Source organism: Salmo trutta, chromosome 4, assembly GCF_901001165.1.
Source record: "Salmo trutta chromosome 4, fSalTru1.1, whole genome shotgun sequence".
Lineage (NCBI taxonomy): Eukaryota > Metazoa > Chordata > Actinopteri > Salmoniformes > Salmonidae > Salmo > Salmo trutta.
In genome coordinates, this window is record NC_042960.1 from 21,994,406 (window position 1) to 22,101,720 (window position 107,315).

At 42.0% G+C, this 107,315-nt stretch overlaps 3 protein-coding genes across 6 annotated transcripts; all 3 read left to right on the forward strand.

The window, feature by feature from the left end:
- Positions 1–16,959: 16,959 nt before the first annotated feature.
- LOC115191621 (synaptopodin-2) lies at positions 16,960–28,712 on the forward strand. The gene is made up of 3 exons (XM_029749408.1): positions 16,960–17,701; positions 21,167–23,367; positions 26,713–28,712. The coding sequence occupies exons 1-3, from the start codon at positions 16,960–16,962 to the stop codon at positions 27,250–27,252; spliced, it is 3,483 nt and encodes a 1,160-aa protein (XP_029605268.1). The 3' UTR covers positions 27,253–28,712.
- Positions 28,713–37,985: 9,273 nt separating this feature from the next.
- myoz2b (myozenin 2b) lies at positions 37,986–47,532 on the forward strand. 3 transcript variants are annotated; one of them, XM_029750154.1, is made up of 6 exons: positions 37,986–38,138; positions 39,426–39,548; positions 40,880–41,046; positions 44,723–44,825; positions 46,290–46,473; positions 46,874–47,532. In XM_029750154.1, exons 2-6 carry the CDS (start codon positions 39,467–39,469, stop codon positions 47,103–47,105), a joined length of 768 nt encoding a protein of 255 aa, XP_029606014.1. In that variant the 5' UTR covers positions 37,986–38,138; positions 39,426–39,466; the 3' UTR covers positions 47,106–47,532. The 3 variants fall into 3 exon arrangements, with proteins under 3 accessions (XP_029606014.1, XP_029606016.1, XP_029606017.1); XM_029750156.1 differs by having other exon boundaries at positions 37,992–38,180; XM_029750157.1 differs by lacking the exon at positions 39,426–39,548 and having other exon boundaries at positions 37,992–38,138.
- Positions 47,533–52,935: 5,403 nt separating this feature from the next.
- Positions 52,936–104,029, forward strand: usp53b (ubiquitin specific peptidase 53b). 2 transcript variants are annotated; one of them, XM_029750158.1, is made up of 19 exons: positions 52,936–53,481; positions 60,746–60,936; positions 61,187–61,362; positions 61,656–61,748; positions 62,162–62,296; positions 64,494–64,607; positions 65,271–65,353; positions 70,504–70,609; positions 75,126–75,272; positions 76,960–77,109; positions 79,266–79,434; positions 81,955–82,065; positions 82,448–82,570; positions 83,956–84,766; positions 85,158–85,225; positions 98,501–98,579; positions 98,707–99,590; positions 99,837–99,925; positions 103,167–104,029. In XM_029750158.1, exons 2-18 carry the CDS (start codon positions 60,870–60,872, stop codon positions 99,911–99,913), a joined length of 3,393 nt encoding a protein of 1,130 aa, XP_029606018.1. In that variant the 5' UTR covers positions 52,936–53,481; positions 60,746–60,869; the 3' UTR covers positions 99,914–99,925; positions 103,167–104,029. The 2 variants fall into 2 exon arrangements, with proteins under 2 accessions (XP_029606018.1, XP_029606019.1); XM_029750159.1 differs by having other exon boundaries at positions 85,161–85,225.
- The last annotated feature ends 3,286 nt before the right edge of the window (positions 104,030–107,315 follow it).

Sequence of the window (107,315 nt, forward strand, 5' to 3'; positions counted from 1 at the left end):
AACAAAACAGAAATGCCTTATTTACATAAGTATTCAGACTCGAAATTGAGCTCAGGTGCATCCTGTTTCCATTGATCATCCTTGAGATGTTTTTACAACTTCATTGGAGTCCAGCTGTGGTAAATACAATTGATTGGACCTGACTTGGAAAGGCATACACCTATCTATGAAAGGTCCCACAGTTGACAGTGCATGTCAGAGCAAAAACCAAGCCATAAGGTTGAAGGAATTGTCCATAGAGCTCCAAGACAGGATTGTGTCGATTGTCATTTTGACAGAGCTCCAGAGTTCCTCTGTGGAGATGGGAGAACCTTCCAAAGGACAACCATCTCTGCAGCACCCCACCAATCAGGCCTTTATGGTAGAGTGGCCAGACGGAAGCCACTCCTCAGTAAAAGGCACATGACAGCTCACTTGGAGTTTGCCAAAAGGCACCTAAAGACTCTCAGAGCATGAGAAACACGATTTTCTGGACTGATGAAACCAAGATTGAACCCTTTGGCCTGAATGTCAAGTGTCACGTCTGGAGGAAACGTGACGCCATCCCTATAGGTGAAGCATGGTGGTGGCAGCATCATGCTGTGGGGATGTTTTTCAGCGGCAGGGACTGGGAGACGAGGCAGGATCGAGGGAAAGATGAACGCAGCAAAGTACAGAGAGATCCTTGAGGAAAAACTGCTCCAGAGCGCTCAGACTGGGGTGAAGGTTCACCTTCCAACAGGACAACAGCCCTAAGCCAACAGCCAAGACAACGCAGGAGTGACTTTGGGACAAGTGTGTGAATGTCCTTGAGTGGCCCAGCCAGAGCCCGGACTGATCGAACGTCTCCGGGAAGACCTGAAAATAGCTGTGCAGCGACTCTCCCTATCCAACCAAACAGAGCTTGAGAGGATCTACAGAGAAGAATGAGAGAAACTTCCCAAATACAGGTGTGCCAAGCATGTAGCATCATACCCAAGAAGTGTCGAGCCTGTAATCGCTGCCAAAGGTGCTTCAACAAAGTACTGAGTAAAGGGTCTGAATACTTATGTAATTGTGATATATCCAATTTTTTTTATACATTTGCTAAAATGTATTAAAAGAAAGTTTTGCTTTGTCATTATGGGGAATTGTGTGTAGATTAATGAGGAAAAATAACAATTGAATCCATTTTAGAATAAGGCTGTAAGGTAACAAAATGTGGAAAATGTCAAGAGGTCTGAATACATTCCAAATGCACTGTAATGTCTCAAATGTTAATCCATGTTTCAGTGCCAACACAATTTTTTTTGTTTCTCTTGGCAGTGCCCAGCCCTTTTCAGATATTCATGCTAATTAGCCAGCTATAATTATTCAGCTCACCGCTTCCAAAACTTAACAAAGCTAAGTGGGTGTAGCCTATAGTGTGACGCGGCATAACTTTCTATATTCTAAGAGGACTGCATTGAATTCTTGGACAGCCTCACAACTGACCATCACCCAATTCATACTGCAGATAAGAACCATGTGGGGTCCCGCTACACATCCCTGATTAACTTCAACTATTTGATCACTTGGCTTAAATCAGCACAACAGTGCACTGGTTGCTGTTTTAGGGTTTTCCCTGCAGGAAGTCTTCATTGATATTTCCAGGTACCTAAGGTAGGTACTATTAAATAAATAATAATGGGTACTTCTAGTTGAATAGAGTTGTTGTAGTGTGAAAATTGTTTTGTGTTGGTATTATCAGAAATAACAGGGCTGGAGTGACAATACATGGAGCAGTGTTACGTGGGGGAGAGGTAATAGTGCTAGTAGTGTAGTTTTTATTTTTATAGTAGCAGTGTGATACTCTATTTATCTATTTATTTATTTGGGTTTTCATTCAAGGTTGCTATGGATTTCAAAACTGTTCAGCTCAGGGCAGGTATTATAAAGTCATTTTACGATTGGAAATGTAAATGTAAGATTAGTTATATGCATGGTCTGTGCAAGCAAAGTGTGTGCAGAGCCTATAGAGTATTTGGTATATACCTCAAGTACAATACTTAATACATTGTCAGAGACTAAAACAAGGAAATATGTCTACAATTAACTTTACACTATGAACTGAATAATAAGAGTTTTCAGCATGTTACTTGTATGTTTTGTATGTGTATGTTTTGCATTTCACATTCATTTGGACCCCACACTGGGTTTTAAATCAAATATTATATTATGTAATGAAGATGCTGAGACATGATTTTTTAAAGTTTTGCGTAATATACTATCCCTTGCTGCTATAATAAATTATATTTTAATGTAATACAAACATAACAAATCCATTCTCACCCCTTAATTTTATCTGAACGTTTGAACATCTTAGCCATGTACTGTTATAATCTCAAACCGGCACAGCCAGAAGAGGACTGGCCACCCCTCAGAGCCTGGTTCCTCTCTAGGTTTCTTCCTAGGTTCCTGCCTTTCTAGGGAGCTTTTCCAAGCCACCGTGCTTCTACATCTGCATTGCTTGTGGTTTGGAGTTTTAGGCTGGGTTTCTGTATAGCACTTTGTGACATCGGTTGATGTAAAAAGTGCTTTATAAATACATTTGATTGATTGATTGATCTTTAGAATCATACTGTAATTGTTAAATACCTACAAGTGTCTTAACAACTATGGCATTTGAGATTTCTTGAGGACCTGACAAAAAGATTGTATGGTTCTCATTAGTGGGTGACATGAAGTGGTCTAATTGGCTGATGAGACCATGGAAATAGCTAATCCCCTGACTCCAAGCACAACCCCCCTCTAGGGGTCATACACCAGATTATGGGGTCATCACGGGGTCTCCACTGGTCACGGATGCTTATTTCACTTTGCCCTGGGAGGACGAGTCATGATACTGAGGGCATTGCCTTACTAGGTCAAAATTGAAGTCTTTTTACTGATGTAAGGAAGAAGTGCACCAACCTTGACCGTGGATCATGACAGTTAAGTGGTATCGCATTAATTACTGTAGAATGTGCTTGAAGGGACGTTCCAATCCAAAAACTATGCTTGACAAATGTTTTCAGACCTCAAAAGTGGTGTTCTCTAGAGATGTTGTATTTGTATTTATTAAGGTTCCCCATTAGTTGCTGCCAAAGCTAGCAGCTACTCTTCCTGGGGTCCAGTAACATTAATGCAGTTATATACAATAAAAAATATTACATGACAAAATATTACATGACATTGCATTTCATAACACTTTTCACACCACATTAAGTGTGTGCCCTCGGGCAACTACTCTGAAGATCTCACTCCAAAATCATGGGAAGGCTTTCCACTATATGTTGGAACATAGTTATGGGGACATGCTTCCGATCTGCCAACTTCTGTCTGTAGCGTCCGAAGAGTTTGGGCTACACATTAATATGACCAGGTGAGACTCTCACGGACATGTACAGTACCAGTTAAAAGTTTGGACACACCTACTCATTCAAGGGTTTTTCTTTATTTTTACTATTTTCTACATTGTAGAATAATAGTGAAGACATCAAAACTATGAAATAACACATATGGAATCATGAGGTAACCAAAAATGTTTTAAACAAATCAAAATATATTTTATATTTGAGATTCTTCAAATAGCCACCCTTTGCTTTGATGACAGCTTTGCACACTTTTGGCATTCTCTCAACCAGCTTCACCTGGAATGCTTTTCCAACAGTCTTGAAGGAGTTCCCACATATGTTGAGCTCTTGCTGGCTGCTTTTTTCACTCTGTGGTCCGACTCATTCCAAACCATCTCAATTTGGTTGAGGTCGGAGGATTGTGGAGGCCAGGTCATCTGATGTAGCACTCCATCACTCTCCTTCTTGGTAAAGTAGCCCTTACACAGCCTGGAGGTGTGTTGTGTCACTGTCCTGTTGAAAAACAAATGATAGTCCCACTAAGCCCAAACCAGATCGGATGGCGTATCGCTGAAGAATGCTGTGGTAGCCATGCTGATTAAGTGTGCCTTGAATTCTAAATAAATAACAGACCATGTCACCAGCAAAGCACCCCCACACCATCACACCTCCTCCTCCATGCTTTACGGTGGGAAATACACATGCAGAGGTCATTCGTTCACCCACACCACGTCTCACAAAAGACACGGTGGTTGTAACCAAAAATCTCCAATTTGAACTTCAGACCAAAGGAAAGATTTCCACCGGTCTAATGTCCATTGATCGTGTTTCTTGAAGAAACTTTCAAAGTTCTTGAAATTTTCCGTATTGACTGACCTTCATATAATGATGGACTGTTGTTTCTCTTTGCTTATTTGAGCTGTTCTTGCCATAATATGGACTTGGTCTTTTACCAAATCTTCTGTATACCTCCCCCTACCTTGTCACAACACAACTGATTGGCTCAAACACATAAAAAAGGAAAGAAATTACACAAATGAACTTTTAACATGGCACACCTGTTAATTGAAATGCATTACAGGTGACTACCTCATGAAGCTGGTTGAGAGAATGCCAAGAGTGTGCAAAGCTGGGTGGCTAATGGGTGGCTATTTGAAAAATCTCAAATATAAAATATATTTTGATTTGTTTAACACTTTTTTGGTTACTACATGATTCCATATGTGTTATTGCATAGTTTTTATGTCTTCACTAATATTCTACAATGTAAAGAAAATCCCTTGAATGAGTAGGTGTTCTAAAACCTTTTACCGGTAGTGTATGTTCCCGAATGTATCTAAGCATTGTTAGACCTCCATTTCTCTCTACAGCACTCTGACAAACAGTGCAACTCTGCTCCAGGGTAATCAACAAACCAAAGGTTCATAACAAATGGCACATAGCATATATGGAGTAAATTGTACCTGTACTTTACAGTCATGTCATAATGCTCTAAATTAAACTGCGAAACCAGTGAATTGAATTCACCTCTATGTTCATCTCTATGTTTTAAGTAGAAAAAAGTATCAAATAAAACCATGACTATAAGTAGAGATATCTTTCATAGGTGTCATTGAGTACAGCTCAGCATTTAACACCATAGTACCCCCCAAAGGCTTGATTACCAACGACAATGAGACGGCTTACAGGGAGGAGGTGAGGGCCCTCAGAGTGTGGTGTCAGGAAAATAACCTCACACTCAACGTCAACAAAACAAAGGAGATGATCGTGGACTTCAGGAAACAGCAGAGGGAGCACCCCCCTATCCACATCGACAGGACAGTAGTGGAGAAGGTGGAAAGTTTGAAGTTCCTCGGCGTACACATCACGGACAAACTGAAATGGTCCACCCACACGAACAGCGTAGTGAAGAAGGCGCAACAGCGCCTCTTCAACCTCAGGAGGCTGAAGAAATTCGGCTTGTCACCAAAAACACTCACAAACTTCTACAGATGCACAATCGGGCTGTATTATCGTCTGGTACGGCAACTGCTCCGCCCACAACCGTAAGGCTCTCCAGAGGGTAGTGAGGTCTGCACAACACATCACCGGGGGCAAACTACCTGCTCTCCAGGACACCTACACCACCTGATGTCACAGGGAGGCCAAAAAGATCATCAAGGACAACAACCACCTGAGCCACTGCCTGTTCACCCCGCTATCATCCAGAAGGCGTGGTCAGTACAGGTGCATCAAAGCTGGGACCGAGAGACTGAAAAACAGCTTCTATCTCAAGGCTATCAGACTGTTAAACAGCCATCACTAACATTGAGTTGCTGCTGCCAACATACTGACTCAATCTCTAGCCACTTTAATAATAAAAAATTGGAAATAATAAATGTATCACTAGTCACTTTAAACTATGCCACTTTATATAATGTTTACATACCCTACACTACTCATCTCATATGTATATAGTGTACTCTATACCATCTACTGCATCTTGCCTATGCCGTTCGGTCATCGTTCATCCATATATATTTTTATGTACATATTCTTATTCATTCCTTTACACTTGTGTGTAAGGTAGTTGTTGTGAAATTGTTAGATTACTTGTTAGATATTACTGCATGGTCGGAACTAGAAGCACAAGCATTTCGCTACACTCGCATTAACATTTGCTAACCATGTGTATGTGACAAATACAATTTGGTTTGATTTGACAAAGGCAAGCAGGATTTATGTCACTTTTGATCATGAGGAGGGAACAAATATACAATGTTATAGAAAATGTAAAGCAGTCAGTAAATTCGTATCACACATAATATATACAAATTGTCATAAAAAACCTGTAGCTTGTCAAGGTATAAAATTATGTGTTACAGTATAATATCAGTTTATTTGTGTATTTGGATCCCCATTTACTGTTACAATCCCCCCTCCCCCCCAAAACATAACTAATCAAAACAACAATGAGACAATAACAATACAAAGACAACAAAACATACTTTTTTTTATAAACCCATGTGAGGAGAAATTACTGATAAAAAAAAAGGAAAACAATTATCATCAGGTCAACAGCTGAAATTAATGTTAATCAAATCTGTTTTGACATTGTTGTAGTAATGACACTGTGTACTGTGTGTAGGCCTTATGGTTGAAAGTAAGTTAATGTGTTACTAGCCATGCCATAATTTTGAATTATTGGATAATTAGTGTTTCTGCAAACGTATTGTGTCATCTTCATAGCACAAAAGCCGTATGTATGAATAATGCTTATTATTCCACTGAGCTGCCTTCTTTCTTTCATTGTTGTGGTCTTGGACTGTAGCCATGTGCCCCTAATCAGTTCCATGGTCCTGTTCAGTAGCCAAATGTTGTCAAATGTTGCAAATAGTAATACAATGATTCTTATTCTACATTTCAGAGAGGCATGTTTGTGCAACATGGCATATTTCTATCTGAATGTTCCAAAAAGTTGTGTCTTGCTGAACACGCCCCTGTTAATCCCTAGTTGAACATGGATCCCTTGCAAAACAACTCTCAACTCCATGGAAAAGAAAGACGGGTATCTTGACCTACTTCTGAAAAACATTGTCATAGATCATATTAGAAATATGTTACTAGCTCCTGTCACAGACATCTCAGCGGCCAAGAGGTGGCTGCACAGTCACGGCTTGAGGACTTAAATATCAAAGTATGGCTGTGAAGAGTAAGCACTTCTTAGGAAATACGAAAATATGCTTTATCTCAAAGTACCAGCTCTGAGGGGTGACTAATCTCTCATGGACAGATTCACATGTAGGAAGTGACAATTTTAAGCAAATTTTACTTCTGGGTAACCGAGATTAAGAGGTGACAGACTAGCTTTGGAGACCCTTAAAGGTAGTCTAATGTATGTTAGTCCTAGTTAATGCTAATAGTGCAGTGTATCATAAACTGTTGGCGCAATGGTTTCTCTGTAATGATGACATCAACTTTAGGCTTAAAGGTCCCTTCTGTCCCATGGTAAAATGTGTAGCTATTGTTGCACCACTACGGCAGTTGCGGGCCATTCCACAAGGTGGGCTCAAAGAGTTAAGTAAAATTTAAACAAATCCAAGATAGAAGTTTTGCAGATGTTTTCAGACCTCCAGAGAAGTATTTTGTCAAGAAGAGTCCACGTCTCCGGCCATATGTCGTGTAGATCCATATTATGTCTTAACTCAAAATTAATGGAAAAGATAAGCACATTTGGAAATGACATGGTACTTATATTTGTGATTTGGCATATAACTGGACATGGACTCATTTTGACATTAGACTACTTTTGAGTTCTGAAAACATTTGACTGAATTAGATTTTGCAGCATAATTTCCCTTTAAATTCTGAATAAGAACTGCACTTCATGCTCTAGAAAGAGAGCTCACACAATGTGTAGTTGCATCAGACTCTATAGCAACCTGATGGAAAAAGTACCCAATTGTCATACTTGAGTAAATGTAAAGATACTTTAATAGAAAATGGCTTAAGTGAAAGTTAAACTTGCCCAGTAAAATACTACTTGAGTATAGATCTAAAAGTATGAATAGCCAGGGGCACACTCCAACACTCAGACATCATTTACAAACGAAGCATGTGTGTTTAGTGAGTCTGCCAGATCAGAGGCAGTAAGGATGACCAGGTATGTTCTCTTGATAAGCGTGTGGATGGACCGTTTCAAGTCAAATGAAATGTTATTTGTCACATGCGCCGAATACAACAGGTGTAGACCTTACAGTGAAATGCTTACTTACAAGCCCTTAACCAACAATGCTTTAAGAAGTTAAGAAAACAATTTAAAATAAGTGTTAAGTAAAATATATATAAATAAAAATGTTAAAATAAAAGTAACAAATAATTAAACAGCAGCAGCAAAATAACAAGTGAGGCTATATACAGGGGTTACCGGTACAGAGTCAATGTGCGGGGGCAGTGGTTAGTCGAGGATTGAGGTGATATGTACATGTAGGTAGAGTTAAAGTGACAATGCATAGATTATAAACAGAGAGTAGCAGCAGCGTAAAAGAGGGGTCTGATTAGCTGTTCAGGAGTCGTATGGCTTGGGGTAGAAGCTGTTGAGAAACCTTTTGGACCTCAACTTGGTGCTCCGGTACCGCTTGCCATGCAGCAGAAGAGAGAATAGTCTAGGACTAGGGTGGCTGGAGTCTTTGACAATTTTTTTGGCCTTCCTCTGACCGCCTGATACAGAGGTCCTGGATTGCAGGAAGCTTGGCCCCAGTGATGTACTGGGACGTACGCACTACCCTCTGTAGTGCCTTGCGGTCAGAGGCCGAGCAGTTGCCATGCCATACCCCTCCTCCCTCTCTGCGGATGACTTCGTCAACCATTTTGAAAAGAAGGTTGACGATATCCGATCCTCGTTTGCTAAGTCAAACGACACCGCTGGTCCTGCTCACACTGCCCTACCCTGTGCTTTGACCTCTTTCTCCCCTCTCTCTCCAGATGAAATCTCGCGTCTTGTGACGGCCGGCCGCCCAACAACCTGCCCACTTGACCCTATCCCTTCCTCTCTTCTCCAGACCATTTCCGGAGACCTTCTCCCCTACCTCACCTCGCTCATCAACTCATCCTAGCCCGCTGGCTACGTCCCTTCCGTCTTCAAGAGAGCGAGAGTTGCACCCCTTCTGAAAAAACCTACACTTGATCCCTCCCATGTCAACAACTACAGACCAGTATCCCTTCTTTCTTTTCTCTCCAAAACTGCCATCCTTGGCCAGATCTCCTGCTATCTCTCTCAGAATGACCTTCTTGATCCTAATCAGTCAGGTTTCAAGACTGGGCATTCAACTGAGACTGCTCTTCTCTGTGTCATGGAGGCTCTCCGCACTGCTAAAGCTAACTCTCTCTCCTCTGCTCTCATCCTTCTAGACCTATCTGCTGCCTTTGATACTGTGAACCATCAGATCCTCCTCTCCACCCTCTCCGAGTTGGGCATCTCCGGCGAGGCCCACGCTTGGATTGCGTCCTACCTGACAGGTCGCTCCTACTAGGTGGCGTGGCGAGAATCTGTCTCCGCACCACGCGCTCTCACCACTGGTGTCCCCCAGGGCTCTGTTCTAGGCCCTCTCCTATTCTCGCTATACACCAAGTCACTTGGCTCTGTCATATCCTCACATGGTCTCTCCTATCATTGCTATGCAGACGACACACAATTAATCTTCTCCTTTCCCCCTTCTGATAACCAGGCGGTGAATCGCATCTCTGCATGTCTGGCAGACATATATCAGTGTGGATGACGGATCACCACCTCAAGCTGAACCTCGGCAAGACGGAGCTGCTCTTCCTCCCGGGGAAGGACTGCCCGTTCCATGATCTCGCCATCACGGTTGACAACTCCCTTGTGTCCTCCTCCCAGAGTGCTAAGAACCTTGGCGTGATCCTGGACAACACCCTGTCGTTCTCCTCTAACATCAAGGCGGTGACCCGATCCTGTAGGTTCATGCTCTACAACATTCGCAGAGTACGACCCTGCCTCACACAGGAAGCGACTCAGGTCCTAATCCAGGCACTTGTCATCTCCCGTCTGGATTACTGCAACTCGCTGTTGGCTGGGCTCCCTGCCTGTGCCATTAAACCCCTACAACTCATCCAGAACGCCGCAGCCCATCTGGTGTTCAACCTTCCCAAGTTCTCTCACGTCACCCCGCTCCTCCGCTCTCTCCACTGGCTTCCAGTTGAAGCTCGCATCCGCTACAAGACCATGGTGCTTGCCTACGGAGCTGTGAGGGGAACGGCACCTCCATACCTTCAGGCTCTGATCAGGCCCTACACCCAAACAAGGGCACTGCGTTCATCCACCTCTGGCCTGCTGGCCCCCCTACCTCTGAGGAAGCACGGTTCCCGCTCAGCCCAGTCCAAACTGTTCGCTGCTCTGGCACCCCAATGGTGGAACAAGCTCCCTCACGACGCCAGGACAGCGGAGTCAATCACCACCTTCCAGAGACACCTGAAACCCCACCTCTTTAAGGAATACCTGGGATAGGATAAAGTAATCCTTCTAACCCCCCCCCTTAAAAGATTTAGATGCACTATTGTAAAGTGGTTGTTCCACTGGATATCATAAGGTGAATGTACCAATTTGTAAGTCGCTCTGGATAAGAGCGTCTGCTAAATGACTTAAATGTAAATGTAATACCAGGCAGTGATGCAACCAGTCAGAATGCTCTCGATGGTGCAGCTGTAGAACCTTTTGAGAATCTGAGGACCCATGCCAAATCCTTTCAGTCTCCTGAGGGGGAATAGGCTTTGTTGTGCCCTCTTCACGACTCTCTTTGTGTGTTTGGACCTTGATAGCTTGTTGGTGATGTGGACACCAAGGAACTTGAAGTTCTCAACCTGTTCCACTACAGCCCCTTCGATGAGAATGGGGGCGTGCTCAGTCTTCCTTTTCCTGTAGTCCACAATCATCTCATTTGTCTTGATCACGTTGAGAGAGAGGTTATTGTCATTGCACCACAGGGCCAGGTCTCTGACCTCCACCCCATAGGCTGTCTCATCCTTCTTGGTGATCAGGCCTAACACTATTGTGTCATAAGCAAACTGGATGATGGTGTTGGAGTCGTGCCTGGCCATCCAGGCATGAGTGAATAGGGAATACAGGAGGGGACTGCGCACGCACTCCTGAGGGGCCCCCGTGTTGAGGATGAGCATGGCGGATGTGTTGCTACCTACCCTCACCACCTGGGGGCGAACCGTCAGGAAGTCCAGGATCCAGTTGCAGAGGGAGCTGTTTAGTCCCAGGGTCCTTAGCTTAGTGATGACCTTTGAGGGCACTATGGTGTTTCACGCTGAGCTGTAGTCAATGAATATCATTCTCACATAGGTGTTCCTTTTGTCCAGGTGGGAAAGGGCAGTGTGGAGTGCAATAGAGATTGCATCATCAGTTGGGGCGGTATGCAAATTAGAGTGGGTCTAGGGTTTCTGGGATATTGGTGTTGATGTGAGCCATGACCAGCCTTTCAAAGCACTTCATGACCACAGAAGTTAGTGCTACCGGTCGGTAGTCATTTAGGCAGGTTACCTAAGTGTTCTTGGTCACAGGGACTATGGTGGTCTGTTTGAAACATGTTGGCATTACAGACTGAATCAGGGATTGTTTGAAAATGTCAGTGAAGACACTTGCCAGTTGGTCAGCGCATGCTCGGAGTACACGTCCTCCTTATCCGTCTGGCCCTGCGGCCCTGTTAATGTTGACCTGTTGACCTTACTCACATCGGCTACGGAGATCATGATCACACAGTCGTCCAGAACAGCTGGTGCTCTCATGCATGTTTCAGTGTTACTTGCCTCGAAGCGAGCATAGAAGTCATTTAGCTTGTCTGGTAGGTTTGTGTCACTGAGCAGCTCGTGGCTGTGCTTCCCTTTGTAGTCTGTAATAGTTTACAAACCCTGCCACATCCGACGAGCGACGGAGCCGGTGTAGTACGATTCAATCTTAGTCCTGTATTGACGCTTTGCCTGTTTGATGGTTCATCAGAGGGCATAGCAGGATTTCTTATAAACTACCAGGTTAGAGTCGCGCTCATTGAAAGTGGCACCTCTACCCCTGATGTTGCCTGTAATCCATGGCTTCTGGTTGGGGTATGTACGTACGGTCACTGTGGGGACGGCGTCATTGATGCACTTATCGACAAAGCCATTGACTGATGAGGTGTACTCCTCAATGCCATCGGAAGAATCCCGGAACATATTCCAGTCTGTGCTAGCAAAACATTCCTGTAGCTTAGCATCTGCTTCATCTGACCACTTTCTTATTGACTGAGTCACTGGTGCTTCCTGCTTTAATTTTTGCTTGTAAGCAGGAATCAGGAGGATATAATTATGGTCAGATTTGCAAAATGGAGGGCGAGGGAGAGCTTTGTATGCGTCTCTGTGTGTGGAGTAAAGGTTGTCTAGAGTTTTTTTCCTTCTGGTTGCAAATTTAACATGCTGATAGAAATTTTGGTAAAATTGATTTGAGTTTCCCTGCATTAATGTCCCTGGCCACTAGGAGCGCCGCCTCTGGATGAGCGTTTTCCTTTTTGCTTATGGCCGTATACAGCTCATTGAGTGTGGTCTTAGTAACAGCATTGGTCTGCGGTGGTATATAGACAGCTACGAAAAATATAGATGTAAACTCGGCAAGTCGGTTAGGACATCTACTTTGTAGATGACAAGTAATTTTTCCAACAATTGTTTACAGACAGATTATTTCACTTATTCCAATTCCAGTGGGTCAGAGGTTTACATACACTAAGTTGACTGTGCCTTTAAAAACTTCTTTGGGACAGGTGGGACATTAACGTCCCACCTGGCCAACATCCGGTGAAATGGCAGAGCGCCAAATTTAAGAAAAACTATTACAAAAATGTAACTTTCATACTTTCACAAGTGCAATACACCATATTAAATCTGAGATTCTTGTTAATCTAGCCAATGTGTCAGATTTCAAAAAGGCTTTACGGCGAAAGCAGACCATACGATAACCTGAGGACAGCGCCCAGCATACATGAAAATCAGATTTCAACCCGCAGGCGCGACACAAAAGTCAGAAATAACGATTTAATTCATGCCTTTCCTTTGAAGAAATTATTCTATTGGCACTCCAATATGTCCCATAAACATCACAAATGGTCCTTTTGTTCGATTAATTCCGTCGTTATATGTCCAAAATGTCAATTTATTTGGCGCGTTTGACAAAAAAAAACACTGGTTCCAGCTTGCACAACATGACTACAAAATATCTTATAAGTTACCTGTAATCTTGATCCAAACATTTCAAACAACTTTCCTAATACAACTTTAGCTATTTTTTTACGTAAATAATCAATAAAATTTAAGACGGGATAAACTGTGTTCAATACAAGATGAAAAGAGAGTGGAGCGAGCTTTCAGGTCACGCGACCACACCACAACATCACACTAGACTCGAGCCTCGTTCTGAACATTCATACTTCTTCATTACTCAAAAGAAAAACATCAACCAATTTCTAAAGACTGTTGACATCCAGTGGAAGTGATAGGAACTGCAAGCAAGTGCCTTAGAAATCTAGATCCACACAGAAAACCCATTAAAAAAAATCCTGGATGGTTTGTCCTCGGGGTTTCGCCTGCCAAAGAAGTTCTGTTATACTCAGAGACATAATTTTAACAGTTTTAGAACCTTTAGAGTGTTTTCTATCCAATTCTATTCTATGCATATCATAACTTCTGGGCCTGAGTAGCAGGCAGTTTACTTTGGGCATGTTTTTCATCCGGACGTCAAAATACTGCCCCCTATCCCAAAGAAGTTTTAAACAGCTTGGAAAATTCCATAAAATGACGTCATGGCTTTAGAAGCTTCTGATAGACTAATTGACAACATTTGAGTCAATTGGAGGTATACCTGTGGATGTCTTTCAAGGCCTACCTTCAAACTCAGTGCCTTTCAAAAGAAATCAGCCAAGACCTCAGAAAATTGTAGACCTCCACAAGTCTGGTTCATCCTTGGGAGCGATTTCCAAACGCCTGAAGGTACCACGTTCATCTGTACAAACAATAGTACGCAAGTTTAAACACCATGGGACCCCGCAGCCATCATACCACTCAGAATGGAGAAGCGCTCTGTCTCCTAGAGAGGAACGTACTTTGGTGCGAAAAGTGCAAATCAATCCCAGACAACAGCAAAGGACCTTGTGAAGATGCTGGAGGAAATAGGTACAAAAGTATAACGAATCCTATATTGACATAACCTGAAAGGCCGCTCACAAGGAAGAAGCCACTGCTCCAAAACCGCCATAAAAAAGCCCGACTATGGTTTGCAACTGCACATGGGAACAAAGATCGTAATTTTTGGAGAAATGTCCTCTGGTCTGATGAAACCAAAATAGAACTGTTTGGCCATAATGACCATCGTTATGTTTGGAGGAAAAAGGGGGAGGCTTGCAAGCCGAAGAACACCATCCCAACCGTGAAGCACGGGGGTGGCAGCATCATGTTGTGGGGGTGCTTTGCTGCAGGAGGGACTGGTGCGCTTCACAAAATAGATGGCATCATGAGGCAGGAAAATGATGTGGATATATTGAAGTAACATCTCAAGACATCAGTCAGGAGGTTAAAGCTTGGTCGCAAATGGGTCTTCCAAATGGACAATGACCCCAAGCATACTTCCAAAGTTGTGGCAAAAAGGCTTAAGGAGATCAAAGTCAAGGTATTGGACTGGCCATCACAAAGCCCTGACCTCAATCCTATAGAACATTTGTGGGCAGAACTGAAAAAGCGTGTTCCAGCAAGGAGGCCTACAAACCTGACTCAAGTACACCAGCTCTGTCAGGAGGAATGGGCCAAAATTCACCCAACTTATTGTGGGAAGCTTGTGGAAGGCCACCCGAAACGTTTGACTCAAGTTAAACAATTTAAAGGCAATGCTACCAAATACTAATTGAGTGTATGTAAACTTCTGACCCACTGGGAACGTGATGAAAGAAATAAAAGCTGAAATAAATCATTCTCTCTACTATTATTCTGACATTTCACATTCTTAAAATAAGGTGGTGATCCTAACTGACCTAAGACAGTGGATTTATACTAGGATTAAATGTCAGGAATTGTGAAAAACTGAGTTTAAATGTATTTGGCTAAGGTGTATGTAAACTTCTGACCACAACTGTATCTCCGTCTTTTCCTCCTGAAAATGATGGGGATAAGGGCCTTGTCGGGTGTCTGGAGTAAATCCTTCCCGTCCAACTCGTTGAAGAAGAAAAATTCCTCCAGAATTCCTCCAGTACGGGGTGAGTATTCGCTGCCCTGATATCAAGAAGTTATTTTCAGTCATAAGACACAGTGGCAAAAACATTATGTACAAAATAAGTTTCAAATAACGTGAAAAAACATACATAATAACACAATTGGTTACGGGATCGTAAAATCGGCGGCCATCTCCTTCGGTGACATTATTTTCCTGTCCTGCTAAGCATTCAAAATGTAACAAGTATTATTGGGTGTCAGAGATTTGTTTAGAGTAGAAAGTACATTATTTTCTATAGGAATGTGGTGAAGTAAAAGTTGTCAAAAATATAAATAGTAAAGTAAAGTACAGATACCCCAAAAAACTACTTAAGTAGTACTTTAAAGTATTTTTACTTGAGTACTTTACACCACTGATTGCAACGTGTGCTCTACCTAGCCTCCTCACAGGGTAACTCAACTCACAACTCAATTCACATGTTCTCTCAACCAATCAAATCAAATTCCCTCCCTCCTGTAAAAATCACATCACTCAAGATTTACTGAAACACAGGTCCTACTATTTACCCCATATTACCACAGATAACTACAAACAACCCCATACAAGAAGCTACCCAAAACAGCTTCCACAAAACTATGCAAAAACAAAAAACACAGCTTGGAGTAGCTGTTTGGTGTAGTCTGGTATTTTGGGATGTTTGAGGTAGTCTGGGGTGTCTGTTTGCTTTAGTTTCTAGTATTTTGGGGTCGTTTCTGGTATTGAAGATGTTTGCAGTAACTGTTTTGGGTAGTTTTTAATATGTAGGGGTTGTTTTGGGGTAGTTTGTTGTACAGCTGTTAAGGGAATTGTTTTGTGTTTTCGGTTATTTGCGCATGCATTTCTTACATATTACACTTTTACTGTGCCATTTTACTGTGCCACAATATGAAAGAAAGAGCTCCCTTAATAAAACATAAAAAAGAAAGTGCTTCCTTAGCAACAGTACTATCATATAAAGTGCTACCCTTAACTGTAATTAAGTAGCAGTGGCTTTGTTGCTTGTTGACTTTGAGAGTTCTTTTTGGCAACATTTAATCAAACACATCTAGGATTTAGTTCTTAAATGGAAATGCCAGGACTCCAAATCCGCTCAGCCAAGTGATATGTTTGTATAGAGGAGTGGAAAAAAAACTCTCTTTGTATAAATCATAGTTTGGAAAACAGCCTTGGATGTGAATGCTGTTTCCAGTGTGATATTGCATACCATTCCATTTAGAGTGGTGGCAGTGCTGAAGAAATTGCTGACGCAAGCCACTGCGCCTCCTATTAGGAATAAAGAATGCATTGATCACACAGTAGCTGGATTGCAAACTCAATTCCTTGTGAAATATGTGGCTAAACCGGCTGCACAAGTTAGAACAGTAGTTAATGTTATTTGGTAGTCATTAGCAAATTTCAATGAAACATCAAATATTAACTTGACTGCTTGAGATAGTTAAAGAAATACATGCAGTGTTCTCTCATCAGAATTGACAATGATGGTGGTGTGTGTGTGTGTGTGTGTGTGTGTGTGTGTGTGTGTGTGTGTGTGTGTGTGTGTGTGTGTGTGTGTGTGTGTGTGTGTGTGTTATGTGCGTGTTTGCATGTACGTGCATGCATGCTCATGTACGTTGATGCATGCGCATGTGTGCATGTGTCTGTGTGCGTGTTCAAATCGTATCACATTGCTTTGCTGCTTTGTGTTTACAGCTGCAAGGTGATATTGTTGACATTGATAATGAATATTTAATTCTGTATATGTGATCAATTTCTTAGTGGAAGGTCCCTGTCTTCTTATTTATCATGCTCTCTTGTCTCCGGTCTTGTTCTAAATGTTGCATTTGTCACATCCAGGACCCTGTCTGTGTCTGTAACATACTAGACATGGAGCCAGAAACAGAGGACCAGGAGAGCGCTGTCATGGACGCTTGGTCAGTCTCTGAGTACGGCCACTCCTCTGACGACCATTACATCTCAGAGTCCCGGGATGGATCCTACTATGAAGAAAGGAAGAGTGATACAGAGTTCCCCATAGATCCGCAGCACACCCACATTAGACAGGCTGAGTCCCCCCATTCTGTGGAGTCCCCTGAACCATACACCAAGAAAGCCATGGTGGAACATCAGAGACCACCATCGAACTACCGCCCGGAAGAACGTAGCCTGGTCAGTGGACTGAGCCCCAGCGGAAGCCAGGAGATAGACACCTTATCACAGGGGCCAGGTAGCGTCTACCCTGGGGAATCCGGGGGCTCCGATGCCGAATCCTACCCAAGCACCCCTTCACCGACTCCCCCAAAGTCCCCACAAGCCCCCACCCCGAACCCCAACTTGTGTCAAATATCAAGGCAACGGTCCACCTCCTCTTCCTCCGTTGACCGGAGTGAGATGACCCTAACTCTGACCCATGGGCAACCCAGGGGGGACGGCAGGAGGCTGGGCTCTGGGACCGGGGCCAGGGGGAATGGGAGTGTTGAGTCTCTGGAGGAAGGAGGGCACAGCGAAGCACCTCCTGCTTATCTATCCTTTGGAATTTCAGCGCAGGGTGCTGAGCAGGCAGAGCAGTGGGACTCTGCGTCTGAGAGAGATCTCCCCAGTCCCAGCAGACACAGGGTGAGGCGCGCACGTAAGTAGCCACCCTCCTCCTCCCCCCACCCCCTCATTCATTTACTGTAGATCGAGTACCAATGTAAGTCTGTGCAACTCAAAGCTATGTGGTAACTTTCTCTGTGTCGCATTCGGCTTATAATGAAATAAAACAATGTTAGAAATGTTATTTTAATGCAATAATTTGAAAAGAAAAGGCATGTCAAAATGTAACTGGCTTGTTGGCACTTAAATCATGTTCTTTGTAACGTAAATTAACTGCTGTTATTGCTGCTACAAAGTACAGTGACGTTTCTAAAGCAAAATAGATAATGATGCAATGTTTGAATTTGGACTAAAGGGCATGACTGCTGGGATGTGTGTTTTATTTGAACTGGGCATATAGGCTGACTCTCCTGTGCATTTAATAGTCTGAGTGGATAAGAATAAAATACAACCATGCCTCTGATGAGGCTGGCAGATGTTAATTTGACGGACACCAACATGTGTCATCCTGGCTTGACACCCGATCCCTTTCAAACCATTAGCTTTGACTGTGTAATGGAAAGTTAGCTCCTCAATTTTCTTGCCTCATAGACCCCCCTAAGTTAGCTCTGAAATTACACGAGTGCTTTTATTGCATCTTGCAATGTGGACCTAAAAATAAAAGTACACAGTTGCAGAGTTGGCAGGTCCAGATGATACTGAAAGCACATTAAAAGTAGCAGTCCAACTTTGCTGAATGTTTACCCTCTTTGGATTTGCTGTCAATGTATGCTCTATGCACATGGCAAAAAACTTTGTTGCAAACACCATGCAAACAATATATTTATTAAGTAGTCTATTTAGTTTTTTTTAATTAAATGTGACGTTTTAAATAGGGCCACAGATGTTTTGATAAATATTATTTTAAATTAACACGAAGTGTCATTATGTGTTTATACATTGTTATTCTTTTTTTTGTGTAATCCTCCAAGTTAAGTCTCAACTATATCAAATGCAATGAATAATTTGCGTTCATTCATTAACACTGGCAGATGGGCAATAACAGAAAAACATGGATAAATCAGATTGACCGAACATAAATTGGTGCTTCAAGACATTTCACAATAACTTATTTGAAGTGTTAAAGGAGAAGTTAAGTTTTTTAAAATGTAATTTTAGATGGTTTTCTTTAAACTTCAGCTAAATTTAGCCGCTAGCTAAAAACAATGGGAGTGATGGTGGCATGTGGTGCCTGTTAAAGAAGCTGGATACCTTTAAGTAACTTTAAACCAAATAACTGAGTTGATTTAAGTTGATTTGGCCATGAGCATTTAAAAAGGCAGTGCATTATTTATTTAACTAGGCAAGTCAATTAAGAACAAATTCTTATTTTCAATGATGGCCTAGGAACAGGGGGTTAACTGCCTTGATTGATTTGTAATAAATAATGAAATAATAGAGCTTGTTGTTTCCAAAATTGTCTGTCTCCAAGACTTCTATTTATAATGTAGTAAACTAAGGTACTGTACGTGATAAATTCCTTTCCTCATGAATAATGTCATGATATTAGCACTGTACATTCATAAACACTAACTGTTTTGCAGAAGGGCAAAGGATTAGATGTGAACCATACTAATTAAATTATATTCAAGGCTAAGGCTAGATTTACCATAGGTGCTGAGATCAACAAGTCACAAGCAACTAAGTTGAACAATGTCAAAAGATTAACCATTTGACATTGTATAGTATTAATCAGATATATCTATTCAATATCCATTATATTCTACAGCTATCCCCATGTACAATGCATTTGGAAAGTATTCAGACCCCTGCACTTTGTTATCTTACAGCCTTATTCTAAAATTGATTAAATTCATGTTTTTCATCATCAATCTTCACACAATACCCCATAAGGTTTGCAAATGTATAAAAAAAACAGAAATAACTTATTTACATAAGTATTCAGACTGTTTGCTGTTTCCATTGATCATCCTTGAAATGTTTCTACAACTTGATTGGAGTCCACCTGTGGTAAATCCAATTGATTGGACATAATTTGGAAAGGCACACACCTGTCTATGTAAGGTTCCACAGTTGACAGTGCATGTCAGAGCAAAAACCAAGCCATGAGTTCGAAGGAACTGTCTGTAGAGCTCCGAGACAGGATTGTGTTGGAGGAATGGATCAGGGGAAGGGTATCAAAAAATGTCTGCAGCATTGAAGGTCCCCAAGAAAACAGTGACCTCCATCATTCTTAAGTGGAAGAAGTTTGTAACCACCAAGACTCTTCCTAGAGCTGGGTGCCCAGCCAAACTGAGAAGGGCCTTGGTCAGGCAGGTGACTAAGAACCCGATGGTCACTCTGACAAAGCTCCTCTGTGGAGATGGGAAAAGCTTCCTGAAGGTCCACCATCTCTGCAGCACATCACCAATCAGGCCTTCCAAAAACCACTCCTAAATAAAAGGCACATGATAGCCTGCTTGAAGTTTGCCAAAAGGCACCTAAAGGACTCTCAGACCATGAGAAACAAGATTCAAGATTGAACTCTTGGCCAAGCGTCACATCTGGAGAAAACCAGGCACCGCTCATCACCTGGCCAATACCATCCCTACGGTGAGGCATGGTGGTGGCAGCATCATGCTGTGGGGATGTTTTCCAGCGGCAGGGATTGGGAGACTAGTCAGGATCAAGGGAAAGACAAACAGAACAAAGTACAGAGAGATGCTTGATGAAAACTCCAGGGCGCTCAAGGCCTCAGACTGGGGCGAAGGTTCACCTTCCAACAGGACAATGACCCTAAGCACACAATCAAAACAACGCAGGAGTGGCTTCGGGGCAAGTCTCTGAATGTTCTTGTGTTGCCCAGCCAGAGCACGGACTTGAACCAAACATCTCTGGAGAGACCTGATTAAAGATGTGCCGTGACGCTCCGCCTCCCGCCTGAAAGAGCTTGAGAGGATCTGCAGAGAAGAAAGGGAGAAACTCCCCAAATACAGGTATGCCAAGCATGTAGCGTCATACCCAAGAAGACTCGAGGCTTCCAAAGATGCTTCAACAAAGTGTTGCGTAAAGAGTCTGAATACTTATATAAATGTGATATTTCAGTTAGTTTTTTTATACATTTGCAAAAAATTCAAAAAACCTGTTTTTGCTTTGTCATTATGGGGTACTGTGTGTAAATTGATGAGGAGATAAAAACGATGTAATCCCTTATAGAATAAGGCTGTTACGTAACAAAATGTGGAAAAAGTGAAAGGTGCTGAATACTTTCCGAATGCACTTTAACTTAAATGGCAATTGAGAAAGATACACCCTAAAATGAATTGTTTGATGACATTCTCAAGATACAGATCATTTGAAATGTGTAGACAGTTCTCTTGTAATGTACTGTATGTAGGGTACTTTTATGTGATACCTCCTCACATTACATATGCATCATTCTGAGGTAGCAAACAATTATAATTTATGTAATTACACTCTCTTTTTATCTCTGTCCTCTCTCCTCATCTCTCCCTCACAGGGACTAGACAGATCGAGAGCCAGTCAGACAGGCAGGTGAAGGAAGCCAAGTCTAAATGTAAACGCATTGCTTTGCTGTTGACCGATGCACCAAATCCCAGAAACAGAGGGGTGTTGATGTTCAAGAAGCGTCGGCAAAGGGTTAAGAAGTATACACTTGTCAGCTACGGGACAGGTCAGCACCAGTTTGACGAAAAAAGCTACAAAGACGTAGAAAGTGAATACAGCAAAACGGTCAGGTTTACTTTGGCCACTAATGATTATTCAGAACTTGATGAAGACTACTCAGTGAATGTACGAGGCCGAGACGTCAATTTAAACTGGGAGAACCTTGGAATAGCCAACATATTTCACCACCTGGAAGAGATGGAGCAACTGCCAGAGACAAAAGGCAAGGGTGTGGCAATGTTTGTGCAGCGCCGCCAGAGGATGGATGAGATTGCCTTAGAGCACGAGGAAATGAGGCGCAAAGGCTTACCCGTCGAAGGTATTGTAGACCTTGAAGACACAGAAATGTACAAGTCTTACAAAACGGATGAAACTTATGTGCAATCCAATCAAATTCAATACAGTGAAAGGCATGCTGATCAGATCTATATGGATGCTCATGGCAATCAACATCTGCAGTACAAAGAAAACCAACAGGAGATGCAACAATATGCTCACATGATGAACAGTATGCCCAACCACCTAGCTAGTGCTATACCAAAGCCTCTTGTGCCCAACAGAACAGCGAAGCCCTTCTTGGGATCCCAAAACAGAGTGCCTGTCCCATTTTCTCCTCTTAGTGGTGTCACTAGCCCAGTGAAGCATCATGAACTCAAATTCAAGGTATCAGTCCCTATACACACAGTTCCACAGGTCTGGTCCCCAACTGGGGACTTCATAGCTTCGCGTGACGAACGCATATCTGTACCAGCAATCAAGACTGGCATCCTACCAGACTCAAAAAGAAGAGGTGCTAATAGGGCGGCCTCTGATCAACCCTCCAATGCCTATATTCAAAAGAGGGGGGAAAGAAGATCATATATTGAGTCAGGCGAAGAGGAAGACTACTTTAGTCTTGGTGCTGAGGCATGCAACTTTATGCAACCCCGAACAGTCAAGCACAAGAATCCCCCACCTGTTGCCCCAAAGCCTAGCATCAACCCAGTCTGTCCACCATGGTTAAAGGAGAGTCCCTCAAATGTGCTACTTCACCTGGCAAGGAGTCCAGTCCCGGCATCTTTCCCAAGTCCAGTGGGGTCTCCTCCTCAGCAATACTTCAAACAACAAGACTGGCTTTCGCCTAAGCAAATGGCGAACCCCCGGGAACCACCCCAAACTCAGTCACGACCACAGCCACCCATGAACACCGGGGCACCAGCCAACTCAACATCACCCTCTCAACTTCAGCCAACCATGAATAGCTGGAGTCCACAGCCACCGCGGTACCCAGTGAGTATTCAGGCCCCGAACCCAACTCACACGGCACCTCGCCAACCCACAGTCTCAAAGAATAAGTCCCCAAATCCTTCGGTGGCATCTTGCCCACCCCAACGAGGGAGCTCTTACAGCCACGCAGCCAAGGCACCACCTACTTCTTCAATGGGTCACATCTCTGAGGGCCATGTTAGTCCAGCCATAAATGGCCCAACTCTGAGGGGAAGAGGTGCCGAACTCTTTGCCAAGAGGCAGACCCGTATGGAGAAGTTTGTGGTGGATGCCGAAACAGTTCAGGCCAACAAAGCAAAGTGTCCTTCCCCCACCGCCTCCCTTCCAGGTGCTTGGAGATACTCATCCAACATCCGTGCCCCACCTCCTTTGTCATACAATCCCCTTCATGCTCCTTTCTACCCCCCTGCAGCAGCTAAACAGCCCCCTTCAACAAGTCCAAAAATCAATCCAAAGACCAGGGTGAAAACAAAACCACAACCCTCCAAGCACCTGGATGCCCTAGATGTCATGAAACATCAGCCCTATCAGCTGGACTCATCACTCTTTATATATAACGTAGGCACTGAGGCTGAAGGCCTTAGCCCTAGCCTCAAAATGGCCCCCATCCCAACCCCTGAGTCAAACCCACCCTTGAGCCCTAAACCTGCCCCTGTTGTCAGCCCTAGACCTGCCTTTGCCATTTCTCCTTACTCTTACCCTGCCCATGACCTTCCCCCAGCAAACCAACAAAGCAAGCCCATAGCTCCTGCTAAGTCTACTAGATTGGTGAGTGTCCTATACCCTTTTGACTGTCAACCTACACAGTCAAGTGAACCACTCCCAGTTAGCAAGCAACTGGATTGGAAGCATAATGCTTCACCGGCTGTGCATGATAGCGCCAACAAAGCTCCCCAAGCTCCAAGCACCCACTGCCCTATACCCACAAGCACTCCCTGTCAGCTATCTCTCAGTGTCAACTCAGCATCTTTGTCTTCTTTACCCTTTGATGCTGATGTCCTCTCCAGAGGTACCATTCAAATGGCTCCTCGGCCTACATTTTCTGCCAAAAAACAAGCGGTAGCAACCAAACAGTGGAGGCATGTCGTTCTGCAACACTAGTCCCAACCCACTGCCCCATTTTGATGTTGCAGAGAATGCAGAGATTATACACTGTTTCTTACCATTTCTAAAGCATTATTTTAAAAAAACTTTAAATTAGACGTGTCCTACCAAGTATTTCAAGTAATTGACTTGTTTTTGGTAATATCTCTGCATTGTTGCGGTGTCAAAATGTCACTCTATATCTTCTTACTTTCTGCTGTACGTAGTATACAAACCTAGCACAAAACATTTTAAATTACAACTTAGAACAACAAAATTAAACAATGAATTCAATCTTTAAAGAATGTGCAATATGCATGACAGGTCAACAAGGGAAAACATTGAATGTATTTTCATTCTGTTCCTCTAGCTTTACCAAAATGTTGAAAGAAATAGCAGAACATTTAGATTTATAGGAAATTAACATAAGAAAACAAATGCCTCTGTCTCACTGAAGTCATTTTCCAGACCATCAACCTGGCTTATACCAGTGATTTTATACAGACAGAATATTTCAATAGATATCACTGCATATGGTTGTTATCATTAATTGGCCACCCCTCCTCGATCTACCTCCTTTACTTGAGTTAATGCCCCACTTCAACTTGATAATGCTGTCTGTTTGCTTTATAGCTTGTAAATGTAAAACAATGAAATTAGAGGCTACTGTAGCTGTATGTGAGTGTTTCTGGGCTGAATGAAAAACTATTGAGAATGAGAGACTATTGTAGGTGTTGTTAATGAAGATGTGAATTAAGCTAATGTTAGCTTCTGCTAATACCAATGAAGATAGTGTTTGCCAATGAAGCTAGTTAGCTAATTTTGCCAGCTATTGATAAACAGTTTAGCAAGTCAATCCGTTAGGTAGCTGTTATATTGTTTTCTGCAGCACTAGATCCTTTGTGAGGATACGGATACTAGCAGGGGAAAGTGATATACACATTAGGCATAAGAGGCAGAATTCAACAAAAAAGTCCCCTCCTTGGCTGAAGCTTTGGTCTCACTGGGGATACATTGTGTTGAGTAATTTCAGGAAAATGAGATCAGTTGTGTGTGCAGCTGAAAAGAGGAAACATTTCTAGTTTGGCTATGGTGCCTTGCTTCGCCTTTTGTTGTTGTAAATTAATTTATGTTTAGGGTAGCCTGTATTCACCAGTGGTCTCATGACCACATGCAACATTACCATTATTGGAACAGTAATGTTCATACCCATAGAAAATGTAAGATCGTGTGGGTAGGTTGGATGCTAGTCAAAATAATGTTTGCAATGTATGCAATATGATAGCAATGAGAGTGCATAACATAAAAACAGGGGGGTTTGTTCATACTTTTATGATGACTATGATTAGAAGAGATATAAGAAGAAGAATAATAATAATAGGCACTATATTTGGATGCAGACCTCTTACAATTCCTTCAGTCTCATTCCAAACTATATTTAATAGTGTGATACAGCTCAAAGCTTTTGCTAATTGTGTATTTAAAGCCCCCACTACATCTTTGTGTTGTTGACAATGTGGAATTTTGTATTTTATTGTCAATTATGGCCAGTCGCTTAGTTGTTTTTATCAACATATTCATTTTAACACTTAATCAAACATGATTTCTTTTCAGGTTAAACGCAATTGATATATATATGTTACAAATAATCCTTCTTTAATTTCCAATCAGATTGCTGACTTTACCTTTTCTGTCCTTTGTTACATTTATTTTTCCTCTTTTATGTGTTCCATTGTATATTGCACTTCTTTTACTCGGCACAATCTTGCTATTAAATATCTCCCTTTAACTTCCCCTGTGTATGTTTTCATATTTCATTACTACTGCATGGACTCTTGCAACGTTTTCTTTTATGAATGCATCACGCTTTAATTATTGTACCACACTCTTTATTCATTTGTAATACCTCTTCTATTTTAAGTCATTTTAATGTTTCTTATGTATTCATTAATGTTGCCAATTCTTAGTACCTTAAGCAATATCTGGTTAAAAACAGTAATGATACAACAATGATTGCCTCACCGTGCATCATGCAGGTTAGATCACATCTTCAACTTTACAGCAAATTAAACTATATTTGAGTCCTTTCCACCTGTATAAGACGTTTTGGTAGGTTTAAGTTTTCAATGAACCACAAGGCAGTGTGTTATGTCCTCTAAACAGGTCTTTGTTGAAACCCAAAGTTTGCATGGAGACCTGCTATGAGCAAAGGGCTCATCCATTTCCAAATATAGCTCAGACTCACCATCTTTAAAACCTGCTATCCCTTTCGAAAAGTTAGCTCTGCTAAGCAGAGACCCGATAGGATCAACCCCTCCCAAAGGTAAGTGCTGAAAACTAACTCTCTTCCCAGCCATTGGTCTTAGTTGGCCATGGGGACTCATGTATTTTAGGGAGAAACGACCCCATTACGTCACCCAGATATGTTTGGAACATGAACACTGAACAAAATGTGCAGTAATGTTGCATCATTAGGTTTGAAGGCGTTCACTACTGTGATTATTTATAGGTGTTAATCTCCAGGCAACAATGACACTGTATGAGAGAGTGATATGACTTCTATGTTGTGAAAAAATAACAATAATCATGGGGAAATGTAATCGACGGTGATGAACACACAGTTGAGTAGAATTGGCCTGTGTCCATTTTGAAGAGTTTGAAAGGGGATAGCCTGCCCTTTCACGAGAGGCAATGCTCTCTGCCACTGTGTGTGTGTCTGTGTGTGTTTTTTTGGACCGCAAAATTAATCACCTTACTGCACAGGATGAGAATCTTCTCCCCTTCTCTACTCAAGTAATCCAGGCCAAATCAGGTTGTGGAGAACTACTGTTTTTCTGTGTATTCTACCCCAAATTCTTGGTTGGGAACAGAGGGTTACAGTGTCATGAACACATTTATATAATGCCTCATAAATACATGTGCATTACAGTACATTTGGTATTTTATATTTCGACCCTGAGCCCCAGTGTGTACAGTATGCTTAATATTACCAGAAACACATCAATCCAGTACAATGTCCTTTTCTTCCAGGGACTTGGCAGAAGCTACTCTCTGTCCCTACCCAGACGGATGTGCTCCATGTCCTACATGCCCTCGCAGTCATCTATGTCCCCTGTGACCACCCCTGTGTTCCATCCATCTCTCGGGAGGCAGACCTCCTGGCAGGAAAAAGCCGCCCTCAAGCCCCCCAGCCCTTGGGAGGCTGCCTCTCGGAGCCCCCTGGGCCTGGTGGACGATGCCTTCCGATTCCAGAACTTCCCTCAGTCCATCGCCACTAACGTCAACTCCGCCGCCAACCGACGATCTCTTCCGGAACCTCCGAACGAATGGAAGCGCATGGTGTCATTGGACGCCCCCAGTGTCAGTGGTGGTTACTACCATGCTCCACCCCCAGCCATGCATACTAGGTCTATGAGCATGACCTCTGCCCCTGTCTATGGGCCTCCCTTCAGACAGGCCCAGCCTCTGTGGTCAGCGGTGAGTGCTACCGCTGGACATATGGGTCGAGGCCCGGGCCACCCGAGTCAGTCCCTCTACGCTACCTTGCCACGCACAGCTATGAGAAGGTAATCTCGCACAGCCATCTGTACATCCTCAGATAGAATTCAAAAATATAAACAGTGCACTTGTAAGAACAAACGTAGAAAATATAATTGGATGTACAGATGTAAACAATAGGCCCAGCATATTATAATTAACAATTTGATCAAGGTAGTGTTTATTTTTTAAGACAAATGTTTGGAATCAATGAGGAAATACTGATGTACCAAGATAGTGATAATGGTCTACAGCAGCATGCTAAGGCGAATTACAAGTTTGAAGATGGAATCTGCAGGGAAACGGCGCCACTGTTTGCCCCACCGCCATTGTTATTGTTTTTGTTTTGAGGTGAGGAGTGTTTCACAGCGTGAAAAAAAAACATTTGCAGTATATATTCTGCTGTTCTATCATGCGTGCAATGATGTCAGAGGGGGAAAAAACAGCGTTAGTTGTTTTTAGTAACTTTGTTTCACCACTAATGAGTCTAGCTTTAAAAGTTTTCATTTCTGGAAAAAAAGTACTGATGTTAATGGTCTTTGGTTTAAATTGGAGTTTGTTTTTCTATATGTGTGTGCATGTACCGTATTTTGGTTTGAGCATGGATTGTTTGTGCATTTTGTCCTGTGGCCACAGGGGGCATAGAAGTGGTAGCTCGTTCTCTACTATAATTCTGATCAGTGAAGTGCATTCACACACATCTATAGTACGTACTGCATGTTCCATTGAATGTTCTGTACCTGAAAAGTTTAAATTCTAAACATGTTTTATGAATTTTGATAAATGGATACATGATGGGCCTATTATTTATTTGCATGTGCATAAAAGTAAGAGGTTTGCAAGGTGATGAGTGAGAAAATGACAGATGGCAGGGAAAAGAAAGTTAGATGTGTTGAACCTATAACTTGTTTCCTTTTCCACATAATATGAAAACTAAATAGAAAAATGGATTGACTATTGTTATGTGATGTAAGCAGTAACATCTAAAATAGAAATACAGTAAAGCGGATTTCAAATGTACTGCTAGGGTTCCTCGATGGTTTGTGTAATATGTGCGATAGCATGTGTAGCAGGTTAGATAGTAAGTATCAAGTGCACATACTGATGAAAACAATAAATATTCAAGTTCACTTTCAGACAATCCCTCTGAAAATTAAGGACATTTACAAATGTCTTACATTTCTTAAAATAATAAATCAAATGTCAGATTTTATTGCTGAAATATAGAACATTAACAATGTTTTTATTCATATCATTCAGTCAGTTTGCAAAACATAGGCACACACTATATTCTAGACCACGTCATTGAATACAGGTTGAAGTTTCTGTGATTGGTTTGGCACTTCCGTGAAAGGCATATGAAATGTACCACACTTTCATATGGACTGTGAATGTGTTGAAGATATTGTAACTTTTATCACTTGATCGTGTTGTTCATTTGTTGCAGCACTGAAGATAAATATTGTACTCTTCCAATAAAATGTTGTTGAGTACACCGTGCCTCTGGTTAACATGTATATAAGATATGTAGGATTTGTCAAATGTTTTTTACACTTTGGAAATTGTTTGTTTACCCATTCAAAATGTGTGGTATGCTGAATTCGTTGAGAAACAAACAATTGCTGAATACCAATAAAACGTATAGTAATATATTAGATACATGTCTATAAATGGAGTGGAATGTTGAGTTAGTAAAGTAGAGAGAGTACTTTTCTAAAGTTACACTCACTCCACTGCAGCCAGTGTTTGTTTTGCTAACATGTCAGGTTATTGCTCTGACATCCATCACAAAGCATCTCAACAGGTCCATCCAGGGACTAGTAACCAAAGAGACGGTTACATAATCACAGACTGAGCTATTGGGACACGACTGGTGGGAGACTTTACACAGCGTAAATTAAGTTGAAAAGAGAAAGTTAAAATGTTAATTAAGTATGAGAAAAAAACTAAAAACTGAATCTCACTCATCTCATTGCCAAAAATGTTTTGGGTGTGAAGAGAGCCACATGACACCCCAACCATTTAAATCTATAGTGAACAAAAATATAAACACAACATGCAACAATTTCAAGGATTTTTCAGTCACAGTTCATATAAGGAAATGTGTAAATTTAAATAAATAAATTAGGCCCTAATCTATGGATTTCACATGACTGGGCAGGGGCGCAGCCATGGGTGGGCCTGGGAGGGCATATGCCCACCCACTTGGGAGCCAGGCCGACCCACTGGGGAGCCAGGCCCATCCAATCAGAATGGGTTTTGCCCCACAAAAGGCCTTTATTACAACCAGAAATACTCCTCAGCATCCCCCGTCCCCCACTGACAATCCCGCAGGTGAAGAAGCCTGGATGTGGAGATCCTTGGCTGGCGTGGTTACACATGGTCTGCGGTTGTAAGACTGGTTGGACGTGCTGTCAAATTCCCTAAAACGACATTGTCGGCTGCTTATGGTAGAGAAATTAACATTCAATTCTCTGGCAAAAGCTCTGGTGGACATTCCTGCAGTCAGCATGCCAATTGCACGCTCCCTCAACTTGAGACATCTGTGGCATTGTGACATCTGTGACATGTGCACAAGGTGCACATGTGTAATGATCATGCTGTTTAATCAGCTTTTTGATATGCCACACCTGTGAAGTGGTTGGATTATCTTGACAAAGGATAAAATGCTCACTAACAGAGATGTAAACAAATTAGTGCACAACATTTTAGATTTTTGTACGTATTGAACATTTCTGGGATCTTTTATTTCAGCTCATGAAACATGGGACCAGCACTTTACATTATGCGTTTATATTTTTGTTCAGTGTACTTTTGTAGTTTCATTTTTACTCTGAATGTTTTAATATTAAAATGTATTGACACAAATCCTCCCGATAGCTGACAACAAGTCTGTATTCGTGTGGAATAACATGAGAAGAACCAGTCACTTCAGAAGTAGTTAGACAATTCAAGGCAGTAAGCTTGTTTTTTGGCAGCAATGTGAAGATAAATGATTTAGTATCTTGAAAGCACTTATCTTAGAAGCCCCATGAACATACAGCTATTTCTATAACATTACTCCTGCAAAGTTGTTTACTTGGTTGCTACAACACAGTGTAAAAAATAAGTTCTATCTATGCAGTGGCAATTTTAGCATGTAAATCTTGGTGGAGAAAACTCCCCACTTTTTTTTTAGATGCATGCCAGCAAAGCCGCTACACAACACAACACTAAACAATACATTAATTGCACTATAACGGTGACAAACTGTGCCCACAAACTGTTAGTGCCTACATAAAGCTGTCCCAACCGCAGAGCTTTCTTTTCAGCACGTTAGAGTGAATCATTACCACTGCTACACCTGGCTATCACCGGAGCCTTGTCTGGCAGCGAAACAGTTCAGCCTCATTTACTGACTTTTTAAAAAACATAGCTGATATGGCTGACTTGCTTAAACAAATGTGGTTTCTATTGACAATTGAGATGTAAAAACTATGGCATAAGGAGATGATGAGTGAATAAGAGGCAATCTGTAACTTCGATTAAGACAATGAGCGAGCTAAGATGGACTTAGTCAATAAACTATTTGTTTAGCACTTTTGAAATGTACAGCGACAGAATTCATAACATGGGCCGTTCTTACAGTATTCTCCCTGTACACCAAGTCAGAACCGTAGGATACATGAAGGGGGCGTACAAGCAGACAATGAAAACTCTTACAATATTCAATGATTACATTTCTCTAAAAAGGTATAGGCTACATGTGCACCATCAAGACAGAACCGTAGGCTAAGTTATGAGGGGGAAAGGGACTAAATAATTAGGATGAGGCACATGGGCTACTAACAGCTTACTACACAACATACACATAATATTACTTTCTTAGCTACAGTATACATATCTCCCTGGCATATTAAACCATTTATGCAGCAGCATACAATACATTTTCGGACTCACCTTGTTGTGCTGTGATCTCTTGAACAGGGAGGTGGCGCGGCAGTCCTTGTTGGCAAATTTTGGCATTCTCTGGATTTATGTTGCTTTCAAGACAACCGGAAACTCTGAAAAAAACAAGGTTGAATCATGATGTCAGTGATCTTCAGGTCGGAGCTTTAGAAAGAGGCCCAAATTCCCAACTTGGAATTCCGAGTTGGATGACAGTTCAAAACGTATTTTCCCAGTCGGAGCTCTTTTTTTCTTCCAGTTTCCAGTTGTCTTGAACTCACTGAAGTCTGAGATTTCCCAGTTCTGACTTTCTAGTTGTTTCGAATGCGGCAGAAGTCATGCTGGATTGACAGCATGGCCAATGTATTCAACCTTTTCTGGCCCATGGTGTTGAATATTTATCCTTTTAAGATTGGAAAAGAGACCCTTAAACACAGACTTGGACCACGCACACATTTCAATGAATAGCAGGCTAGTGATTGCTTTGCCACGCTTGCAGTTAGCCACTGATTCCAATCATTGTTGAATTTGCGATTTCCAACTTGTTGTGTAGTGTTTATGTCCAATGGCTGATGAGCACCGATACATTTGATCTATAATTTGTCTTCATATGACAAGGATTGAAATGGATTTGCCAGTAGATTGTCGATGTGTCGCACTTCGCTTCGCTCCACAGGTAATATTACATTTCATTACATTACAACGGTTTGATTTGTTTGATCTGAGCAATTTTTCTTAGCTAGCTACATAGCCGTCTTTGTATCAAAGATAATTGTGTAGTTTAGAGTAATTAGAGTAATTATCGAGGTTAGCTAGCCAGCTATTTTCGTCCTTCTAACGTAGTCAACACTGCTAGCTAGCCAACTAGCCAACTTCTAACGACTAGCAGCACTGTAGAAACTATTACATTACAACGGAACGACTTGATTAGTGTAGTGTTAGCTAGCTACATAGTTGTCTTTGCTGACTTTGTATCTAAGATAATTGTGTAGTTTAGGGTAATTATTGAGGTTAGCTAGCCAGCTATTTTCGTCGCCGCGCCGCGCCACCGTTCTCCTACCTAGTCAACACTGCTAGCTAGCCAACTAGCCAACTTCTACCGACTAGCAGCACTGTAGAAACTAATACATTACAACGGAACGATTTGATTAGTGTAGTGTTAGCTAGCTACATAGTTGTCTTTGCTGTCTTTGTATCTAAGATAATTGTGTAGTTTAGAGTAATTATCGAGGTTACCTAGCCAGCTACACTTTCAAACAAAGTCAACAACGCAGCCACTGCTAGCTAGCCTACTTCACCAGCCAGCAGTACTGTATCATTTTAATCATTTTAGTCAATAAGATTTTTGCAACGTAAGCTTAACTTTCTGAACATTCGAGACGTGTAGTCCACTTGTCATTCCAATCTCCTTTGCATTAGCGTAGCCTCTTCTGTAGCCTGTCAACTATGTGTCTGTCTATCCCTGTTCTCTCCTCTCTGCACAGGCCATACAAACGCTGCACACCGCGTGGCCGCTGCCACTCTAACCTGGTGGTCCCAGCGCGCACGACCGACCCACGTGGAGTTCCAGGTCTCCGGCAGCCTCTGGAACTGCCGATCTGCGGCCAACAAGGCAGAGTTCATCTCAGCCTATGCTTCCCTCCAGTCCCTTGACTTCTTGGCACTGACGGAAACATGGATTACCACAGATAACACTGCTAATCCTACTGCTCTCTCCTCGTCTGCCCACGTGTTCTCGCACACCCCGAGAGCTTCTGGTCAGCGGGGTGGTGGCACTGGGATCCTCATCTCTTCCAAGTGGACATTCTCTCTTTCTCCCCTGACCCACGGGGGGCCAGCACAGAAAAAAAATGTATGAAATGTATGAAATTGTATGAAATGTATGCATTCACTACTGTAAGTCGCTCTGGATAAGAGCACCTGCTAAATGACTTAAATGTAAAATGTAAATCTGTCTATCGCCTCCTTTGAATTCCATGCTGTCACAGTTACCAGCCCTTTCAAGCTTAACATCCTTATCATTTATCGCCCTCCAGGTTCCCTTGGAGAGTTCATCAATGAGCTTGACGCCTTGATAAGTTCCTTTCCTGAGGATGGCTCACCTCTCACAGTTCTGGGTGACTTTAACCTCCCCACGTCTACCTTTGACTCATTCCTCTCTGCCTCCTTCTTTCCACTCCTCTCCTCTTTTGACCTCACCCTCTCACCTTCCCCCCCTACTCACAAGGCAGGCAATACGCTTGACCTCATCTTTACTAGATGCTGTTCTTCCACTAATCTCATTGCAACTCCCCTCCAAGTCTCCGACCACTACCTTGTATCCTTTTCCCTCTCGCTCTCATCCAACACTTCTCACTCTGCCCCTACTCGGATGGTATCGGGCCGTCCCAACCTTCGCTCTCTCTCCCCCGCTACTCTCTCCTCTTCCATCCTATCATCTCTTCACTCTGCTCAAACCTTCTCCAACCTATCTCCTGATTCTGCCTCCTCAACCCTCCTCTCCTCCCTTTCTGCATCCTTTGACTCTCTATGTCCCCTATCCTCCAGGCCGGCTCGGTCCTCCCCTCCTGCTCCGTGGCTCGACGACTCATTGCGAGCTCACAGAACAGGGCTCCGGGCAGCCGAGCGGAAATGGAGGAAAACTCGCCTCCCTGCGGACCTGGCATCCTTTCACTCCCTCCTCTCTACATTTTCCTCTTCTGTCTCTGCTGCTAAAGCCACTTTCTACCACTCTAAATTCCAAGCATCTGCCTCTAACCCTAGGAAGCTCTTTGCCACCTTCTCCTCCCTCCTGAATCCTCCTCCCCCTCCCCCCCCCCCCCCCTCCTCCCTCTCTGCGGATGACTTCGTCAACCATTTTGAAAAGAAGGTCGACGACATCCGATCCTCGTTTGCTAAGTCAAACGACACCGCTGGTTCTGCTCACACTGCCCTACCCTGTGCTTTGACCTCTTTCTCCCCTCTCTCTCCAGATGAAATCTCGCGTCTTGTGACGGCCGGCCGCCCAACAACCTGCCCGCTTGACCCTATCCCCTCCTCTCTTCTCCAGACCATTTCCGGAGACCTTCTCCCTTACCTCACCTCGCTCATCAACTCATCCTTGACTGCTGGCCAAGTCCCTTCCGTCTTCAAGAGAGCGAGAGTTGCACCCCTTCTGAAAAAACCTACACTCGATCCCTCCGATGTCAACAACTACAGACCAGTATCCCTTCTTTCTTTTCTCTCCAAAACTCTTGAACGTGCCGTCCTTGGCCAGCTCTCCTGCTATCTCTCTCAGAATGACCTTCTTGATCCAAATCAGTCAGGTTTCTAGACTAGTCATTCAACTGAGACTGCTCTTCTCTGTGTCAAGGAGGCGCTCTGCACTGCTAAAGCTAACTCTCTCTCCTCTGCTCTCATCCTTCTAGACCTATCAGCTGCCTTTGATACTGTGAACCATCAGATCCTCCTCTCCACCCTCTCCGAGTTGGGCATCTCCGGCGCGGCCCACGCTTGGATTGCGTCCTACCTGACAGGTCGCTCCTACCAGGTGGCGTGGTGAGATTCTGTCTCCGCACCACGTGCTCTCACCACTGGTGTCCCCCAGGGCTCTGTTCTAGGCCCTCTCCTATTCTCGCTATACACCAAGTCACTTGGCTCTGTCATATCCTCACATGGTCTCTCCTATCATTGCTATGCAGACGACACACAATTAATCTTCTCCTTTCCCCCTTCTGATAACCAGGTGGCGAATCGCATCTCTGCATGTCTGGCAGACATATATCAGTGTGGATGACGGATCACCACCTCAAGCTGAACCTCGGCAAGATGGAGCTGCTCTTCCTCCCGGGGAAGGACTGCCCGTTCCATGATCTCGCCATCACGGTTGACAACTCCATTGTGTCCTCCTCCCAGAGTGCTAAGAACCTTGGCGTGATCCTGGTCAACAACCTGTCGTTCTCAACTAACATCAAGGCGGTGACCCGTTCCTGTAGGTTCATGCTCTACAACATTCGCAGAGTACGACCCTGCCTCACACAGGAAGCGGCGCAGGTCCTAATCCAGGCACTTGTCATCTCCCGTCTGGATTACTGCAACTCGCTGTTGGCTGGGCTCCCTGCCTGTGCCATTAAACCCCTACAACTCATCCAGAACGCCGCAGCCCGTCTGGTGTTCAACCTTCCCAAGTTCTCTCACGTCACCCCGCTCCTCCGCTCTCTCCACTGGTTTCCAGTTGAAGCTCGCATCCGCTACAAGACCATGGTGCTTGCCTACGGAGCTGTGAGGGGAACAGCACCTCCGTACCTTCAGGCTCTGATCAGGCCCTACACCCAAACAAGGACACTGCGTTCATCCACCTCTGGCCTGCTCGCCTCCCTACCTCTGAGGAAGTACAGTTCCCGCTCAGCCCAGTCAAAACTGTTCGCTGCTCTGGCACCCCAATGGTGGAACAAACTCCCTCACGATGCCTCTTTAAGGAATACCTAGGATAGGATAAAGTAATCCTTCTAACCCCCCCCCCCCTTAAAAGATTTAGATGCACTATTGTAAAGTGGTTGTTCCACTGGATATCATAAGGTGAATGCACCAATTTGTAAGTCGCTCTGGATAAGAGCGTCTGCTAAATGACTTAAATTTAATGTAAATGTAAATGATCATGATGATGACTGCTTCTCTAGCTTGCTAGCTAAGATTTTGAAAGTATGATGTTTACATGATCAGCCCAATCAAAGCTACGGTAGATATAATGTGGCCAACGCCATTTTATATGTGGCCAATGACCTTCAGCCTTCTTGGATGGGCATTTCTAATGTAACTATATGGCAGCACCCAAGGGGCTTGTTTCCGAGCTCTCTCCGTAGATTTTGCAGCGACATAGTGTCCCCGAGTGACAGAACACTGAGCAAATCATGGCACAACTAGAGAACATTACCAACCACTACGCTCCGTATTTTCCGCTTGTTGCCCCACCACCACAGAAAGCACTTAGCTAGGCTGAAACACCTGCATTTTGGAGCTGCCTTACTCAAGAAAGCAAAAAAGAGAACATGTTTGTTTACGGCTTTATTAACTCAATATATATTTTTTTACATTGTTTCCAAACTGATATGTGACATATATTAATTCCAAAACAACATGCAACACAGGCAAAAAAAAACATAATAATAGAAGAGTACCAGTCAAACGTTTGGACACACCTACTCATTCAAGGGTTTTTATTTATTTATTACTATTTTCTACATTGTAGAATAATAGTGAAGACATCAAAACTATGAAATAAATCATATGGAATCATGTAGTAACCAAAAAAGTGTTAAACAAATCAAAATATATTTTATATGTTAAAGTAGCCACCCTTTGCCTTGATGACAGCTTTGCACACTCTCTTGGCATTCTCTCGACCAGCTTCATGAGGTAGTCACCTGGAATGCATTTCAATTAATAGGTGTGCCTCGTTAAAAGTTCATTTATTTCCTTCTTAATGCGTTTGAGCCAATCAGTTGTGTTGTGACAAGGTAAGGGTGGGTATACAGAAGATAGCCCTATTTGGTAAAAGACCAAGTCCATTTTATGGCAAGAACAGCTCAAATAAGCAAAGAGAAATGACAGAAATGACAGTCCAGTCAGGTCAGTCAATCCAGAAAATGCCAAGAACTTTGAAAGTTTCTTCAAGTGTAGTCGCGAAAACCATCATAGTTAACTGCACCTCAGATTGCAGCCCAAATAAATGCTTCACAGAGTTCAAGTAAGAGACACATCTCAACATCAACTGTTCAGAGGAGACTGTGTGAATCAGGTCTTCGTGGTCGAATTGCTGCAAAGAAACCACTACTAAAGGACACCAATAAGAAGAAGAGACTTGCTTGGGCCAAGAAACACGAGCAATGGACATTAGACCGGGGGAAATGTGTCCTTTGTTCTGGTGTCCAAGTTTCAGATTTTTGGTTACAACCACTGTGTCTTTGTGAGATGCAGAGTAGGTGAACGGATGATCTCTGCATGTATGGTTCACACCGTGAAGCATGGTGGAGGTGTGATGGTGTGGGGGTGCTTTGCTGGTGACACTGTCTGTGATTTATATATAATTCCAGGCACACTTAATCAGCATGGCTACCATAGCATTCTGCATCGATATTCCATCCCATCTGGTTTGCGCTTAGTGGGACTAACATTTGATTTTCAACAGGACAATGACCCAACAAACCTCTAGGCTGACCAAGAAGGAGTGATGGAGTGCCGCATCAGATGACTAGGCCTCCACAATCACCCAAACTCAACACAATTGAGATGGTTTTGGATGAGTTGGACCACAGAGTGAAGGAAAATCAGCCAACAAGTGCTCCATATATGTGGGAACTCCTTCAAGACTGTTGGACCAGCATTCCTCATGAAGCTGGTTGAGAGAATGCCAAGAGTGTGCAAAGCTTTGCAAGGCAAAGGATGGCTACTTCGAATAACACTTTTCTGGTTACTACATGATTCCATATGTGTTATTTCATAGTTTTGATGTCTTCACTATTATTCTACAATGTAGAAAATATAAAAAATAAAGAAAAACCCAAACTTTTGACTGGTATTTTATATTTTTTTCCTAGACCAGAGGAAAGAGTGCCTCCTACCGGCCCTCCAACACTACTTCCAGAGTCATGTCTTCCCTATACATTCCTAAGGTCCAGGAAACACAAGTTCTCTTGAGGGGAGAGCCCTCCTTCGGTGTGGGCCCGGTGGCATAGGTCGGGTGCCCCATCCTCTCCCTCTTTCTGATAGCCTCCCCACGTCCCCATTGCTTTTGTGAGTGGTTTTGAGTGTTTGGCCTGCTAAATTTAGCCTATTGATGTAAGCTACATTCCATTGACAACAGACACAGAGACACCCCCCAACAGTTTGGCTTCAGTGGCCGGGAGTGTGAAGATCAGGGTGGATCGAAACTACCTAGGTCGACCCCTGAGCCTCCTTGCCTTCCAGTCAAGGATACAGGTCGTTTAAAAGACAGACAGGACACACACACACAGGTATGGACTAGTCCCATCAAGGTGTGCAGTTGTGATTCCGAGGTATGGCAAAATACTAGTGTCAATGTCTTGTGCTTTGACCATTCACAACAACTAACTCTGATTATGCTATTTTCTGACGTATTCAGTCATATAACCTTTGTATTAATCTCACATCCCTTACTAACAAACCTCTTTATTATTTTGCGAAGACAAAACAAGAAGCTACAAACAAAATACAATTGTTAGGTTATACCTTAATAACTCTGAAATAATGTTTCTATGTTTATGTTTTATTAAGAGCTGATTATGAACATTGTGTTCAATAACATCTCTATGTTCTAATTCTCATGTTCGATACGTAATTTATTTTTGTAAATATTTAAAGCACTATAAATGATCTACATTTTAGTCATAACATTGAGAGTAAACATTTTGTACAACATGTCTGTAACATAATTCAAATAGGAGAGGATATGAACATGATGGGGTAACATTGAGAGCTGTAGTGAAAGTTGTGATGTGAATACAAAGGGCATTGTTGTTTCGTTTCATTTGTTTGCAAAGCAAAAACATCTCAATTTTAGCACCGTAACTTCAGTTTTTTAGGACTGCTGCAATTAGATTTAGGGTAACTAGGCTATTATATTTATCACGGAAATATATATTTTCTTCTCCAAATGCCATTGTGCCGAAGTAGAAATATTTATTTTGTCAAGATCACGTTAAGGGTTTCCAGTGTCACATACTACCCTGGGACACAATGTTCAGCCCTCACCCAACACGGATGATTCACAATGCTGAATGCCATGTGACACCTTAATGCGCATCAACTAGCAATCTTTACAAGGTTATTTTAAAGTAAGTGTTGACTTTGCTCTTCAAGCGCAAACAATGAATGACATCTGCCAATCTGACTTATATGAGTTGGATGTAATGTTTTGGTTTGGGGTTGACAGAAACCCTGTCCTTGAAGTAAATGTCATAATGCTTACCTAATGCTATCATAAACCAGACATGAGGCCCATCATAATATTTTATGACCGTTAACTCACAGGACATTAATGGCATATCATAATGTGGTCTAAACAACATGCAGTAGTTATCCGATAGGTCAACCAGTATTGCACGTGCCATGTGAGCAATAACACTTTACTACAAACCCTCACTAACAGTAATCTTATTTTATTTATAGCAGTACAGTATGTTGGCTCTCTAATGTTCAGTTCATATCAACACTAGAATTGGAAAACATTTTCTGCTGGGGTAGAACAGAAAGTACATCCTGTGTCCTTTATGTGTTTCCAGTACCCAGGGGCAAATCGTGTGCAACCCTTCCCAAAGCCACAATGTCGCAATTCTGTACAATGCCAGCTGGAGAGAGGAAGATGCATGCAGCGGCTATTTCTCGAGAGGTCCACGGTGCCAATGGTACGATCTGGGCCCGGGCTCAAAGACAGCAAAGAGAATCAAACTTATTCTGGTGGAGGGCAGTTATTCAGATCCGGGTTGAACATGTCAGGGCCATTTCTCTAGCAGTTGCCATAAATAAGCTAATGAAGATGTTTTACTACCTATGGCGACAAATCCTTCTGTCGTTGTCCTTTTGAAAGGGCTATTTTGGGGTGGTTGATGTGGGGAGTTGTGGAGGGCAGGGTAGGACAACTGTGTGTAGCCATTTAGGGGACCGTGAGGGTTTGCGACAGCTGAAGTACATTCTGTCTGGGTATAGCTCATTGAAGCAGCATCATGTTCAGCATTCATTAAGTAAAAAGAACAATAATATAATAAAAATGTAATTCAATAAGAAATAATACATACAAAATTGCAAGACTGCATTTGTCTCAATCAGATTTGAAGAGTACAATCATAATTCACCTAGACTTTCTAGAACTTACAAATAGCAAGTAGCATTAGCACTGTTGAGTGCAAATCAATGGAAATTCACTAAGCTGTGGTTGCATTGTCCAAAGAGCATGCCTAAATGAACTCAACGCACAATTTTGTTTAATAACCATACAATGTAGAATTATTGAGAAACCAAATGATTACTAAACTATTGCAGTATACTGTATATTGAGGCAACCAATTATTATTATATACGTGCAACCTTTTATCATATTGTGATGCTTACTATACAGCTTGGTTTGAAGCTCCATTAATTTGATTTAGGCATGCTAATTGTCAGCAGAAAAGCATTTTGAAGGAACAATATGTCATTGATGTTATCCCTTCAGGTGATATCAGAATAATAATGTTAATTATTATCTCCTTTGATAAAGGTCTCGCTGTAATCATAAATGGTTAGAAATGCATGCTATGTACAGTATGTCTTAGGGAGAGTGTCAGAAAAATATATATATATTTTGTGCAACTAAGACATACTAATACAGTCTTGAGGGAATCTTGAAGGTTACATTTTTGTTACAGTTGCTTTACATTTAGAGCAGTACACTCATAACATCACCATTTATGAAATCATTATACAGCTGGAAGACCTCCTGTTTACAATGCTCAATAACAAAATCCGACTGCCAATACCGCACTATTAGCTCATCCTAATATGGGCATATCTCAAAGGAGGGTACAAATTGCGAAGAACCAATAGTGCCGGATTTTGACAGATTTAAATTCTGTTGTTATTTCTGTCTGTAAACAGGAAGTTGTCCAACCGTGTTAGATGATATCACATTGCTGAGTCTACCTTTAATGGAAAGTCAGTCAAAGGCCTCTACTGAAACTTGTTTTGGTTCTTTTCCCAGGGGACACCATGGACCTGGGGATAAAGGTTAGCACTCCCAAAGACATCATGCTGGAGGAGCTGTCACTGCAATCCAACAGAGGCTCTCGTCTTTTCAAAATGCGCCAGCGAAGATCGGAGAAATACACGTTTGAAAGTATCCAAAATGAAGCAAACGTGCAGCTGAGTGTAAGGACTTTTACATTTACATTAGTGTAATTTAGTAATCTAGACACTCCTATCCCAAAGACCAACAATAAGTGGATGCAAATATGGAGATTTATACAACCACAAAATACAACACACCTCACAACTCACATTCACTACCAATATCATATATCTTGGTGATGCCACAGCAGCCATCTTTGAAAGACGGGTCAGATGGATAGTGCTGCAGGACGCTTGTTCCACCGCTGTGAGGCTGGGGCAGAAAGAGCTGTGACAGCTCTCTTGTTTGTAGAGTTTCAGAAGACAGCTTCATTTTGGACTTACACTCAACTCCAGGACCGGCACTAGGACGAAATCCATGGGGGTGCACCTGAAATGAATGAAGGTCACAACTCGTATTGCATTATAGCCCTTATAACACAAGGTAGATATTGGTCCCACTACGACATACAAGTGTGTGGCTACAGCTAAACCATAGCCTATCAAAAATAATTTCACATATATAATAGTAGATGTAAAGACAATATGAAATTGTACTATGAGGCACGGAATGGAGCGCAATGGCGCATGTTTTTTTTATAACAAAAAGGCAACTTTTTTTAAATTCTCACATACAGTCACACACAGCCCATATTTTTTTTGTGTCTATATAGAATCGAAAAAAATACATCTTATTAAAGGGCAACTGCACTTCCTGATTTTGCCTCGTTTTAGATTTGGTTCATTAAGAATTGCTAACGACCATGACAGAATTAAAACGTGAGTTGGTTTCGGGGTGTGGTTTGATATCGGTGTCTCGGTGTGTGTTCGCAGGGGGGAAGAGTAAGCCAAGTTATTTTGCCAATTAGCTTCAGCCGGCTGGTGTGCAACCGTGGCAAAATTAGTTTGACTTTGGATAGCCTATTAAGGGGGGTAGTTAGGGACCGGCAATACATGTAAATGAGAAAATATTTTAATGTTTCACACCTTTTTTCTCATTAAATGCTTTCAATATTTGTATATTCATTCATACAAGTTATTATTGGTATGAGATTTTTAAGTCATTTAAATTTGGAGCTATTAGAAGTTTAAGATATTGTCCCATGTAAATTGTGTCATTTACCGATAGTCCCTAATATCCAAAGGGATATCCAGAGTCAACCCACATTTACCACAGCCATTACAATCGGGTCACGTGCAGCTGCACTCTTAATTGATGATTAATTGTGCTGTCAGCTGTGGGCATGTGCGCAGGGTTGAAACAAACTCAAACTTAATTTACGTTGTAATGCAGTCACGACCAGTCTCATAAAACTCAGACTGACTTTATAACCAAAATCCTATTTACACATGCCCGGTTCTGCCACCCCCTAATGCCGGGCCAAATTATATCAGACACACAGTTATTATTGTATCTTGGACATTATGGGTTGAGAGTCCAAAGGTTGAATCTTGGGATCACATTATTGGATCTCTGGACTTAGGGATTTAAAAAGTATTTGCGATTATTTTCATTTACGTTACAGTAACATTGTTTACTTGGATCCAAAAGTGCTTTATTGCAACCAGATTACTGGATTTTAAATACGTTTCTGAGTGTCTAATGGTTAAATTAATGATGTGTGCACCCCGCCAAAATTGTTAGAACACATGGGAGATATGGAGAAACATGTGCCTGGTGCCCTTTCCCTGCACCTACTCACGCCAGAGGCTCCTGGAGCACTTTGCTCAAGAGTTTCTATGTTGCTTATCAGTTGCTTGCAGATTTTGTGTGTGTGTGTGTGTGTGTGTGTGTGTGTGTGTGTGTGTGTGTGTGTGTGTGTGTGTGTGTGTGTGTGTGTGTGTGTGTGTGTGTGTGTGTGTGTGTGTGTGTGTGTGTGTGCGTGTCTGTTACTTCAGAAAGTATTCACACCCTTTTACTTTTTCCACATTCTGTTGTGTTATAGCCTGAATTTGAAATTGATTAAATGTTGATTTTTTTTGTCACTGGCCTACACACAATATCACATAATGTTAAAGTGGAATTTAGTTTTTCGAAATGTTTTACAAATTAATTAAAAACGAAAATGTGAAATGTCTTGAGTCAATAAGATTTCAACTCCTTCATTATGGCAAGCCTAGCTTTTTGCTTAAGAAGTCACATAATAAGTCGCATGGACTCACTCTTGTGTGCAATAATAGTGTTTAACATTCCTTTTGAACGACTACCTCATCTCTGTACCCCACACATACGATTATCTGTAAGGTCCCACAGTCGAGCAGTGAATTTCAAACACAGATTCAACCACAAAGACCAGGGAAGTTTTCCAAAATATGATTATCCCTTTTAGCATGCTAAAGTTATTAATTTCACTTTCACTTTTAATTTCACCAGTCACTACAAAGATACAGGTGTCCTTCCTAACTCAGTTGTGGAGTTGAAGGAAACTGCTCATGAGCCAATGGTGACTTTAAAACATTTACAGAGTTTAATGGCTGTGATAGGAGACTGGATGGATCAACAACATTGTATTCACTCCACAATACTAACCTAAATGACATAATGAAAAGAAGGAAGCCTATACAGAATACAAATATTCCAAAACATGCATTCTGTTTGCAATAAGGCACTTAAAGTGAATTTCTCAGTCAATTATTTTGCAGTGTAACCTATGTCCTGAATACAAAGCATTATTGTATGTTTGGTGGCAAATCTAACACATCACTGAGTACCACTCTTCATATTTTCAAGTATGGTGGTGACTGCATCATGTTATGTGTATGTTTGTCATAGGCATGGACTACGGCGTTTTTTAGGATAAAAAGAAACGGAACTGAGAGAAGCACAGGAAAAATCCTAGAGGAAGACCTAGTTCAGTCTGCTTTCCAACAGACACTGGGAGACAATAACCGAAAACACAAGGCCAAATATACACTGGAGTTGCTTACCAAGATGACATTGAATATTCCTGATTGGCCTAGTTACCGTTTTGACTTTAATTAGCTTAAATATCACCAATCCAGGTGTGCAAAGCTCTTAGAGACTTACCCAGAAAGACTCACAGTTGTAATTGCTGCCAAAGGTGATTCCATCATGTATTGACAGAGGTGTGAATACTTAAAATTAGATATTTCTGAATTTTGTTTACAATAAATATGCAAAAATGTCTACAAACATATTTTCACTTTGTTGTTATAGGGTATTGTGTGTAGATGTATGAGAAATATATATATTTAATCAATTTTGAATTCAGGCTGTCAAAAATTTGAAATAAGTCAAGGGGTATGAATACTTTCTGAAGGCATTATATGTTCATGTGTGCATTGGTTAGATGCCAGTCCGCAGGGGGTATCTGGGGGGGGGGGGCGGGGGGGGGGGGGGGGGTCTGGTTGCAAATTACTGTTTTTACTTTTGGCAACTGTTCAAATGGAGCAACATTGCACATACATTTTCAACATTGCAAACAAACATGAACTAGTTGCTATTTCAAGTCTTTTGATGGGCATTTTGGCGGTAGCTGATCTTGCTTTGACATTATGCCCAAGCTTTAGCTCAGTGTGCTACGCTAACATGCTCGTAAAACCTGTGAGCGACCTACCCATTTACCTAGTGGGCCTCATTTACGCAAAGTTAACAATTTGGTGCAGCTAATCCCCAAATAAATAAATTAGATAGGTTCAGAACTGCGCAAAAGGGGAAAGCTTAGCTAATAACAAAACACTTTCAACATTTTTTCAGAGCGATCTTCTAGCTGAGAATGCAGACAGTGCCGAAAACAAAGAGGGATCGAAAACACTTCCTTACACACCCACCCCAGGAAACCCAGAAAGCATTGCACCAGGTATGTAGCTACCACATCAATGCATACCTTCTGTTATTTTCAAAATGTATGAATGCTTATAAGGCGGAAAAATATAGTTTAAGGGGATAATAAGGCCTTATTGAAATATCTTTGTCATTATTACATAGTGTTATACAAGAGTAATGCTTCACTTGAAGGGAACCTACATAAGGACTTCATAACACAGTCATAACTCATACATACCTCATTCATAAGTAAATGTTATTTTTCAACAACTACAAATTGATATGTATGCTATGTCTTGCAATTGTTGACTTTAGCATTTATGAACTGCTTAATTACTGCTTATGAATGGGTTGTGAATGTATTTCTAAGGCCCTATGTAGATGCTCATGTTACCTCTAAGGACAAGTCTAATTCCCCATAGCGACTCAGCAGACCTCTGGCCTTTAAGCAGGATACATGAGAAGCATTTCCTTTCCCTGCGCTGCCTTGCTATCTGTTAAATTGTCAGCAGGGGATCCCAACAGAACACTCTTGTAGAATCTGATATGACCAAGCATGGTGTCAACCCATGTCAACTGGACCAACCCGCTTTTCACACCAAGGATGAAAGCACACTTACGGTGTGCACTATTTTAAGACTTGAGATGATAATGATGGACAAAATTGTGTTGAGTCTACATGACTTGTTGAGTCTACATCACTTTTTCCACTGCTCTAGTTAATATTGTTATTTAATGATGGTGGCTATTGATAAAACAGCACTGCCACAGTCATGTTGACACCTATTTTGTTTTCCAAACAATAAAAACAGATAATTCTAAACAAAAATTTACAAAACATGTTTGTTATGTCTTGATGAAATTAGCATGGAAGAAAAGGTGGTAACAACTGAGGGATTCATTTGTTGTCTTTGCTACCTTGCTCAGTCTACACCAGGGATCATCAATTAGATTCAGCCGCGAGCCAGTTTTTTCTGGAGCGGATGGTCGGGGGGGCGGAACATAATTACAAATAATTTGTAGACTGCAAATTGAGTGCATGAAGCCCAAACAGATATAATGTCAGACTAAAACATAATAATTCAAACCTTGCTTACGTTTGTATACAATCCCGTGTTTCTCTATAATGCTTGGGAATACTTGGGAACAGATTTCTCAAATTAAAATCAGTTGGAGCTGATTACTTGTTGTTTTTACAGTCTTTTATGTCCAACAATGAAAATTCAACACAAAAAAAACTTGGCGGGCCACCAGTTGGGGAACCCTGGTCTACGGGTTAAACCATTAATTCAAACTCACCTCTCACAACAAAATACATTCTCAATGCCCTAGTACTTCTTTATATTTCTTGTGAAAGGACGACAAGCAAGAAATTGCCAGTAATCATGCAACTCACTTAAGTCCAACCCCACAGATCTGCTAATGTGTTGATAGGATAAGTGAGTATCTGTACGCTGCACTGTTGGTCTTATGATCCTGTCTTCTTGGTGTGTCTCAGGATATGGAGGCCCCTTGAAGGATGTCCCTGCAGAGACGTTCAACTCTACAGCTATACCCAAGTCCTACCATTCCCCTTGGGAGCAGGCTATCATTAACGACCCCAACCTGGCCGCAACCCTCAATATCAGGATGCCTGTCCCTGAGCCCAGACCAGAGGCTCCTGACTACAAGAGCTTTAACAGGTGAGGCTAATGTGAAAACAGGTGTTTTGAGGAGAGTTTTCAGACAACTGCTATTCAACAACTCAAAATTTAAGCCAAAGATTTGCGTGCTACTTGAACATACTGCATCAGTCATGCACTTCTCTCAATGGCAGATTTTGAGTTAAGTATGCAAATCTCAAGTCTGGGATAGTACTCTCAGTAGATAGGATCATCAGTACATATAATGACATTGATATTGCAAACATTTCCATGGAATGAAATGGTTTTCTTATAACAGTTCAGATTCACTGTTACATGGATGCACTACTATAACACCCCATAAAAAGCCAGCTTTCTATATTCTGCGCAACCGCCACATCTTTAGAGATCTTCATTTTGATTTTGCATTCACCCTTGTATCTCCACATCTGATTTACAGGGTGGCCACACCATTTGGTGGTTTCGACAAAGCCCCCCGGAGCAGCGGGATCACGTTCAAGCTGCCCGAGATCGACCTAAACCTCCACAACTACTCTGAGCTCCAAGACCCAGGGGTGAAACGGCCCACCTTCAACAGGGTCGCCCAGGGATGGATATCCGATGGCATCCCACTGATCCTGCCCACCGTGCCTCTGGAACCTATGCCCATCCCTGAGTCCGATGACCTCTAGATGACCTTTAGATGACCCATAATAACCTGGAAAGACAAGAGAGCACTAGTCTGACAAAATCCACTGCTGGCACCTCTAACCACACTGCCTGATCTGCGACATAAGGGATGGAGCTGAAGCCTAAATCATGATTTCTGATTATGTGCAACCGACGACAAACTGATGGTTTAAAATGGGGCTTCCGTGCTGCCCTGATGGTTAGTTTTGCATTGTCTATTCAGAGAATAACATGTAAATAAATAGCACACATGGCTGAAATGTTATGGAAATGTTGAGCAATACATTGAAACTTCAATGCATCTTTTGGCTTATATTGGATATCAGATCCAAAAGTATCTTTGTCTTTTAATTATGTAGACATGTTGCCTATTAATCTTTTAGAATGGGCTTATCGATGTGCAAATAAAAAAGATCTATCTCTTTGTCATGACATTGTATAATTCATTGGCTTATGTAAATCAATGTGTGGTTTGGATATGTGGAACAAATGAACCTGTTACTGTATGTTGAAACACACAATTGTGCAAATGAAAAGAAAAGTACAGTTCCTGGGCTACTACCCAGGCTACTACCCAGGAACTGTATGACCAACCTCAGACCAACAATCAAACACAAACAACAGTAGTTGATGATGGCCGAGCCATTTACACACACACACACACACACACACACACACACACACACACACACACACACACACACACACACACACACACACACACACACACACACACACACACACAGACTTGAAACACAATTGTGCAAATGAAAAGAAAAGTAAGTGGGCTACTACCCAGGAATTGCATGACCATCCTCAGACCAACAACCATACACCAACAACAGTAGTTGATGATGGCCGATCCATTTACACACACACACACACACACACACACACACACACACACACACACACACACACACACACACACACACACACACACACACACACACACACACACACACACACACACACACACACACACACACACACACACACACACACACACACACACACTGTAAATTATCTGCTGGGTCCATTGACAGACCACATTTAAAGACGGTAAAAATAGCTTTGCAGCAGATGTACACCACCTCAAAAGAACTTCCAGCAATCATTTCACTTTTTTTTACTACCAAAATCACAAATTCAAAGGAGAGCAAAATACCCACAACCAATGTCATTATTGTAAGTCATTATGTTAAACAATTGGGTTAAATTAGCCTATAGCTTTATCCATAGCAATGTTGTTAGCGTTAACTGCAGAAGGTCATTATGTGACCTGCTTATTAGCCACAATGGCTGGCAAACGAATTATAGCAGAAAATATGGATTGAACCATCAGGCTGCTAAAGGACCAGCCCGGCAGACAGGAGTGTGAAACAATTCTCTGTAGTCTGAGCAGTCTGAATATAGCACTGTAGGCCTATGTGTAAAAAAAAAGTACATTCATTTTAAACAAGTATGCTGTTTTAAAATTATAACAATAATAGTTTCCTGACAGTAGCAAGGTTTCTATCCAATTGGGGACAGATTTTCATGCGAATATTCTAGAATACACAGAATATATGTTCATTTTCCCACCAGTGGTACAGTATGTTTCCATCAAACGGACTTGTTGCAGATAAAAATCAGTGTGTGATGAGGTAGTGCACACAGAATGTCACGACTTCCGCCGAAGTCGGTCCCTCTCCTTGTTCGAGCGGCGTTCGGCAGTCGACGTCACCGGCCTTCTAGCCATCACTGATCCACTTTTCATTTTCCATTTGTTTTGTCTTTGTTTTACACACCTGGTTTCAATTCCTCAATTACATGTTCATTATTTAACCCTCTGTTTTCCCCATGGTTTTTGTGCGTGTTTTATGTATGTTCAGTCCGTTATTGTGGGCTCGGTATTATGACATGTTATTGGAATATTTGAGTAAAGTTCATTGTGTTACTCATCTCTGCTGTCCTGCGCCTGACTCCTCTGCACCAGCTACACCCAGACCACTACACAGAATTAGCTTTTTTGCTTAAGTTTTCATGTACCGAATAAAAATCTAAAGTTCAATGTGTTTCCATTGCATTTTCAACTCTACCAATAGTTTTGTCACAAAAACTGTTGCGTTAAAAAGCAAATGTGCCTACTCTGGTCTTGGCGCCTGCGCTCTACCCAACAGCTCGCATATACAGTGTGGGTAGGCTGTGCGGGTTGGCTAGTCTACATGATCAGTTTATTATGGATAATAGCAAGAATATTTTCATTTGTCAAATGGCAGTCAAGCATCGATCATCATGTTACTGGAATAAGACCCTCAATATTTATTGGAAAGCAGCATCAAGCTCATCACTGTGCACATTCACCACCCTGTGAAGTTCATCATAACTTATTTCATCTTTAGCCTAATAAACTGTGTGGTTTCCCTATTCGTATTGTGAGGACCACACGCCATGCGATTGTGTGACTCAAAATGTATTTCTATATCATTGTTATTATATCAATATTTGCGCAAAAACGTCTTTCCACAACCATTTTCTACATAATACATTTTACCGACACAAAAAGATTCCACCATGTCGAACAAACAGATTACCTGTCAGCATTTATAAAATTACACCAAGACTTCCTGTTTCCATCACAGCTGTTTTTATGCGATATGACTTTACTTGCATACAAACTGTGGATGGAAACGTGGTTATTGTAGCAATTCCTTCAGGTTTTTTTTCTCAATAGGAGTCCATTGAGTCACCTGTTTCCGTAGTTCATGTTAGCATATTGCTAATATTACCATCCCATTGGTTTCCATTCATTTGGTTAGCTATACCCAGAAAAAGACTGAGCATCCATTGTATTTCATGATGATATGATATCATTACAGCTGCTGTAGATCTCATTTAATAAGAAATTCTTTCAAAATACAAATTGTGACATCCTGACCAGTAAAAGTTTTTTTTTGTTATTATAGTTTGGTCAGGGCGTGGCAGGGGGTGTTTGTTTAGTGTGTTTCGTTTTTTTGGGGGCAATGTTCTATGTTAGTCTATTTCTATGTCTGTGTCTATTTATTCTATTTCTATGCTTAGTTTATTGGGTTGACCTTCAATTGGAGGCAGCTGTTCCTCGTTGCCTCTAATTGAAGGTCCTATTTAATAGGGGTGTTTGTTCATTGGGATTTGTGGGTAGTTGTTTCTCCGTATAGTCATTTGTCCTTACGGGACTGTTTTTCGTCGTTGTTTTTGTTCAAGTGTTTTGTTTCGTTTCTTTAATAAATAAAAAGATGAGCATACACATTCCCGCTGCGTTTTGGTCCACTCCATACGACGAACATGACACAAATCATCATTTGAAATGATCAAAAGTTGGACAAGAGCTCTTCTCTCTTGTCTCCCAAGGCTGAACAAGAATCTTAAAAGTGAGGAAAAATGCACAGAAAGAGAATTACAACATTTGGGCTATAAATCATTTTAAACATTTAAAACATTGATTTTAAATTGAGAGACTGTTAAATGTAATTGTGTCAGAGTCAGACAATGCTTCTGCCTTTACATCTGCAAGTTTCAAGATCTCATGGGATTGAAGACATGTTCCCGATGGGTGGTCCCCTACCACCCTGAATGCATTTTTGTGGGAAAATAGTATAGGCTTTCTGAGTTGTGGATAGCGGACTGAAATAGAGGCCATGGGGCTGCATATGCCATTTTATAAAAAACATAAAAAAGAATTAATCTAATTGTATTGTTTAGGAGTGCTGGAGGTTGGTCTACTCTATTGACTGGTCAACACAGCCACTTCCGGATTAGACATGCCCCTCAATGACATTTTACATTTTACATTTAAGTAATTTAGCAGACGCTCTTATCCAGAGCGACTTACAAATTGGTGCATTCACCTTATGATATCCAGTGGAACAACCACTTTACAATAGTGCATCTAAATCTTTTAAGGGGGGGGGGGGGGTTAGAAGGATTACTTTATCCTATCCCAGGTATTCCTTAAAGAGGTGGGGTTTCAGGTGTCTCCGGAAGGTGGTGATTGACTCCGCTGTCCTGGCGTCGTGAGGGAGCTTGTTCCACCATTGGGGTGCCAGAGCAGCGAACAGTTTGGACTGGGCTGAGCGGGAACCGTGCTTCCTCAGAGGTAGGGGGGCCAGCAGGCCAGAGGTGGATGAACGCAGTGCCCTTGTTTGGGTGTAGGGCCTGATCAGAGCCTGAAGGTATGGAGGTGCCGTTCCCCTCACAGCTCCATAGGCAAGCACCATGGTCTTGTAGCGGATGCGAGCTTCAACTGGAAGCCAGTGGAGAGAGCGGAGGAGCGGGGTGACGTGAGAGAACTTGGGAAGGTTGAACACTGACGGGGATTGAATCCCAAATATGCCCGTTTCTAACATGTAGTTCCCCTCCTTTTCTCTCCTAACTTCTAAACTAAAGCAACAACAAAAAATAAGAGCATATTTTTTTCTTTATAAATGGGAAATCCATTTTATTTTCATTAACCACGTTTCCATCCACAGTTTTTATGTGAGTAAATTCATACTATCTAAAAAATTCAAGACAGCTGTGATGGAAACAGGAAGTTTTGGTAAAATATATAGACTCGCAGAGTAGGCACATAAAGCAACAGTTTTTGTGACAATCGGTAGTTGAAAATGCTAAATAGTAAATTTTGTGTTCACTATGTCATCACGCACTGATTTTTATCCTCAACAAGTCAGTGTGGTGAAAACACACCACTGGTGGGAAAATGTGCATATTTTCTTCAAACGGATTTTAGAATATTAGCATGAAATTCTGTTGCCAATTGGATGAAAACCTAGCTACTAACCACGTTTTCATCCACAGTCATCCAAGTAAAGTCATAACTTATAAAAAAAAAATCATGACAGCTTTGACAGAAACAGGAAGCGCTGTTGTAATTTTATAAATGCCAACATTAGACATGGGATCTTTTTGTGTAGGTAAAATTAATTATGCAGGAAATGGTGGTGGAAACGCCTGTATGGATAAATATTGATATAATTACCATCATATATGAAAGTAAATATGGAGTCATGATGATATGGTGTGTGGTCCTCCCACTACCACTTGGAAAACCATGCAGTTTATTAACTACAGATGAAATAAGTTATGATGAACTTCACAGGGTGGTGAAAGTGCACAGTGATGAGCTTGATGCTGCATTTCCAATAAATATTGAGGGTCTTATTCCAGTGACATGATGATCGATGCTTGACTGCCATTTGACAAATCAAAATATTCTCGCTATTATCCATAATAATCTGATCATGTAGACTAGCCAACCAGCACAGCCTACCTGCACTCTATTTGTAAACTGTTGGTTAGAGCGCAGGTGCCAAGCCCAGTGTAGGCACATTTGCTATTTAACGCAACAGTTTTTGTGACAAAACTATTGGTAGAGTTGAAAATGTGATGGAAAGACATTGAACTTTTTATTTTTATTCGGTACATGAAAACTTAAGCAAAAAAGTCAATTTTGTGTGCATTATGTCATCACGCACTGACTTTAATCAACAAGTCAATTTGGTGGAAAATGTGCATATTTCCTTTATGTGGATTTTAGAATATTTGCGTGAAAATCTGTCTCCAATTGGATGGATACCTAGCTATTGACATGGACTTTTCTTTCCTTGCAGAATGACCCATCTATATTTCCACCTTGAATATGTTTTATCTCAAGGAACATGGTCTTTAGATAATTGCATTTTATAATTGCAAACGTCAAAGCATAGTTTAGTATAGTAAACCCAGACTATTGCCATGTTACATGCTGCAGTCAGCCTTATTGTGAAACCGTTTTTTGAGTCATGTGATTTCTAGTCTCACCTCAAATGGGACAAACCAAACGCCGAATGCTTGTCTGCTCTGCGAGACAAGCGATTTGCCATAAAGTGCGCCCATGCGGCCGAAATATCTCTTTGGGAATTGCATTAGGCTACTTACTGTACACTAGGGGCGGATTTTGACCTCGCAACTCTCAAAACATCACTAATCTGCGGATGACATTCAGGCATAGACCGCTGCTGGATTTATTTCCCGAAATGAATTCCGCTGTTGAACCGAAAACGTCAAAACAGCAAGAAAATTGTCTGGCTAGAATAAGACTAGAGCTTAAAAGTATTCTGGTATGACGGTTAAAATGCGGGTTGGCATTGAATCACTGCACTAGCGTAGCAATTTATTGTAGCTATGCAGGCCTTAATACTGCATTTGCCCACAGATTCCATCCACCAGTACTGCCTGACATGATCCACGAGCGTGTCTGTGTAGTCTATAGCAGTCATTTTTGCTTATAGGATTTTTACGGGACAAAACTTGTGGGACTCTAATGTTGACAACTAAGCTGCTTTGGGAGATCTATTATATCGGCCAAATATTACCGACGTGAGTATTGCATGTGTGTTATGACATTTTGTATCGAACGGGTATGTTTTTCTGTGATGCAGTGATGCGAGTTGCGGTAAATAAAGCAGTTCCCCCATAACACGCATGCGTCCTAACAGGTGTAAATTGCACGATATGCAAAGGCATCTGAAGTAGCCCAATGCATGGTACAAAAGTCCCTCATGTTCGTGTAAACCCCTCGCTATTTCGATTAATACAGTGCATGCAAGGATGGAGAATTATAGGCTAAATTAAATCATATGAAGGTTTAAGTTATAATTATAGGGCTTTGATAAGCATCCTTTTTCTATTTCAAGAATACACCACATGTGCAGATAAACAAATTGAATAATAATTGTTCATGTCTATTCTATTTGCTTCATATGTATACTGTACCACTTTTTGGTCACAACATGGGCTGGATAACTAGCCTGGACACCAGGGTTGGGCTCAATTCGAATTGAAGGCAGTGTATCGAGTGTATCCAGTAAACATCTTGCACATTTTGTAAATATTTGATTCTTACAAGCAAAAACGTATTATTTGCAAATAGCAAAAATAAGGACAGACATGGGTCAACTACAGATGCAGTTAGATATTATGCTTAAGTCAGTGATGGCAAACAGAATGTGAAAGGATAGTTCAACAAAAAACACATCTAATTTCATGCATACCTAAAGTAATGTATCGATAGGTGGGATGTTCTGTCATGTTGCTTATTCTTATCCAAACCTTTCAAATCTGCATTAGTGCCTAACAGGTGTTTCTGGACAGGGCTATAGCTTTTTCAAACCAAGCTGCAGCCCTTTCCAGAAGCAAACATCCTCTAGCCCCTACATCTAGGTAGTTATGAAACAATATCAGATGGAATGCTGGCGCTATTGCCTCTAGCTCTTGTATGATCCCTGAAGTAGGTTTGTAGAGCACTTTGGGTTGGGATTTACTTGTCTTAATACAGGGCTTCTTGTTTAATACATGGCTATTAGTAGGAGCTATTGGTTGCATCCCAAATGGCACCCTATTCCCCATATAGTTCCGTATGGGTCCTGGTCAAAAGTAGAGAACTTCAAAGGGAATAGGGTGCCATTTGGGACACAGATACAGTATTAATGGGAGGTATAATTCTTCCTGCTCATTGTTTCCATGGCACATCTGAGATCTGACTACATTGTTAGACAGGAGGAGGATAACCATCTTTCAAGAAAAATGTGGCTGGTTGGACCCAGAAAATATTATAGAATATAAAATATTATGTGTTATATCTTTATGTATCTTTATGGATTAGAAACACTAAAGTGCTAGTCCATAGCCAACTCTTAGAGAAGAGGATGAGAATAGCTTTACCGGTAACACTTCCATTATTTTTGCTCTTATACCTGTGTATTAACACTGTAATTACTCCAATAACAACATTGTAGTAACATATTATTTTAGTAATGGAGATGGAGTTCAATGTAGAATAAAGTGCAATTACAGTGTTATTAGACTCCTATAAGAGCAACCTAAGGTTTTGTAATGTGCTTCTGGGTTACCTACCTGTAGGCTATTAGGCCTTTTACTTGGCCGAGGCCTAATCCTACTTCATATGGAATTAATTCTGTGGATTCCTGGAAAACATAATGACTCGGCAGCATCACAGCTCAGCAACAAGATCAACAACCTGTCCTTTTATTTTTTAATTTTATTTATTTCACCTTTATTTAACCAGGTAGGCAAGTTGAGAACAAGTTCTCATTTACAACTGCGACCTGGCCAAGATAAAGCAAAGCAGTTCGACACATATAACAACACAGAGTTATACATGGAGTAAAACAAACATACAGTCAATAATACAGTAGAAAAATAAGTCTATATACAATGTGAGCAAATGAGGTGAGATAAGGGAGGTAAAGGCAATACATAGGCCATGGTGGCGAAGTAAATGCAATATAGCAATTAAAACACTGGAATGGTAGATTTGACAGTAGATGAGTGTGCAAAGTAGAAATACTGGGGTGCAAAGGAGCAAAATAAATACAATAGGGGAAGAGGTAGTTGTTTGGGCTATTTATAGATGGGCTATGTACAGGTGCAGTGATCTGTGAGCTGCTCTGACACCTGGTGCTTAAAGCTTGTGAGGGAGATAAGTGTTTCCATTTTCAGAGATTTTTGTAGTTCGTTCCAGTCATTGGCAGCAGAGAACTGGAAGGAGAGGCGGCTAAAGGAGGAATTGGCTTTGGGGGTGACAAGTGAGATATACCTGCTGGAACGCATGCTACGGATGGGTGTTGCTATGGTGACCAGCGAGCAGAGATAAGGCGGGACTTTACCTAGCAGGGTCTTGTAGATGACCTGGAGCCAGTGGGTTTGGCGACGAGTATGAAGCGAGGGCCAGCCAACGAGAGCGTCCAGGTCGCAGTGGTGGGCAGTATATGGGGCTTTGGTGACAAAACGGTTGGCACGGTGATAGACTGCATCCAATTTGTTGAGTAGGGTGTTGGAGGCTATTTTGTAAATGACATCGCCAAAGTCGAGGATCGGTAATGATGGTCAGTTTTACGAGGGTATGTTTGGCAGCATGAGTGAAGGATGCTTTGTTGCGAAATAGGAAGTCAATTCTAGATTTAGCTTTGGATTGGAGATGTTTTATGTGAGTCTGGGAGGAGAGTTTACAGTCTAACCAGACACCTAGGTATTTATAGTTGTCCACATATTAAGTCAAAACCGTCTAGAGTAGTGATGCTGGATGGGCAGGCAGGTGCAGGCAGCGATTGGTTGAAGAGCATGCATTTAGTTTTACTTGTATTTAAGAGCAGTTGGAGGCCATGGAAGGAGAGTTGTATGGCATTTAAGCTCGTCTGGAGGTTAGTTAACACAGTGTCCAAAGAGGGGCCAGAAGTATACAGAATGGTGTCGTCTGCATAGAGGTGGATCAGAGACTCACCAGCAGCACGAGCGACATCATTGATATATACAGAGAAGAGAGTCGCCCCACGAATTGAACCCTGTGTCACCCCCATAGAGACTGCCAGAGGCCCGGACAACAGGCCCTCAGATTTGACACACTGAACTCTGTCGGAGAAGTAGTTGGTGAACCAGTCGAGGCAATCATTTGAGAAACCAAGGCTGTTGAGTCTGCTGATGAGGATTTGGTGATTGACAGAGTCGAAAGCCTTGGCCAGGTCAATGAATACGGATGCACAGTACTGTTTCTTATCGATGGCGGTTAAGATATCGTTTAGGACCTTGAGCGTGGCTGAGGTGCACCCATGACCAGCTCTGAAACCAGATTGCATAGTGGAGAAGGTACGGTGGGATTCGAAATGGTCGGTGATCTGTTTGTTAACTTGGCTTTCGGAGACCTAAGAAAGGCAGGGTAGGCTAGATATAGGTCTGTAGCAGTTTGGGTCAAGAGTGTCCCCCCTTTAAAGAGAGGGATGACCGCAGCTGCTTTCTTTGGGAATCTCAGACGACACGAAAGAGAGGTTGAAAAGGCTAGTAATAGGGGTTGCAACAATATCGCAATATCGGCAGATCATTTTAGAAAGAAAGGGTCCAGATTGTCTAGCCCGGCTGATTTGTGGGGGTCCAGAATTTGCAGCTCTTTCAGAACATCAGCTGACTGGATTGGGGAAGGCTTGGGCGAGTTGCTGTGGGGGGTGCAGTGCTGTTGACCAGGGTAGGGGTGGCCAGGTGGAAAGCATGGCCAGCCGTAGTAAAATGCTTATTGAAATTCTCAATTATAGTGGATTTATCAGTGGTGACAGAGTTTCCTATCCTCAGTGCAGTGGGCAGCTGGGAGGAGGTGCTCTTATTCTCCATGGACTTTACAATGTCCCAGAGCTTTTTTGAGTTTGTGTTTCAGGAAGCAAATTTCTGCTTGAAAAAGCTAGCCTTGGCTTTTCTAACTGCCTGTGTATATGGGTTTTTAACTTCCCTAAAAAGTTGCATTTCACGGGGGCTATTCGTTGCTAATGCAGAACGCCACAGGATGTTTTTGTGTTGGTTAAGGGCAGTCAGGTCTGGAGAGAACCAAAAGCTATATCTGTTTCTGGTTCTAAATTTATTGAATGGAGCATGCTTATTTAAGATGGTGAGGAAGGCATTTAAAAAAAATAACCAGGCATCCTCTACTGACGGGATGAGGTCGATATCCTTCCAGGATACCCGGGCCAGGTCGATTGGAAAGCCCTGCTCGCTGAAGTGTTTCAGGGAGCGTTTGATAGTGATGAGTGGAGGTCGTTTGACCGCAGACCCATTACGGATGCAGGCAATGAGGCAGTGATCGCTGAGATCTTGGTTGAAAACAGCAGAGGTGTATTTAGAGGGCAAGTTGGTTAGGATGATATCTATGAGGGTGCCCGTGTTTACGGCATTGGCGTTGTACCTGGTAGGTTTATTGATAATTTGTGTGAGATTGAGGGCATCAAGCTTAGATTGTAGGATGGCCGGGGTGTTAAGTATGTCACAGTTTAGGTCACCTAGCAGCACGAGCTCTGAAGCTAGATGGGGAGCAATCAGTTCACATATGGTATCCAGAGCACAGTTGGGGGCAGAGGGTTGTCTATAGCAGGCGGCAACGGTGAGAGACTTGTTTTTAGAGAGGTGGATTTTTAAAAGTAGAAGTTCAAATTGTTTGGGTGCAGACCTGGATAAGAGGACAGAACTCTGCAGGCTATCTCTGCAGTAGATTGCAACACCGCCCCCTTTGGCCGTTCTATTTTGTCTGAATATTTTGTAGTTGAAGATTTCAGAGTTATTGGTGGTCTTCCTAAGCCAGGATTCAGACACAGCTAAGACATCTGGGTTGGCAGAGTGTGCTAAAGCAGTGAATAAAACAAACTTAGGGAGGAGGCTTCTAATGTTAACATGCATGAAACCAAGGCTTTTACGATTACAGAAGTCATCAAAAGAGAGCGCCTGGGGAATAGGAGTGGAGCTAGGCACTGCAGGGCCTGGATTCACCTCTACATCGTCAGAGGAACAGAGGAGGGATAGGATAATGGTACGGCTAAAAGCCATGAGAATTGGACGTCTATGACGTCCGGAACAAAGAGTAAAAGGAGCAGGTTTCTGGGGGTGATAAAATAGATTCAAGGTATAGTTAGGTACAGTCCTGTCTGTAATGTTTGGGTGAATTTGAATTGAAGGCAGTCAATTCAGGAAGTGATTTAAATAAAAAATAAAAACAGTGATTAAAAAAATAAAATAATACACTATATATACAAAAGTATGTGGACACCCCTTCAAATTAGTGGATTCGGCTACTTCATCCACACCCGTTGCTGACAGATGTATAAAATCGAGCAGACAGGGATGCAATCTCCATAGACAAACATTGGCAGTAGAACTTCTTGTCGTGATGTCTGTTTTGTCCAATATTTTTATTTTATTCATTTTATTTTTAATCCCAGCCCCAGTCCCCACAGGAGGCCTTTTGCCTTTTGGTAGGCTGTCAGTGTAAACAATAATTTGTTCTTAACTGACTTCCTAGTTAAATATAAGGTTAAATAAAAATAAATAAATAAAAATGGCCTTACTGAAGAGCTCAGTGACTTTCAACGTGGCACCGTCATAGGATGCCACCTTTCCAACAAGTCAGTTCGTCAAATTTCTTTCCTGCTAGAGCTGCCCCGTTCAACTGTAAGTGCTGTTATTGTGAAGTGGAAACATCTAGGAGCAACAACGTCTCAGCAGCGAAGTGGTAGCCACACATGCTCAAAGAATGGGACCTCTGAGTGTTGAAGTCCTCCATTGCAGTTCTCACCACCGAGTTCCAAACTGCCTCTGGAAGCAACATAAGCACAAGAACTGTTCGTCAGGAGCTTCATGAAATGGGTTTCCATGGCCAAGCAGCTGCACACAAGCCTAAGATCACTATTGCACATGAGTGGTGTAAAGCTATTGGACCCTGGAGCAGTGAAAACGCGTTCTCTGGAGTGATGAATCACGCTTCACCATCTGGCAGTCTGACGGATGAATCTGGCTCTAATCGCCCAACATCAGTGCCCGACCTCACTAATGCTCTTGTGGCTGAATGGAATCAAGTCCCCGCAGCAATTTTCCAACATCTAGTTGAAAGCCTTTCCAGAAGAGGCTGTTATAGCAGGAAAGAGGGGACCAACTCCATATTGATGCCCATGATTTGTTCGACGAGCAGGTGTCCACATACGTTTGGTCATGTAGTGTATCTTCTACTTTTCAGTTTATTGAGAAGTCATTGTAAATAGATGCCCTTTTTTCAATTATTCGATTGGAATGTCAGTTTACTTCCAGAATCGACTGACTTCCATTCATATTGACCCCAACCCTGCAGGGAGCCTCATTGGCCTAGTTAGCAAACTATATGTGCTGTTTTGGTATGGGGAGTATCCAGACTTTCACACAGTCCTAATGTGATTCAATAATTTGATGAAATGCCAGGGTGTACTGTATTTTTCAGTGCTGTGACAACCCGTGACTTGAAAAGCAGCTAATGCCTGTGAACTGACTGTTGATTCAGTGCCCAAGTAACCTATACAGTTCAAACATTGTCCACCCAGCTCCTGTCAATCACAACACAGAGAAGCCATTGCAACTAGGCCTAGTCTCTATGGTCACTAGTCACTAGTCTCTAGTATCTAGTATCTATAGTCACTTATATAACTATCATCATCTAGATTCTATTTAGGTGTATGTAAAATAAAATCATAACACTTTGAGAAGGTCATAAACAATGTATTAAGACATAGGATAAAACAATGGCAGTAAGGCAACATAATAGCAGGGGCGATTCTAAGATGTATTTTTATGGGGGGCCAGAGCGGGGACCAAGCACCAGTAAGGGGTGGCCATGGGAAATCAGAAAATTGTATCACAAATAGCATTGACAATTGGCTTAAACTATGATGCATTTTACTGAAAAACTGTTTCAACTGTTAATTTGTATCTGCCCCTAATCTGTTCAAAAAATCTATTTGAAAATGAACACAGGGAAAATATTCAAGTTAGATACATGTGAACCTAAGTGGTAACCCACTGGTATTAAATATTAGGGCAATGCAACGGTAACAGAGTGACATTGAGAAACAGATTTTTCACTTTAAAATGTATGTCAAACAAAAACCAATGATTACTACTTTTAACAATTCCTGCAGGTTTTTTTTTTTACAAAAGCACATTTATTTGAAGAACAGAGCAGATGCAAAGTTTGGTAACAGAATGATGCTTTGTGCTGTTTGTGCTGTCATTGCCCAAAGTTTTTTTTAAAGCCAGTGATTTGTCCCATCTCTCTTCCTCTCTTTAGACTTGGTCCCATTGTCATTCAATGTACAATAGTGCTATTCCAAAGCTTCCCTATGGATGAGCCTGGGAATGACTTCAATGGATCTCTTTGGAAGTGCGAGGCAGGGATGTAATGGATTGGTCCCATGGCCTGCCAGCTCCCTCTTCCCAGTATGTCCAGCTGTGGCAAACCTCCCCCACTCTCCGGAGAAGGTAAACAACAGCTCCCATCACTAAGTCACTAAACCAATGTATGATCATAACCAGTGGCCAAGTGCTATTTCCTCTCTAAGATGTACATGGACACATAAGGACTTACCCCTCAGGATGTAGTGTATGATTAAAGTATTCTCTATGGATATATCCCATAACAGCGGTCTTAAACTCCTGTTCCAGGAGCCACATTTGTATATCCAATTGCTAGTAGAACAAAAAAAACAACTGGTGACTACTCTCCCTCCAGGGGCAGGCTCTAACTCTCTGGCATGGGTCAAACTCTTCAAAAAGCCTGGAGGTGTTGGTGGTGGTGGGGGTCTGGGGAAGTCCTATCAGCCTGGGAGCATGTTGTCTCTGGCTCTCACCAAAGGCCTGCTGAACGAACCAGGCCAGAATAGCTGCTTCCTCAACAGTGCCGTACAGGTGAGTGCTAAACCTTGTCAATATGCAGGTTTATGCAATAGTTCAAACATAGCTTATTTCCTATGCTTCCATATTTCCTATGCTTATTTCCTATGCTAAGTGGCAAGATTACTACTAGATTAAGATGTATCCATGTTTTTTTAATGTAGGACCTAGGTCTACTTTTCATATAGAACTTCATGTAGGACTAAAACAGTAATAACATTTTATGTTACAGATATTGTTGGATTAATACACACATATATATATGATTTGAATATGACCAGTGCAATGCTGTCATTTCACCTGAACAGGTGCTATGGCAGTTGGACATTTTCAGGAGGAGTTTGAGACAGCTTCCTGGTCATTTTTGTCTAGGGGATGCCTGCATTTTCTGCGCTTTAAAGGTTTGTATATAATATTATCATCACAATACCTAGTTTAATGACTTATTCAAGAGATCACAAGATGTCCAAGTTCACCATACCTATCATTAAAATGTAGAATAGTTATTTAGTTTCTATTTAAACAAAAATAGCCATTGATTTTTGTAGATATTTTAAACCCACCCACTGGGAACACACTGGTTGAATCAATATAGTTTCCACGTCATTTCAATAAAATAACGTTTATCCAACATGAAATAGATGTTAAATTGACGTCTGTGCCTAATGGGCAGTGTTCCAGACCTAGAATTAAGACTAATCCTGGACTGCATTGAACATTCTTTCTGGGTCCAGGAAACCGGCCCTTAGTGACTTGATAAATAAGGCAACTTACAGTACTAAGTAATTCTCAACGATGCATTTTCCCTCTGCAGAGTATTTTCAGCCAGTTCCAGGAGAGCCGAGAGCGAGCGTTGCCTTCAGATAGCCTGCGCCACGCCCTTGCTGAAACCTTTAAGGACGAGCAACGCTTCCAACTAGGCCACATGGACGACGCTGCAGAGTGCTTTGTAAGTCAGAACTGTAGCGCTTTCTTTTTTAGCGATCGCAATGTCATATCAGCCTTTTTTATTGAACTAAAGTAGTTTCCCAAAACTCTCCTTTGGTACCTCTTAAATTTGCTAAATTCCAGTAACTTTCCCAAAAGTAATTTTGCAACCCTAACCCAGCCTACTGTATGTATTCTAGTACAAATACATCTGATTCAACTAGTCACTTAACCAGTTAAGTCAGCTGTGATAGTTCTGGAATAAATCAAATAAGTGGAAATGGCTGGGGGTACTTTAAGGAGAGGTTTGGGAAACACTGAGCTAAAGGAACAGAAGCTAGGAGGTCAGAGGGTATTTTCTCCTTAGCACAGACAAGGTTATACCTCCAACTGAGATATTTAAGGATTCTCCCAGAGCCGTCCAATGGCACCATCTTAGCTGAAGACCATAACAACCCTATTCAACCAAAAGGGAAGTCAGGAAGAAGCAGGGTATGACAAGATTACATTTCTCCTATGCTGCAAAAAATAAGTTTTGAATTTTGAGCAGTTGAGTTTCTTTTTGGTAAACTCAGTTAACATTGTTTCATTGATTATTGAAATGTGAATTCTTGCACAGTACATTAATAGTTCACCACTGAATCAGGATTAAAGTACTTGTTTAATATTTCTGAATGCTTACTTTACATGTAAGCATTTTGGGCTAACATTAGCATGGCCATTGATAGTCATTAAAATTCAACAGAATATATCAGTGAACAATCATTTTAAATGGATAGTGCGAGATAAATTATTTAATATACACTGAGTGTACCAAACATTAGGAAAACCTGCTCTTTCCATGACATAGACTGACCAGGTGAAAACTATGATCCCTTATTGATGTCACCACTTCAATCAGTGTAGATAAAGGGGAGGAGACAGGTTAAAGAAGCCTTGAGACAAGTGGGACATGGATTGTGTATGTATTTGCATTTGTTTTTATTAGGGATCCCCATTAGCTGTTGCAAAGGGGTCTTCCTGGGGTCCAAACACATTACAGCACTTACATTACACATAGATAAAACAGTACATCATATAACATTATACCACCACTACATATCTACAATACAAAATGTATAATACCACCATACAACAATATTACAATGTACGTGTGTGTGGAGTGCGTGTGCTAGTGCCTGTGTGCGTTTGCGTGTGTCTGTAGCTGTGTGTGTGTGTGTGTGTCTCTTCACAGTACCCTCTGTTCCATAAGATGTTTTTTTATCTTAAAAAAAATCTGATTCTACTGCTTATATCAGTTACCTGATGTGGAATATAGTTCCATGTAGTCATGGCTCTATGTAGTACTGTGCACCTCCCATAGTCTGTTCTGGACTTGGGGATTGTGAAGACATCTCTTGTGAGGTATGCATGGGTGTCCGAGCTTTGTGCTACTGTAGTAGTTTAAACAGCTCGGTGCATTCAGCTTGTCAACACCTCTTACAAAAACAAGTAGTGATGAAGTCAATCTCTCCTCCACTTTGAGCCATGAGAGATTGACATGCATATCATTAATGTTAGCTCCCCGTGTACATTTAAGGGCCAGCCGTGCTGCCCTGTTCTGAGCCAATTGTAATTTTCCCTCTTTGTGGCACCTGACCACACGACTGAACAGTAGTCCAGGTGCGACAAAACTATGGCCTGTAGGACCTGCCTTGTGGATAGTATTGTTTAGAAGGCAGAGCAGCGCTTCATTATGGACAGATGTGTCCCATTCAGAGGGTGAATGGCCAAGACAAAAGATGCCTTTGAATGGTCTATGGTAGTAGGTGCCAGGCGCACCGGTTTGAGTGTGTCAATAACTGCAACACTGCTAGGTTTTTCACGCTCAACAGTTTGCCGTGTGTATCAAGAATGGTCCACCACCCAAAGGACATCCAGCTAACTTGATACAACTGTGGAAAGAATTGGAGTCAACATGGACCATCATCCCTGTGGAATGCTTTTGACACCTTATAGTCCATGCTCTGACGAATTGAGACATGGACTACAAAGTGCAACTCAATATTAGGAAAGTGTTCTTAACGTTTTGTACACTCAGTGTACACTGTATGTTTTTACTCACAGATATGTGTATCAGGATAGTTTGGACTACATATGCTAAGGATGTAATGGAAAACTCTTAACAGTAACTGACTTCAGATGTCTGACCTCATTTTGTTTCATTCTTGGTGCACAAGGAGAACATTCTGGAGAGAATTCACCTGCACATAGTTTCTGACACAGCGACTGAGGCCTGCACATCCAAGTCCTGCATTACCCACCAGAAGTTTGCCATGACACTTTATGAACAGGTAATGTGATGTATTTATTCCACTGTTGATTGGGAAGAGGGAAAATGAGAGACATATAGACTATTGGATAACACTCTACTTAAGGGATATAGGTATAATGCATTATGTTACGTTCATAATGCATTATAAGCCTTGCCATCAGTATTTATGAAGTGTTCATAATGTGTTATCATCTTATAATGAAACAGCTATTTTCAGCCATTTTCAGTTGATATATTTCCACATAAAAAGACGTAGCATTTTATACGTTCCTTTATAAAACATTTATAAGGACTTATACATGCTTGTAACAAGTAATAATACACTATAACTGCATGCCTTAAGTAAAGTGTTACCCAATAGTGACATACTCACTAACAACAAAAATAATATAAAACCAAGTCAATTCAATATATCTTTATTGTCCCCGAAGGGCAATTCTTACGCCGCCTAAGAAAGACATATACATGCATAAATAAAAGCATACACACAGCAAACATACACAGCTAAGGGAAGATTTAAAAAAAGCATTAATTAGATTTTGTCAAATATACTGTATATAGATGACCCGAAGGCCAATCTGATAAGGCCTATACACATATCATCGGATTTCCAATTTCAACTTTCTCTATAGTTATTCTGTTATTTTAATTTGACATGAAACTTGTTTTTCTCCCCCTGCAGTTTGTATGTCGTAGTTGTGGCGCCTCCTCAGACCCCCTTCCTTTCACAGAGCTTGTGCATTATGTCTCCACCACAGCCCTATGGTAAGTACTTCCTCTAAGAAACTTGTCAAACTGAACTGAATCTTTGCTCTAAGCCAAAATTGGATTCTCTGGTGAGATGGCGCTGCAGTGGATAGCTGCCGTCTTACGGGCTCCTAATATTTTGTGTTTTTTTACGCTGATCTTAACTTATTTCCACCATCATTTCCTGTGACCGAAAACAGCTTCTGGACATCAGAACAGCAATCACTAACCTCGATTTGGATGAAGATTTCTACTACAACGAGTTGGCAACTCTGGACATTATGCTTACCCCGAACCAGGCCCTGATCGCCGGGACTCGAAAGAGGAAGAGGTGGTGAAAGAGAGGCAAGCGAGGCAGAGTCATGATTAGGCTATGTCAGCGAGCATCTAGAACGTCATTGCCCTCTGTTTTGTAGGCGAACGTACAATCACTAGAGAACAAACTGGACGAGCTCCGTTCGAGACTATCCTACCAATGGAACCTGAAGAACCGTAATATCCTATGTTTCTCGAAGTCGTGACTGAACAAGAACTTGGATAATATACACCTCGCTGGCTTTTCCATGCACCATCAAGATCGGACGGCAGCTTCGGGTAAGATGGGAGGGGTGTGTCTCTTTATTAACAACAGCTGGTGCTCAATCTCTAATGTTAAGAAAGTGTCAGATTTTTGCTCATCTGAGTTAGAATACCTAATGATAAGCTGCACACCATACTATTTACCAAGAGTGTTATCATCTAGATTTTTCATAGCTGTCTATTTACCACCACAAACTGATGCGGGCACTATGACCACACTCAACGAGGTGTATAGGGCCATAAGCAAACAAGAAAATGCTCATCCAGAGGGGGCACTTTTTGTTTTAACTCATTTTTACCATCATGTCACCCGTGCAACTAGAGGCAACACAACTCTAGATCACCTTTACTCTACACACAGTAATCCGTACAAGGGGTTTCCCTCACCCTCCCTTTGGCAAATCTGACCATAACTCTATCCTCCTGATTCCTGCTTTCAATACAGAAGTGGTCTGATGAAGTGAATGCTAAGCTACAGAACTGTTTTGCTAGGACAGACTGGAATATCTTCCGGGATTCATCTGATAACATTGAGGAGTTTACCACATCAGTCACTGGCTTCATTAATTATTGCCTCGAAGACATCGTCCCCACAGTGACCTGTACATATCCCAACCAGAAGCCATGGATTAAGGGCAACATCCTCACTGAGCTAAAGGCTAGAGCTGCTGCTTTCAAGGAGCAAGATACTAATCCGGACGCTTATAAGAAATCCCACTAAGACCTTCTAGGAGCCATCAAACAAGCAAAACTTCAATACTGGACTAATATTGAATCCTACTACGCCGGCCCTGACACTCGTCGGATGTAGCAAGGCTTGCAAATTATCACAGATTACAAAGGGAAACCCAGCCTCGAGCTGCCCAGTGACACAAGCCTAGCAGACAAGCTAAATGCCTTCTATGCACGCTTCTAGGCAAGCAACACTGAACCATGCATGAGAGCAGAAGTAGTTCTGGACAACTGTGCGATCTCACTCTCCGCAGCCGATGTGAGTAAAACCTTTAAACAGGTTAACATTTACAAGGTCGCGGGGCCAGATAGATTACCAGGATGCTTAGTCAGAGCATGTTCTGACCAGCTGGCTGGTGTTTTCACTGACATCAACCTCTCCCTGACCTAGTCTGTAATAAATGCATGTTTCAAGCAGACCCCCATATTCCCTGTGCCCAAGAACGCCAAGGTAACCTGTCTAAATGGCTATCCCGCCGTAGCACTCACATCTGTAGCCATGAAATGCTTTGAAAGGCTGGTCATGGCTCATATCAACACCATCATCCCAGGCACCCTGGACCCAGCCCAATTCACATACCACCCCAACAAATCCACAGATGACGCAATCTTTATTGCATTCAACACTGCCCTCTCCCACCTGGAAAAGAGGAACATCTATTTGAGAATGCTATTTATTGACTGCAGCTCAGTGTTCAACACCTTAGTGCCCTCCAAGCTCATCACTAAGCTTAGGACCCTGGGACTGAACACCTTCCTCTGCAACTGGATCCTAGACTTCCTGACAGGCCTCTCCCAGGTGGTGAGGGTAGGCAACAACACATCTGCTACACCAACCCCTTAACAAAGGCCCCCTCAAGGGTGAGTGCTTAGACCCCTGCTGCACTCCCTGTTCACCCACGATTGCGTTAAGTCCCCTGCTGTACTCGCTGTTCAACCACAACACCATGGTAGGTCTGATCACAGATGACGATGAGACCACCTATAGAGAGGAGGTCTGTGACCTGGCAGTGTGGTGACAGGGCAACAACCTCTCCCTCAACATCAGCAAGACAAACGAGCTGATCGTGGACTACATGATCAGCTCATTTGAGAGCTTCAAGAGCTTCAAGTTCCTCGGTGTCCAAATCAAGGAATTAACTTGGTCCTTACACACCAACACAGTCCTCCCCCTCAGGAGGCTGAAAAGATTTAGCATGGGCCCTCAGATCCTCAAAAAGTTCTACAGCTGCACCATTGAGAGCATCTTGACTGGCTGCATCACCGCTTTGTATGGCAACTGCTTGGAATCCGACCGCAAGGTGCTACGCATGGTATTGCCATCCAGGACGTCTATACCAGGCGATGTCAGAAGAAGGCCCTACAAATTCCAACCGCCCATAGACTTTTCTCTCTGCTACAGCACGGCAAGCGGTACCGATGCACCCAGTCTGTAACCAACAGGACCGTAAACAACTTTTACCCACAAGCCGTAAGACCACTAAATAGTTAAACAAATAGCTACCCGGACTATCTGCATTGACCCTCTTTGCACTAACTCTTCTAACTATTTTGACTCATCACATACGCTGCTGCTACTGTTTATAATATATCCTGATGCCTAGTCACTTTGTGGACACCTGCTCGTCGAACATCTCATTCCAAAATCATGGGCATTAATATGGAGTTGGTCCCCCCTACAGCCTCCACTCTTCTGGGAAGGCTTTCCACTAGATGTTGGAACATTGCTGCGGGGACTTGCTTCCATTCAGCCACAAGAGCATTAGTGAGGTCGGGCACTGACGTTGGGCGATTAGGTCTTACTCGCAGTCTGCATTCCAATTCATCCCAAAGGTGTTCAATGGAGTTGAGGTCAGGGTCAGTGCAGGCCAGTCAAGTTCTTCCTCACCGATCTCGACAAACCATTGCTGTATGGACTTTTTGCACGGGGGTATTGTCATGCTGAAACAGGAAAGGGCCTTCCCAAAACTCTTGCCACAAAGTTGGAAGCACAGAATCGTCTAGATTAGAATGTCATTGTGTGCTGTAGCATTAAGATTTCCCTTCACTGGATCTAAGGGGCCTAGCCCAAATCATGAAAAACAGCCACAACCATTATTCCTCCTCCACCAAACTTTACAATTGACACCATGCATTGGGGCAGGTCGCATTTTCCTGGCGTTCGCCAAACCCAGATTTGTCCTTCGGACTTCCAGATGGTGAAGCATGATTCATCACTCCAAAGAACACATGTCCAATGCTCCAGAGTCCAATGATGGCGCACTTTACACCATTCCAGCTGACGCTTGACATTGTGCATGGTGATCTTAGGCTTGTGTGCGGCTGCTCGGCCATGGAAACCCATTTCATGAAGCTCCCAACGAACAGTTATTGTGTGTAGTGAGTGTTGCAACCGAGGACAGACGATTTTTACACGCTAGGCACTTCAGCACTCGGTGTTCCCGTTCTGTGAGCTTGTGTGACCTAACACTTTGCTGCTGAGCTGTTGTTGCTCCTAGACATTTTTACTTCACAATAACAGCACCTACAGTTGACCGGGGCATCTCTAGCAGGGCAGAAATTTGACGAAGCGACTTGTTGGAAAGGTGACATCCTATGACGGTGCCATGTTGAAAGTCACTGAGCTCTTCAGTAAGGCCATTCTACTGCCAATGTTTGTCTATGGAGATTGCATGGCTGTGTGCACGACTTTATACACCTGTCAGCAACAGGTGTGGCTGAAATAGCAGAGTACAGTAATTTGAAGGGGTGTTCACATACTTTTGTATATATAATGTATCTACTTCAATTACCTCGTACCCCTGCACATCGACAGCCTCAATTTGTCAGGGCATGGACTACAAGGCGTCGAATGCGTTCCACAGGGATGCTGGCCTGGATATCCTTTGAGTGGTGAACAATTCTTGATACAGAAGGGAAACTATTGAGTGTGAAAAACCAGCAACGTTGCAGTTCTTGACCCACTCAAACGGATGCGCCTGGCAACTACTACCATACCACTTTCGAAGGCACTTAAATATTTTGTCTTGCCAATTCACTCTCTGAATGGCACACATATACAATCCATGTCTCAATTGTCTTATGGCTTAAAATCATTCTTTAACCTGTCTCCCCCCTTCATCTACACTGATTGAAGTGGATTTAACAGGTGATAGCAATAAGGGATCATAGCTTTCACCTGGGTTCACCTGATCAGTCTATGTCATGAAAAGAGCAGGTGTTCCTAATGTTGTGTACACTCAGTGTCGAGCAAGTTATCCTTACTCATTGTGTATGTATTCCTTGTGTTATTATTATTTTTATTTTTTTCTCTCTGCATTGTTGGGAAAAACCTGTACGTAAGCATTTCACCTGTTGTTTTATGAAGCATGCGACAAATAACATTTGATTTGACTTGACAACATTTGATATTACAGTGCATAGGCATCATTCTATGATAACTATAAGGCAATAACCTATGTGAATGCCTTGTACCAGGTGTGTAAGCACAGCTAGTTATAGAATAGACCTACTGCTCTAGTAGGTCGTCCAACTAAACTTTTAGTTCCAAAGTACTCCAACTGCATAATGTGCTAGTGGAAGGTAAGACTTTACACTACAATGCTATTATAACTGTTTAACTTGTGTGTAAGTACAGTGTGTCAGTACAGTGTAGTACCTTTACAGTAACTGTACTGTACTTACAGAAATAATTACACAGTAATAAGGGCAGTAAGGCACTAATGTAAAGTGTGACCGTACTAGCCTGCTAAGGGTCACTACATACATTGTTCCTCTTCCACTTGCTGTTAGTTTTGGCTTATGTGGTTTACAGTGCAGAAAGACACCCCTATTATCCCGCCCCCTCTGTGTCCCAGCCAACAGGTGGGCCACGTGCTGGGGAAGAATGACAGGCTTCGGTCGGACATGTTTGGGGAATTGCTGCAGGCGGCAAACACCATCGGTGACCTACGGAACTGTCCGGTATGTTGCTTGCTCATTTTCATTGTGAACCATAGTTTGAATTCTAATATCCAATGTGATATATTTGTTTTTGATAGACATGTGGCCATGTTGTTATCTATGCAGCCATAAAGTTGGTACTGAACAATGTGACTGCAATGTGTCATTTAGAGGAACTCATCCCAGCTTCTAGCAGTACATGACTCCAGTGGATTTTTTTATGTAATCTATGCCCAAAATAGTCCAAACCCATTGTATAGAAAAATGAAATCCAGAACTCCTTGTCCAATCAAATCACTTTGTTAGTCAATTACTGTTAGTCAGGTCATGTTGTGGAGGGTCATTGTGCTATCTGAACTGTGTGAAAGTCCCTTACTGAAGCAATGTTCAGTATGATTATTTGTTTATACATCACTGTCATCTTCTGAATACGTAAAGGATCTAGCAATGAATGGATTATACCAGCTATTCTATCAGTATCAAAAACATTCTGTGATATAAAATACAATGGGAAACATCTTCAGGGTAAATGCTACTCTGTAAATACTACAGTACAGTTTTATTGAACTGAACCCTTAAAATATGACCATTAGAATAATATATTATAGCTACTGTACCTGCAGTATCCCAAAGCAAGTGAATGCAGATCCAGACATTATTTAATTCAAACCCGTATCGAGCTGACTTCTACTGTCTGTATTCTGCTGTGTGACATTATGATGGAACAGGCCTGAAGGAGAGGCTGCCAGACTAGTGTTAGGGATATAAATAGCAGTTAAGGCTTATCCACTGTTGCTCTCTCATCTCGATTGGCTAGCACTGGTCTACCACTTCAATGTGCGTCAGCTCTGGTGCAAGTGCTTTGTTCCGTTAACCCTTTCTACTGTGCCTGGATAAAAAAATCATATCACACAGGATTCTTAAAGCTAGATATTAAAGCTATTTTTGTATTTTCTGTAATGAAAGTTGTTTTACATTTTTCATATTAACAACATTAAGAATAATTAACAACATGTAAATAATAATTATAAAGGATTAGTAAATAGTTTATTCATAATTTATTAATCATTACTCCATTTAAAATATGTTTAATGTAGGTCCTTAAAAAAACATTTTCTATTCATTAGTTAAGTCTTTTTGCATGGCCTCATCTAGTGTGGGCTATTTATACTTTAAAAATACTTAATAAATATTTTGAGTTACCAGTGTAATTTCTCACAAAAATATGGCCATTGGTAGACATTCCAGCAGTACCTGATGCAACTGAAGGTCTCAAAATGGCCCCTAGAACATATCAATGGTTAAACAATAAGCACACAATACAGAGGATCTTTAAGAAAATATATAGACAATTTTATTCACAAAATGTCAAATTTCTGATGCTAAGACTTGAGAAAGTGTTGTAATGGGAATGTTTTGCTTATGTTGTCAACCTCGCGAACGCAAAATAATCATAAAACAGGGAGATGTAGCCTACACACAACAACCATTTTTCACTAGTGGATTTTTATTTATTCAATACTACTGATATATGATTGAGGTATAAATGTTACATGTATGATTTGCAGTTAGCAATGTTACATGTATAAACTTTAAATGCCTGCAGTGCCTCAGTCTTTTAACCGCAGACTATTTTCACACATGGCTTTGTTTGGCAGCACCTTTACATGCCTTTTAAAGGCAGTAAGGTTTTAAACGTAATGGGATAGTTCAGCGAAATAATGTATTCAGATATGTGCTTCCTTACCTCGTAAGCAGTATATGGACTGCTCTGGGCGGTAGATAGCCTGGCGGGTTGAAGCGTTCGGCCAGTTACCGAAGGTTGCTGGATCGAATCCCCGAGCTGACAAGGTAAAAATCTGTCGTTCTGCCCTTGAGCAACACTGTTAACCCATTGTTCCCTGGGCGCCGAGGATGTTGATTAATTAAGGCAACCCTCCTCATCTCTCTGATTCAGAGGGGTTTGATTAAATGTGGCAGACACATTTCACTAGGTAGCCCTTTTCATGGGGATAAATTCTGTGCGTAAACCAAAGAATCTGTTCGCAAAAGTATGCACTGCATAGGACAAGGAGCAGGAGTAGTTTCAGTGTTTGGGTTTTCGTCACTGATTATTTGGATGTACCAGGATTGGGAGAATCCAGTGCTTAAACGTTGACTGCTTAAACGTGCGTGTAGTGAAATTAGCGGAAGGAGAGCAGGGGCTTTGGCGTAGAGTTTCCTTTTGCGAGGATAGACTTCGCAAACACGTACACGCAAGGTTTTAGTTCTGGGTTAACTGAGATTGGACTGTCAAAAGGAGTGACTGCAATCCACACTTTGGTTTTGGTAGAAAAGTCACTGCCAAAAAAACACGTACAGTGCCTTCGGAAAGTATTCAGACCTCTTGACTTTTTTCACATTTTCTTACGTTACAGCTTTATTCTAAAATTGATTAAATTGTATTTTCTTATCATCAATCTACACACAGTACCGCATAATGAAAAAGCAAAAACAGGACATTTTTGCTAATTTATTAAAAATTAAAAACAGAAATATCACATTTACATAAGTATTCAGACCCTTTACTCAGTACTTTGTTGAAGCACCTTTGGCACCGACTACAGCATCAAGTCTTCTTGGGTATGACGTTACAAACTTGGCACACCTGTATTTGGGGAGTTTCTCCCATTCTTCTCTGCAGATTGGATGGGGAGTGTTGCTGCACAGCTATTTTCAAGGTCTCTCCAGAGATGTTCAATCGGGCTCTGGCTGGGCCAGAGCCAAGCCGGCTCTGGCTGGGCCAAGCCGGCTCTGGCTGGGCCACTCAAGGACATTCAGAGACTTGTCTCGAGGCCACTCCTGCATTGTCTTGGCTGTGTGCTTAGGGTTGTTGTCCTGTTGGAAGGTGAACCTTCGCCCCAGTCTGAAGTCCTGAGCCATCTGGAGCAGGTTTTCATCAAGGATCTCTCTGTACTTTGCACCCAGTCCCTGCCGCTGAAAATCAGCCCCACAGCATGATGCTGCCACCACAATGCTTCACTGTAGGGATGGTGCTAGGTTTCCTCCAGACATGACACTTGGCATTCAGCCCAAAGAGTTCAGTCTTGGTTTCATCAGACCAGAGAATCTTGTTTCTCATGGTCTGAGAGTCCTTTAGGTGCCTTTTGGCAAACTCCAAGTGGGCTGTCATGTGCCTTTTACTGAGGAGGTGTTTTCGTCTGCCCAGTCTACCATAAAGGCCTGATTGGTGGAGTGCTGCAGAGATGGTTGTCCTTCTGGAAGGTTCTTCAATCTCCACAGAGGAACTCTGGAGCTTTGTCAGAGTGACCATCGGGTTCTTGGTCACCTCCCTGACCAAGGCCCTTCTCGCCAGATTGCTCAGTTTGGCCTGGAAGAGGAAGAGTCTTGGTTGTTCCAAACTTATTCCATTGAAGAATGATGGAGGCCACAGTGTTCTTGAGGACCTTCAATCCTGCAGACATTTTTTGGTACCCTTCCCCAGACCTGTGCCTTGACACAATCCTGTCTCAGACCTTTCCTTCGACTTCATGGCTTGGTTTTCGCTCTGACATGCACTGTCAACTGTGGGACCTTATATAGACAGGTGTGTGCCTTTCAAAATTATTTCCAATCAATTGAATTTACCACAGGTCGACAATTAAGTTGTGGAAACATCTCAAGGATGATCATTGGAAACAGGATGCACCTGAGCTCAATTTCGAATCTCATGAATATATGCTTGTGTAAATAAGGTATTTAAGTTTTTTTTTAAATACATTTGCAAACATTTCTAAAAAACTGTTTTTGCTTTGTCATTGGGAGGTATTGTGTGTGGATTGCTGAGGATTTTTTTTGCTATTTAATCCATTTGAGAATAAGGCTGTAACGTAACAAAATGTGGAAAACGTCAAGGGGTCTGAATACTTTCCGAAAACACTGTGTGTGCATATATTATCATTTTCGTTATTTTTCTCAGCATTTGTATAAAGGTACACATCACACTACTACAGCAGTGTAATTTTCAATATATTTTCTTAAAGATCCTCTGTGTTGTGTGCTTATTGTTTAACCATTGATCAATTCTAGGGGCCATTTTGAGACTGCTGGAATATCTACCAATAGCATATCTTGTGACACTGGTCGCTCAAAACACTTATAAAGTATATATAGCCCACACTTTAGATGAGGCCACACAAAAATACTTAATTAACGATTATGCGATTATGAAATGGTTTATTAAACATCTTATACATCATTATTAAATCATTTAGAAGTTGTTTATAAATAGTTAGTAGGTTACTAACATTTACAAATTTGGGAGTAGGGATTAATTAATTATTAAACTATTTACTAATCCATTATGAATGCTTTATTACGTGGAGTTATTATAAAGTGCTACCATCGTTCTGTATATATTATAGTTTATGGTCCAATATGATGCAACATGTTTCATGGCAAAGTTGACAAGGTTTCTAGAATAAAATACATAGATTTATATATAGATTTCTGCTTTTAATTATCTCTCATGGATGATAGTTTCTCATCTTCTTTGCAGAGCAACTGTGGCCAGAGCATCAAGATCCGTCGGGTTCTCCTGAACTGCCCAGAGATCGTCACCATTGGCTTTGTGTGGGACGCAGAGCAATCTGACCTTACAGAGGATGTGGTGAGGTCACTGGGTCCACATCTCAACCTCTCGGGGGTAAGAGTTAAAAATACACAATATTAATAAATGTATTTTAATAATAACAATAATAATAATACAGAATAAGATAACAATAATAATTAATAATAAAAACAATATGCACTACCGTTCAAAAGTTTGGGGTCACTTAGAAATGTCCTTGTTTTTGAAAGAAAAGCAAATTTTTTGTCCTTTAAAATAACATCAAATTGATCAGAAATACAGTGTAGATATTGTTAATGTTGTAAATGACTATTGCAACTGGAAACGGCAGATTTCGTTTTCATTAAATAGTACCCGCAAAACACCAGTCTCAATGTCAACAGTGAAGAGGCGACTCCTGGATGCTGGCCTTCTAGGCAGAGTTGCAAAGAAAAAGCCCTATCTCAGACTGGCCAAAATAAAAGATTAAGATGGTTAAAAGAACACAGACACTGGACAGAGGAACTCTGCCTAGAAGGCCAGCATCACGGAGTCGCCTCTTCACTGTTGACGTTGAGACTGGTGTTTTGCGGGTACTATTTTATTATTCCTGTGTAACTACATGTATAGGGGAACTTTAGGTGTGGTGTTATAACAGGTATAACAGATGTAAGTTATATGTTACAATGTGTGCCAACACTATAATTACACTGACTGCACCTGCCTACAGTATGTAGGTATTAGGGATACTTATTGTGAAACGTGACCTTGATATTATTCGTAAATCCTTGAATTAATTCATGCCACTTTCAGGTATAACAATTGTTAGTAGTATGTAGCAATATGTAATTGTAATTACCGTAATTTCCGGACTATTGAGCGCACCTGAATATAAGCCGCACCCACTGAATAAAAAAAAAAAAGTATTTTGAACATAAATAAGCCGCACATGTCTATAAGCCGCAGGTGCCTACCGGTACATTGAAACAAATTAACTTTACACAGGCTTTAATGAAACACGGCTTGTAACAAAAATAAATAGGCTTTAACGAAACACGGCTTGTAACAAAAAAAAAAAAAATTTGCAGTAAACAGTAGCCTACCAAGAAAGTCATTGGTCACAATCTTCCTCCTCCTGTGCACTGAAACCACTGAAGTCATCTCCTTCGGTGTCGGAGTTGAATAGCCTCAGAATTGCTTCATCCGATATTGGATCGTTTTCATTGTCGCTCTCGTCACTGTTTGACCTTAACCCGTTCGGCAATTTCATTGGTCTAATGAAAGCTTCATGCCGCCAAAAAACTGAGCACGTCACAGAATGTATTTTTTTGGAGAAAAAAATTTGAAAGCGGGAAAAATCCATATATTAGCCGCGTCATTATTTAAGCCGTGAGGTTCAAAGCGTGGGAAAAAAGTTGCGGCTTATAGTCCGGAATTTACGGTACACTGTACCTGCCTTTGTAACTACCATTTAAATGCATAGTTATTAGGGGCACATATTGTGAAGTATGATCAAAGAACAAAAGTCTGAACACACTCCAAATGTGAAATAGCTCATACACAAAGAGACAACATGATTGTCCACTGTTTATGTTCACATTCCAGTCTGACTAAATCCTATCCAGGTGTTGTGAGATCTGGCAGGCATCTGTAAAGTAGCCAGACTGGATAGCTGTATTAGGGTTGCTTGAGTATTAACTAAGTGGTTGAAGATTCCTATCCTAATTGATAATATGTATGCATTGTTCGTGTATACCAGCCTTTCATGTATTTCTTATTTCAGCTGTTCAACCGGGTCACTGATGAGAATGCCAAAAGGAGTGAGTTACGTCTCGTGGGAATGATTTGTTTCTCCAGCAAACATTACTCTGCGTTCGCTTATCACACCAAGTCCTCAAAATGGGTCTTCTTTGATGACGCCACCGTGAAAGAGGTGAGTGTTTAAATTAATGTGTTGGGGTCTGTTTCATATTAATTGAGAAAAATGCTTATATCTCATAGATTATCTATTTGTGCAGATGTTGCAGAAGTCATGTCAAAACTTTGAAAACAAACTCAAAAGTGCTCTTATGTTGAGATAAGTCCCAGGCCATCAATTCAGTAGATCCATCCACATCAAATTAATCAGAACGTTAAGGACCAAATCATTTCCAGATCTTAATAGGTGTTTTCCATTCATTTGGTGTTGGCATACAGATACATTGACACAATCCAATGTGGATTCACCTTGATGTTAGACTACATTTGAGGTCTAAAAACATCTTGCAAATGTTGATTTTGGAGTGTAATGTCCCTTTAACATAGCCGACGGCAAACATAATCTGTGTTTAATGAATAAAAGAAAGTAGGTTATTGATACTCAATATTATTTTTTGACAATAGCCATAAAAGCAATGCTTTCCTTTTAACAGCTGGGCTATCCTTTGAGCTATCCTTGGGATCCTTAGTCGCGCTGCGGTCTAAGGCACTGCATTGCTGTGCTAGAGGCGTCACTACAGACCCGGGTTCCGTCCCGGGCTGTATCGCAGTCCCATAGGGTGGCGCACAATTGGCCCAGCATCGTCTGGGTTAGGGAGGGTAGGTCGTCATTGTAAATAAGAATTTGTTCTTAACTGACTTGCCTAGTTACATTTTTTTTTAATAAAAATAAATACATAAAAAAGCTTAGCAATCAACTAAAGGTTCTCACAAGAGCTCTGCCAAATTGTAATGATGAAACATGAAGGCAAAATGGACAGGTTCACAAAAGATGGAAGCCATTTTAACATCTTACTTGAACTATCCATCGTTAAGCTGATAGTTATACAAGGTCTATGCCTCACCAACAAAAAACTAGACCATGTTTAATTTGGAATCACCACACACGTACAGTACTAGTCAAAGTTTGGACACACCTACTCCTTCAAGGGTTTTTCTTTATCTTTACTGTTTTCTACATTGTAGAATAATAGTGAAGACATTAAAACTATGAAATAACACACATGGAATTATGTTGTAACCAAAAAAGTGTCAAACAAATCAAAATATATTTTATATTTGAGATTCTTCAAAGTAGCCACCCTTTGCCTTGATGACAGCTTTGCACACTCTTGGCATTCTCTCAACCAGCTTCATGAGAAGCCACTACTGAAGGACACCAATAAGAAGAAGAGACTTGCTTGGGCCAAGAAACACGAGCAATGGACATTAGACCGGTGGAAATCTGTCCTTTGGTCTGATGAGTCCAAATTTGAGACTTTTGGTTCCAACTGCCGTGTCTTTGTGAGACGCAGTGTAGGTGAACGGATGATCTCCGCATGTGTGGTTTCCATGGAGGAGGAGGTGTGATGGTGTGGGGGTGCTTTACTGGTGACACTGTCAGCGATTTATTTAGAATTCAAGGCGCACTTAATCATCATGGCTACCACAGCATTCTGCAGCGATACGCCATCCCATCTGGTTTGCGCTTAGTGGGACTATCATTTGTTTTTTAATAGGACAATGACCCATCACACCTCCAGGCTGAGTAAAAGCTATTTGCCCAAGAAGGAGAGTGATGGAGTTCTGCATCAGATGACCTGGCCTCCACAATCATCTGACCACAACAAAATTCAGATGGTTTGGGATGAGTTGGACCGCAGAGTGAAGGAAAAGCAGCCAATAAGTGCTCAGCATATGTGGGAACTCCTTCAAGACTGTTGGAAAAACATTCCTCATGAAGCTGGTTGAGAAACTGCCAAGAGGGTGCAAAGTTGTCATCAAGGCAAAGGGTGGCTACTTTGAAGAATCTAAAATATATTTTGATGTGTTTAACACTTTTTTGGTTACTACATGATCCCATATGTGTTATTTCATAGTTTTGATGTGTTCACTATTGTTCTACAATGTAGAAAATAGTAAAAATAAAGAAAAACCTTTGAGTAGGTGTGTCTAAACTTTTGACTGGTACTGTAGAAATACACAGAAAATTCTCTGTACTTCACATTATATGAAGAAAATAATGTATGTCAACATAGTAGTTGCTATTCTTTAGCGTTTAGTCTCAAACATGTCAGTTACACATTAAAACATTATTTTCACTTTTACGTTATTTTTTTATGTTCTTCTTAGATCGGATCCAAATGGAAAGACGTGGCCTCTAAATGCATCCGGGGACATTTCCAGCCACTGCTCCTGTTCTACACTAACCTGGAGGGGACCCCAGTCTCCAGCGAGGACGCGCCCAGACAAACAACCATGTGTCCCCGCTTTAAAGCCAACGTCAACGGGGAAGTGCCAGGTAAGACGAAACCTTAACGGTTGGTTTACATGTGTGTCACAATGAGTCATCACAAAAACAGTTGGTTTTTACCTGCGACACTGGACTCGTTACTTTTACCATTGTGAGCAGAGTGTGAGCCACTTTATGAAGAGTTTTGGGCCGTGTGCCGCACTTCAAAGTCTTGAAAATCGAACCAGAGCATAATTTTATGCAAAGTTTTGTAGGTTCTTGGTTATATTGAAATGAATGAGAGCGTCTCACGCTCAGCAAAAATGAGGTGTCCAGTGCAGCAGACCTTTAATGGGAGGTGTGGGGCAGGGTAGGTTAGGATCGTTAAACATTCACTTAACTTTTTGGTGCAAAAATGTTGGTAACACTTTACTTAAGGCATTTAAGTAGAATGCATTTTACCTAAATGCCTTAAGTAGACTTTGTTTCACAGTCATCCTCACTGTCTTTCCACAATTTTCTTGCCCATACACAAGGTTCTATCTTAATCACATATCCACCACCCACAACCCAGCAACAATACATTTCCCCTCAAATAATGTAGCTGTGGAAAGAGAATATGTACTATCCTGCTTCCACTACATGCGTAATACAGTGGCCTACAGTACACAACTAACACTGCTGTCGCTTTGAGAAAAAAAACATCCTTTCAATGTGATGGCGCCTGGCATTGTTTTTAAAACCGCTCCCCAGACGGAGCGTTGGGAATTGGGATTGTCCGCCCTTGTCGTGTGCAGAGTTGAACTTGATATGAGGACGTCTGTGGCATGCAGATTACCGCCCACGCCTGCCTCCCTGCCTAATCCCTGCTCTCCCTGCAATCCCTGCTCCCCGGGTCAAGTGCGCTTGGTAGCTTTCACTCCCTCCCGTGATCTCCCATCCCGCGTTTGTTCCCATTCTAATATGCACTTGCTTTTGGAAATGGTGTCCTGCTCTTTGAAATGGACCATTTAGCCTGGGCGTCGTATCCGGTCACCTCTTTTGGAATGGGATTTGATTTGCATTATTATGTGGATAAGAGTAAGTAATTCAAGTGTTGTGTTTCGTTATTGTTTGAGGTAGATTATTGGTTTATATAAGGACGTATATTTGTTATACTGCTTTTGGGCAGTATTGGCTGGATTATCGATGATGTTGATAGTTATTTTTAGGCATTGTTAACCTGCCTTAGCAATGCTCTTGTCTGAGAATAACCTTTTCCCGATTTGGAGATTGTGTAACTTGTGGGCTCGCCACAGACTACTCAGAGCATAAATACTTCTTTCATGTTGAAATCCAATCAAATATAAATACACTGTTACCATGCCATATTTGGCTAATTATATAAAGTAAACAAAGAGTGCATTTTTTCTTTGATATTGCTACACCTGTAAAGCGAAAACAAATTGGGGGGGACAATCAAACGGTGGACTACTGATCACCGTGCCGACAGATAAAAGTACTTTATTTTGGCCTTGCATGCCTTTCCATGATCTAATTGAAGCCTGGTTAACTGGCAAATACTCCTCACTGGTTGTTCTATATACTGTATAGTCACACATGACTACTGATTTGGATGAGGAGTAGCTGGCATGCTGTAACACTAGTTAGGCGTCCAAATTCTTGACCTTTCTTCCAAAGTGTGCACTCCCAAATTGGACGCTCTTCACAAATGCATTTAAAAGCATGATCTAAAAAGCATATTAAATAATTTACCTAATTGTGCATGTGGGTTGATTCCAAAAGCAAGAAAATGCTTTGAGGGCCTAATTCCAATCGGAATCAGATATCAGTCTGGACCCCACAAGAAAGCATTTTGCGGGCCTGATATAGCTCCCATGGGTTTGAGACCCCTGGGTTAAAGGGAGTTTTCACCGTATTCTTTGCACCAGTCTTTTCCTTTTAAATCCGTGAAGGCAAGTGAACATGTGTACACACAAGGGAGCAGGGTAGAGAATTGGGACGCAACATGGGCTGGCTAGATGCTACCAAAAATGGAGTGAACTAATGCCAGACTGGGCCAGTTGCTGTTTTAGTGAGGCGGAACACCTTGGCAAGGATAGACACACAGGTTTGTGACAGGCCAACTACTGAGCTGGGTCATGTCATGTGTCGTAAAAAACACCAATAGAGCAGACAACACTTGTGGAAAATGTGCAACATTATTATAAAGTTTTTTTAAATCCTCCTGTGCAGTTGGCCACCACTGCAGGATTTTATTCTAGCCCTTCTTTACATACTTTATTCTGCTAACCATTGGGAAACTCAATCAGCTGGGTTAGTGTCAGGCTAGAACAAAGGCCTTCATACACATAGGTTGCTTTCCAGACCAACTGCATTGCAGATGTTGCATTGGTTGTGTGCTACGTCCATTAACTGCGCAATTAAGCATCAGGTTGCTATATCATATGATGTGGATAGCTGACATGTTAAACACCCATCCAAGTGTTCTGAGATCTGGCATGTGTCTGAAATGTAGTCAGCCTGGAACATGGCCAATAGCTCTCACCTCATCTCACTGAATGCCTGTCTGATGTTCTGCTTCTGCAGCAGGTATGAAGAAGCTGGATGCCGTCCGGGAGAAAGCAGGCCCACTCCGCTCCAACCAGGGGCCCTATAAGCAGATGCTAGCTCCACCCTCCACCTCAGGCTACAAAAGAGGTAAGATCTGAGTCAAGGCCAGTAGGCACAGAACAGTAAATGCTTTGAAGCGTATTGAACCTCATTTTCGATTCCATTTCAAAACTTTTAAAATCGTTGTACTTCAGGGTGCCCTGAAGAACATGACCCAGGCCCCTTTAGCTTAGATGAATTATGTCAGGGCCCCAAGGCCAAATGCAAATTGGCAGAGGAAGACAACTAAGATTTTTTTTAAATAGCTTAAAACTAATAACAGTGTTGTTAAACCTTTTTTGTGTTATACTTAATGATTTTAAATGTTTTGTATCCACATTGTGTGGTTGAATTGTGTTTTTAAATTGTAAAATAAATCAAATCAAATCCAAAGAGCACTCATGTGTTATCCCAATCCCAATATCCCTAGTGAAAGGCCCACCTGCTAGTCCCAACACATTCCGGGATCCTTCCAAGGAGACTTCCCAGAGGGTTGTAGAAGGGATAAAGAAAGAGGCCGAAAGAGGGCATCGAAAACTAGATCCACACAAAGGTAACGTGCAGTACAGTGATTGTTATACTCGCAAGGTAACGTTTTACTGTACTTTGAGGGGTACCTTGAAAAACAATGACGAGTGCTGATGACATGCATAAGAACCAGTATATTGTGTCCATAGTCTCTTTGTCGAAACAGTTTTAGCTTACAGTGGCAGATAGAAATGACTATTCACTGAATCAGAGGCAGTTACTTGTCACTGACTACCACAAACTTAATGTTGTGTGTGATGAGTGAACTATACAACCAACCAGTGCTACAACCAAAGTCAATGTACACTTGACTGTGTTAACCTGAATGTAGATTATTAAGATGCAAGGGTTTTCTCCTTATGTTTGGTTGTATGATTTTTCACACAGTTTATAGCCACAAATTGTATTTACTATAATGTGATGTGATGATGCGGTGCACTTCCAATAGATTGCCTGACGGGTCACTTGTATAATGTTTTGGTACATTTTATTTTAGATGTGGCCCTGAAGAAAAGGGCAAACTAAGGGCAGCAATGGCCAATCTCCAAGAAAAGAGCATACCATCTGTCCTACACAGATAAAGTTGTCTCAGGGCAAACAGAACCATGCAAGATGGAAATAATTGGTTTCAGAGTGCTTCACCACTTTCAATTTTTTTGTTTAGTTCTAATCTTAGGTTTTATTCATACATTTTCAGTTCAGAGGTATGTTTTCTGATAAAGCTAAACAATGTGCGTTGCATTTTGCCAGTGTTTCCCAGAAGACAATGTGACGTGTGTCCCAAAAGTGCCCTCTCCAATCAGATTTCTCGACCCACAATTCCACCTAAAACAGAATATTCAGAGAAAGATTATGTAATATTGTCTTTTGGCATATCTGGACGATGTTGGAAGGCGTTGTATCCTAATATCAAATATCTTCGGCTTTTACGATATAAACCTTGGACCAAGTGCAGATTTTCTTCTCTCAATCGAGCCATTCATTTTTCATGCAACATTTATCCAATCCTGAGAAATATATTTAAAAACCACCTATATCAAGCTTATATGTAGATTGTAGGCCTAAATACATTTTACAATGCTACACATGTACAATATGCACGCTTGGCACACTAATACAAAAATGCTGTTTCTTACATATGTAGGATCTTAATTTGATCACCCTGTTGCAGGATAACTTTCCTCCAATCTAGGAAAATAAAAATGTGTAGTGTATTTGAGGTTTAGAATTTCTAAAGTTTGTAATTTCCACTTTGAAATTTCAGACTTGATCTGCCTTAATGTATCAACCCCTACAGAAATGTCCATTAATTATAATAATTCACATTTCCTGCTGCTGCAGGATTATTGTCCTGCTGTAGCAAACTGGCACAAATGAAGATCCTACATCTGTATGTCACTTCCTGTTTAGATATGGCCTATGCCAGATCCCCTTCTGAGGGCGGGCTGAGGCAGCACGCCGACCAGAGGTTGCGAGGCGGGAGTGGCGCCCGGGCTGACAAGTTGTCATCCTCCCACCAGAACAGAGCTTCCCAGGACCCACGCTCTCAATCCAGTGCCCCTGGCGGACACAGTTGGAGACAGGAAACCTCCCCTGGTCGCCAAGAACAGGACGGCAGCCAGGATGCGTGGGAGAAGGGTGGCGGGTCGGGAGCGGGCCGCAACAAAGCCAAGCCCTCCTGGAGGCCCATCCGGGAAGTTCTGAACGTGGACAGCGTCTTGAATGACCTTGAACGACGGCAACAACAGCAGCAGCACGGCGGTGGTGGTAGCCCTCGGCTCTCTAAATCCTCCTGTCAGGAGAGGCCGCACGGCAGTGAACGGGACAACCGGGACTGGGAAAAAGAGCGGGAAAGGGATAAAGAGCGGGAACGGGAGCGTCTCAGGATAAGGGAAGAGCGCAAGCAGCAGAAGTGCTTGATGACGATTTACGAGGACGAGCAGCGGCAGGAGACAGAGAGCCACAGCTCCCTCGACTCGGAGGGCAGGGCAAGTGGGCACGGAGACCGGGGCGGTGTAGGGGGTGGGAGCAGTGGCGGGGGGAGGGCCAAGGGCGGGCCCAAAGCCCTGTTGCGCAGCGACACCTGGACCATCCAGAGGACTGAGTCGGGATACGAGAGCAGCGACCGGCTGAGCAGTGGCTCCACCAACCCTGACTCGCCCGGGGTAGACAGCTTTGCTGGGAAGGAGCAGCGGTTGACACCAGAGGTGCAGTCTCAGAGGTATGTGTGACAGACTGGGGTTTGAACCCAGATCTAGACACCGGGCTTTAGCCTGCTGAGCTAAAGCCTAGGAGCATAGGTTAATGCCAGGTGTGCAGTCACAAAGGTGGACTTTGTTTACATTCAAGTCTTGTATTAAGTGACTAATGCACTATTCATTACGTTTAATCGAGTTCATAGGTTGACACCTAATAAACTTGCCTTATATTTGTTTATATAGATTTTTTGTCTTTTCAGGGGACCCATGTGTTTCCAGACGCTAATACAATGCATTTGACACTTTAAATATCACACAATGATAGTTGCACCACAATGTCCATCATAAGCTTCATCTCTTGGGTGCATCACAACGATCTTACTCTCAGAGTTGAAATCTTCTTATTTTTCTCAGCAGGGGTCAACTTCACCCAAACAGATGTGATTCAAAACCTGATGCGGTACACTCCCCTTTGCATCAAGGTAAGTGGATGTTCTGAGCTTTCGAGAGTGTGTTTTAATATAGAAGTTGTGGTACAGATATATGATCTTATTTTTATCACTCTTTTGTTTCTGAGAATTTTTCTGCACAGCAGGAAAGGGAGATGGGCTTCATGATTTACATAAATTCACTGAATACATGTAATAACACATGGTTATATTAACCGTTTTGCACTTTTCATGTAGCCTAATTTTGGCCGGCTAATAGCCTAACCACTAATATAGCCTAACCACCAATCAAGCAACATGCTGCAGGATTATTTTTGCTGCGACAATACTGGTCCAATACTGGTCCATCGTTTGTAGTTTAAACTGAAAGATAGTCATGTTCTCTCTAAGGTACAGTTCGAAAAGGTGCTGGAGTGGGAGGGCTGCTCCAAAACAAGGGAGTACTTTTTTTCCCTGATTTACAGTCACCATTTTGCAGGTTTTCATGATTTATTTCATCTTTTATTTCTTTCATCACATTCCCAGTGGGTCAGAAGTTTACATACATTCAATTAGTATTTGGTAGCATTGCCTTTAAATTGTTTAACTTGGGTCAAACGTTTCAGGTAGCCTTCCACAAGCTTCCCACAATAAGTTGGGTGAATTTTGACCCATTCCTCCTGACAGAGCTGGTGTAACTGAGTCATGTTTGTAGGCCTCCTTGCTCGCACACGCTTTTTCAGTTCTGCCCACAAATTTTCTATAGGATTGAGGTCAGGGCTTTGTGATGGCCACTCCAATACCTTGACTTTGTTGTCCTTAAGCCTTTTTGCCACAATTTTGGAAGTATGCTTGGGGTCATTGTCCATTTGGAAGACCCATTTGCGACCAAGCTTTAACTTCCTGACTGATGTCCTGAGATGTTGCTTCAATATATCCACATAATTTTCCTCCCTCATGATGCCATCTATTTTGTGAAGTGCACCAGTCCCTCCTGCAGCAAAGCACCCCCACAACATGATGCTGCCACCCCCGTGCTTCACGATTGGGCTGGTGTTCTTCAGCTTGCAAGCCTCCCCCTTTATCTTCCAAACATATCGATGGTCATTATGGCCAAACAGTTCTATTTTTGTTTCATCAGACCAGAGGACATTTCTCCAAAAAGTCCGATCTTTGTCCCCATGTGCAGTTGCAAATCCGGAGTCTGGCTTTTCTATGGCTCTTTTGGAGTAGTGGCTTCTTCCTTGCTGAGCGGCCTTTCAGGTTATGTTGATGTAGGACTCGTTTTACTGTGGATATAGAGACTTTTGTACCTGTTTCCTCCAGCATCTTCACAAGGTCCCTTGCTGTTGTTCAGGGATTGATTTGCACTTTTCGCACTCCTTCCTGAGAGGTATGATGGCTGCGTGGTCCCATGGTGTTTATACTTGCGTCCTATTGTTTGTACAGATGAACGTGGTACCGTCAGGCGTTTGGAAATTGCTCACAAGGGTGAACCAGACTACAATTTCTTTTCTGAGGTCTTGGCTGATTTTTTCTTTTCCCATGATGTCAAGCAAAGAGGCACTGAGTTTGAAGGTAGGCCTTGAAATACATCCACAGGTACACCTCCAATTAACTCAAATGTTGTCAATTAGCCTATCAGAAGCTTCTAAAGCCATGACATCATTTTCTGGAATTTTCCAAGCTGTTTAAAGGCACAGTCAACTTAGTCTATGTAAACTTCTGACCCAGTGGAATTCTGATACAGTGAATTGTAAGTGAAATAATCTGTCTGTAAACAATTGTTCAATTGTTAGAAAAATTACTTGTGTCATACACAAAGTAGATGTCCTAACCGACTTGCCAAAACTATAGTTTGTTAACAAGAAATTTGTAGAGTGGTTGAAAAATGAGTTTAAATGACTCCAACCTAAGTGTATGTAAACTTCCTACTTCAACTGTAAGTATTCAACCCCCTAAATCAATACATGTTAGAATCACCTTTGGCCGTGATTACAACTGTGAGTCTTTCTGAGTAAGTCTCTAAGTACTTTGCACACCTGGATTGTACAATATTTGCAGATTATTATTTTAAAATATCTTCAAGCTCTGTCAAGTTTTTTGTTGATCATTGCTAGACAGACATTTTCAAGTCTTGTCATACATTTTCAAGACAATTTAAGTCAAAACTGTAACTAGGCCACTCAGGAACATTCAATGTCGTCTTGGTAAGCAACTCCAGTGTATATTTGGCATTTTGTTTTAAGTTATTGTCCTACAGAAATCTCACAAGCGTTGTTGTATGTAGACCAAAACGCAGCGGGTATGTGAATGCTCATCTTCCTTTTATTGAAGAAAAACCAAACAAAACACTTACACAAAACAAAGGAAGAAAACAGTCCTGTAACGTGCTCAGACTATACACGGAAACAACCACCCACAAACACAAGACAAAATTAACCTACTTAAATATGGCCTCCAATTAGAGGCAACGACAACCAGCTTCCTCTAGTTGGAGGTCGTCCCAAAACCCCAACATAGAAAAAGAAAACCCAGATAAACACATAGAAATAGAAAATATAGAACATACACCAAAACCCCCGAAACACACAAACAAACACCCTCTGCCATGCCCTGACCAACCTACAATAACAAACAACCCCTTTTACTGGTCAGGACATGACAGTACCCCCACCCCCAAATGTGCAGACCCTGGATGCACCGAAACACAAAACCCCAGAAAGAATAACCCCAAACTAAAGGGAGGGAAGGGAGGGTGGCTACCGTCACCGACGGCTCCCGTGCTACACCCCCCCCCCCCCCCAATCCTCCAACTACGGAGGTGGCTCAGGCTCCGGCTTTAGTCCCCATCCTAACCTGCCCACCTCCCTTGAAGCTTGAAGGCTCATGGCTGTAGACCACTGCTAAAGGCTCTGGGCTAAGGTGCTTCGCTGGAGACCTCGGGCTGAGGCGCGTCGCTGGAGACCTCGGGCTGAGGCGCGTCGCTGGAGACCTCGGGCTGTGGGCCATCTCTGCAGGCTCCGGACTGTGGGACGTCGCCGGAAGCACTGGACAGGGAACTGTTGCTGGAAGCTCTAGACGGGGCACTGTCGCCGGAAGCTCTGGACGGGGCACTGTCGCCGGAAGCTCTGGACGGGGAACTGTCGCCGGAAGCTCTGGACGGGGAACTGTCGCCGGAAGCTCTGGACGGGGAACTGTCGCCGGAAGCTCTGGACGGGGAACTGTCGCCGGAAGCTCTGGACGGGGAACTGTCGCCGGAAGCTCTGGACGGGGAACTGTCGTCGGAAGCTCTGGACGGGGACTGCGCACTGAAGGCCTGATGCGTGGGGCTGGCTTTGGAGGTGCCAGACTAGTGACACGCACCACAGGGCTAGTGCGAGGAGCAGGAACAGGACGTACTGGACTGGGCAGGTGCACTATAGGCCTGATGCGTGGGGCTGGCTTTGGAGGCGCCAGACTAGTGACACGCACCACAGGGCTAGTGCGAGGAGCAGGAACAGGACGTACTGGACTGGTCAGGAGCACTAAAGGCCTGGTGAGTGGGGCTGGCTTTGGAGGCGCCAGAACAGTGACGCGCACCACAGGGCTAGTGCGAGGAGCAGGAACTGGATACACTGGGCCTTGACTACGCACTGGAGGTCTGGAGCGCACAGCCTGCACAACCCGTCCTGGCTGGATTGTTACTGTAGCCCGGCACGGGCGGAGTGCTGGCACAGGACGAACTGGGTTGTGCCGAGGCATGATGGCTGCCGTGCGTAGAGCAGGCGCAGGGCAGCCTGGGCCTAGGAGACGCACTGGTGGCCAGATGTATTGAGCAGGCATACTTCTCTCTGGCTGGATGCCCACTCTAGCACAGCATTTGCGGGGGGCTGGTATCGCTCGTACCGGACTGTGCGTGCGGATGGGCGAGACCGTGCGCACTTCCGCATAGCACGGTGCTCTCACCGCCAAACACTCCCCATAATAAGCCCGAGGAGTTGGTTCAGGCCTATTGCCTGACTTACTCCAACTCCCCGTGTGCCCCCCCCCCAAAAAAAAAAAATTGGGGGGGCTGCCTTCCCACCTCCTGAAATGGAGGATATAGTTCCTCGTACCTCCGACGCTCAGCCTTTGCTGCCTCCAGCTCCTCCTTCGGGCGCCGGTACTCCCCAACCTGGTGCCATGGTCCTGTCCCATCCAGGATCTCCACCCCAACCTGGTGCCAGGTCCTTCGTTGGTGGGTGGTTCTGTCACAAGCGTTGTTGTATGTAGACCAAAACGCAGCGGGTATGTGAATGCTCATCTTCCTTTTATTGAAGAAAAACCAAACAAAACACTTACACAAAACAAACGACGAAAACAGTCCTGTAAGGTGCTCAGACTATACACGGAAACAACCACCCACAAACACAAGACAAAATTAACCCACTTAAATATGGCCTCCAATTAGAGGCAACGACAACCAGCTTCCTCTAACTGGAGGTCGTTCCAAAACCACAACATAGAAATAGAAAACCCAGATAAACACATAGAAATAGAAAATATAGAACATACACCAAAAACCCGAAACACACAAAACAAACACCCTCTGCCACGCCCTGACCAACCTACAATAACAAACAACCCCTTTTACTGGTCAGGACGTGACAAGAAAGGTGAATTTGTCTCCCACTTTTGCCTATGCTTAGCTCTATTCCGTTACTTTTTATCCTACAAACCTCCCTAGTCCTTTCCCATGACAAGCATACCCATAACATGATGCAGCCACCACCATGCTTGAAAATATGGAGAGTCAGTGATGTGTTCTGTTGGAGTTTCCCCAAACATAACGCTTTGAATTCAGGACAGGAAGTTAATTTCTTTGACACATTTTTTGCAGTTTCACTTTCGTGCATTGTTGCAAACAGGATGCATGTTTTTGAATATTTTTATTCTGTATACAGTCGTGGCCAAAAGTTTTGAGAATTACACAAATATTAATTTTCATAAAGTCTGCTGCCTCAGTTTGTATGATGGCAATTTGCATATACTCCAGAATGTTATGAAGAGTGATCAGATGAATTGCAAAGTCCCTCTTTGCCATGCAAATGAACTGAATCCCCCCAAAAACATTTCCACTGCATTTCAGCCCTGCCACAAAAGGACCAGCTGACATCATGTCAGTGATTCTCTCACTAACACAGGTGTGAGTGTTGACGAGGACAAGGCTGGAGATCACTCTGTCATGCTGATTGAGTTCGAATAACAGACTGGAAGCTTCAAAAGGAGGGTGGTGCTTGGAATCATTGTTCTTCCTCTGTCAACCATGGTTACCTGCAAGAAACACGTGCCGTCATCATTGCTTTGCACAAAAAGGGCTTCACAGGCAAGGACATTGCTGCTAGTAAGATTGCACCTAAATCAACCATTTATCGGATCATCAAAAACTTCAAGGAGAGTGGTTCAATTGTTGTGAAGAAGGCTTCAGGGTGCCCAAGAAAGTCCTGCAAGTGCCAGGACTGTCTCCTAAAGTTGATTCAGCTGCGGGATCGGGGCACCACCAGTAGAGAGCTTGCTGGCAGCAGGCAGGTGTGTGTGCATCTGCACGCACAGTGAGGCGAAGACTTCTGGAGGATGGCCTGATGTCAAGAAGGGCAGCAAAGAAGCCACTTCTCTCCAGGAAAAATATCAGGGACAGACTGATATTCTGCAAAAGGTACAGGGATTGAAAGATGAGCGCTACCATCAGTCCTGTGTCATGCCAACAGTAAAGCATCCTGAGACCATTCATGTGTGGGGTTGCTTCTCAGCCAAGGGAGTGGGCTCACTCACAATTTTGCCTAAGAACACAGCCATCAATAAAGAATAGTACCAACACATCCTCCAAGAGCAACTTCTCCCAACCATCCAGGAACAGTTTGTTGACAAACAATGCCTTTTCCAGCATGATGGAGAACCTTGCCATAAGGCAAAAGTGATAACTAAGTGGCTCGGGGATCAATATTTTGGGTCCATGGCCAGGAAACTCCCCAGACCTTAATTCCATTGAGAACTTGTGGTCAATCGTCAAGATGCGGGTGGACAGACAAAAACTCGCAAATTCTGACAAACTCCAAGCATTGATTATGCAAGAATGGGCTGCCATCAGTCAGGATGTGGCCCAGAAGTTAATTGACAGCATGCCAGGGCAGATTGCAGAGGTCTTGAAAAAGGAGGGTCAACACTGCAAATATTGACTCTTTGCATCAACTTCATGTAATTGTCAATAAAAGCCTTTGACACTTATAAAATGCTTGTAATTATACTTCAGTATTCCATAGTAACATCTGACAAAAATATCTAAAGACACTGAAGCAGCAAATGTTGTGGAAATTAATATTTGTGTCATTCTCAAAACTTTTGTCCATGACTGTAGGCTTCCTTCCTTTTCACTCTGTCATGTAGGTTATTATTGTGGAGTAACTACAATGTTGTTCCATCTTCAGTTTTCTCTGATCACAGCCATTAAGCTCTGTAACTGTTTTAAAGTTACCATTGGCCTCATGGTGAAATCCCTGAGAAGTTTTCCTCTCCAGCAACTGAGTTAGGAACCTCTACGGGATCGGTGTCCCTATACCGGGACGGTTGATGCAAACGTGCGCTAATGTGAATAGAATGATGTTGTAAGTCACAGCAAACAGCATGTGTTATATGGGCCGAAAGCTTAAATACTTGTTAATCTAACTGCACTGTCCAATTTACAATAGCTATTACAGTGAAAAAATGCCATGCTATTGTCTGAGGATAGTGCACAACAACAAAACACTTGTATCACTGCAACTGCTTTGATACATTCACCTCTGAAGGTAAATAGTGTACTTACATTCAGTAATCTTGCTCTGATTTGTCATCCTCAGGGTCCCAGTGATAAAATGTAGCATAGTTTTGTTTGATAAAATCATTTTTTATATTCAAATGTAGGAACAGGGTTCTTCAGTTTCAAGCCCTGCTGTTTCTGGCTCCACACCCACCCTGCCCGGCAATCTAGATTTGTGAAAGTTGGTGTATAAGCTAATGATCCGTCATGTATGATATTCCTGGGAGTGTGTAAACTTAAATGTTGTATTACCATAACATTGTTGTATGTTCTCTATAGTTATGTACTTGAAAATGTATCAATTGACCAACTCGGCACATTTGGGCAGACTTGATACAATATACTGTGCAGTATTGCAATGCTTCACTGGATGAATCTGAAACTATGCCCACACGCTGCTGCCATCTAGTGTCCAAAATCTAAATAGCATCTAAACTGCAATATTATATTATGGCCTTTCTCTGGCATTTCAAAGATGATGAAAATAAAATTGAAAACACATGTTTTTTTGTTTGTATCATCTTTTACCAGATCTAATGTGTTATATTCTCCTACATTAATTTCACATTTCCACAAACTTCAAAGTGTTTCCTTTCAAATGGTATCAATAATATGCATATCTTTGCTTCAGGTCCTGAGCTACAGGCAGTTAGATTTGGGTATGTCATTTTAGGTGAACATTGTAGTGACTGGGTATATTTATACACCATCCAAAGTGTAATTAATAACTTCACCATCTTCAAAGGGATATTCGATATCTGCTTTTTTTGGTTTTACCAATCTACCAATAGGTGCCCTTCTTTGCAAGGCATTGGAAAAACCTCCTTGGTCTTTGTGGTTGAATCGGTGTTTGAAATTCACTGCTCAACTGAAGGACCTTACAGATATTTGTATGTGTGGAGTACAGAAATTAGGTAGTCATTCAAAAATCATGTTAAACACTATGACTTGTTAAGAACATGTTTAGTCCTGAACATATTTAGGCTTGCCATAATAAAGGGTTGAATACGTATTGAGTCAACTTTCAGCTTTTAATTTTTTATTAATTTGTAAACATTTCTACAAACATAATTCCACTTTGACATTTTGGGGTATTGTGTGTAGGCCAGTGATACAAAGTCTCAATTTAATCCTTTTTAAATTCAGGCTGTAATACTCCAACATTTTTAAAAAGTCAAGGGGTGTGAATACTTTCTCAAGGAACTGTATCTATTAACGTTCTTTGAACGTTAGTAGTGTTTCTTGTGGTTTTTATGGAAAGTTTTCTTAATGTTCTGAAAACATGACTTGATATTTATCACCATAATGAAACCTGCAGAAAATAATATCCTGGAGTACTGAAATTCCCACAGAAGAATGTTGTTTCTTAATGTTCTCTGAACATTCTGAGAACATGACTTTAAACAGGACCATGAGGAAACCTGTAGAAAACGTTCTTCTGAAGTACTGAAATTCTAACAGAATGACATTGTTTCTTAACGGTCTCGGAACAATTTGAGAACATTACTTTAAATAGAACCATGGGGAAACCTGTTGGAAATGTTATGCCGAAGTACTGAAATTCCCACCTAAGAAACATATGGTTCTCAGAATGTTACACTACATGACCAAAGGTATGTGGACACCTGCTCATCGAACATCTCATTCCAAAATCATGGCCGTTAATATGGAATTGGTCCCCCTTTTGCTGCTATAACAGCCTCCACTCTTCTGGGAAGGCTTTCCACTAGATGTTGAAAAATTGCTCCTGGACTTGCTTCTATTCAGCCATAAGAGAATTAGTGAGGTCAAGCACTGATGTTGGGCGATTAGGCCTGGCATGCAGTCGGCGTCCCAATTCATCCCAAAGGTGTTTGATGGGGTTGAGGTTAGGGCTCTGTACAGGCCAGTGAAGTTCTTCCACACGATCTCGACAAACCATTTCTGTATGGACCTCGCTTTGTGCACGGGTCATTGTCATGGTAAAATGGGAAAGGGCCTTCCTCAAACTGTTTCCACGTCTAGAATGTCATTGTATGCTGTATGCTGTAGTGTTAAGATTTCCCTTCACTGGAACCAACGGACCTAGGCTGAACCAGACCATTATTCCTCCTCCACCAAACTTTACAATTGGCACTATGCATTGGGGCAGATTCCAATAGTCCAATAGCGGCAAACTTTACACAACTCCAGCCTACGCTTGGCATTGCACATGGTGATCTTAGGCTTGTGTGCGGCTGCTCGGCCATGGAAACCCATTTCATGAAGCTCCTGGCAGCTTTTGAAGAGTTTGGAACTCGGTAGTGAGTGTTACAACTGAGGACAGACTATTTTTACACTCTACATGCTTCAGCGCTCAGTGGTCCCGTTCTGTGAGCTTGTGTGGCCTACCACTTTGTGGCTGAGCCTTTGTTGCTCCTAGACGTTTCCTCTTCACAATAATAGCACTTACAGTTGACTGGGGAAGCTCTTGCAGGACAGAAATGTCATGAAATGATTTGGTGGAAAGGTGGTATCCTATGACGGTGCCACATTGAAAGTCACTGAGTTATTCAGTAAGGCCATTCTACTTCCAATGTTTGTCAATGGAGATTGCATGGCTGTGTGCTCAATTGTATACACCTGTCAGTAACGGGTGTTGCTGAAATAGCCAAATCCACTAATTTGAAGGGGTGTCCAAATACTTTTCTATATATAGTGTATGTGCTACAGTAGCTGGGTATCCTGCACCATTCCCAGAATGTTTTGGGAAGGTTGTATGCAAAATAACCATAGGACAACCACACACTCACCAAGTTCTAAGAAACATATGGTTCTCAGAACGTTATGTGCTAGCTGGGTAGTCTACCAGTCAACTGTCTATACTGCCTTCTATCCATAGTGACAATCGTGGTAGGTGACTCTTTTGTCAAGATCTGCAATAGGTTAACTATCAATCACACCACACAAAAAATTATTCAAATCTTCACAAATGTTCAATATGAATCCACAAGAGAGTACAATTGAGTAAAATTCTACTCTGGGCTGTAAATTGTAATGGTGCAAAAGCCCTGTTATTTGAATGTTTCATTCTATTCATTCCATTAGGATCAGTTGTGGGTCTACTCAGGACAGATTATAGAAAGGCACAGTAGCAGGATAGTCTGGCTATATTTTTACTTCTGATGCTAATGCAGTGTCTGTTGCCGATCATTATTCTCCGAAGTCGTCCTATGTAGTGTGTCCACATAGGCCTAAGCTCCCAGCAGGCCCATTATTCAGGAACGTTGTCACGCCTGCTCCCGCTCCCCCTTTCTGGCGCTCCGCCCACCATTACGCACACCTGTCACCATCGTTACGCGCATCAGCGCTTCATGGGACTCACCTGGACTCCATTGCCTCCCCTATATCTGTCACTTCCTCAGTTTCTTCCCATTGTCTGCATTATTGTTGGTTTTTTTCCCCCTGTCCAGACGCTGTTCTTGTTTTGTTATATGTCCGTGTATCTATTAAATCACTCCCTGTACTTGCTTCTCGTCTCCCAGTGTCTAACAAGTGTTCTGCCTCCTTTCCGATCTGAGCGGCTATTCTTTGACCTAGAACCTAACGCTTCAATATAGCATAAATATTTGTCATTTCACTTTTTAAATGTATTACCTTTTATGTGTGGCATAAACACAACTAGTCACAGTGTTTTCATCTGATTAGGCTACTTCAAAAGTCTCCCGTCGGCTATCTTCTCACGTTCATCCACTACACTCGAATATCATTCCATCATCCAAACTGCTTAACGGCTATTCGATTAATGTAGAGAGACAACTGTTACAAAACGCAAAGATGTTTCATGACATTTGGAGATTGTCAAACCACTCCTTCGATATTGAGTAGGGAGGGATGTATTTTCTGTTTTTTCGAGACTGACATACTCTACTTGGTTGTGGTGTTGAAGGCACAAACCATGATGATAAGTGCTTGAAGTTGGTAATCGGTATGCAGTTATGTCTTGCTTATTGGTTGTGTGTGGTGCATTGGCATAGAAACCTGTTGGTGGAAAAAACCTGTTGGTGGAAAACTCCCCCTACAGTAGCTGATCATTGTCTGCAGCTGGCTCTTGTCGTAAGTGTAAAGATACAGGCAGGGAGAGTGAGCTTGTCCATGGTGGTCGGCGAACCCTCAACCTTCTAAAGACAATATCCACGTTTAGAAACACAAGGTTGCTACAGTTATTGTTATTTATGGTGGTAATCATTTTTTTATATATTTTTTTATGAGTGGGAGGGTGTGCAGAACATTTTACAGTGCAAGGGGAGGGTCATGTGAAAATATTTTTTTCATATTTCTAACTGTCCCTAAAGAGTTGCATTCATAACAAATCTCTCAGAACACTTCAAAAAAAATGTTTATTCTTACAAAGATCTAGCATTATAACTGCAAAATCATAGTAATAGTTCTAAGTCAATACAATACATAATGTATCTTCTATCCATTATAACTGCAAAATCATAGTTATAGTTCTAAGTCAATACAATACATAATGTATCTTCTGTCTATTGTGATGGAAATGTTGTACTTCATTTCCATCACACTATCATAGTTCAACCCTTGATAAAATCTTCAAACTGTATTATAAGATGACTTTGTATTTACATCTGAGCAAAGACAAACTCCTCAGTGTTTTGAAAAGAGATATACCAGTATTATCTTCCCCTCCCCTATACCAATGTTTCAGGGAAACATAGGCTTTAAAAAAGAAGGAAAAGCAGATTAAGGGACTTTTCATTTTGATCCCCTGATTTAATGGTGCTAGATTATGGCCAACTGAATATGGGGGCAATAGGCCCTAAACGCAAAGGATTTTTGTCATGATTGCACAGCCTTGGTGAGTCATGCAAATCCAAGCCCTTCAAATCTCTTACGTTCTAATCTGCACTAGCTATTTAAAAAACCTGACGATTTCCGAGAAGAAAACGCTAAATAAACCTAGCGTGGAAATAGATTTTGAGCCGACCTAACAAATGGCCAACTGTTGCTACTGTAAATAGCAGTACTGTAAGTGTCACATCAAAATCTATCAGACATGTGTAGTGTCCAGTGGGATATGTGTTGCGTAGTACTGTAGGTTTCTGACTATTTTCCACACGAAGAATGAGGGTAGGCAAAATATAAAAATGTAGTAACATACTGACTGTAATTTGTTGTTGTCATGTTGAGAGCTTGATCTTATTATTGAGGGGCCAGAGTATGGCATTTTAGTTACGTTTTCTCCTATGTGTGATCAGAGGCTAAAGAGGACATTTTAGTCACAGAAAAAAAAATGAAAACACAGTATGGGGTGAATAAATGTAAAACAGAATGTCATTTTGGATTGTGCGCTGGTTGTCTGTATGTCTCTAGAATGTCCACCTGTTGATTTAACCTGTTCACCCACTAAGCCCCTCCACCATTCATTAATCTGACAGTAATCCCCAAATGCTTGTTCAGATGCCGCAGCTGGACTTGACTGTTTCCACCTTAGTCATTGTTGTTAATATGTTAGCTTGTGTGTAGAGCACTGTGTGCTCTAGTAGGATATTCTCCCCGTAAAATATATAAACGCTAAGCTATTGAAAGCATTTATTGTAACTGAATCAAGTGAGTGCTGACCCCTTTTTAACATTTTCATGTGATCGAGTGTTGACTGCAAGCACTCTTTCATTGTTTTATGCAAGAGCATAGAGTTGAACATGTTTTATCCCTTTACCTGAATACGTTAGCTTATAGCAATGCTTCCTTCTCCTGTCAAGCCTGTGTGAATCTAGAGCCAAACCAACTCCCACAGCTTTTATCCTTGCATGGACCTATAGGTCAGTGGGGGAAAAAAAGACGCTTCTATTTTTAAAGTGGATGAATTTAGCATGCATACTGCCTCCTGTAGTGCTGGCCCGTCTGCTGGCCCGATTGGTCGATCTGGCGGCAGGGCCAATGACGGTGGAGATCAACACTGTGCTGCCACCGTGTGTCAGAAAATAGAAATGCTTTTACTCTCCCAACTCACTGGCACTGTGAGAGAAATAGGCTATCTCCCTGAAAATAGACCATTCCCTATTTCTCTATCTCTCTCTCTCTCTCTTTCTCTCTGTCTCTGTTTCTGTCTGTCTACCTGCCTGTCCATCTTTCTTTCTTTCTTTCTTTCGCTTTCTCCCTCGCTCTAATGTCAATCCTGTGTGTTTCTCTGTTTGTTATTTCTCATCTCTGCGATTAGGTGTCAGTTTCTATCTGTCTCTAGAAAATGGAGGTTTAAATGAAAATGTCAAATACTTTTTCCTAATTTAGAAATCATGAATAAATAGACCTGATTAACTGTTGATTGAATTTATTCAATGGAATCACCCCCAAGTTGTATTACTTTTCCCTTTTGGACAGAATGTCAAGATTTATTGTGGGGGGGAAACTATCCATACTTTATAAATAATGTAAATAAATAACTCCATAAAATGTTGGTGATTGCATGATTTTGGGGTTTCATTTTAATTTTGTCCTAAGCAGTGAGTCAGCTTTGTCTATTTGTTTTCTAGGCAAACATCAACTGACAACTCAGGGAAAGAACTGCGACCATCAAGTTTCACATCTCCTGAAAAGTAGTCCAAGTTCAAGGTAATGTACCAACTTGGATATTGTTATTATTGATATGTTTAATGTTGTTAATTGTCAATGTGTACATCCATATTTTGTGCTCTTAAAAGGTCTATTGTGTTCTATTCTATTGTATTCTATTCTACAGACGAAAATGTAGATACAGCTCCGGCAGTTCTAAGAAAGGAGCTGGTCCAGAGAGGGACGCTAGCTCCTCAGACAACAGGAGCAGTCACATGATGGCATCGCCAGAGATGAGTAACAACAACAGAGGTGGTCACCATGGCGACAGCCCCGCCCTGCGGCGCTTGGGTAAAACCAGCAGCTCGGAGTGGAACAGCTCCGACGACCTGGCTGGAAATCTCTCGGAACCAGAGGACAGTGCCTACCGCTCCAGCAACATCAAGCCCCTTCTGTCCGAGTCTCCCTGCCCCTGTCCCCCCCACCACCTGGCCTTCCACCAACCTCCCCATATCGAACTGGAAGAGCCCTCATCTCAACATCAGCCCTCCATGCCGCCATTGCCTCACCCTAAAGCCGCCCAGCGAGCCTCCCCTCACCAGGGGGATGTTGGCCACCATTGCTTCCGTCCCAGGCTACTCCAAGAGCCCTCCCAGACCAGCCCCAGGCCCAGCGTCCGGCCCACCCCGGCCTCACATACCCCCAGCCCCAACCAGAGGTCGGAATCCAATGGCCCTCTGCAGAGGCCCTCATCGAGTGCCAGCTCCAAGTCAGGCTCGGACCCAGAAAGGAGCAACCCATCGTCGGGCGAAAGCGAGGAGAGGTTCCCCATCTGCAGGCCACCTGGAGCCGAGTTAGCGGAAGCCCAAGGGGTTTCCCTCACCACGTACTTCAGCGTGGACAATTGCATGACAGACACGTACAGACTTAAGTACCATCACCAGCGACCCCTCCTACTCTCAGCTATCGTGCCCAAAGCACCAACTGAGCCCCGAGAACAACCCAGCCACCACCTGCACCCCGCAAATACACACTCCATGCTAGACCCACCCAAAACCCGGCCTGATGCAGGTAAGCTTGGACAGTCACAGCGGCTTGTAAAAACACCTACGGGCAGTCATGTACTGTTCTAAAACGAGTGGTCTCAACAGTAAACTTACAACTCTATGTAGAAATATAAAGCATCCAAATATTTTAAATGCTGGCATCTGCCCAAAATTAGCTTTGACGTCATCTGTAAAAAAATATATAAATATTTTTCATGTGTGTTTTTGCATTGAGTTCATCTATATTGTTTGATTTTTTCCACAAAAACAGGTCATAACAGCAATAAGCCCACTGCAAAATGGAACCCAGTGACAGCCAAAGGACTGGATGAGCGTGGCTATTTGTGATGAAATTACCTGGTAAGTGATACGCTGTGACCTTTCAGGAATTGCCATGTATCACAGTTCCTCTTATCAGCACCTTTTTGATGGCTCCGCTACCAGATCCTTTTATGCATACAGATGCAGTTTATTTTGTGCAAGCATTACAGCATGACATGCTGCACTCGCCTGGGTCAAAATCAGTGAGAGAAGGGCAGGCACAAAGTAATTTCATTTCACTGGTGATGATGAGGACACATTAATTTAATGCAGTAAAAAATCTATATATATATATATTTACATATATAAGCTATGGATGTGTCACTGCAACCTTAAAGGTCCTCAATGATGTCAACATTGCCCTTGATTCTAAGCAATATTGTGCTGCTATTTTTATTGACTTGGCCAAAGCTTTTGATACGGTAGACCATTCCATTCTTGTGGGCCGGCTAAGGAGTATTGGTGTCTCTGAGGGGTCTTTGGCATGGTTTGCTAACTACCTCTCTCAAAGAGTGCAGTGTATAAAGTCAGAAGATCTGCTGTCTCAGCCACTGCCTGTCACCAAGGCTCAATCCTAGACCCCACGCTTTTCTCAATTTACATCAATAACATAGCTCAGGCAGTAGGAAGCTCTGTCATCCATTTATATGCAGATTAAACAGTCTTATACTCAGCTGGCCCCTTCCCGGATTTTGTGCTAAATGCTCTACAACAAAGCTTTCTTAGTGTCCAACAAGCTTTCTCTACCCTTAACCTTGTTCTGAACACCTCCAAAACAAAGGTCATGTGGTTTGGTAAGAAAAATGTCCCTCTTCCCACAGGTGTTATTACTAGCTCTGAGGGTTTAGAGCTTGAGGTAACCTCATACAAGTACTTGGGAGTATGGCTAGACGGTGCACTGTCCTTCTCTCAGCACATATCAAAGGCTAAAGTTAAATCTAGACTTGGTTTCCTCTATCGAAATCGCTCCTCTTTCACCCTAGCTGCCAAACTAACCCTGATTCAGATGACCATCCTACCCATGCTAGATTACGGAGGCATAATTTATAGATCTGCAGGTAAGGGTGCTCTCGAGCGGCTAGACGTTCTTTACCATTCGGCCATCAGATTTGCCACCAATGCTCCTTATAGGACACATCGCTGCACTCTATACTTCTCTGTAAACTGGTCATCTTTGTATACCCGTCGCAAGACGCACTGGTTGATGCTTATTTATAAAACCCCCTTAGGTCTCACTCCCCCCTATCTGAGATATCTTCTGCAGCCCTCATCCTCCACATTCAACACCCGTTCTGCCAGTCACATTCTGTTAAAGGTCCCCAAAGCACACACATCCCTGAGTTCGCTGCAGCTAGCGACTGGAACGAACTGCAACAAACACTCAAACTGGACAGTTTTATCTCAATCTCTTCATTCAAAGACTCAATCATGGACACTCTTTCTGACAGTTGTGGCTACTTTGTGTGATGTATTGTTGTCTCTACCTTCTTGACCGTTGTGCTGTTGACTGTGCCCAATAATGGTTGTACCATCTTTTGTGCTGCTACCATGTTGTGTTGCTACCATGTTGTTGTTATCTTGTGTTGCTACCATGCTGTGTTCTCATGTGTTGCTGCCTTGCTATGTTGTTGTCTTAGGTCTCTCTTTATGTGGTGTTGTGTTGTCTCTATTGTTGTGATGTGTGTTTTGTCCTATATTTATATTGTATTTATTTTATTCCCAGGCCCCCGTCCCGCAGGAGGCCTTTTGCCTTTTGGTAGGCCGTCATTGTAAATAACAATTTGTTCTTAACTGACTTGCCTAGTTAAATAAAGGTTAAATAAAATACAATAAATAAATATATTAATCTGTATACTAGAATTTAAGCTGTTCAATACCACTACTCAGGACAAGCACTGACTTTGCTACTTATTGAGGAAATGTTTGCTTACAGTAACCATGTTTCCATCCACAGCTGTGATGGGAGCAGTTTCGATACAATTGTATTAATGCTGACAGATAATGTGTTTGTTCGAAGTGTGAATTTTTGTGTCTGGAAAATGTATCATGCGAGAAATGCCGGTGGAAACGCCTTTATACACATATATTGATATAATAACCATCGTATCAAAGTAAGCTTGGAGTCACGCGATGATATGGTGTGTGGTCCTCCCACTACGACTCGGTAAACCAAAAACGTTTAGGCTATATATAATAAGTTATGATGAACTTCTTGATGCTCCTTTACAATAAATATTGATGGTCTTATTCTGGTGACATGATGATTGACGTTTGACAAATAAAATATTCTTGCTCTTATACATAATAATCTCATTATGTAGACTAGCCTACCCTCACTGTATCTGATAGTTGCTGGTTGAAAATACAATCTACGCATGGCCTTATTATCAGCAGGTTTGCATGGGCGGGAGTTTCGGCTTTCCATGATGACATTACTATGCGGTAAATTGGTTAATTGACCAATAACAAAGAATATCCCAAACCTCTCTGCCAACAACAGCTAGTTTTCAGTTTCCCCCTCCCCCCTCAGACCACTACCAGACAGTCCTAGCTAAATCTTTGTTTGAGAAAAGTTAATTTTGCTAAAAAGCAATCTTTGTTCATTTTAATGGAAATCTATTATTGTAAGGTACTTAATTGTTACCCAGAAACACGTTGATATTGACATATAAATGGCTGCATTGGGCCGTTAAGATAAATGCACTAACTAAGCTGCTCTGAATAAGTGTCTACTAAATTACTAAAATGTAAACTTCAACAAGCAAAAACAAGAGCTGAAAAACGCACAACCAATAAACCAGACTTCGATCAAATACATAGGTTGAATACTTTAAATACTTTAAAATATCTGTTAATCAAAAATATATAGTTTGTGTGGTGCACTTCTAGTATTATTGCATTGGTTTGATTGGACTCAACCAAATGAAATGAAACTACATGTATTTGAAAATATTTGACATAAGATATTTTACCCAGGTCTGCAATACAAGAAGTGTGTAAGGACAAGAAAGGTTTTTAGCAACAAGCTCTTTAACACACATTGGTAACGCGGTCCTCTGTTGCTCAGTTGGTAGAGCATGGCGATTGCAACACACAGTGGTTTCAATTCCCAGGTCCACCCATACATAAACTATGTATGTATGCTTTGGATAAAAGCGTCTGTTAAATGGCATTTTTTTTCTTAATGTAAACAGTGAAAATGTACTCATGGCGTACACATATAATCCATATCATAATAATCTACTGTCATAATAATCTACTGTCCTCTTCTTACTCATAGGTCTGATGTCCATCTAAAATAAGCTATTGAACTGGATGCCAAAGAGTCTGCTGGCTGGAAAAGTGTTGCTCCCAGAACTTCAACTGTAATCAGTGTCAAATGTCAAATCACTGATGCACTGTGGGTTACTGAAGTACTTATATGTATTTTAAAGTAAGATACAGTTTGGTAGTCCACTGTCAGAGAAAAAATGTATGTTGATAGATGAGTTGGAAGTTGGAAAGGGCAGTCCAAGGCATAATACAGTAAAATATAATGATTACCTGTCGAGTATACACTCTATACCTTTTGGTTTAAGGTAGTGTGATTGTGTAGCCAACACAAATTCTGTTTCCGAATATAAGCGCCAAATTCAGCAATCTCAAAATACAAACACTAACATTGTGTTTGTATACTTGTTATCCTGCTGAATAGACAACTGTAATAATGTTAGCCAACCTGCATGAGGACTTATAAAGAGGTAACAATAGTGATGTGTACAGTATGAGCATGCGCATGGCATACTTTACATTTGTATCCAACCGACATCCAAATTCCAATTGGTTTATGTTATTGGGTCTACTTAAATGATATCTTCACTTTTTTGACCTGTCTCCATTTTTCCACATACAGTACCATGCAAGTACTTTATAGGCCAGGAGAGACATCAGATTTATTTCAACCACTGCTAACTTGACCAACTTTAGCCACGGCTAACGAAAAAGTGAAAGGAATGATAGGGGAAAGCTCACTATGTTCAGAATTTGTGGCAAAATCACCTCTAAGTAACTTCAATCAATCAAATATCTTTATGAAGCCCTTTTTACATCAGCAGATGTCACAAAGTGTGTATACAGAAACCCAGCCTAAAACCCCAAAGCAAGCAATGCAGATGTAGAAGCAAGGTGGCAAGGAAAAACTCCCTAGAAAAGCAGGAACCTAGGAAGAAACATAGAGAGGAACCAGGCTTTGAGGGGTGGCCAGTCCTCTTCTGACTGTGCCAGGTAGAGATTATAAGATTACATGGCCATTAAGGCCAGATTGTTCTTCAAGATGTTCAAATGTTCCAAAGATGACCAGCAAGATCAAATATTAATCACAGTGGTTATAGAGGATGCTATAGGTCAGCACCTCAGGAGTAAATGTCAGTTGGCTTTTCATAGCCGAGCATTCAGTGGTCAAGACCGGTCGAGAGAGAGAGAGCCGGAAAGAGAGGGTCGAAAGAGCAGGTTTGGGATAAGGTAACCGGTCCGGTGAAAAGGTCAGGGTTCCAGGCAGAACAGCAGAAACTGGATCAGCAGCACGACCAGGTGGACTGGGGACGGGGACAGCCAGGAATCGTCAGGCCAGGTAGTTCTGAGGCATGGTCCTAGGGCTCAAGTCCTCCAGGAGGGGAGAGAGCGAGAGAGAGATGGGAGAATTAGAGGGAGCATACTTTAGATCACACAGGACACCAGATAGGACAGGAGAATTACACCAGATAGGACAGACTGACCATAGCCCCCCGGCACATAGACTACTGCAGCATAGATACTGGAGACTGAGACGGGGGGTCTGGGGACACTGTGGCCCTGTCCGACGATACCCAACCAGGCACGATATAACCTCACCCACTTTGCCAAAGCACAGCCCCCACACCACTAGAAGGATATCTACAAACCACCAACTTACTACCCTGAGACAAGGCGGCATATAGCCCACAAAGATCTCCCCCACCACACAAGCCCAAGGGGGCGCAAAACCGGACAGGAAGATAACGTTGAGTATAGCGAAAAAAGCCTAGCACGACGTGATGCACCTCTCCTAGGGACAGCATGGGAGAGCACTAGCAAGCCAGTGTAGAGAGGGGAGCCGGCCAGACAGAGACAGCAAGGGTGGTTTGTCACTCCAGTGCCTTGCCGTTCACCTTCGCACCAGTGATTTGAAGGTATTTGAGTTGATTTGGTTGTGCAATTTTGAACATGTTGAGCTTGCCCCATCACTCCAATTGTTAATAGTGGCTATTTAAACAAATCAAACCTGTGGATGACAGTTTCTCTGTCCCCATAGACTACTTTCAGAGTAAGTGGAAAAAATAGAGCTAAGTCTGAAAACAGCAAAAATATCCTTTAAGTTGTCATTATTTATTTTATTTATTTAGTGAGAAGATAACGGCAGGGATTCAATATGATCGCGAGTTATAGCTATTGCAGCTTTTAAAGCCAACGTTCCCACATTCATGGAGATCCTATTCACGGTAAATGCTGCTGTTGTCTCAATCGGAAAATAGCGTAAGTCTGAAAAAAGCATAGTGTTCCAAGGTGTGGGATACTATGCTAGCATGATTGTGTCAATATGTTTTCATCAATGTCTGTAACCCACGATCGGATTGAATCCGGCCCAAAGTGTTGGACACTATGTAAGCATGATTGTGTCAATACTTTTTTGTCAATGACACCCATAGTATTGCAATTTAAGGTGCAATTGATTTAAATGTTGGTAAATCTGATCGCAAGTTGCCCTCTAGATGTTTCTGAATGAAGCCAAACAAATATAATTCACATTAGAATTCATTTTATACGGTTTTCATTGGATAAGTCAGGGGTCATTTCCCTGTCAAAAACCAGGAACCATAACTTCTACTTATTTTCATGTTTTTTTTACATACAACATTTTCACATTTCACATTGTTAAAGGAAGAAAAGTATTAGGTAAATAACCCAATGGGAGATGGCTTCAGTTTTGGTGATCCATAAAACCATTCAGATCATGCTAATGTATAAAACTTTATAGGCCCAGTGCAGTCAAAATCTTTATTTTTCTGTGTTCTATATATATTTCCACACTCTGAGGTTGGAATAATACTGTGACATTGTGATAATGATGAATGCCATTTTAGTGTAAGCTGTTTGAAAAGATCGTCTGAAATTTCTGCCTGTTTTGGTGGGAGGGAGTATTGGCCTACCATGGTGACATCCACATGGAGTAAATTAGTTAATAGACCAATAAGAGAGTTCCAAACCTCTCCGCCATTAACAGCAAAAACATTGTTTTTCTTTTTTTGTAGTTTTATCCTCCCCGCTCAAATCACTCCCAGACAGTCCTAGCAAAATTCTTGCTCGAGGATTTGCTATTTCCTAATAAGCTATTTTTGTTTATTTTTAAAAAACATTAATTGAAAACAATCACAGTAAGGTACTTCGTAATTATGTAGAAATGATTTGATATTGAGATAAAAACAGCTGCATTTAACCTTTAACACTTCACAGTATAACACTTTATTGGTGACAGTTTGCTTGAGGAAACTATCCGTAATATTTTATATATGTGGGATGGTACTTTGTCCATGGGGATTTCAGAACACTGCAGCTCATGATTTATGTTGCAATTTTGCAGCATTTGGAAATTGCATTGGATCATGTGTCATTACATATTTAAAATGTTATGGGTAGTTTTCTCATGCAAAGTGCTTCTTTGTGAGAGGAAAATGTCGCTTGATAACTTTCCAGATATCACAACTCCATTGCATGTTATAAAAAATTGCAACAGAGCTACATTGTAGTTTTATGGTATTTAAGTCATCAATGGGCAAAACTACATTGCGGCTAACTGGGGATACGTATATGTATATTCATTAACATAATGATTTATTTTAATTGCAATGTTCCTCTATCCATTTGCAATGTGTGCAAAGAAAAGGTAAAGCAATTACATGGTTGGGCAGAACCAAAAACAAAACTTCTGAATCTTGCCCCGTGTCCCAGAGGACCCTGCTACTTTCAGAAAAAAATCATTTAAAGGGATAGTTCACCCAAATTACAAAATTACGTGTTGGTCTATGCAGTCTATGGACAAGGTGAGACAGCAATGCATGCTTTGGTTTTGTTTACCTGGCCACTGTCTCCAAATGCAAACTTTTTAGCATCTCTGGCACAAATTAAATGCAAGTCAATATCCCCGATATTAGAATTTTTCACATTTATCAGCATAAAATGTAGTGCTGCATCTATGTGCACAAATCTTTAAGAGAAGAAAGCTATTGAATACTTAGCATCTTGGCTGTCCTTTTTCAGTTATCAAAACAAAATGTAATCCAATTGTGATCTGTCATTAGATTTTTGTAATTATTTAAGTGCATGCTGCTTCAAAATTCATGGTTTTTCCATTATGTCTGGTAAATTTCATTTTTTG

Coding starts and splice junctions, on each gene's coding strand:
- LOC115191621 (XM_029749408.1), top strand. CDS start 16,960: ATGGAGCCAGAAACAGAGGACCAGGAGAGCGCTGTCATGGACGCTTGG. Junction 17,702..21,166: donor ACACAGGGTGAGGCGCGCAC/GTAAGTAGCCAC, acceptor TCTCCCTCACAG/GGACTAGACAGATCGAGAGC. Junction 23,368..26,712: donor CTGCTAAGTCTACTAGATTG/GTGAGTGTCCTA, acceptor CTTTTCTTCCAG/GGACTTGGCAGAAGCTACTC.
- myoz2b (XM_029750154.1), top strand. CDS start 39,467: ATGTCGCAATTCTGTACAATGCCAGCTGGAGAGAGGAAGATGCATGCA. Junction 41,047..44,722: donor AAGCAAACGTGCAGCTGAGT/GTAAGGACTTTT, acceptor ACATTTTTTCAG/AGCGATCTTCTAGCTGAGAA. Junction 46,474..46,873: donor GACTACAAGAGCTTTAACAG/GTGAGGCTAATG, acceptor TCTGATTTACAG/GGTGGCCACACCATTTGGTG.
- usp53b (XM_029750158.1), top strand. CDS start 60,870: ATGGCCTGCCAGCTCCCTCTTCCCAGTATGTCCAGCTGTGGCAAACCT. Junction 61,363..61,655: donor TCCTCAACAGTGCCGTACAG/GTGAGTGCTAAA, acceptor TCACCTGAACAG/GTGCTATGGCAGTTGGACAT. Junction 70,610..75,125: donor GTGACCTACGGAACTGTCCG/GTATGTTGCTTG, acceptor TCTTCTTTGCAG/AGCAACTGTGGCCAGAGCAT.